A 144,179-nucleotide genomic window follows, 5' to 3' on the forward strand; every position below is an offset into this window, starting at 1 on the left:
CCCATCAATATGGGACTGGTTAAATAAATCATGACACTCTCTACAATAGAATTCTTCGCAGCTATAAAAAAATGGAATAAGTCAGTACTTTAGCTACTCATAGAAAATATGTCTTAAACATACATATAGTATTGTTTCATAAAAAAAGCAAATTGTAGAATAGTGTGTGCAACGTGCTATCATTTAGCTGAAAAGGGGAGAAATACATGTGTATAAATATATATTTGCTGGTATAGCCATAGAATATCTCCGGAAAGATGCACAAGAAATTTATAACGTTAGGGGGAACATAGTGTGGAACCTAGTAATTAGGAGACTCAAGACCTAAGGCAGAATTTTGACCCAAAGTTCCAAATGTCCTATAAGCCACCAGTTACAGGACTTTTGTTAACTGATGGAAGCATGAGAGTCTGATGCTATTAAATATTTAAACTACAAAAATAATTGTCCTTATTCTGATCTCATGATTACCTAACAACATTCTGAAACTTTTCCCACAGAAAGAGAATTCATTCTGTATACTATGAAAATTGACTTGACAATCATATATTTTTATGACAAATTAATCATTGGCATTCTATTGTGGCTTTAAACACACATCTCTTGTAAGCTTTGTGAACCTAAGGCAATATCCATGGGTTTAATTAGTTCTGGGAGATCACACAGAGATTCTGAGTCTACAGAGCTAAGAACTAAATCCTAGACTGGGGTAAATTAACCAAGGTATATTCTACCTTGTTAGGTTTCTTGACAGCCAGTCAGCTGGTCTCTCCTGGCCACACTCCAACAGCGCTATGATGTAAAATTCAAGCTTCTAGAGGAAACAAAATGTGTTTATAACACTCCTCATCTTATCTTTTTGGTACACATTTCATTGACTGATACCAAAGTCACCAATCTACCCATGAATTCCATATGACTGTAGCCTTCAACCTCTCCCAGCAGCATCCACACCTCTTCTCAAAGTTCACCAGTATCACCCAACAAAATATTTCTTCCTACCATAAACAAAAAACTGTATCATGTAAGTAGATGTACACTTGCCAGAATCCACTACCAAACCATAAGCTTTCTGAGGGAAAGATGTTTTATTCATCTTTGTATTCCTAAAACACAATATAATGCCTTGTACATCATAGACATCCAACACATTCACATTGAATTGGATTGAATTCCCTGCTAATATATTACTTGCCTAGATAAGATAAATTACTTAACCACTTAAATCAAGGGTCCTTATAAAATTCTCTTTCAGGTGTGACCTGTAAATTATAAGGGAGATATTTTTGCCCAGGGGCCATTTGACCCTCTTCAAATGTAATCAGAGGTGAAGCCACTTACTCAACCTACTTTTGAAATCTGCTCAGATAATATACTGTTATCTAGCAAGGCCAGAAAGTGGGTTTTCTATTCTAGTTAATAGAGAATCTCAAATATGTGAAATATAGAATGATTTTCCAAATTAGAATTTGATTTTTAAATACGTTGACACTAAAATGATGCCAAGCAGCATGTAAATTTTCTCTGAAACTGTAAAAAGGTGTTTGCAAATGCTACATAGGGAAACCAGGCATGGGGCGAGCAGACTCAAGCAGCTAAGTGAGCCAGGCTCAGCCCCTCCACTACTGCAATCAACACAAATAGAAACTGCTCTACATTTTCTGCCTACAATGGTGGTCTCATATATGATTTCATTTTTTTAACAACTTTTTTGGAGTATAATTGCTTTACAATAGTGTGTTAGTTTCTGCTTTATAACAAAGTGAATCAGCTATACATATACATATATCCCCATATCTCCTCCCTCTTGGGTCTCCCTCTCACCCTCCCTATCCCACCCCTCTAGGTGAACACAAAGCACTGAGCTGATCTCCCTGTGCTACGTGGCTGCTTCCCACTAGCTATCTATTTTACGTTTGGTAGTGTATATATGTCCATGCCACTCTCTCACTTCGTCCCAGCTTATCCTTCCCCCTCCCTGTGTCCTCAAGTCCATTCTCTACATCTGAGTCTTTATTCCTGCCCTGCCCATAGGTCCTTCAGAACCATTTTTTTTCTTTTTAGATCCCATATGTATGTGCTAGCATACGGTATCGTTCTCTTTCTGACTTACTTCACTCTTTATGGCAGTCTCTAGGTCCATCCACCTCACTACAAATAACTCAATTTCGTTTCTTTTTATGGCTGAGTAATATTCCATTGTATATATGTGCCACATCTTCTTTATCCATTCATCTGTCGATGGACACTTAGGTTGCTTCCATGTCCTGGCTATTGTAAATAGAGCTGCAATGAACATTGTGGTACATGACTCTTTTTGAATTATCGTTTTCTCAGGGTATATGCCCAGGAGTGGGATTGCTGGATCGTATGGTACTTCTATTTTTAGTTTTTTAAGGAACCTCCATACTGTTCTCCATAGTGGCTGTATCAATTTACATTCCCACCAACAGTGCAAGAGGGTTCCCTTTTCTCCACACCTTCTCCGAATTTATTGCTTGTAGATTTTTTGATGATGGGTATTCTGAGTGAGGTGTGAGGTGATACCGCATTGTAGTTTTGATTTGCATTTCTCAAATGATTAGGGATGTTGAGCATCCTTTCATGTGTTTGCTGGCAATCTGTATACTTCCTTTGGAGAAATGTCTATTTAGGTCTTCTGCCCATTTTTGGATTGGGTTGTTTGTTTTTTTGATATTGAGCTGCATGAGCTGCTTGTGTATTTTGGAGATTAATCCTTTGTCAGTTGCTTCGTCTGCAAATATATTCTCCCTTTCTGAGAGTTGTCTTTTCATCTTGTTTATGGGTTCCTTTGCTGTGCAAAAGCTTTTAAGTTCCATTAGGTCCCATTTGTTTATTTTTGTTTTTATTTCCATTCCTCTAGGAGAAGGGTCAAAAAGGATCTTGTTGTCATTTATATCATACAGTGTTCTGCCTATGTTTTCTTCTAAGAGTTTGATAGTGTCTGACCTTACATTTAGGTCTTTAGTCCATTTTGAGATTATTTTTGTGTTTGGTGTTAGGGAGTGTTCTAATTTTATTCTTTTACATGTAGCTGTCCAGTTTCCCCAGCACCACTTATTGAAGAGGCTGTCTTTTCTAGGTTGTATATTCTTCCCTCCTTTATCAAAGATAAGGTGACCATATGTGTGTGGGTTTATCTCTGGGCTTTCTACCCTGTTCCATTGATCTATATTTCTGTTTTTCTGCCAGTACCATATTGTCTTGATTACTGTAGCTTTGAAGTATAAGTATGAAGTCCAGGAGCATGATTCCTCCAGCTCCGTTTTTCTTTCTCATGATTGTTTTGGCTACTCAGGGTCTTTTGTGTTTCCATACAAATTGTGCAATTTTTTGTTCTAGTTCTGTGAAAAATGCCCTTGGTAATTTCATAGGGATTACATTGAATCTGTAGATTGCTTTGGGTAGTATAGTCATTTTCACAATGTTGATTCTTCCAATCCAAGAACATGGTATATCTCTCCATCTGTTTGTATCATTTTTAATTTCTTTCATCAATGTCTTATAGTTTTCTGCATACAGGTTTTTTGTCTCCTTAGGTAGGTTTATTCCTAGATATTTTATTCTTTTTGCTGCAATGGTAAGTGGGAGTGTTTCCTTACTTTCTCTTTCAGATTTTTCATTTTTTGTGTATAAGAATGCAAGAGATTTCTGTGCATTAATTTTGTATCCTGCTACTTTACCACATTCACTGATTAGCTCTAGCAGCTCTCTGGTAGCATCTTTAGGGTTCTTTATATATAGTATCATGTCAACTGCAAAGAGTGACAGTTTTACTTGTTCTTTTCCGATTTGGATTCCTTTTCTTTGTTTTTCTTCTCTGATTGCTGTGGGTAAAACTTCCAAAACTATGTTGAATAATAGGGGTGAGAGTGGGCAACCTTGTCTTGTTCCTGATCTTACTGAAAATGGTTTCAGTTTTTCACCATTGAGAACGATGTTGGCTGTGGCTTTGTCACATATGGACTTTATTATGTTGAGGCAGTTCCGTCTGTGCCTACTTTCTGGAGAGATTTTATCATAAATGGGTTTTGAATTTTTTCAAAAGCTTTCTCTGCATCTATTTAGATGATCATATGGTTTTTCTCCTTCAATTCGTTCATATGGTTTATCACATTGATTGATTTGCGTATATCGAAGAATCCTTGCATTCCTGGGATAAATCACGCTTGATCATGGTGTATGATCCTTTTAATGTGCTGTTAGATTCTGTTTGCTAGTATTTTGTTGAGGATCTTTGCATCTATGTTCATCAGTGATATTGGCCTGTAGTTTTCTTTCTTTGTGACATCTCTGGTTTTGGTATCAGGGTGATGGTGGCCTCGTAGAATGAGTTTGGGAGTGTTCCTCCCTCTGCTGTATTTTGGAAGAGTTAGAGAAGGATAGGTGTTACCTCTTCTCTAAATGTTTGATAGAATTCGCCTGTGAAGCCATGTGGTCCTGGGCTTTTGTTTGTTGGAAGATTTTTCATCACAGTTTCAATTTCAGTGCTTGTGATTGGTCTGCTTATATATTCTATTCCTGGTTCAGTCTCGGAAGGTTGTACTTTTCTAAGAATTTGTCCATTTCTTCCAAGTTGTCCATTTTATTGGCATATAATTGCTTGTAGTAATCTCTCATGATCCTTTCTATTTCTGCAGTGTCAATTGTTACTTCTCCTTTTACATTTCTAATTCTAGTGATTTGAGTCTTCTCCCTTTCTTTCTTGATGAGTCTGGCTAATGGTTTATCAATTTTGTTTATCTTCTCAGAGAACTAGCTTTTAGTTTTATTGATCTTTGCTATCATTTCCTTCATTTCTTTTTCATTTATTTCTGATCTGATGTTCATGATTTCTTTCCTTCTGCTAACTTTGGGGTTTTTTTGTCCTTCTTTCTCTAATTGCTTTAGGTGTAAGGTTAGGTTGTTTATTTGAGATATTTCTTGTTTCTTGAAGTAGGATTGTATTGTTATAAACTTCCCTCTTACAACTGCTTTTGCTGCATCCCATAGGTTTTAGTTCGTCATGTTTTCATTGTCCTTTGTCTCTAGGTATTTTTTTATTTCCCCTCTGATTTCTTCAGTGATCTCTTGGTTATTTAGTAGTATATTGTTTAGCCTCCATGTATTCATATCTTTTACAGATTTTTTCCTGTAATTGATATCTTGTCTCATACTGTTGTTGTTGGAAAGGATACTTGATAAGATTTCAATTTTCTTCGATATACCAAGTCTTGACTTATGACCCAAGATATGATCTATCCTGGAGAATGTTCCATGACCAGTTGAAGAGAAAGTGTATTCTGTTGTTTTTGGATGGAATGTCCTATAAATATCAATTAAGTCCATCTTGTTTTATGTATCATTTAAAGCTTGTGTTTCCTTATTTATTTTCATTTTGTATGATGTGTCCATTGGTGAAAGTGGGGTGTTAAAAGTCCCCTACTATGATTGTGTTACTGTCAATTTCCCCTTTTATGGCTGTTAGCACATGCGTTATTTATTGAGGTGTTCCTATGTTGGGTGCATAAATATTTACAATGTTATATCTTCTTCTAGGATTGATCCCTTGATCATTATGTAGTGTCCTACTTTGTCTCTTGTAATAGTCTTTATTTTAAAGTCTACTTTGTCTGATAAGAGAATTGGTACTCCAGCTTTCTTTTGGTTTCCATTTGCATGGAATATCTTTTTCCATTGCCTCACCTTCAGTCTGTATGTGTCCTTAGATCTGAAGTGGGTTTCTTATAGACAGCATATATATGGGTCTTATTTTTGTATCCATTCATCCAGTCTATATCTTTTGGTGGGAGCATTTAATCCATTTACATTTATGGTGGTTATCAATATTTATGTTCCTATTACCATTTCCTTAATTGTTTGGGTTTGTTATTGTAGGTCTTTTCCTTGTCTTGTGTTTCCTGCCTAGAGAAGTTCCTTTAGCATTTGTTGTAAAGCTGGTTTTATGGTGCTGAATTCTGTTAGCTTTTGCTTGTCTGTAAAGTTTTTAATTTCTCCGTCAAATCTAAATGAGATCCTTGCTGGGTAGAGTAATCTTGGTTGTAGGTTTTTCCCTTTCATCACTTTAAATATGTCCTGCCACTCCCTTCTGGCTTGCAGAGTTCCTGCTGAAAGATCAGATGTTACCTTTTGGGGATTCCCTTGTATGTTATTTGTTGCTTTTCCCTTGCTGATTTTAATATCTTTTCTTTGTATTTAATTTTTGGTAGTTTGATTAATATGTGTCTTGGCATGTTTCTCCTTGGATTTATCCAGTATTGGACTCTCTGTGCTTCCTGGACTTGACTGACTATTTCTTTTCCCATATTAGGGAAGTTTTCAACTACAATCTCTTCAAGTATTTTCTCAGTCCCTTTTTTTCCTCTTCTTCTTCTGGGACCCCTATAATTCAAATGTTGGTGTGTTTAATGTTGTCTCAGAGGTCTCTGAGACTGTCCTCAGTTCTTTTCATTCTTTATTCTGCTCTACAGTAGTTATTTCCACTATTGTATCTTCCAGGTCACTTATCTGTTCTTCTGCCGCAGTTATTCTGCTATTGATTCCTTCTAGAGAATTTTTCATTTCATTTATTGTGTTTTTCATCATTGTTTGTTTGCTCTTTAGTTCTTCTAGGTCCTTGTTAAACGTTTCTTTTATTTTCTCCATTCTATTTCCATGATTTTGGATCATCTTTACTATCATTACTCTGAATTGTTTTTCAGGTAGACTGCCTATTTCCTCTTCATGTGTTTGGTTTGGTGGGTTTTTACCTTGTTCTTTCATCTGCTGTGTATTTCTCTATCTTCTCATTTTGCTTAACTTACTGTGTCTCTGGTCTGCCTTCTGCAGGCTGCAGGTTCGTAGTTTCCCTTCTTTTTGGTGGTTGCTCCCAGTGGGTAGGGTTGGTTCAGTGGGTTGTGTAGACTTCGTAATGGAGGGCACTTGTGTCTCTGTTCTGGTGGATGAGGCTGGATTTTTCTTTCTGGTGGGCAGAACCGCCCCTGGTGGTGTGTTTTGGGGTATCTGTGAACTTATTATGATTTTGGGCAGCCTCTCTGCTAATGGGTGGGTTTGTGTTCCTGTCTTGTTAGTTGTTTGGCATAGGATGTCCAGCAGTAACTTGCTTGTTGTTGAGCTGGGAGCAGGGTCTTAGCGTTGAGATGGAGATCTCTGAGACAGCTTTCACCATTTGATGGTATGTGGAGATGGGAGGTCTCTGATGGACCAATATCCTGAACTCGGCTCTCCCACCTCAGAGGCTCAGGCCTGACACACAGCCAGAGCAGGAAGACCCTGTCAACCACACGGCTCAGAAGAAAAGGAGAAAAGAAAAGAAAGAAAGGAAGAAAAAGTAAAATAAAATAAAATAAAAAGTTATTAAAATAAAAAATTGTTAAAAATAAAAGAATAGGGATTCCCTGGTGGTGCAGTGGTTGAGGGTCCGCCTGCCGATGAGGGGGACACAGGTTCGTGCCCTAGTCTAGGAGGATCCCACGTGCCATGGAGCAGCTGGGCCCGTGAGCCATGGCCGCTGAGCCTGCGTGTCCGGAGCCTGTGCTCCACAATGGGAGAGGCCACAGTGGTGAGAGGCCTGCGTACTGCAATAAATAAATAAATAAATAAATAAGTAATTAAAAAGAAAGAAAGAAGAGAGCAACCAAACCAAAAAACAAATCCCCCAATGATAACAAGTCCTAAAAACTATACTAAAAAAAAAAAAAAGAAATATACCGGACAGAATCCTAGGACAAATAGTAAAATCAAAGCTATACAGACAAAATCACACAAAAAAGCGTACACATACACAGTCCCAAAAAGAGAAAAAATTATATATGTAAAAAAAAATAGGAAGAGAGCAACCAAATCAATAAATAAATCTACCAATGTTAATAATCTCTAAATACTAAACTAAGATAAACATAAAACCAGAAACAAATTAGATGCAGAAAGCTATCCCCAAGTGTACAGTTGCTCCCAAAGTCCACCACCTCAATTTTGGGATGATTCATTGTCTATTCAGGTATTCCACAGATGCAGGGTATATCAAGTTGATTGTGGGGATTTAATCCGCTGCTCCTGAGGCTGCTGGGAGAGATTTCCCTTTCTCTTCTTTGTTCGCACAGCTCCTGGGGTTCAGCTTTGGATTTGGCCCTGCCCCTGTGTGTAGGTTGCCTGAGGGTGTCTGTTCCCACTCAGACTGGACGGGTTAAAGTAGCAGCTGATTAGGGCGCTCTGGCTCACTCAGGCCGGGGGGAGGGAGGGGTACGGATGTGGGGCGAGCCTGCGGCGGCAGAGGCCAGTGTGATGTTGCAACAGCCTGAGGCGCACCATGTGTTCTCCCAGGAAGTTGTCCCTGGATCACGGGACCCTGGTGGTGGCTCCCGGGAGGTGAGGTGTGGACAGTGACCTGTGCTTGCACACAGGCTTCTTGGTGGCTGTAGCAGCAGCCTTAGCATCTCATGCCCATCTCTGGTGTCTACGCTGATAGCCGTGGCTCGTGTCTGTCTGTGGAGCTGGTTTAGGGGGTGCTCTGAATCCCCTTTCTTCGCACACCCCGGAACAATGGTCTCTTGCCTCTTAGGCAGATCTAGGGTTTTCCTGGACTCCCTCCCAGCTAGCTGTGGCGCACTAGCCCCCTTCAGGCTGTGTTCATGGAGCCAACTCCAGTCCTCTCCCTGGGATCTGACCTCCGAAGCCCGAGCCTCAGCTCCCAGCCCCCACCTGCCCTGATGGTGAGCAGACAAGCCTCTCAGGCTGGTGAGTGCAGGTCGGCTCCGATCCTCTGTGAGGTAATCTCTCTGCACCCCTGTGGCTGCGCTCTCCTCTATGGCTCCTAAGCTTCCCCCTTGCCAATCCTCTGTCTCTGACTGTGAAGGGCCTTCCTAGTATGTGGAAACCTTTCCTCCTTCACAGCTCCCTCCCACTGGTGCAGGTCCCATCCCTATTCTTTTGTCTCTGTTTTTTCTTTTGCCCTACCCAGACACATGGGGAGTTTCTTGCCTTTTGGGAAGTCTGAGGTCTTCTGCCGGCATTCAATAGGTGTTCTTTAGGAGTTGTTCCACATGTAGATGTATTTTTGATGTATTTGTGGGGAGGAAGGGGATCTCTACGTCTTACACCTCCGCCATCTTAAAACTTCCCCCCTTTTCATTTACTGGCTGGAATACTTCTCTAAAGAGAAAGATCCTCTTGTGAACTGTTTGGTTAAAACAGTGAGTAATAAAGGCAGAATCAATAATTGATTTTTTCTCTTTATTTACAGGTTTTCAAAATAATGAGTTGGTTTTCTATCATCCCCCAAGGGGACCAATAAGGGCTTTTTTTCCTTAAGCATTACTGGGGACTTACGGGATTTAAATGAATTTGATGTGTTTTAATCCACTGAACTATTTTCTTACTGATGCACAAATTTCCATTTTTGGCCAGTGCAAGTCCCTTCACATTGGCTCCTGAGTTCTCTCGACCTGACCTCAGTAACTGTTTGATAGTTACCTTGCTATCTGGCATGACAAGATTTTCCAGGTTTATCTTCTATATTTCCTGCTCATTTATCAAAATTTAAGAGGAAAATACAGACTTTTCTGAACAATTTTCTTGACTCAGAATGCCAAGGTTTGATTTCAGTTGTTCTTAATGGTATTAACTTTTGCAGGACATATCTTCGGAGTTCCTGAGTTTGAGTTTGTGTTACACAGAAGCATAGCTACCTTGGGTCACTCCTACAATCATTGACACCATGCCAGGATCTTGTCCGAACCACTTTGTTAGACTTACGTTTTGTTGTTTCTGTACTGAATAAATATTTCATTGCCATGGGATTTTCCTATAAAGATACCATCATTCAAAAGGAAGGAATTCATTACACATATTCCATCCTTTAAGTGACCTGAGCTGCAAGTGACATTGCTTCTCTTTTTAAACTGTCAAGTTTCTCTGACTATATATTTTCCCTATCACCACTATTAAAGAATTATGTACCTCAAAAAGATATGTTGAAAGACTAGCCCCAATACCTTAGAAGGTGATCTTATTTGGAAATAGAATCATTGCAGATGTGATTGGTTAAGTTTAATGAGGTCATACTAGAGTACCGTGGATTAACCCTTAATCCAATTTAACTAGCATCCCAGTGAGATAAGGGAAGATGATGTGAAGAGAGATATGTAGGGAGAATGCCATATGACTATAAAGGAAGAGATCAGCGTGATGCAGCTACAAGTCAAGGAATGACAACATTGAAGGCCACCACCAGAAGTTAGGAAGAGGGAAGGGAAGATTCTACCCAGAGTCTCAGAGGGAGCATAGCCCTGTTGAGACCTTGATTTTGGACTTCTAGCCTCCAGAACTGTGAAAGAAAAAACGTCTGTTGTTTTTTAAGCCACCCAGTTTGTGGTACTTTGTTACAGCAGCCCTCGGAAACTAATAAAATCATCTTCACCAGTAATGTACTACCCTGATCAGTCTAATTATTGAGTCATTAATAGAAAGTGTTTTTTAAAAAGGTAGATTCATAATTTTTTAATATTAGAAAATAAATTATAAGCATTTCTTAGCTTGCATTTAGCACAGAGTATCACAGAATTTGCTTCAAACCCTCATTTAACTGGTGGGAAAATGAAGCTTCAGGAAGGAAAGTGGTTTGCCCAAGGTCACACAGGTATTATGCAGAAGAAACAGAACCAGTACTCAGATCTCTGGATACATAGTTCACTGACTTTTCCATTACATACATTTGAACAATTTCAATTATTTTCAAGTTCCTTTTAGCTCTAGTCTTTCTCTTTGTCTCTTTCTTTTTATCTTTGAAGTGAAATTTAATAACATGCAATGCAGTATGCTTAGTCAATGGAGTGTTGCCCAGAGCTCAGAGGACAGTCCATCCTTACGCTGCAAAATAAATCCTTTTATTATATTCACACTGATTTTATGAAGGTGGATTTTGGTTTTTCTTGAGCATCTTTGAAATCCCTTTATGTCTCTAGAGGTCAGTGTGGCTTAAAGAAACTTTGTTTTAAACTATATTCAGTTAACATTTAATTCGAGGCAACTTAATCAAAGATGACAATAAAGTGATGGCCCAGGGGAACAGAAATTAATTCAGAATTACAAATACTATAAACACTAACATATATAGTCATATTGATTTTGGCACATGAAAATTTTCACTAACCTATACACCTTAATATTCTTAGAAATAATTGAATTGATTCCTATACTTTTTAACATGTAAAATAGTATCATTTTTGCTTAAAAATATATGACTCAACCATTCTAAATTCCTTTTAGAATGAGATGTTTGTACTTATATTGAAAGCTGTTTGAATGAACATTTGTGACTAGTCATATTTCTCTAAGATGACACTTCGAAGCTGTTATATGCCTTTGTCTTCATGTGGCATTTAATGCAAAAGAGGCTTTGTGAGCTACTTGGGATGGAGAATTTCCATGGGGAAAACAGGGATATTATTGAAAAGTCTAGTCAGTCTCTGACAACTGTGGATTTTACTATTCACAGAGCTTTCAAAATTCCTTTCCTATTCCTCTTCCTCACCTTTCTTTTCTTTGTTGGGATGGGGTAAAGGTGAATTCCTGACAAAATTAATCGTTTTTGTACCATTAATAAGAAATCTTAGCTGTTTGTCCATTCGAGTGCCTTTCAGTGAGCAAATAGTCACATTGAGACAAGGAGAGGAGAGGAAGGGGAGCTTATGTTTACTGAGTGTCTCCTTGGGGCCAGGCAGCTGCTAAGTGAGCAAGTGCCCCACCTGCCACAACCTGAACCATTGCTAAGATTTCAAATGCACTGGATAGCAGATTAGAGACAGTAGGTTATAAGTAGAGTAAGGAGTGCTGACTAGAAGAGGCAAACACTTTGGAGGCAATGAAAAGCAGGGGCTAAAAATTGACTATAGGGCAAAAGAAAGAAAAGCCAAAAGTGTGGCCCAGGAACTCCCTAGTATAGCAGCCTGGGCCATGTCGTGTACAGGGACATGGCTTTGCTTACCTTAGGAGCTCCTAAGGGCACTATTGTCCTTCTCATCATGTGACACTGTTGAACTCTTATTATAGTGTGCTGGGCATTGTTCTAATAGCTGGGGATGCTAAAAAATACTTAGCAGAGATTCTGCCCTAAAGTTTGGTTGCTGTGGAAAGGAAATATTTTAAAAGAGAAAAAAACCCCACCCAATTTACCACAGTCTATATGGTACCAGAAAGTAACAGAAAATTTCAGAGGAGGGAGGGATTATGGAGAGTTGGTTTGTCAGGAAAGAAGTCATAAGCAAGTACAACAGACATTGATGGCTATTTATCAAACCCATTTTCTCTTATTCCTGGGCTCAAAGACTTCCTTGCAATTTTAGTTGTGGTTGTGTAAATGAGTTTTAGCCAATGGGAAATTAACAGCCATTATGGGTACCATTGTCAGTCCTAGTCCATAGAAACCTCTAAATAGGATCCTCCATGTGCTTTCTCTTTCTATAGCAGCAACATTGGAAGCCAAGTGTTAAAGATGGTAGAGCAATCAGATGCAAGGAGCCTGGGTTCCTGAGTGTCTGAATCACTGCTTGGAGGGGAGCCCCCTGACAATCAGGAACACCCAATTTGGACTTAATGAGAACAAGAAATAAACTTCTGTTGCATTAAACCATTGAGATTTTGGTGTCTTTATGTCACAGCTGTTTATGTTACCTAAATAATATAGAATGTGAGACTAAAACAGAATGTTAAAGGATGTGTAGGATATAGATAATTACAGAAGATGCTGAGGTTATCTCAGACTGGAAGGATGAAATGAGCAATGTCATGGGGACAGGAATGCAACACAATTGGCTGAAATGTAATGTTAAAGAAGGTGATCAGAGCGTTAGGTAGCACCTCTGCTTGTGCAGAAGTTAAGAGTTTGCACCTGACTTTATCGCTGAGGGGGCAATTGGAAAGATAAAGGGAAATAGAGTTATGCCTTAGGATAATGAAGGCTTGTTTTTTCAGTGGTGGTTGAAGCATGTTCTAGGACGATTCATTTGGTGGCAGTGTATGGAATGGTTTAGGTTGTTGGTCAGGTCAGGGTGCACTCGGAGAGATCTTCTAGGAGACTGTGGATGAGCACCCAGACTGGGTGACTGATGGTGGAGGGGATCAAAGAAAAGACTGAATGAATGAGGCTTTATCAAGTGTGAATGTGAATGACCAACTGTGGGAGCGCTGAGAAAGGAAAGAAGGACTTCCAGGTGTGTATGTTAGCTCACAACAGTGAGTAATGCTTGCAGTTATAAACTTGGCACAAAAAGAGTGTAATGTTTATTGTCTTTAAGATAGTAAGGTAGTATATAATATGTTCTAGAAAGGCTACTATCAAAATAATTAACGTAGAAAATGTCAGCATGGGCTTTCCTGGTGGCACAGTGGTTGAGAGTCCGCCTGCCGATGCAGGGTACGCGGGTTCGTGCCCCGGACCGGGAAGATCCCGCATGCCGCGGAGCGGCTGGGCCCGTGACCCATGGCCGCTGAGCCTGCGCGTCCGGAGCCTGTGCTCCGCAACGGGAGAGGCCACAACAGTGAGAGGCCCGCGTACCGCAAAAAAAAAAAAAAAAAAAAAGTCAGCATATGGCACGCTCGCAAATTCATTTTATCTTCCTGGGCACACAGAAAGACTACATTTCCCAGCTTTCCTTGCAGCAAGGTGAAAACATGTTGCTGAGTTCTAGCCAAACAAATATCGGTATAAATTGTATATACCAGTTCTAAGTCTATACATAAAACCCTGCCATTGATTTCCCAGCCTCTCTTCTCCTTCTGTGGCAATCTTGGAGGCTACATAGGCCAAATGAAGAGCTGCAGTATGGAAGAATCCTAGATCCCTGAGTCATTATTTGGATGAGAGCTTGTCATTCAACCACACTGAACCATGACTTGAGAGAGAAATGAATCTTTGTTTTATTAACCACTGAGATTTTAGGGTGTATTTATTATAGCAGCATAACTAATCTCTTTTTGAACTACATAGAACATTTATTCAATCATTCAGCAAAGCTTCATTGAGCATCTAATATGCTCAAGGGATGCTCTAGCCCTAAAATCAAACTTTCTTAATAGTATCTCCTGGTGGAATATTCCCATGACAGCACTAATCCAACAGATTTTTATTATCTAGAAATTTATTAAAATTTCAAAGTCATACACTTGTTTACTGTCATCCTCCCGTTCTTTGGATTTCAATTATTAAATTTTGGTCCTGTGTCTGTTTTTTAAACAGGAGAGTTGACAGTACATTTTGACTGCCTTTTATTAAATTCCTTTTTGACAAAACTTCTAGTGACCAGGTGAGAGAGGCTTAAAATAAGGAAATCTTATCTCACAATATCTTGCCTGAAATAGTTTTGGGGGTATTGACAGATACAGTTTAGAGCTTCTTTTATTTTTTCGTTATCTGACAGCCAGTGACTTAATGATGCCAAGACACCTGCCCACATGTACTGGAGATCTGTGCAGAGACTGAAAACCTTGATCACCTTGGGAATTTCAGTTCCACAACAAGAAGTTAAAAACCTGAAGTTTTTATTGAAATGGATTTATATGTCTTCTCTCTGTCAAATCCTCCTTCACATTTGAATGTGAGAGTCTGATGTGAACGCTCATCAAAGAATAAATTAATTTCCAATGTACGTTTAAATCCTCTTCATTATTTTCATTGAACAGTGTCAGAGTAATGACCAGGTACCATTCTTGGTATGGAAACTGTAGGCAGACCTGATCTCTGGAAAGCAAACTGTTGCTCTTATTTAGTGCTACCCTTCAGGTGGGTTGGAAGGTGATAGTTCATATACCATTTTAACATTTTCCCCCCAAATAAAAGCAGTTTTATTATTTTTATGATTATAAATATACTATGTGAACATTTAACAATTGAAGCGTGCAAAAAAGCATAAGGAAGAGTAGAAGAATACCCCAAAACCTACTAAGAGAGAACTGCTGTTAATATTTTGGAGTACATCCTTTAAGCCTCCTCTATTCACAAACAAAAAACACATACACACAAAGGCAGACAGTTCTGCATGAACAGAATCACAATACAGATATTTTTATAATCTAAAATTTCACTCACAATCCTGACATAGATGTCTGCTTGCCAATAAATCTAGAGCTACAAAATCATTTTAAAGACTATAAATTCCTTTGTAGGAAAATATCATAATTTAACCAGTCTGCTGTTGATGGACATTCAGGTTTTTTCCAGCTTTTCACTATTATAAAGAATGCTGCCATGAGCATATATGTATATATATTTGAATTTGTGTGAGTAGTGTAAATTACTAGGGTGAAATTGCTGGGAGGAAGGTAAGCACATTTACTATTTCCAACTTTAACATTGCTGGAAGGACAGCCTATTTATCATCTTGGCTAATGCACTGGAAAGACAGGGAGAGGAAGACAACTAAATTCAAAGGGACTGAGAGAAGGAAATTCACTCTTCTAGTCTACCAAGAATAAGTCAAAACTACCTGAGAAAAATGAGAGAACACGTGTTTCTTCTAAAGGCTGTTCTGTTGTTCTTTAAAATCTTTGTTATGGAGCCTGGTATTCCAATGTATGGCAATCTTCAGTGTATCAGGACATTTACTAAAGTTGCATCCAAGAGGTAAATTTAGTGTGAGTGGCAAGAAGGGGAAAGATTTTATTGGAGCAGAATAATGTCACAGCTCTTTCGCAGTTCATCTGTCTCTTCTCTTCCTCCAAGTCAGTCTGTGGAATCCCTCATGACACTGGTTTTGTTGGTGTGTTGTGAAGCTGTCCATGAGTTCCTCATGGTTTCCTTCTGGCTGCTTCACAAGAATTTTAGTCCCATGCCTCTGCTGAAGAAAAGGGCGCCTTTAGATGTATTTATTTCCTTGTCTCTTTCCTCTACCTCACACTGATAAGTGCTCTGAAAAGGCAAGGTAGGAGAAGTTGGAGTTTTAGGGTTGAGAACACAGGATTTGGAGTCTGTATTAATCAATGTTATGGTAACAACAACAACAAAACCACAAAATCTTTGGAATCGTAGGGGGATTAACACAACTAAAGTTTTGTTTTTTGCATTCAGAAAGTTTGATGCGCATCTCAGAACTCCTCACAGCAACTCTCTTCCAGGTAGTGTCATCTGGATCCAGGGTTTCTCTGTTTTGAGATCCTGCCATCTCCCCTCAACTCATGGCTTCCAGGGTTGCCTCTTAAATGCCTCAGTTCAGAAGTGACACACATCATTGTCATCTTCTCATAATCTTTTCTGCTCATGGCTCATTGGGCCCATGGCCCCAGGCTAACTGCACAGAGGCTGGGAAATGTAGGGTAACACTACTGTTTGGTGCAGCCAGCCCTAGTATTACATAGTTCTGTTTCTTTTTTTAATTTATTTATTTTTGGCTGCTTTGGGTCTTCATTGCTGCACGCGGGCTTTCTCTATTTGCGGTGAGTGGGGGCTACTCTTCATTGCGGTGCGTGGGCTTCTCATTGCAGTGGCTTCTCTTGTTGCAGACCACAGGCTCTAGGCATGCAGGCTTCAGTAGTTATGGCATGCAGGCTCAGAAGTTGTGGCTCACGGTCCCTAGAACTCAGGCTCAGTAGTTGTGGAGCATGGGCTTAGCTGCTCCGTGGCATGTGGGATCTTCCCGGACCAGGGATCGAACCCATGTCCCCTGCATTGGCAGGCAGATTCGTAACCACTGCACCACCAGGGAAGTCCCAGTTCTGTTTCTTACTAGTGTGTGAACATTTCTGTGCCTCAGTTTCCTCATTTGTACAATGGGGATCAGACTACCTCTTTTATACCATGTTAAATGAGATAATATGCATAAAGGCACATAGGAAGTTCAAGAAAAGAAACGATAGCTGCTAATATTAGTGTTAGCTGCCCTGGGAAATGAATATAATTACAACTAGTCAGGGCTTGAATTTGTACAAAGAATGCGTACTAGGATATAAGAGAGAGAACTCACTTCCAAGGAACGTTGACAAAGGAAAGCTTCAATGTGGAGAAAGTATTTGGGTTGGGTTCTGAAAAAATTTGCTCCATTTCCTTTACATCCTTGGAGGAAAAAAGCAGTCTTGCAGAGACTGGGGCAATAGAGGGAAAAAAAATTAGTGCTGAGGATCTTTCAGTGAGTTATGACCTGAAATGGGAAACGAATTGTGAGCAAATGACAAGTAAGCTGGTGTTAGTTAAGTCTCAGTAGTCTGTACTTTATAAACAAAAGACTTCAATCCTGGTTACATTATTTTTGGGGTCTGCTAAGAGGCTGGGTGAACCATGTTCCTCTGAGTTAGGACCACCTCAAGGTTTGACCTTCAAAATTCTGAATTGGGGGATGAAACAGCCCTCTAAGGAGAAGCCTAGTTCTCCCACAGCAAGTTTGAAGCACAATGAGAGCTAGATTTATTTTCACCTTTTCGAACAAAAGTTTACAGGGTTCAGCTGTGGGGACAAAGGGTAAATAAGGCATTTCTCTGCTTCTGGAACCAGCCCGGTCCCCAGTCCTCTGATGTTTGATTTTAGAGCTAAGCTTCTGACCTTTGCACTTCTCCCTTGGTTTGGAGAACTTGTAAAGTCTCTCCTCTGGTCTGCTTGGCTTGCCTGCCCCCTCAATTCTTGGCCCTGCTTATTTTCCCAGTTTTGGGGAGAAGCAATCTTAATTTGCCCCTGCCTCAGGGAACCCCTTTGGTGTGGCTGAGCCCTAGACTCCCTCCCAGCTTGATCCCAGGAGCCTCAGTCTTGGTGGTGGTATGGTGGTGTTGTCAAGAGTGAGTGCCCTGGGGCAAGGCTGCCTGTGTCAGAATCCTGTGTCTGCCACTCAGTGGCCAAATGACCTCAGTCAAAACACTCAGCCTCTTGTACCTCAGTGTTTTCATTTGGAAAATGTGGATAGTAATAATAGTACTGGCCTCATAGGGTTGTGAAGATTAAACAAGGGTTAAGTTGAGTAAAAGTTACATAGAACAGTGCCTTGCCTATAGTAAGTACTTAATTTTCATCTATTATTATTTAGGACAAGGGTGCCCTGGGGCACAGGAAGGAAGCAATTAATTTGGCCCAGGAGAGCCAGGAAAAGCTCCAGAGAAATGATGACACTTGAACAGAGTTTGGATCAATGAGTTAATTCCCGGGGAGGGCTTGGAGGGAGGGCAATGTAAGAAGAGAGAAAGAATGATATAAAAGCTCAGGTATGAGACATAAAATAAGAAGTTCATATGCACGGAGCATTGGATGAATGGTGGGGGTGTGGGAGAGGGAGACAGTCCAGGCTGGAGAAGTGGGAAAAGGGGAAACTGAGAAGGACCTTAATGCCAGTCCAGTAAGTTGGTACCTGACTCCTAGGCAGCAGGAAGCCAACAAGGATCTTTAGGCAAGGAAGTGATTATGGTCAGTTTTGTAAGATCACACTGACTGTGATGTGAAAGGTGGATTACAGTGGGCTGAAGTGTTGTCAGGGAGTCCCGTGGATGAGGCTCTTTCATTAATCCAAGGGGAGAAATCATATGAGAGCTTTATATAACGGGCCATTAATAATGACTACTCTCCCCTTCCCTTCTGTCTATTGGGATTTGGATGGGTATGAGGTTTTTTACTTGTTTTGTTTTTCTGTTATTTTAATTTTAATGTTTTGCCCCAAAAACATAATGTGAAAAAAGTCAGACCTTCTTACACTAATAATTCACAGTGTAAATCCAATACACTGCTTTGTCTCCACTCACCCACTGCATCCGTCAACCTTTTCTGGCCAGTGTAGTCTGTTATGGGTTAAAATGTATTTGATACGGCATTGCAGCTTTAAGTATGCAAGAGCTTGGATGGCATCAGAATTTAGTTTTTCCTTTGTTTCACTTGTCACACCATTAGCAATACGCCTGGGTGAGTGACCTAGGGTAAAGGATTAAGTTTAAAAACCATCTTGGCATTTTTCTGCTTGCATTGGTTGGACTTAGACTGAGATTTCATTAAATATTTAATTTTATTTGGTTTGCTGCAGAGTAAAGTCTAAAAGAACTCCAAACGGTCTTTTATTTTTACAGTTCACCTGCACTTCTTGTTATTCTCAAACGAAAGGATCCTGCCTTCAGACACAAAGTTATTTCAAGAAATTTTACTATCATATGCCCTACCTCATGTGTTTTGAATTATGTTATCTGTAGAACTAATCCATCAGGAGCTTTGTAAAAGCACTGCACAGGTCTGGAGAGTGTGTCCAATTGGAATTCTAAGCTATATTTCCTATCTAAACCTTTCCTTCATTTATAAAACTTATGTATTTTATTCCCCCTTGCTTTGTACCTCTTGAAAAAGTAGCAAAGTTACCCATGGTTTTAGAAGTTTCTTTTCTCAGAGCAGCTAAGTGTAAAAATCTACAAAGATAGAAGAAAACCTGGCAGATTTTTTCCCCAAACATATTTCTGTTTAGCTGAGAAAAAGACTCAGCTCATGCCATTCAATTCAGCGTTCCTTTTCATTAATAGTGAATAAAATGTGTTGAGAGTTGGCTGGTTCACCTTCTTTGAAACATTCCTCTTCTTTAAACAACTTTGGGAGATGTTCAATCCAACCTGAATAGTAATCAGGTTCTTCTTCCCTTTCTCTTTTTGCGTGGGTCTTCCGAGTAGAGAAGGTAACTGGTGCTGACTCCCAAAGTGGTTTTTCCAGAGGCAATAAATTAATCTGGTAAACCACTGTTAGAAGTATCCTCACCCTTCCTTTTCTCAGAGGATTGCTGGGTTTTTCACTGGGCTTTTTGTGGGACCTCCAGCTGACACTGAAGACTTCTCTATGCTGTGCCATCTTTTGTGAGTCTCTCTGGGTGTGCCAGAAAGATCTAAGGATTTAAAGATCATCAGTGCCTCCAAAGTCACTAGGGGTTCCACTTAATTTTTCTTTCCTTTACACCTACATTGCTATATTCCTTTAGAAAAGAACTCTCAGCTTACATGCGGCCAGCCTCTGGAGGGTTCTAGAAAAGTATGAGAGCAGTCTCAGTTACTTGAAAGTCCATCAAGTGGAGGAGGATTTAACATATTTGATGTACAGCTCTGAGTGATAGTGCCAGGATAAGTAGGTTAAAAAAAATATCGAGGCAAACATTTTCCCCAGTGTATGTTCTGCAGGTCTGTGGAATGCTGATGGGTATTAGGGTTGGTGTGTGGAAGGTTTCAAGGTAAATGAAATTAGAAAATGCTGTGTTAAGGCTTCCCTGGTGGCGCAGTGGTTAAGAGTCCGCCTGCCGATGCAGGGGACACGGCTTCGTGCCCCGGACCAGGAAGATCCCACATGCCGCGGAGCAGCTGGGCCTGTGAGCCATGGCCGCTGAGCCTGCGCGTCCGGAGCCTGTGCTCCGCAACGGGAGAGGTCACAACAGTGAGAGGCCCGCGTACCGCAAAAAAAAAGAAAATGCTGTGTTAATGCTGTTAAACATCAAAGCTAATGAGTATTGTAAATATCTAAGAGGAGCATATAGTGTATGCTTACTTGACGGTGGAATGTTTTCCATGGAGCAGGTTAAAGGACATCTGCTCGTCACTGAAGCACCAAGAAAGGGCTCTGCTGCCTAACATGAGAATAAATTTTACTATTATAATTTAGAAGCCTTAGCTGTGAGTCCTAGCACAGGGAAGTCATGCTGCCTTTAAGCATTTAACAGCATACTCCTTCCAGAACATTACCAAAACGTTATCTTTCAGATGTGTCTTCTGAAGTTGTACATGGCATTGTCAATATTACTATTACATTAATTGTACAATGAAGTTAATAATAGTGCTGATTTCACTGCTATGTATTTGGGGCTTACTCTATTTACTAAGTGATAAAAGATTGATTCAAAAATGTATATTATTTTGTTAGAATTTGGCTATTATGGTGATGATATTGCAGTGACTCATTTTAGTTTGGAATTTCAAAGACTAGAAGAGTTTGTATTACTAACGTCCATACGACTTGAACCAAATAACGTGGTATATTTAAAACTAGGTTCTTTCTAGCCATGTATAATTTAGAAGGGGAGAAAGAACAAGAAAAATTTGTGTTTTACAGCAAAGACATTTTATCTCCTCTTGTGAGTAAGTCTAACCCAAAGTATTTCTTAACTCTGCCTTAATAACTGTGGGGGGGACTATTTTAATTAGCAGTGAGTACCAAAGGTCCTGTGGTTACCAACAGAAAAAAATATGCTCTTAGATGCAAGTGGAAATCTGATATATGAGACAGAGAGATGGCAATCATGTTTAACCCAACTTCGAGCAGTTCAGAATATCTCTTGGCTATTACTTTAAAAGAAGACTTAATTTTAGAGAACATTTTTAGGTTTATGACAAAATTGAGAGGGATGTAAAGATATTTATATCCCCTGTTCCAACACATGCTTAGCCTCCTTCATTATCAACATCCCCTACCAGAGTGGTACTTTTTTTTTTTTTTAACCAAGGATGAACCTACAATGACATCATTATCACCCAAAGTTCATTATTTACCTTAGGGTTCACTCTTGGTGTTGTACATTCTATGGGTTTGGATAAATGTATAGTGACATATATCCATCATTATAGTATCACACAGAATATTTTCACTGCCCTAGAAACCCTCTGTGCTCTGCCTATTCATCCACCTCACCCCCTGGCAACCACTGATCTTTTTATTGTCTCCATAGTTTTGTCTTTTCTACAATGTCATATAGTTGGAATCATACAGTAGACCACCTTTTCAGATTGGCTCCTTTCACATAATAATATGCATTTAAGTTTCCTTTTCATGGCTTGATAGCTCATTTCTTTTTAGTGCTGAATAATATTCCATTGTCTGGATGTACCACAGTTTACTTATCCATTCACCATTTGAAGGACATCTTGGTTGCTTCCAGGTTTAGACAATTATGAATAAAGCTGCTATAAACATCCACGTGCAGTTTTTTAAATGTGTGGACATAACGTTTGCAACTCCTTTAGGAAAATACGGAAGAGCATAATTGCTGGATTGTATAGTAAGAGTATGTTTAGTTTTGTAAGAAACCTCTAAATTGTCTTCCAAAGTGTCTGCTCTATTTTGCATTCCCACCAGCAACATATGAGAGTTCCTGTTGCTCCACATCCACACTAGCATTTGGTGTTGTCAGTGTTCTGGATTTTGGCTATTCTAATAGGTATGTAGTGGTATTTCATTATTGTTTTAACTTGCATTTCCCTGATGACATAAGATGTGGAGCATCTTTTCATATGCTTATTTGCAATCTGTATTTCTTCTTTGTGAGGTGTCTGTTAAGGTCTTTGGCCCATTTTTAAATCAAATCATTTGTTTTCTTATTGTTGAGTTTTAAAATTTCTTTATAAATTTTGGATAACAGTTTTATTTTTTACTAGATGTATCTTTTGCAAATATTTTCCCCCCACCTGTGGCTTGTCTTCTCATTCTCTTGATACTGTCTTTTGCAGATCAGAAGCTTTTAATTTGAATGAAGTCCAGCTTATAGATTATTTTTTCATGGATCATGTCTTTGGTATCATGTCTAAAAAGTCATTGCCATACCAAGGTCATCTAGGTTTTCTCCTATGTTATTGTCTAGGAGTTTTATGGTACTCTGTTTTACATTTAGGTCTATGATAGATTTTTCGTTAATTTTTGTGAAGCGTGTAAAATCTGTCTAATACTTTTATTTTGCATTTTGATGTCCAGTTGTTCCAGCACAATTTGTTGAAAGCTCTTACAATTTAAGAAGGATAGAAGTAATCTTAGTGTATTCAGAGAAAAGAGACCAAAATAGTGAAGAGACTTTAAATTGTGCTTTAGGGAAACAATCTTAAGTTTCATGAGATGCTGAAATTTGACAAAAGAAAATCTTGATGGGACATAATGCCTGTCTTTGATGTTTGAGGGATCGTCAGATGTATGAATGATTACTTATGGCCTCAATGGGTGGAATCTGACCAGCAGGTAGAAGGAAATAGTTTGCAGCTCTTTTTTCAAAATTTTCCCGAAAACCAGAGATTTCCAGAAATGGAATGGGTTGGCACAAGAGGGAGTGAATTCCCCGTTACTAGGTGCCTCCCTTGTATGTAGTTCAGCTTTGGGAAGTATAAAGAACTAGAACATCCAAAACATCTCTTCTAATTTTGTGATTCTGGGCTGTTAAGCCTTGCACAGATGAACCAAGGAATCCTTGTAAATGCATAGCAGTGAAGGAGAAGGGCAGCACAAGTTAGACATGTTTTAGAGTAACTTGGAAATAATACTGGGAAACAAACAAACAAACAAATCACCATTGGGGCAGGTATATGAGCTTATTCTTGGGGATGGTCTGACTTTGCTGTGGATTTTACCAGAAGGCTATCTGCCCACTTTATGGCTGTCCACTAACTCATAGCTATGGATAAGCTTAGAGATAGATGTGTTTAGACCTTTTGGGGCATGCGAGCCAGGGTCTGGAAATGCTAACTAGAGGACTGCTCTGCTGTCCAGCCACATGTCTATGCAGCCTGGAGTCTTCTGCATATGATGTCAGGATATCATAGCCTGGAATAACTTAAAAAGACATTCACCTTTTATTTTTTTTAAAGCAAGTACATATTAAGCATCCGTTATATGCCAGGCAGACACTATATTGAAGTTGGCCATGTTTCATATTGTTATACAGAGAACAATTTTCACTCATTATTTCTTTGGAACTGATTTTCAATTCAGTATACCAAAGATTTCTATTCACTGACTATTTCAAAACTAAGGATTTTGTTCCTTCAACTGAGGAATTTCATAGAGCCCTGATGTACTTCAGAAATGTCTTTTTTGTATACAATTGTGAGGGAAAGTGGTCAGGAAAACAGGTCTAGTTCCTAGTTGGGAACACTGAGATAAGACTAATTTTTATTGAATTGGTTGCATTAATTTATAGTCATATAAATAAATATTATGATTGAAAACCATAATATTTGCTGATGTTTGGCAGTGTGGAAGGATGATTAACTAATTAATCATTCTCTATCCTTTAGATAAGCATGGTTTGCATATTCATCACAGGCCATGAGTGACAGTCCAAAGAGGTTGGAGTTAAAGTTGAAAAACACGTCGATTGTTATGGGACCAAGTGTCTCCTGGGTGAGGATCAGAGTGATAATAAATTTAATTTATTAATTTATCTGGAATTTAATTCCAGGATATTGTCTTTTCAAATATGCTTTTCCCTTCTTCTTTCCCTTCCTCTTTCCCTTCTTCTCTATAATGAAATTGGTATCAGCCAATACTTCTCTACTTTTTCATTGTTTGCCACAAAGCTCAGAACTAAATTTAATACTCAGTTATAGAAATTAAGTCACTCATTCATAATTCCTAGTTCACTGTTCTCTCATCTTTTTAATGATTATTATTTTATGTCTATTTCAGCTATTTGGCTTCATATACATCTTTATATATGTCTTTGAATTATTTTTAGAAATGGGCAGAATCTACATGTCATATACATTGTATATAAAAATGAAGGCCAGAAGGCACCATTAATAGATGAAACTGTTGGCATTTCACGAGTATTTTTGAATGTCTTAAGCTTTGCATTTCACACCAGAGAATCAAGATCTATCATAAAGGGACATCTAGTATGAAGATATCAAACATGACTTAAAACAAGGGTGGGTGCCATATGCTTTAGTGTTTTCATATTAAGTAGAATTTTCCTCTACTGGGAGAGTTTTTCCAAAATAAATACTCTGACTCTCTTTGCCAGTCTCCCCAACCACCACGATAAACAGAAATAATTATATAGTTGTACATAGGTCTTCAAATTCAGAGACCTACTACATCCTACACATGGTTAGAGAGGTTGGAGAGGGGCATATGGACTATGAAAGAGAACTGATGTCTGTGTCACCTAGACAGAGGCTGGTTCAATGGGTTCAGCAGAAGCAGTGGTCCAGAGAGGATTGATGGAATGAACTGGTCAAAGCTTTATTGCAGAGAAGTCATCAGCTGGGCTGAAGAGATCCAGCAGGTGCTTTGGAGTGCTGGTATCAAACTTGGCTATGCACTGGAATCACCTGGGAAGCTTTAAAAACTACTGAAGTAGGCAGAAGTCAGTTTTTCTGGGGGTGTGTGTGTGTGTAGAGGGTTTCCTCTGCAGGAAAATGTCTAAATCATCACTAGCCTCTGGAGAATGTGGGGTTGCCTTCCAAAGGGCTTAGGAGTGGAGGGAAGCTGGGCTTTTTTTTTTCTCTTTTACTTTAGAAAGACACTGGTGACTAATCCTCATGTATCTGCTCTAGGTAACTGTTCTATTTTTCTTTGAACAATGTGGCCCCTTTAATGCTGGCTTTAGTGTAGCCCCTGATTTATCCGTCAGAGACAGATATTGTGCCCAAAGAAGGAACCAATCTGTTTAATTATTTCAAATGACACTTTCACAATCAATACATATGAAATACTTGTGATGAAACATGCAGGACTGGAATTGATTTCCTAGTTTTGAATGCTTTCTCCATTGCTTACTAGCCATGTCTCTGGGCAAGTTACTTACCCTCTTTATCTGTAGAGTGCATATGTTAGTAACGCCAACCTCTTAGGTTTTCATTGTAACTACGAAATAATATTATATAGGTAAACAATGTAGAATATGGCCTGGGATATAGTAAACACTAGGTCAGTGGGTCTCAAAGTGTGGTCACTTGACCAGAAGCATCAGTGTCACCCAGGGACTTGTTAAATATGGAAATTCTATGTTCCCACAACAGATTTACTGATTCAGAAACTCTGGGGTGGGGGTCTGGCAACTTGTGTTTTTAACAAGCCCTCCAAGGGATTCTGATGTTGACTATAGTTTGAGAACTGTTGTGTTAATGATTACTTGTGGTTATTTAATCAATTCCCACCAGCACACATTTCAAATAACAAACTCACTCTGGTGGTTATTACATTATCTAAAAAGAAACATCCTCTTATAACTAAATAAACGAATTACATTTGAATAGTCAAATTATTCTCCTTGATTCACAATTCAAACAATAACTTTAAAATGACTTATTTATAATTATCACCACCATCACTGCAAAGTTTTCCAACTGGAATATACCAGTCCAGGAGAAACATTTTCTGCATTGCTCTGGGATGCAGATTTGGAAAATCTTAGGAACAAGGGTAGCTGTCTCGGCCTGTGAAGTGATGGGCCTGACTAGAGCCCTCCAAATTGTGATAAATCAGGCTGACCAAGTGGGATGACACCATTTATGAAAGACCTTGAAAGTCAGTAAAATTAAGCTTGATCTAGTAAAAATCAATATTGAACTTTTTTGAGTGTGGGAGCGATGCAATGAATGGAAAGTGGAAATCTTGAATTGTAGTGGGGAGGGCTGGGTACCCAAGGCCAGTGTCCTAGAGCTGGACACCAGAGGTCTTAGATTATAGGCATGGGGAAGAGGTTGGGAGAAAAAACTCACTGTCCTCTGCCAGTGACCATCTGTCAAATTACAATATAAGCAGTGACAGGATCAGGCTCAGGGACGTCATCTAGTGGGGGTATTTTCATTCAAAAAGCAGTCTCAGTGAAACACGGGTGAGTCTGAATGTAGTGCTGGTTCAGTGTTTTCCCATTGGCCAAGGTGTTACTGACCTTTTTTTTTTTTTTTTTTTTTTTTGCGGTACGCGGGCCTCTCACTGTTGTGGCCTCCCCCATTGTGGAGCACAGGCTCCTGACGTGCAGGCTCAGCAGCCATGGCTCACGGGCCCAGCCGCTCCTCAGCATGTGAGATCCCCCCGGACCGGGGCACGAACCTGTGTCCCCTGCATCGGCAGGCAGACTCTCAACCACTGCTCCACCAGGGAAGCCGGACTGACCTTTTTGAGTCTGGTGCCAACATGCGTCCTCCTGCCTGGTGACGCTCACCCCAATAGAACAAGCGCAAGTTTGGTTCTGAAGCAAAGAAAAGCTTTCTTGATCAGCGAACGGAGAGGAAGGAGCTCCCGCTCTAGAGCACACTCTCTCTCCACAGGCGGTGGGCGGGGCTGCTTTATAAGGCTCTCCTTTGGGGGGGTGGGGCGGAGTTCTTGTTGGGCTGGCGCAGCTGCGCTGCTCAGGGCTCCAGATCACGGTGCTGGACACAGCGTCTCTGCACACGACACACCGCTACCCCACCGAGCCTGTCAGGCACAGCCTCTCTTCACACGGCCCGCGGCCGCCATCTTGAATTGTGGTGTCGTGCTCAGCGCTTCCGCACACAGCCCCACAGGTGAGCTGTCGGGTGCAGCAGTTTCCCACAAGAAGCTCTGGTTTGAAGTGCCGGGTGCGAGGCCTCTGCACACAACGCCCTATGAGCAAGTGGAACTAGACGAATCACAAAAGAAAAGGAAAAGGTTAGACTTTATCCCCCAGATTCTATTTTTATTTCCTGGGAATTGTTAATGGTCTTTGCCATGACAAGGTTCTACCAGTCTTTCTCTCTAGCAGCTCCCGCCTATTGAGATAAGCATCAGGGTCCTTTGATGCAGAGGAACAATGTAGAGGTAGAAACCCCCTTTTAAGAGGATAATGAAAGAATCAAGATGGGTTTTTAGTTTTCTTCTTTTCCTGATTCATTCTTCTTAGTAATATAATAGCTGAAAGTTCACCCTTATAATTCAGCAAAGTCAGAACGTTACAAGTGAGAGAGGATCTTAAAAAGAGCATAGAGTCACTAGGAAGAAAAGAACAACTGGTTGTTCCGGTGTGTGTGTGTGTGGGGGGGGAGAGAGAGAGAGAGAGAGACAACGTGTGTGCATAGGGGGGTCTCATGCATTAAACATTTACAAAGCTTAGGCACAGCTGGTGCCCGGACAGTGACTCATGCGGTCTCTGACACATCAAATAATCCTTCTCTGTTCATCGAGTTTGTAATTATGGCCTGTCAAATTTCCTTGTGGTATTTGTTTTAAAAATAAATATCCAGCCAGAGGAATTTAACGCTTTCCATGCCTTCCAGCTGTTCCATTTGCATCATTGACTCAAATGTCACCCTGAGCTGTTGAAACCTGCCTTTGTGGCATTATATTCTGTAACCTTTCATTTCACATAGGTCAACGTTTGGCTTTTAAATGGTAGTCAATTTCAGGCACTACTGATTCAGGCTGGGCAGCTAGAGGTGAAAGGCTTTATCTCTCTGGAATTTTTGTGAAATAGCCAGTCACTCAGAAATCAATTTTGAATCCTTTACTAAAGCAAAAAGATTAATGCTGTTACTGAGGTGACATAAAGGGGATATGTTGCCTCACAAAACTAGTAGCTTTTTCATTGTCTCATTCTTGTAATGGAGGTTACTCCGAGTTGTTGGCTGTGTCCTCTGGTCTTTTGGAAGCTTGGCCATGGACAGGTAAATGTGTTATTTAGTCTTGTCATTATTACTGTGAGTTTTTTCAATCAATATTTGGATGGAAGAACGTCAGTCCATTAAGTTTATCTTCTCATATGAAAGCCACAGTTGAAGTTTCTTAAGTTTATCACTATCCCAGATCTGAGTCTGGTGCCTGAGTCTGTGTAGTACCTACCTAGCATTACTGGATTTGCATCATCAATCTAATTCTAGAGAAAATGTGAATTATAGAGTATGTGCCTTCTACCATCTTCTCTTTGCAGATAGTCTCTAATATTTTAAGATTCAGAGTAGCTTGGATATGTAAGGCTTCCTGGCCATGGAAGCCTTATACTATGAATTTCTTTAGGAAGAAGTCTACTTACTCTAAATACCTCTATTTCATGATACTTCTTTGGTCCTATTTTCGTTTAAAAACTATTTACTACCTCCTAAGAAGAAAGGAGAAAGAGGTTTGTGGATGAACTAGCTCCCACCTGGAGGATACTTTATATGGAAGCCTGGAACCAATGGAATGCAAAAAGTAGAAGCTCTGTGCTTGGCTTTTTTATGCCATATGCCCTCCTGCCTATATAAAACTTGGCAGGAATTATGACTGAAACTATTAAAAAATTGTGGAATGTATTTTTTGGTGCCAGTTGGTATGGTATTTTCAACATTATGAAATTTATTGGACAGTTATCCTCACTTTATAGATGAATGTACTGAAGATAAGAAAGATTAAGTGAATTACCCAGGGTCACATGGCGTCTAAGTGGCAAAGCTGGGTCGGAAACCGATTTCCTCTGACTACACATCAAGTTCTCATTGTGCGTATTCAGTAAGATAACATAGGCCAACTTCTTGATTCTTAGTTCCCTCTGCTTCGTCCTCTCCTGTTCTACCATCAGATCCTCCTTCCACCTGTCTCCCTCTTCAGGTCACAGTATAGTTAACAATTTGTTGAATGTTAATTCTTTAGGGAATTCTTAGCTTTCCCAGACAGAGGAGTCCCTCTGTTACATGCTCTCAGTTCACCCTGCACTTTTCTTTCAGAATGTATATCACAATGAATAATTATTTGTGCAATTATTTTCTAACTTGTCTTTTACATACCAGACTTTATAGTCCATGAGAACATAGATTACCTCTGTCTTGTTCATCATCATATCTCTAACCCTTGGCAGAGGTAACATACATAAAAGCAGCTCAGAACTTCTTTGTTAAATTAATAAATGAATAAATAGCACTCTCTGAGTGGTAGTTGTTGTGTTATATTTATTATTTTTGTTAATCGAATATCATGCTTTATATGGATACTCAGTGAGGTAATTGAAGGACCTGTCAGAGTAACAGAGCAACAAAAGAAGTGCCAGGGTTAGTGATTTCTGAGCACAGCCTGAGGTTGAGGTGATGGCACAACGAAGGATGACATGTCCAAAGTGGAATCAGGATGGCAGAATCAGGGGAGAGCAAGTTAGCACATGCCTTGCCTTTGACCTACCTGCCAGTCAGTTCTCAAATACTTCTGAAAAAGAATAGCCTTTCAACCTATAGCTTTGACTTAAGGGAAAGAATCAATTCATCTCTAAGCTTAGTATGTTAATTAAAAAAGGAAAGATTTAGAGGCAGTTTCAGTTGTATATTTTTTTCTCCAAATATTTTCCAGTTTATCTCATTGTTTTTCAGTGCTAGTAATGGCTTTCTACATTCTAAATCAAAATTTATTTTTGAGCCAATGTCTTCATGTCTTATAAACCTGAAACATTCTCTTTCATGTCTGTGTTGAGGAGAGAGATTTTATTTTTCCCTCTAGGTTTTGCTGCTTAGTTAAAGTCATGTGATATAACTTCTATTGTATTTTTTTCAGGTCTGTTTCACAGTATATCACCTTTGTGGTTTTTGCAAGATCTAAGGCAAAGATAATATAATCTGACTCAAACTGCCTCTGATTGATTAGTCTGATTTGTAGATTGAAGTTTTGTACTAGAGAGATGTTAAGAATGTCAATTTTTAGAGCATTCAGGCTAGCTAAAACAACTATTGTAGCAGTGTTTTTAATCCATTCTAGAAAATTGTGCCCAGTGAATATTCAGTGCGATCACAGGACATTAAAATATTTTAAACCAAGGAAATCTGATTTTACTACACCAAAACCTAATTAAAATAATAAGAAGACAGCAGAAACAATTTCTTTTTCCATTTAATAGAAAATTATGGTTATAAGCAAGTAAAATTGAGGTAGTCAGATATATAATAGGAAACGCAGGCACACAAATGGCTTTTAACACAAAGAGCAAGAAATTAAAGCTAAAAAACAATTATCCTACTCATTCAAAGAAAAAATTAGGTAACTTCCAGAAATACACAAAATACAACAGGTTGAAAAATAAGCAGAAGCATTTCTATTCAATTTAGGACCAACATGAGAGGAGAGAGTTTGATTAAGTAGCAGTAGATTTTAAAATTTTTACTTAGATGGTGTCAGGCTTTTCCAGGTGCAGTGAAAGGAATATAATGTATCATTATATACTTGATTTAAGAATAACCAATTTAGGAAGGATTTGCCCATGCAAACAATGTCAGCTTTTCTTCTTCATTCCCTTTTAGAGACAGTGGCCCACTGGTCCCATTTAAGGACTACTAGGAAAAAAAGTAAATAAGCTGGAAAGATCTTTTGTTATAAAAATATGGAGATGTAGAGTCCAGGAAGGCCGGTTCAGTCCCTCCCTATTCTGACCCTCTCACCAAAATGATATTCGAACCTGTTTCTGGGAATTGTTAATGCTGAAGTGAGTGAGGAACAGAGAAGTACAGGATCTGCTCCATTTGAAGTTTATTTCCCTTTGTTTTGTTTGCTTTTCCCTGATGTCTAATGATGTTGAGCATGTTTTCATTTGTACATCTTTTGTGAAATGTCTGTTGATATATTATGCCCATTTCTTGTTTTCTTGTTGAGTTTCAAGTGTTCTTTTCTTTTTTTTTTGCGGTACCTGGGCCTCTCACTGTTGTGGCCTCTCCCGTTGCGGAGCACAGGCTCTGGATGCGCAGGCTCAGTGGCCATGGCTCACGGGCCTAGCCGCTCCGTGGCATGTGGGATCTTCCCAGACCGGGGCACGAACCCATGTCCCCTGCATCGGCAGGCGGACTCTCAACCACTGCGCCACCAGGGAAGCCCCAAGTGTTCTTTATATAGTCTCAATACAACATTGTTAGGTATGTGATATGCAAATATTTTCTCCCAGTGTGTACCTTGTATTTTCATTCTCTTAATAGTGTCTTTCACCAAGCAAAAGTTTTTAGTTTTGGTGAAGACTAATTTATCTTTTTTTTTTTAAGTGGATCATGCTTTTGGTGTTGTATCTAAAAACTCTTTGTGTAACCCAAGGTCATAAGGATTTTTTTCCTGTGTTTTCTTCAAAAATGTTACAGTTTTCTGATTGACATTTAAATCTATGATACGTTTTGAGTTAATTTTTGCATGAAGTGTGAGATATAGGTTCTTCTTTTTTTTTTTGAATATATATGTCTATTGTTCCAGCACCATTTGTTGTGAAGATTATTCTTTCTCCATTGAATTTTACTTTGCATCTTTTAAAAAAATCAATTGGGAGAATATACTGGTAAGAGCATTTGGATTTGGAGTTTTCTTTGTCAGGAGGATTTTAGTTACAAATTCAGTTTCTTTAGTAGATATAAGGATATTCAGATTATTTATTTGTTTTGAGTAGGTTTTGGGTCATTTGAATCTTTCAGGGAATTGGTTGATTTTATTCATGTTATTGAATTTATAGCTATGGAGTTATTTTTAGTATTCCCTTATTTTCCTTTTAGTGTCTCTCAGGTTTATGGTGATACATCCTCTTTTATTCATGACATAAGTAATTTGTATCTTTTCTTTTTAAAAAATTGATTTATCTAGCTAGATATTTATCAATTGTATTGATTTCTTTATAGAACCAGCTTTTGGTTTCATTAATTTTCTTTGTTTTCTTTTTTCACTTTCATTGGTTTCTGGTATTATAATCATTTCTTCTACTTGCTTGGGGTTTAGTTTGCTTTTATTTGCTAATTTCTTAAGTGGAATATAATTTATTGATTTGAGATTTTTGTCCTTTTCTAGTATTACCATTTAATACTATAAATTTCCCCTCTAAGCACTGTTTTAGCTGTATCCCTCAAATTTTGATAAGCTGTATTTTCATTTAATTCAGAATATCTTCTAATTTTTTTTGACCCATGGATTATTTAGAAGTATACTGGTTAATTTCCAAATATTTGGGGATTTTTTTCCCAAACATCTATGTTATGATTTCTAGTTTAATTCCATTATCGTAAGAGAACATATTTTGTATAATTTCAATTCTTTTACATTTCTTAAGTTTCATGTTACAAGATAGAAAATGGTCTATCTTGGTGAATGTTTCATGTGCATTTGAAGAAATATGTATTCTGCTGTTGTTGAGTGGAGTGTTTTGATAAATGTCAATTAAATCTGTCCAGTTGTGTGATGGTGTTCAGTTCTTCCATACTTTTCCCTGATTTTTCTTTTAGTTCTATTGATTGTTGAGAGAGAAATGTTGAAGATTCCAAATATAATGTGGATTTGTCTATTTCTCCTTTCAGTTGTTTCAGCTTTTGTTTTGGTTATTTTCAAGGTCTTTACTCAGGTGCATAGAAGTTTAGGATTGTTATGTCTTATTTGTATGAATTGACTCTTTTATCATTATGTAATGACCTTCTTTATCCCTGATAACTTTCGATGTTCTAAAATTTTGTTTTTGTCTGATATTAATATAGCCTCTTTGGCTTTCTCTTGAATAGTGTTTCTGTGGTAGATCTTTTTCCATCATTTTACTTTTACCCTATAGGTCTTATATTTCATCTACTCTGACAATCTCTGTATTTTAATTAGTATATTTAGACCACTTGCTTTCAATGTAATTACTGATATGGTTGGTTTTAGGTCTGCCAAGTTTTAATTTGTTTACTGTGTGTCCCCTCTATTTTTCATTTTTCTATTTTTCCTTTCCTGACTTCTTTTGGATTATTTGAATTCTTTATGTTATAGATGACATATGCATGACATCTACATAATTCTAAACCCCACCAGGCAATGTTATCATTTTTGTTTTCAACAGGCTTAGATATATTAAAGGACATAAAAGAAGTGTAGTTAATTTTTTTACCTAGATATTTACCATATATGTAGTTCTTCTTTATTCCTTAAATTCCAGGTTTCTTTCTGTTATGATTTTCCTGTTGCCTGATAATCTTCTCTTAGTACGTTTTTTAGAGCAGATGTGTTGCTGATGAATTCTCTTAGTTTGCCTTCATCTGAGAATGTCTTTTTCCTCCCCTTCATTCGTGAGGGATATTTTCTCTGGTTGATAGTTCTTTTACTTTAAAAATGTTCCATTGTATTTTGTCCTCCATGGTTTCTGATGAGAAATCTTTAGTCATTTGATTCATTGTTTCCCTATATTTAACATGTTTTACATTGTCTTTTTCAAATTATTTTTCTTGAAAAAAATTAGTTTTCAACAATTTGATTATGATGTATGGAGGATTTTTATTCTTTGAGTTTATCCTGTAGGGGTTCACTGAACTTCTTGATTATGTAGTTTCTATCTTTCACCAAAGTTTGGAAAAAGTTAACCATTATTTCTTGAAATATTTTTCTTCATTAATTCTTTTTTTCCCCCTCCTTTTGGGACTCTAATAACCTGAATACTAGAATTTTGAGACTGTTTGACAAATTCCTGAAGCTGTGTTCATTTTCCCACAATCTCTCTTTTTAATAACCTCTGTTGTTTAGATTGGATAATTTATATAGAGTTCCCTCACTCTTTAGTATTTCTGTTTTGCTAATGAGTCCATCTCATTAATGTTTTATTTTAGTTAATGTGTTCTTTAATTACAAATTTTCATTTATTTCTCTTTTTATAGTTTCTATTTCTTTGGTGAACACTTCCGTCTTTCCATTCATTTGGGAGAGTTTGCCCTTCCTTCATGGAACATAGTTACAATACCTGCTTTAAAGTCTTTGTTTGGTAATTCCAGTATCATCATCATGGGATTGTCATCTGTTGACTGTCTTTTGCCTTGAGAATTGTTGAGATTTTGATTAATGTTGTATTGTGTCCTGGACATTTTGAATATTGTATTATGATACTCTGGGTCTTTGGGTCCTATTAAAATTCTCTGGAGAAACTCAGTAGTCAACCTGATTCAATTTAGACAACATGTTCCAATCCGTCTTCTGTGGGCTGTGGATCTGATGTCAATTTAGTTTTCAAAGCCCTTCCAGTGCCCCCTCCCAATCAGAGACCTGCAGCAGATGAGCAAGAAGGAGCCCTGAGCAAGTTCTGTTTGTATTTCACCCAGGGGCCAGTCTGGGACCTAAGCAGTGTAGGTGCCTTCTCAAACCCTTTGCTATTCTGCTTTGGATCAGTTGCACTCATGCACAGCTCATGCATGAGCCTAGGACATCATGCATAGGTTTGTGTGTGGGGGGTGGTCCTCTCTCTTCTCTCCAGCTCCCAAACCCTCCAGTTCTAAGATACCCCTTTTCATAGGCCTCTGGCTACAAAGCTAGGGCTTTTTCTTCCCTGCACTGTCACACATTTCCCTCAACCAAATCTGCCTTGGAGGTGAAAGAGCAAAAGAAAAAAGAGAGAGAAATGACAGGGATTCTCCCTATACTATTCAGAGCACATCAGCCTCATTTCCAAGTTTCTCCAGTCAAAGAGAAGGTTTTCTCTCAGAGTTTTAGGTCCCTGAATACTGCCCCAGCCAAAGGGGTGCTGCCTGTGTTTGGATTTGCCTCATGGGAGGGCCAGGAGAGTGAAGAGAAAAAAATATGGGGATTTTCCCTATGCTCTCTATCACATAAGCTCCCACCTCCATCCACTGTCCTCTAGCCAGAAAGAGAAGGTTTCTCTTGGAGATTTTTCTATTTAAACTTGCTATGAAGTCCTATGATTCAGGCTGCCTTAGTGTCTAAATACAGAGATACAGGAAAGGAAAACTCTAGGAAACTCACCACCATATTGATCATTCCTCAAGTTTTGATTTCCCTGCTCATTTAACATGCTATTATTAACTTTTTCAATCTTTATATAATTGCTTTATGATTCCTTTCCAGAGTTTTTACTTGTAATTCATGGGCAAGACAATGGGCTTTTTCCATGTTAGTCCAAACTGGAAACTTCCCCTTATTTTTCAAAGCATTTATTTATTCTATAAATGGTGGCCAGCTGTGGTTGAACTAGTTCTATTTGTTGTGTTTTTCAGGTATGTTATGAATTATATATAATTTCAGACCAGGTAACTCATTTCCATTTTAGCATTATTTCTATGGGAAAATATATACTAAATTCTAAATAACCATCACATGAAGATGACACTTGGGACACAACTAGTTCCTATCATGTCTTCCAGATGACAAAGGGGCTTGGATCCTGAAGTAGAAATTTGCTTTGTCTGTAAAGTTTCCTTTATTTCTGTGTTCTGTACTCTATTGTTGATTCTGATTTGGGCATGTCTTGGTGTATACCTGCCTCTCTGATTCAGAATCTGTGTCATGCTATTTCCTCATGGCTTCATGGCATTTTTGCTTGATCTGCCCCTTTGCTTCTGTCCTTCTGGGTCTTGATCTTATGCTATTATAGTCTGTTCATACCCTTCATGCTAATAATTGGAGAATATTACATTTACTGAGTATTTGTGTTTCCCCAAAAATCGTATGTTGGAACCCTTATGAATGAGATTAGTGCCCTTATAAGAAGAGCACAAAAGAGATAATCTCTCTCTTTCTGCCCTGTGAGGACTCAACAAAAGATGGCTGCCTGCAAACTGGGAAGAGGGCTGTCACCAGAATCTGACCATACTGGCACCCTGATCTCAAGCTCTTCAGCCTCCAGAGCTATGAGAAGTAAATTTTTATTGTTTTAAGCCACCCAATCTATGGCATTTTTATCATAGACTGAACTAAGACCCAGACACTACTATGAATCTTTTTCTTTCTTAGCTGATTGCTTCAGAAGATTTTGTATTCTGTTCTAGGCATTGCTTTAGGAGTTGGGGGGATACCAAAATTAATGGCACATAGACCCTGACTTTAGGAAGCTCATCCTTTAGTAGAAGACTATAAATTACCATGCTATAAGGACAAAAGAGAAGCTAGGGGAATTTAGAAAAAGGCTGGATTATTTCTTGATTGGGAGTTCAGAGACTACTTAATAAAGGAAGTAGCATTGGAACTGACCTGAAAGAAGAAGCAGGGTTTAAGGATGAATAGAAAGGAGGACAATCGTATTTGGAGGAAACTGTATGGTAGAATGTCAAGGAACAGGAGAAGCACAAGTTGGGAATAGTGGGTTCTGCCCATTGGCTGGCAGTTAGGGAGTCAGAAGGAGTAGTATTTTCCCTCCCATCAGACACAGGTGTGCCATGGTATATGCACGATCCTGTTGTTCAGGAAACCTCTTCATATCCTTCTATCTCTTCCTCAGCACCTGGCCTTCCCTAAGGCATGGTTATTGTGGAAATTAAGAATGCAACATGCCATGGAAGATGCCAAATAAACACTGGGGCTCCTTATTCTTCAAGGGATCTCTGCCCAGTTTCCAGGTGCAGGTGCAGGTGCAGGTGCAGGTAAAGGTAAAGGTCCTCCATCTCCTCAAAAGCATGGCTGTCCTCGCTCAGGAAGACTCTGCTTCCAGAAAGCCCAGAGATGAGTCCTCTGCTCCACAGATGGAGCAAATTCTCCCTTATGTTGACTGTAGGTGGATCTCAAATAAGACCTGAGAACTGGAGGTCTCATCACCCAGCTCTGAAGGCATGTCCAGAAGGAGGGTTTCTAAAGTATTTTAAGTAACTGGAAGGGTTTTTGGAATAAGCAAACTGACGCCCAAGATGACAGTACTCATTTGCATGTAAATTTTCTGGTCTATTTTTATTTTAAAGCTTCCTTGCATCATAGTCATCCAGCATATGTCTCAAAGCTGCCTGTCATCCGTTTTTTTTTTTTTAAAGTCAGTTTAAGGAGGCTAATTGTCTCAATGCCTCTTACAACCTGTTATTTATTTGAAAGTGCATTTGCAGTAATGCATTAAATGGTAGCCTAGTGACCTGAAAGAGTTAATGTGCCTCCCCTTTTGCTGAACTCCATTTACCTTAGAGTCACTTAGGCACTTAGGGAATTTTATTCAGTGAATTCGAAATAATCGTGTCTGACCCAGGTGCAGCGAGTAGAGGCTTTTAAAACATGTTAAGACAGGGCTGTCTACTGACCCGTGACACATATCAGAGAGAAAGAATAACTGGCTGTTTTATCACAGCTGTACCTGCTGTCATGGAATGTTTGAAGTCAAATCAGAACCGAGGCTGGAAGCTAGCAAGCCAAATATCAGCAGATGACTAGAGTCAAGGCAGGTTTAAACCTAACACACACAATAAACTTAAAAAAACGCAAACCAGATCACATCACTTGTCTGCTTAAAAGCCTTCAGTGGTTTCAGGATAAATCTTCAAGTCCTCAGCATGACATCAATTCCCATCATGAAGTGTCCCAGACTGACTTTTTTAGGCTTGTTCCTTGTGTAAATACCCACGGTAGTGTGCTAGGGCTGCCATCACAAACTACCACAGGCCGGGTGGCTTCCACAACAGAAATTTACTTTCTCACAGCTCTGGAGGCCAGAAGTACAAGAATGAGGTGTCAGCTGGGTTGGTTTCTTCTGAGGCCTCTCTCCTTGGCTTGTAGTTGGAGATGTCTTCACATGGTTTTCACTCTGTGTCTGTCTGTGTCCAAATTCCTTTTATTATAAAGAGACCTGTCATATCAGATTAGGGCCCACCCTAATGACTGCATTTCAACTTAATTACCTCTTTCAAGGCTCTATTTCCAAATACAGTCACATTCTGAGGTACTGGGGGTTAGAATGCCAATCTATGAATTTTGGGGACATGCAATTCAGTCCATAACAACACTTGTGCTCTGGTCATGCTAACTCACTCTCAGCTCTCCAAATAGGCCTTGCTTGCTTTCACTTCTTGACTTTTCACATGTGGGTCCTTTCCACATTTCCTTGCCTGGCTAGCTCCTACTTGACTGAAGTATCACCTTAGTCACTGCTAGGCTGTGATCTAGAGAGCCAACACTGTGTCTTGCTCATTCCTGCATTGACCGAAATTTTGCTCAAAAAATGTCAAACTGATTTGACGATTTTAGGGACTTGAAGAAAGAAAATGAAGCAGAGATATTGTTGATGCTTCCTCTGCTTTACCTCCCTTTCCACATCTCTCCTTTTTCGTGATACTTGCCAATCCTGGTCCCGCCCAGGTCAGCTTTTTGGGTCTGAGTCTGGCTTGGGTTGAAGCTGGGTGATCAATACATCAGGAAGAATGCCATGAGGAGGCAGGTGTCCATGTGGCCATGAGAGCTAATCTGCGCACTGTGGTACCCACTATCCATATATGGCTATTTCAATTTAGATAACTTAAAGTTAAATAAAATTAAAAATTCATTTTCTCACCCGTGCTAGTTACTTTACAAGTGCTCAATAGCCACATAAGGCTAGTGGCTACTTTATTGGATAGCACAGATACAGTCCATTTCCATCATTGCAGAAAGTTCTATTGGGCAGCTCTTTGAGGACCGAAAAGGCCAGGTTGGTCTGTGTTCACTTCCTCTACCTCACCCTAAGCCTTTGATTTGGGCCCTTTTATTTGGACAATCCTAGGTGTACTGAGCTGACCAAATTTTTGGTCTTTTCTGAAGCAAATAAAACCTTGACCCCAGAATCTACCTGTCATACTTACTTGGGTATGACTCATAGTTGATCTTTATACCCTAGTGCCACTTGGCAACAGAATATACTCTTACAACACGATTCTGTTTGTATCTATATCCAAGACTACAGATGTATTTATGGAAAACTTGGGATACCAGTGAAGGTTGTCATAGTGCTCCAAGAGTTCTTTTATGTCCTGAGACTGAACTACAATACAGTTACCAAGTACTATTTCTTCTTCTTTCCTATTAAGACCTGCTCTTAGGGAAAAATGATGTATTAGTCATTTCTTTTTTTTATTTTTAAGTCATTTCTTTCTTAGCAAGACTGTATCATATTACCTTGCCCTATAGTGTAGGATGGAATAACACAATAAATCTGGGTTAAGAAATTTGACTCTACCCCTACCATCTATGTGAGCCTGGGAAAGTATTCTGTCCCTTTGAAGTCTCTGTTTCCTGTGCTTTAAAATGAGGACAATTAATGTCTACTTCATATCGTTATAAGAATTGATGTGGGAGGGTATATAATACCTACCCCAGAACACATACTAAATATTAGTTTTCTTTCATATTTTTTCTCTGTCAAAGAAATTTAGTTATTGGGAATTCCTCAGAATAAGATTTTTGAGGGTGTGGGGTACACTGGGGGAGAGATAGAGCCTTTTCAGAGGGCTCCCTAAAAATATCCCCAGGGCCAGACCTCTGTTTTGCCTGTAAATCTGTTTGAGCCTGAGAGGACGCACAGAAGGTGAAGCATTGTTTGGCCTCCCAGATTTCTCCTTCCACAGGTGGCATGTTTCTGATGTAATTCCTCTTACAATATCCTGAGGCTCTTTATCATGGACAGAAACCTCACACTGTGAAGAAAAAGTGACTTCTGGAAGTTCAGAGGAATGGCTCAGTGTGGCAGTTCATTCTTTTTGGTAGCCAAATTGAAAACAAGAGGTGGATTTAGCCCACCAGCAGATTGCATTCGCTGGGCCAATATGCACCTTTGCCCCTGGGAGAAATCCATCAACTCTTCAATCCTGTTTCCATGTCAGCAAGCCACCTACACTGGGGACATGGGATAACAGGACAAGGGGATGAATGACTACCAGTGTTTAACGAATAACTTGTACTGGAGAGACAAGTTTACTTTTTAAATTATGCTTTTAATTGATTCTTATAATTATCAATAACCAGAGAGCAACTCTACAAGGACGATAGATTGAATGTGGACTTCTGATTCTAGCATAAAGAAGCTGACTTCAGGATTTCAGCATTTAAAGGAAGTCTTTACTTTTGAGGTTTATATTCTGCTTGTATAAGAAAAAAATTTGTTTTTTGAGAGGGTCACCTTTTTTGTTGATGACCGGCACTGACAACAAGAAAAATGTGGCACCCAGGGGTTACAGATGTAAGACAAATAGTGCTTAAAACAGAAGCTTTTTATATATTAACAGAAAAATCTTAAATTTTCTCCTTGAATTGAACTAAATGTAACTGATTCTACCAGATAAATTACTTTAACTGTATTTTTCCATGATATATTTTAAATTTGAAAAGCATATGTGAAAGTGTTACAATTGAAAAAGATTTATATGCCACTGTCTTGTTTTCCTACTGTGTTGCAATTTACTCCATAATTCAAAACGTTTTAGAGCTTTCAGACACTGTAGTAGCCATGATGACTGGGGTGGAATTAATTCCTGAAGGGTTGACTGAGTCAGTAGGGTGATGTGATGGTATTTTTATGGACTGCACAGTATTTAACTTGTTATTTCTTTTATTCAATAAGAGAAATGGTCCTTCCTTCCACCTCTCTTCTTCCTTCTTTTCCTCTTTCCCTTCTTCCCTTTCTTCCTCTCTCCATTCATTCCTTCCTTTTTCATTTTGAACAGAGGAGACTTTAATTTTACCCCCTGCTGTATAATATTAAATCCTATAAAAATTAAACAGAATTTATTGAATACCTCCTCTCTTCTAGTTATGGTTCTAAGCACTGGGGATGCAGTGGATGAAAAAGGTATATAAACCTCTGTCCTCATGGAGCTCATATTCTCAAAATAATCTCTGTATTTTTGGGGGGTTCTCTTGAAGCATTTTGGAGGGTTTGTCATAAACTGTAAAGGATAATTTAATTTCTCTGGTTTTCAGCACTTGCTAAAAAGCCATTTCCACCTTCTGACTGAATTCCATACAGCCCATTACCTAAAGTTTAGGAAGCCTTAAACGTCTCTATACTTAAATCTCTCATTTCAAATGAAACCTATCTAGAAACTTCTATAGTTATAAATCATTTTTGTTTAACTAAAATTCTTTTTTTTTCTTTAGTTAAAATCTTGATGAATTGTCCTGTTTCCCCATTTCTACTTGAATGTTTATGAGGCAAGTGCCACCCAGATACTAATTCATCTTATTCAGGTTCTGAAATTTGCAACCCTTTTCCTCTGACAAACAATAGATGGCAACATGTTCTGCATCAAGATCACAGCCATGCTGTTTTTCTTATGCATAATGTATTTTTGAGTTCCTAGGCATGAACTGTCCAACTCTCACACCATGTGTTAACAAATTAGGTGGCAGGACACAAAATGCAAGCAAAAGAAAGAGCTCTCAGTGAGATCCATTTTACATAAATCTAGCATTTATGAATGGGACAGAGCTCAATAAGTTTAAAACAATTTTGTTGAAGCGATTACCTTTGTCCAATCTCTTTTTGAATTTTCTTCAATGTATCATTTTCTATAGTTCCCTGAACCATACCTAGCAATTCAGACTGTGAATAAACTTAGTTAAAAATACACTCAAATGATACCATGAGAGGGGTCAACTCGTGTGCATGATCATTTTCATACTTAATTTTTCCTTTCCCTAATAAAGTGAGACAAACAATCCTTTTAATTACATAAACTTTATTTCTGATATCCTATTTAATGATTTTTCCTGAGTACAACTTTTCTAAAGTTTGACTCTCCTTCAGTGAGACATATTCTTAGAGGTGGTGTAAGGAATTTAGATTTGATGGTCATATTCCCTTTCTTCTAAAGAGCTAGGTTTCAAAGTGGGAGGTGTTTGGTTATATTTGTTTCCTGGGAAGCTTATGTCTAAGGCAAAAAGAGCCTTTGTTTCATTTTTCCTCATTTCCTTCCCTTCCCTAATTTTCATCTTCAAATATTTAATGAATTCTTAGTATGTATAAAGCACTGTTCAAGGTGCTATTCTTGGGAAAGAGAATTAATAAAAATCATATTATGTTAATAATTAATAGATATCAATTTGTGCCTATTTTTGTCATGCACTTTAGTTTGTTTGTGAATGTATCTCATAAACTCTGGGTGGATCTCTAAAATCAGGAGCGTAGTGTCCTGCTCATGTAGTTGCACAGTAAATATTAAACTGATTTAATCTCTACATATTGTTAATGAAGAACTCCTTCCATTGTCCCCCTTTTATTTAAACTTGAAGCTTTATTTTTGAGAGGTACTGTCAAGTGGGTCCAAGGAGGTGATTTGGTGCTTGGCTTCAATAAGAGTGTTTATGAAGATGCTGGCCAATTGAATTTAATGTCACCAGAAGACAGAAAGGAGAAGGGCTTAAATTAAAAGAGGAGATTCGTGAGCTAAATATAGTGAAGAACTTGACTGATAAGAGATGGAGTAAGCTCCTTGAGGAGCTTATGGTATATCCATTCTAGCAAAAGGTTAAACAAAATTATTAATAATTGCTCATTATGGATGTTTATTTACTTTCTAAGAAAGGAGTGATAGATTTTCCCAGAGAAACAAAAGCTGAGGAGTTCATTAGCACTACACCTGCCTTACAAGAGAGGGTTCTTTAAGTTGAAATAAAAGGATGCTAAACAGCAACATTATAGCATAAGAAAGTAAGATACTTGCTGGTAAAGATGAATATATAGACAGATATAGAATACTGTATTTCTATAATGGCATTTGGTATATCATTTAAAATTCTAGTATAAAAGTTAAAAGACAAAATATTAAAAATAACTAACTAAAATCGTGTTAAAAAATACACAATATGAATAGATATAAATTATGACAACAGTTATATAAAGTGTGGGGGAGAAGTTAAGGTATAGAGTGTTTGTATGTGACTGAACTTAAGTCATTATCTGCTTAAAATAGGCTGCTTTAACTATAAGATAATTTATGTAAGCCCCAAGGTAACCACACATACACATTTTAAAAAACCTGTAGAAGTTACACAAAAGAAAAAGAGAAAGAAGTTAAAGCATATCAATACAAACAATCAACAAAACACAAAGGAAAGACAAACGAAAGTACCAAAAGACTACAGGAAACAGTTAACAAAATGGCAGTAGGAAATTCTTATCTATCTATAATTACATTAAATGGATTAAACTTCCCAGTCAAAAGATATGAAATAGCTGAATGGATTAAAAAAAAAATAAGACCCAACCATATACTATCTATAAGAACTCACTTTAGATTTAATGTCACACATAAGCTGAGAGTGAAGAGTAGTAAAAGATATTCTAAGCAAATGGTAACTGAAAGAAAGCAGGGGTGGCTACTTAATCAGAAAAAAATAGACTTTAAGTCAAAAACTGTCACTAGAGACAAAGAAGATCATTATATAGTGATAAAAGGGTTAATCAACCAGAAAGATATAACCAGGAAGATATAACTATAAATATTTATGCATGCAACATCAGAACACCTTAATATATGAAGCAAACATTGATAGAACTAAAGAGACAAATAGTAATACAATAATAGTAGGAGACTTCAATACCCCACTTTCAATAATGGATAAAATATACAGCCAGAAGATCAATAAGAAAACAGAGGACTTGAACAACACCACAGACTAAAGTGACCTAACAGACATATATTGAATATTTCATCAAACAACAGTGCAGTACACATTCTATTGAAACCCACATGGATCTTTCTGTAGGATAAATCACGTTAGGTCAAAAAACAAGTCTTACAAATTTAAGATTGAAGTCATACTAAATATCTTTTCTGACAATAGTGGAATGAAACTAGAGATCAATAGCAGAGGGAAAACTGGAAAATTCACAAATGCATAGAAATTAAACAACATACTATTGAACAACCATTGGGTCAAAGAAGAATTGAAAAAGGAAATTAAAAAATACCTTGGAACAAATGAAAATGAAAACACAACATAACAAAACTTATGGATGGGGACTTCCCTGGTGGTGCAGTGGTTAAGAATCCACCTGCCAATGCAGGGGACATGATTCGAAAGCTGGTCCAGGAAGATCCCACATACCATGGAGCAACTAAGCCCATGCACCACAACTACTGAGCCTGCACTCTACAGCCCACAAGCCACAATTACTGAGCCTGCGTGCCACAACTACTGAAGCCTGTGCACCTAGAGCCCGTGCTCTGCAACAAGAGAAATACCTTAATGAGAAGCCCATGCACTGCAATGAAGAGTAGCCCCTGCTAACCACAACTAGAGAATGCCCATGCACAGCAACAAAAACCCAATGCAGCCAATAAATAAATTTATATTAATAAAACTTATGGGATGCAAAAAATACAGGGCTAAAAGGAAGCTCATAGCAATAAACAACTGTAAAAAAAAAAAAGAAGATCTCAAATAACTTAACTTTACACCTCAAAGAGCTAGAAAGAGAAGAACAAACTAAGGCCAGAGTTAGTAGAAGAAAGGAAATAATAAAGGTTAGAGCAGAAATAAATAAAATAGAAAAACAATAGAAAAAAAATCAACAAAACTAAGGGTTGGTTTTTTTGAAAAAAATAAACGAAATTGACAAATCCTTAGGCTAAGAAAAAAAGACTCATAAAATCAGAAATAAAAGAAGAGACATTACAACTTTTGCAACATAAATAAAAAGAATTATTAGAGACTAGATGAACAATTTATGCCAACAAAATTGATAACCTAGAAGAAATGGATAAATTCCTAGAAACATACAATCTACCAAGACTAAATCATGAAAAAAGAGAAAGTTTGAACAGACCTGTAACTGGTATGAAGATTGAATCAGCAATCAAAAGCCTCCCCAAAAAGAAAAGCCCAAACCAGATGAATTCTACCAAACCTTTAAAGAATTAACACATTTTTGACCAGATATGTATTACAGCCACAGGTGTTAGTTTCTGCAAAAATCCCCTGGTCAATAATGTGTTAACACCAATACTTCTCAAATTCTTCCAAAAATTTTAGGAGAAGGGAACACTCCCAAACTCATTTTATGAGTCCAGAATTACCCCAACACTAAAGTTTGGCAAAGACACCACAAAGAAAATAAAACTACAGGCCAGTATTCTTTATGAATACGGACGTAAATCCTCAACAAAATACTAGAAAGCTGAATCCAATAGTACATTAAATGTATCATACACCATGACCAAATGGGGTTTATCCCTGGGTTGCAAGGATGATCAACAGACAAAAATCAATTAATGTGATGTACCACATTAACAGAATAAAGGATAAAAAATCACATGATCATCTCAATAGATTCAGAAAAATTGTTTGACAAAATTAAACACCTTTTTATGATTAAAAACTTTCAACAAACTAGGAGTAGAAAGAAAGTACCTTGACAAAATAAAGGCCATATATGAAAAGCCCACAGCTAACATTATACTCAAGGAACAAGGCAGGATGCCCACTCTCACTACTTCTATTCAACTTAATACTGGAAATCCTAGCCAGAGCAATTAGTCAAGAAAAAGAAGTTAAGGGTTTCCAAATCAGAAAGGAAGAAGTAAAATTGTCCCTGTTTGCAGATAACATGAACTTAAATATATAGAAAAATCCTAAATACTCCACCAAAAAACTGTTAGAACTAATAAACAAATTCAGTAGTTTCAGGATGCAAAATCAACATACAAATATCAGTTGTGTTTCTATACACTAACAGTGAACTATCTGAATAGAAAACAATCCCATTTACATTAGCACCAAAAAAAAACAAAATACTTAGGAATAAACTTAAAACTAAGGAGGTGAAAGACTTATATACTGAAAACTATAAGAACACTGATGAAACAAATGAAAGAAGACAAAAACAAATGGAAAGACATCCTGTGTTTATGTCTTGGAAGACTTAATATTGTCAGAGTGTCAACACTATCTAACATGATCTACAAATTCAATGCAATCCCTATTTAAATCCCTGTGGTTTTTTTTTTTTACAAAAATATACAGAAAAATAATTCTGTAATTCATATGGAACTACAAAAGACCATGTAATGGCTAAACCAATACTGAGAAATAAGAACAAAGCTGAAGGCATCACACTTCTTGATTTCAAAGTATATTACAATATGTTTTACAATGTATATTACAATGTATTATGTTAACTGAAACAATGTGGTACTGGCATAAAGACAGACATATAGACCAATGGAACAGAATAGGGAGCCTAGAAATAGATCTACACATATATGGTCAGCTTATCTTCCACAAGGGTGCCAAGAATACACAATGGAGAAAGAATAGTGTATTCAGCAAGTGGTATTGGGAACACTGAGTGTCCATATGAAAATGAAATTGGATTCTTACATTATACCATACACAAAATTAACCCAAAATTGAAGACTTAACATTAAAACCTGAGACTGTAAAACTCCTAGAAGAAAACATAGGAGAAAAGCTTAAAGACATTGTTTGTGGCATGACAATATGACATCAAAAGCATAGGCAAAAAACTAAAAATAAATAAATGGGACTACCTCAAACTAAAAATCTTCTGCACAGCAAAGGAAAGAATCAACAGAGTGAAAAGACAACCTATGGGATGAGGGAAAACCATATATGTGATAAGGGGCTAATATCTAAGATAGATAAGGAACTCATACAATTCAATAGCAAAAAACCTAATAACCCAATTAGAAAATGGGGGTAAAGACTTAAATAGACATTTCTCCAAAGAAGATGTACAAATGGCTAACAGCTATATGACAAAATGCTCAATGTCAGTAATCACTTGAGGGAAATGCAAATCAAAATCTGGATGTTTATCCAAAAAGAATTGTAATCAGGATCTTGAAGAGATAGCACTCCCATGTTCATTGCAGTGTAAGTATAGGTGACAAGATATGGAAACAACCTAAATGTCCATTGACAGTTGAATGGATAAAGAAAATGTGGTATGTATATACAGTAGAGTACTCTTTAGCCTTGAAAAAGGAAATTCTGTAATATGTGACAATATGGATGGACCGTGAGGACATTTTTCTAAGTGAAATGAGTAGTCACAGAGAGACGAACACTGCATGATTCCACTTATATGAGGCACCTAAAATAGTCAAACTCAGAATCAAAGAGTGGAATGGTGGTTGCCAGGGGCTATAAGGAGGGGAGAAATGGGGAGTTACTAGTTAATGGGCATAAAGTTTCAGTTAAGTAAGATGAATTAATTCCAGAGACCTGCTGCACAACATTGTACCTGTCATCAAGAAGTAGTGAATTATACCCCTAAAAATTTGTGAAGAGAGTAGATTTCATGTTGTGTTCTTACTGCAATAAAATTAAACAGATAAAACTTAATTTTCTTCAGATACTTTTATAGTTTCATTTAAATGATTGATCCATTTAGAACTTAAACTTTTGAAATAGTGATTTAATTGTATTACCATTCCTAAAATTGATAGCTAGTTATCCCAATGCCATTTGTTATAGTCATTATTTTTTCATTAATTTGAAATGCCATCTTTGTCAAATCTTTGATGTGTTCCTGGACTTCGTATATATATATTTTTTACACCTTTATTGGAGAATAATTGCTTTACAATGCTGTGTTAGTTTCTGCTTTATAACAAAGTGAATCAGTTATACATATACATATGTTCCCATATCTCTTCCCTCTTGCATCTCCCTCCCTCCCACCCTCCCTATCCCACCCCTCTAGGTGGTCAGAGAGCACCAAGCTGATCTCCCTGTGCTATGCAGCTGCTTCCCACTAGCTACCTATTTTACATTTGTTAGTGTATATATGTCCATGCCACTCTCTCTCTTTGTCACAGCTTACCCTTCCCCCTCCCCATATCCTCAAGTCCATTCTCTAGTAGGTCTGTGTCTTTATTCCTGTCTTACCCCTAGGTTGTTCATGACATTTTTTTCTTAAATTCCATATATATGTGTTAGCATATGGTATTTGTCTTTCTCTTTCTGACTTACTTCACTCTGTATAGAAGACTCTAGGTCGATCCACCTCATTACAAATAGCTCAATTTTGTTTCTTTTTATGGCTGAGTAATATTCCATTGTATATATGTGCCACATCTTCTTTATCCATTCATCTGATGATGGACACTTAGGTTGTTTCCATCTCCGGGCTATTGTAAATAGAGCTGCAATGAACATTTTGGTACATGAATATTTTTGAATTATGGTTTTCTCAGGGTATATGCCCAGTAGTGGGGTTATTGGATCATATGGTAGTTCTATTTTTAGTTTTTTAAGGAACGTCCATAGTGGCTGTACCAATTCACATTCCCACCAGCAGTGCAAGAATGTTCCCTTTTCTCCACACCCTCTCCAGCATTTATTCTTTCTAGATTTCTTTTTTTTTTTTTTTTTGTGGTACGTGGGCCTCTCACTGTTGGGGCCCCTCCCGTTGCGGAGCACAGGCTCTGGACGCACAGGCCCAGTGGCCATGGCCCACAGGCCCAGCCGCTCCACGGCATGTGGGACCCTTCTGGATGGGGGCACGAACCCGTGTCCCCTGCATCGGCAGGCAGACTCCCAACCACTGCGCCACCAGGGAAGCCCTAGAATTCTTGATGATGGCCATTCTGACTGGTGTGAGATGATATCTCATTGTAGTTTTGATTTGCATTTCTCTAATGATTAATGATGTTGAGCATTCTTTCATGTGTTTGTTGGCAGTCTGTATATCTTCTTTGGAGAAATGTCTATTTAGGTCTTCTGCCCATATATGGATTTGTTTGTTTGTTTTTTTTGTTATTGAGCTGCATGAGCTGCTTATAAAGTTTGGAGATTAATCCTTTGTTAGTTGCTTCATTTGCAAATATTTTCTCCCATTCTGAGGGTTGTCTTTTGGTCTTGTCTATGGTTTCCTTTGCTGTGCAAAAGCTTTGAAGTTTCATTAGGTCCCATTAGTTTATTTTTGTTTTTATTTCCATTTCTCTAGGAGGTGGGTCAAAAAGGATCTTGCTGTGATTTATGTCATAGAGTGTTCTGCCTATGTTTTCCTCTAAGAATTTGATAGTTTCTGGCCTTACATTTAGGTCTTTAATCCATTTTGAGCTTATTTTTGTGTATGGTGTTAGGGAGAGATCTAATCTCATACTTTTACATGTATGTGTCTAGTTTTCCCAGCACCACTTATTGAAGAGGCTGTCCTTTCTCCACTGTACATTCCTGCCTCCTTTATCAAAGATAAGGTGACCATATGTTGTGGGTTTATCTCTGGGCTCTCTGTCCTGTTCCATTTAACTGTCTTTCTGTTTTTGTGCCAGTACCATACTGCCTTGATTACTGTAGCTTTGAAGTATAGTCTGAAGTCAGAGAGCCTGATTCCGATTCCTCCAGCTCCGTTTTTCATTTTTAAGATTGCTTTGGCTATTTGGCGTCTTTTGTGTTTCCATACAAATTGTGAAATTTTTTGTTCTAGTTCTTTGAAAAATGCCAGTGGTAGTTTGATAGGGATTGCATTGAATCTGTAGATTGCTTTGGGTAGTAGAGTCATTTTCACAGTGTTGATTCTTCCAATTCAAGAACATCTCCATCTATTTGTATCATCTTTAATTTCTTTCATCAATGTCTTATAATTTTCTGCATACAGGTCTTTTGTCTCCTTAGGTAGGTTTATTCCTAGATATTTTATTCTTCCTGTTGCAGTGGTAAATGGGAGTGTTTCCTTAATTTCTCTTTCAGATTTTTCATCATTAGTGTATAGGAATGCCAGAGATTTCTGTGCATTAATTTTGTATCCTACTGCTTTACCAAATTCATTGATTAGCTCTAGTAGTTTTCTGGTAGCATCTTTAGGATTCTCTATATATAGTATCATGTCATCTGCAAACAGTGACAGCTTTACTTCTTCTTTTCCGAGTTGGATTCCTTTTATTTCCTTTTCTTCTCTGATTGCTGTGGGTAAAACTTCCAAAACTATGTTGAATAAGAATGGTGAGAGTGGGCAACCTTGTCTTGTTCGTGATCTTAGTGGAAATGCTTTCAGTATTTCACCATTGAGGATGAAGTTGGCTGTGGGTTTGTCATATATGGCCTTTATTATGTTGAGGTAAGTTCCCACTATGCTTACTTTCTGCAGGGTTTTGTATCATAAATGGGTATTGAATTTTGTCGAAAGCTTTCTCTGCATCTATTGAGATGATCATATGGTTTTTCTCCTTCAATTTGTTAATATGGTGTATCACGTTGATTGATTTGTGTATATTGAAGAATCCTTGCATTCCTGGAATAAACCCCACTTGATCATGGTGTATGATCCGTTTAATGTGCTGTTGGATTCTGTTTACTAGTATTTTGTTGAGGATTTTTGCATCTATGTTCATCAGTGATATTGGCCTGTAGTTTTCCTTCTTTGTGACATCCTTGTCTGGTTTTCGTATCAGGGTGATGGTGGCCTCGTAGAATGAGTTTGGGAGTGTTCCTCCCTCTGCTGTATTTTGGAAGAGTTGAGAAGGATAGGTGTTAGCTCTTCTCTAAATGATTGATAGTATTCGCCTGTGAAGCCATCTGGTCCTGGGCTTTTGTTTGTTGGAAGATTTTAAATCACAGTTTCAATTTCAGTGCTTGTGATTGGTCTGTTCATATTTTCTATTTCTTCCTGATTCAGTCTTGGCAGGTTGTGCATTTCTAAGAATTTGTCCATTTCTTCCAGGTTGTCCATTTTATTAGCATAGAGTTGCTTGTAGTAATCTCTCCTGATCTTTTGTATTTCTGCAGTGTCAGTTGTTACTTCTCCTTTTTCATTTCTAATTCTATTGATTTGAGTCCTCTCCCTCTTTTTCTTGATGAGTCTGGCTAATGGTTTATCAATTTTGTTTATCTTCTCAAAGAACCAGCTTTTAGTTTTATTGATCTTTGCTATCATTTCCTTCATTTCTTTTTCATTTATTTCTGATCTGATTTTTATGATTTCTTTCCTTCTGCTAACTTTGGGGTTTTTTTGTTCTTCTTTCTTTAATAGCTTTAGGTGCAAGGTTAGGTTGTTTATTTGAGATGTTTCCTGTTTCTTAAGGTAGGATTGTATTGCTGTAAATTTCCCTCTTAGAACTGCTTTTGCTGCATCCCATAGGTTTTGGGTCATCGTGTTTCCATTGTCATTTGTTTCTAGGTATTTTTTGATTTCCTCTTTGATTTCTTCAGTGATCACTTCATTATTAAGTAGTGTATTGTTTAGCCTCCATGTGGTTGTATTTTTTACAGATCTTTTCCTGTAATTGATATCTAGTCTCATAGTGTTGTGGTCGGAAAAGATACTTGATAAGATTTCAATTTTCTTAAATTTACCAAGGCTTGATTTGTGACCCAAGATATGATCTATCCTGGAGAGTGTTCCATGAGCACTTGAGAAAAATGTGTATTCTGTTGTTTTTGGATGGAATGTCCTATAAATATCAATTAAGTCCATCTTGTTTAATGTATCATTTAAACTTGTGTTTCCTTATTTATTTTCATTTTGGATGATCTGGCCATTGGTGATAGTGAGGTGTTAAAGTCCCCTACTATGAATGTGTTACTGTCAATTTCCCTTTTTATGGCTGTTAGTATTTGCCTTATGTATTCAGGTGCTCCTATGTTGGGTGCATAAATATTTACAATTGTTATATCTTCTTCTTGGATTGATCCCTTGATCATTATGTAGTGTCATTCTTTGTCTCTTGTAATAGTCTTTATTTTAAAGTCTATTTTGTCTGATATGAGAATTGCTACTCCAGCTTTCTTCTGGTTTCCATTTGCATGGAATATCTTTTTCCGTCCCCTTACTTTCAGTCTGTATGTGTCTCTAGGTCTGAAGTGGGTCTCCTGTAGACAGCATATATATGGGTCTTGTTTTTGTATCCATTCAGCCAATCTGTGTCTTTTGGTGGGAGCATTTAGTCCATTTACATTTAAGGTAATTATCGATATGTATGTTCCTATTCCCATTTTCTTAATTGATTTGGGTTCTTTATTGTAGGTCTTTTCATTCTCTTGTGTTTCTTGCCTAGAGAAGTTCCTTTAGCATTTGTTGTAAAGCTGGTTTTGTTGTGCTGAACTCTCTCAGCTTTTGCTTGTCTGTAAAGGTTTTAATTTCTCCATCAAATCTGAATGAGATCCTTGCTGGGTAGAGTAATCTTGGTTGCAGGTTTTTCTCCTTCATCACTTTAAATATGTCCTGCCAGTCCCTTCTGGCTTGCAGAGTTTCTGCTGAAAGATCAGCTGTTAACCTTATGGGGATTCCCTTGTGTGTTATTTGTTGTTTTCCCCTTGCTGCTTTTAATATGTTTTCTTTGTATTTAATTTTTGACGATTTGATTAATATGTGTTTTGGCGTATTTCTCCTTTGATTTATCCTGTATGGGACTCTCTGTGCTTCTTGGACTTGATTAACTATTTCCTTTCCCATATTATGGAAGTTTTCAACTATCATCTCTTCAGATATTTTCTCAGTCCCTTTCTTTTTCTCTTCTTCTTCTGGGAGCCCTATAATTCGAATGTTGGTGCGTTTAATGTTGTCCCAGAGGTCTCTGAGACTGTCCTCAGTTCTTTTCATTCTTTTTTCTTTATTGTGCTTTGCAGTAGTTATTTCCCCTATTTTATCTTCCAGGTCACTTATCCATACTTCTGCCTCAGTTATTCTGCTATTGATCCCATCTAGAGTATTTTTAATTTCATTTTTTGTGTTGTTCATCGTTTCTTGTTTCATCTTTAGTTCTTCTAGGTCCTTGTTAAAAGTTTCTTGCATTTTGTCTATTCTATTTCCAAGATTTTGGATCATCTTTACTGTCATTATCCTGAATTCTTTTTCAGGTAGACTGCCTATTTCCTCTTCATTTGTTAGGTCTGGTGGGTTTTTATCTTGCTCCTTCATCTGCTGTGTGTTTTTCTGTCTTCTCATTTTGCTTATCCTACTGTGTTTGGGGTCTCCTTTTTGCAGGCTGCAGGTTCATCGTTCCCGTTGTTTTTGGTGTCTGTCCACAGTGGCTAAGGTTGGTTCAGTGGGTTGTGTAGGTTTCCTGGTGGAGGGGACTAGTGCCTGTGTTCTGGTGGATGAGGCTGGATCTTGTCTTTCTGGTGGGCAGGTCCACGTCTGTTGGTGTGTTTTGGGGTGTCTGTGGACTTATTATGATCTTAGGCAGCCTCTCTGCTAATGGGTGGGGTTGTGTTCCTGTCTTGCTAGTTGTTTGGCATAGGGTGTCCAGCACTGTAGCTTGCTGAGTGAAGCTGGGTGTTGGTGTTGAGATGGAGATCTCTGGGAGATTTTCGCTGTTTGATATTACGTGGAGCTGGGAGGTCTCTTGTGGACCAGTGTCCTGAAGTTGGCTCTCCCACCTCAGAGGCACAGCACTGACTCCTGGCTGCAGCACCAAGAGCCTTTCATCCACACGGCTCAGAATAAAAGAGAGAAAAAGAAGAAAGAAAGGAAGGAAGGAAGGAAGGAAGGAAGGAGAGAGGGAGGGAAGGGGGAGGGAGGGAGGGAAGGAAGGAAAGAAAGAAGTTAAAATAAAATAAAATAAAGTAAGATAAAAGAAAATAATTAAAATAAAAAATAATTTTTAAGAAAAAAACGGACGGATAGAACCTTAGGACAATGGTGGAAGCAAAACTCTACAGACAAAATCTCACACAGAAGCATAGTCATACACACTCACAAAAAGAGGAAAAGGGGAAAAACTCATAAATCTTGCTTTCAAAGTCCACCTCCTCAATTTGGGATGATTCGTTGTCTATTCAGGTATTCCACAGGTGCAGGGTACATCAAGTTGATTGTGGAGATTTAATCCACAATCTGGGAGAGATTGTGGCTGCTGGGAGAGATTTCCCTTTCTATTCTTTGTTCGCACAGCTACCTGGGTTCAGTTTTGGATTTGGCCCCGCCTCTGCGTGTAGGTCGCAGGAGGGCGTCTGTTCTTCGCTCAGACAGGACGGGGTTAAAGGAGCAGCTGCTTCGGGGGCTCTGGCTCACTCAGGCCGCGGGGGAGGGAGGGGCACGGAGTGCCGGGGCGAGCCTGCGGCGGCAGAGGCCGGCGGGAAGTTGCATCTGCCTGAGGCGCGCCGTGTGTTCTCCCCGGGGAAGTTGTCCCTGGATCCCGGGACCCTGGCAGTGGCGGGCTGGGCAGGCTCCCCGGAAGGGAGGTGTGGATAGTGACCTGTGCTCGCACACAGGCTTCTTGGTGGCGGCAGCAGCAGCCTTAGCGTCTCATGCCCGTCTCTGGGGTCCGCGCTTTTAGCCGCGGCTCGCGCCTGTCTCTGGAGCTCCTTTAAGCAGTGCTCTTAATCCCCTCTCTTCTCGCACCAGGAAGAAAAGAGGGAAGAAAAAGTCTCTTGCCTCTTCGGCAGGTCCAGACTTTTCCCCGGACTCCCTCCCAGCCAGCCGTGGCACACCAACCCACTGCAGGCTGTGTTCACGCTGCCAACCCCAGTCCTCTCCCTGCGCTCCGACCGAAGCCTGAGCCTCAGCTCCCAGCCCTGCTCGCCCCGGCGGGTGAGCAGACAAGCCTCTCGGGCTGGTGAGTGCCCGTCGGCACCGATCCTCTGTGCGGGAATCTCCTTGCTTTTCCCTCCGCACCCCTGTTGCTGTGCTCTCCTCCGTGGCTCCAAAGCTTTCCCCCTCCGCCACCCGCAGTCTCCGCCCGCGAAGGGGCTTCCTAGTGTGTTGAAACCGTTCCTCCTTCCCAGCTCCCTCCCACTGGTGCAGGTCCCGTCCCTATCCTTTTGTCTGTGTTTATTCTTTTTTCTTTTGCCCTACCCAGGTACGTGGGGACTTTCTTGCCTTTTGGGAGGTCTGAGGTCTTCTGCCAGCGTTCAGTAGGTGTTCTGTAGGAGTTGTTCCACGTGTAGATGTATTTCCGGTGTATCTGTGGGGAGGAAGGTGATCTCTACGTCTTACTCTTCTGCCATCTTACCCTCGTCTCTCCTGGAGTTTGTATTGCTTTGCTTCTTTTTCTTTCTACACTGGTACTATGCTGGTTAATTGCTGTATTTTTACCATATGGTAGGCCAGCCTTCCTGTATTATTTTTCTTTTCAAATTTATCTTGAAAATCCTTTTTAGTTTATTCTTTCAGTAGAAGTTCAGAATTATATTGTCAAGTTCCTCCAAATACTTTTGAGTCTGATGGGAATTGGATTAAATCTATAGATTAATTTACTGAGACTTCATAATAATCTTTTCATTCAAGAATGTGGTCTCTCTTATAAAATCTTTTATGTCCTTTGGTTAAATTTTATCATTTTCTTTATACAGGCTATATGTTTATCTTTTTTTGCCACTGGGAAAGGGATTTTTCCTATTATATTCTATAACTAGGTATTGTTGGTATAAATAAGAGCCATGGCTTTTGTTACATTTATTAGGTAATGGCCACCTACCAAACTTGATTACTGTTTCTTCCAGGTGAGTCCATTGCAGGTGTTTTAAAGAGGAAAACAGGTAGCCTGGGAGCCAGGAAAGGTGGCAGCTGACTGGCCTTGGAGGCCTCACAGGTTGTGACTCCCAGTCTTCCAGTTATAGAAACTGGACTTTCACCAATACCCCCATAGATGGATAAACACCACACAAGCAAAGACCTAACGGATAAAACAGAACGGAAACTTAATACACCATGAAGGGTCATCCTTTTGTAGGAATGGGAATGATCTTATGTTTCAATGCAAGGCACTTACATTATTTATTTTGAGGTAGCTGGGAAATAAAATTAGCAATGAAAAATTTGCTTGGGAAGCAGGCAGATCAATGGTCTTAGAGTTCATTTCAGTTGGGTCATATTGGAATCAAATTTTCTCAAATCCTAAGCAGATAGCAGATATTTCTCCAAGGTCCAGAATGTTCTGCCTGAGCAGTTTTCAGTCTCCTGGCTAGTACTGAACACAGGCTTCCAGGTTTGCCTTCTGGACCTATAGCATTCTTCTGCTGGCCACTGACTTCTCTTGGTGCACTCTCTGTTTAGATGCATTCTTACTACCAAAAATTTTAGATAACTGTTTTTAGAAGAGCAGGTCTTTAGGGACAGAGATTTTCTGTCTCCTCCCATTATGTGTTGATTTAATTAGATTAACTTTCAGAAAGTGGCCTTAATTTTTTGACTTCCAAGTTTAGGGTATGTGTGGGAAAATTACCTAATTATGAACCCCTCCACCCATGGTACCTACAGCCATATGGAAAAAAAACAGAATTTGTGACCATGTTGGTTTCTATAATTCTTTTTGCACAAATTAAGGTTATTAAATGCACAAAGGTAAAGTTAATAATTCCATTTGGATGTCAAAGGGGACACTGCCAAAGGTTGGGAAGGATGGGACAGATAGAGCTTAATTAAATGTGCATAGCTGTCACCTTCACCTCAGTTCCTTTTGGTGGCCAACACCAGCACCACAGCTGTGAGAATCCCAATGACAGCCAAGGGATGCTTCAGGGAACAAAAGCCCTGCATACTTTTGAGAATATTGTTGGATAATGGGCTGAAGGTTCTGTTTATGTCTGTGGCTCAGGAGGGGATGTTTTGTTTCTCCTGAACCAGAGCAGGAGAATTTAAGCCCCTTAATAAAAAATGAGCAGATAAAGCTGCTCACCAACTTAATAAACATCATTTTATTATAGTTTGGCTTAATATAATTTGTTGGAGTCAGTCCATTGGATGTTATCTGAGACATTAGCCAGAAAAACAGTTTCAACTAGGCTTGCTTAAGCTGAGAGAGCACAGCAAATACCCACCACTTTCAACATAAATGCAAACTCGAAGAGCCAGATAGAAATTTACACTGTACAAGTAAACTTACCAGTAATAAGGGCTAATTAGTCTGAATAGGTGCATTATACTTGGTGTTGGCTGTTTGAACCTTTACTTGTTTCTTTTATGATTTACATATTTGCTATGTATAGGTCATGCTCTAGACTTCCCCAGTGCTGCTGAAGTGGGCGGATGATCTTACTTCCACTTTACAAATAGAGACAGAGGTTTTAGAAGGCCTTCCTTGATTGGAAGTGTAAAAGTGAGTAGCCTTCCCAGAGCCTGTGTTTCATACACCCTCTTTTCAGTACCGTTAAGCCTGTCACAATGCATTTAGCTAGATTACCTTCACCGGGTAATGTTTTGCACATTGTGGCCATGTCCTGGAATAGCTCCCATCATTTGTCAGAATAACATTTTCAGAACCAAAAGGGGAAAGCCTCAATAAACTGTTGTTGAATTACTGAAAGGAGTGATATAAATAACACTGATATTTTATTCTTTGGGACTGGCTGCCAGCAAAAAGTAAGAGTATGAACAATAAAGAAGAGAATCAAGAACAGATCTGAGCAGGAAAGGAATAAGTTGAGGCAGAGTAGGAGAAATCAGAGAAGGAGGAAAACGTGGAGTGCAGCATCCCTGAAGTTAAGAGAGAGTAAAATGGCCACTCTGATGAGAACCAGGAAAAAGCCACTGGGTTTTGGGATCCAGAATTCTTTAACAACGTCAAGGAGAGGTTTTTGGCAGAGTAGGGTCAGGCCACAGAAGGTTGAAAAGAGAAAGGGCAGTCAGAGGAAGAGATGTTACCTCTGGGTGGTTAAGCACAAGCATTTGCAGTTAGCTAGTCCGGGTTCAAATCCACATTCTGTATTTACTAGCTCTGTGTTTCTGTTGAGTTACTTAAACTTTCCAAGACAGTTTCCTTGTTTGTATAGATGAACTAGAAAGCAGTACCTACCTCAGGAGGAATAAATATGAAAATGTTTATTAATGCTTAGCATAGTACTGGGCCCTCAAGAAACATTCACAAATATTAGCTGTTAAAAATAAGTAGAAACAGGGCTTCCCTGGTGGCGCAGTGGTTGAGAGTCCGCCTGCTGATGCAGGGGACGCGGGTTCATGCCCTGGTCCAGGAAGATCCCACATGCTGCGGAGCGGCTGGGCCCGTGAGCCATGCCGCTGAGCCTGTGCGTCTGGAGCCTGTGCTCCGCAACAGGAGAGGCCACAACAGTGAGAGGCCCACGTACCGCAAAAAAAAAAAAAAAAAAAAAAAAAAAAAGTAGAAACAGTAAGTTTAGATATTTTTGAGAAAGGAGAAGGGAAAGGTGATTGAAGAACAGGAAAAACTTGAGAATATTTATTAACCAAGTAAAATAGTAACTGTAAAGGAAAATATTGGTGCTGGAATAAAGGGTGATTTGTGGAGATGTGAGAGGTGAGTGAAGACAAAATGATGAAAGGAAGAGGGCCTTGGTGAAGCATGCCTTTTCAGGCAGAGTAGAAGGAAGTTAAAGAGTTTGTTAGATTACTGTAATCTGCAGAGTGAAACTCAGAGGTAAATCTATTTGCTAAGAGAATGGAATGGTGAATATTTGATGGCTTAGTAGAGGAAAAAAGATTTGGAATAGTTGCCATGGCACATGCTGTGGAAGACTAATGAAAGATGAGCACATAACAAGATAAATAGCTGAGTCCCACAGGCCAGGCTGATGACAGGGTGGTTTTATGGTGGACCATGCATCTAAATGGCCAGTTAGGAGACTGTTGCGCTGTACCACTCAGGCCTGCAAGCCTTGTAGTTGCCCAGTCTTGAGACTAAAAAAAGAGGCTGAAGACAGTGACAGAGACATCAGTCATTTATTGGACAGGGGGGACTTACACAGGGTCCTGGAGTGACACCCCACTGTGTGCGCCAGACGCTTCAGCAGTCTTTGCTATTTGAGGGAGAAGGAGGCTACCTTTATAGCGGGAATTGATGTCAAGTGGGCTCCTCAGCTACCAGGGACTAATTAAGCCCTATAATTAAGAGGATTGGATAGTTATGTGAGTGAAGCAGGGACTGGTCAAGCAGGGGATGGACAGAGAGTGAGAGAACAGCCATCTTGAATGGCCTGACCATACAGAGACTAACACTGGCAAAGCTCCTGGGCACAGAGAAGGTACAGAGAAGGAAGGTGGGGGAATTTATCCAGAGTTGGGACTGGCAATAAAGTATGGGAGAGGGTCTAGAGAAGAGGGATCCTGGAGGGCAAGTCAGAACTCAGATGATAACTGACTGTCAGGTAGAGGTGCAAAACGAGCCATGTGATGCTTGAAATGTGCTGATGGCCAAAGAGACTAGGGAATGGAACGTTAGGTATGGGTAGAGATCAGATGGATATTTTACTGCATCTTTCTAGAATTTACACTCACTTGCATGGAGTTTGAGAGAGATTGGCTTCTTGAACAAACTGAAGATAATTTTTACATTCAAAGAAAACTTGGCAAACCTTCAGAAAAAGAAATAAGCTTTGGGTCTGTCTCCTTTTGATAAAAACTAAAAAAATGCACAGAAGTCATTCAATTTTCTTGGCCAAAGGCCTTTCTTGAATATGGACTTCAAGGTCAGGAAGCCAGGAAATTAAATATTTTTTTAATGATATCTAACCCTCTGGAGATACGTGGAAAGCAAATCTACTCTACATATGGAGAGCTGAATACACAAAAATGAACTCTGTACTTTTGACTTTTTGAAAATCTGAACAGTTGAATAAAAGTATTTTTGGCTTATAGAGATGGTTTATGTATAGATAAGTTACTTCCCAGAATCATTTTCAAAAAATAGCCTCTTCTAATAATAAATATTGCCATAATTAAAAGAATCCTTTTAATCCTCATGACTCTGATAGGTAGGTGTATTAGTTTCCTATATTTCCTGTAACAAATTACCACACATTTAGCAGCTTAAAACAACAGGAATAGCTTACAGCTTTGGAGGTCAGAAGTCTGAAATGGGTTTCACCAGGCTAAAAACCAAGGTATCAGCAGGACTACATTTCTTCTGGAGACTCTAGGGTAGAATCTACTTCCTTGCCTTTTCCAGCTTCTAGAGGCTGCCTGTCTTCCTTGGCTGGGGGCCTGTCCCTCTATTTTTAAAGCCAGTAACATAGCATCTTCAAATCTCAGCCTCTCTCTGACCTTTTTCCATTGTTGTATATTCTCTGACACTTACCCTTCTACCTCCCTCTTTTAAGGAACACTGTGATTACACTGGGCCCACCAGGAAAATCTAGGATCATCTTTCCATTTCATAATCTTTAACTTAATCACATTTGCAAAATCCCCATTGCCATGTATCATAGCATATTCACAGGTTTCAGGTTTGAGAAATGCATGTCTTGGGGGCCATTGCTTTGCCTACCACAGTAGGTATTATTACCCCATTTCATGGATGAGGAAACTGAAACTCAGAATTTAAGTGATTTTTTTTTGAAGTCATGTAGCTAGTGATGAGCATGAATTAAGAGTTCAAGTCTGTCTGAATCCAAAGATCCCATTCTTTCTGTGACACCATGGTTACTTCTCTAGTCCTAAAAGAAGTCTTTTATTTTTATATTTTTTATACAAGTACTATATGAATATGTCCATGCATATTAGTGTCCTTGGCCACTATAACAAATTACCAAAAACTTGATGGCTTAAACAACAGAACCTCACAGTTCTGAAGCCCAGAAGTTCAAAATCAGTATCACTGGGACAAAATCAAAGTGTTGGCAAGGCCATACACCCACTGGACTCTTCAGGGAGGGGAGAATCTGTTTTTTGTCTCTTCCAGCTTCTAGTGGCAGCTGGCAGTCCATGATTTGTCACACCACTCTGATCTCTTCCTCTGTCTCACATCTGCTTCTCTGTGTCAAACCCCCTCTGCCTCTCTCTTATAAGGATACTTGTGATGACATTTAGGGCCCACCTGGATTATTCAGGATGATCTTCTCATCTCAAGATCCTTAACTTAGTCACATCTGCAAAAAACCTTTTCCAAACAAGGTAATATTTACAGGTTCCAGACGTTAGAATATGTATTAATCAGGGTTCTCCAGAAAACAATGAAGAGGAGGTCTCTCTCTCTCTCTCTCTCTCTCTCTCTCTCTCTCTCTTAAGGAACTGGCTCGTTTGAGAGTCTGCAAGTCTGAAATCTGTAGGTCAGGTGGGCTGGCTCAAAACTCAGGCAGAAATTGATGTTACAGTCTTGGGGCAGAATCTCTTCTCTGGGAAACCACAGCGGGTTACTCTTAAGGCCTTAACTGATTGGATGAGGCTCACCCACTGCATCAAGGGTAATCTCCGTTAAAGCCAACAATCAAGATGTTAACCACATATACAAAATACCTTCACAGAAACAACTAGATTTGTGTTTGATTAAATAACTGAGTACTATAGTCTAGCTAAGTTAACACATAAGACTAAGTATCATAGGACACATATTTTTGAGGGTACCATTTAGCCCACTACACCATGTTATAAAAATTAAGATTTAGGTAACATAGACGAATAAAGAATAAAAAGTCAAAGCCTGCTTTCACTTTTTGTCCTGTATCCAGCTCTCCTCCCCAGAAGAAACCACTGTTAACTGTTTGGTGTTTATAATTTCAGATTTCCCCCATGCATTTATAGATTTACATAATGTACATATATGGAATATATCCATTTCATATGTATCATAAATTTGGCTTGCTTTTCATATACTATGTCTTACAGATCTTTCCACATTTGTACATATGGGTCTATTTCAATTTTTTTAACCACTGAATAGATGTTCAAGGTATGCATGTACATATTTAACCACTTTCCTTTCTAATGGACCTTTATTTTCCATTTTTTTTTTTTACTGTGAACAGCATTAATGCAGTGCACACTCCTCAATCATATATCTAAATATAATTATAGCTCTAAGAGATATCCTTAGAGGTGGAATTGCTAAGTCAAATGGAATTCACATTTTAAAATTTGATAATACTCCTAAATTGTTCTCCATAAGGGCTATACTAATTTGCACTCACACAGAGTTCTCATTTTTACACAGTAATAACACTGGGAATCATACAGTTTTGATATTTTACAGGCTGATGAAGCTGATTTTATAGGCTGAACATACAGCAATATATTATTGTTGATTTAGTTTACTTTTTCTTGATTATTAATGTGATTAAACATTTTTCCAAACACTTATTGGCCATTCTTATTTCTATTTCTATGAATTGCCCATGCCTATCCTTTGTTCATTATCTGTTGCCCTCTTTTTTTTTTCTTGGTTTTTAGGAGCACTTTATTTACTAGATATATAATTTGCCTATTATATGAATTATAAATATTTTATCTATATCTTTCACTCGCTTGTGAACTTCTATGGATGTTTTTGAATCTGTCAATATTTTGATGTAGTTTAATCTGTCAGTATGTTCCTCTATGGCTTGTTGGTTTTGTGTTTTGCTTAGGAAAGTCTTACCTATTTTCTGTCAGGCTATGAGTCGAAAACATACTGATTTTGTGTTTTTTTTTCGGAGTTTATGTTTGATTGCCATAGTGCTAGCAAACCCAGATAACTGTACAGTGCCTGATAGCTGGCTACAGTTGTCATGATTTTCCATGGACTGTGTACTCTCTTAAGAGGTTTAATACAACTGAGCTCCCAGTAATCTTTGTCTTTAAACAACTTTTACCTGCTTATTAATCCAGTTGTTATTTTAATTCATTTTCTTCTGGAAGCACAAGTAGCTAATTTATTCAATTCCTTATTTCCTACCTTGTAATCCACAAATATAGCATTTTTCTTACAGTAAAATCAGTGACAAAGTGACACATCAGTGGATAAACTCACAGTCTGACCTCTAGTGTCATGCTAGTGATGGGGCTGTTTTTTAGTTTCCCTCTGTATCATTTGTGTGTTGGCTTTCTATTCCCTGCCATTTTATTGATGGAGGGTTAGTTCCCCATATTTTCACCTTTAATAGTAAGGATCCGAATTGGAGATTATGTCTGATACGGAAATGGTGTATTTTTTTTTATAACAACATCTGCCATTTAACACTGCAGAAATTCATCATGATCAATGCATCACCATAAAGTTATATGGCTTCAAATGACATTCCAAAATCCCAGGAAACACTAAAGATGAGTGATTACCCTGTAACATAGTGTAATGGGGCTCCCTGTTGGGCTGCAATTGAGTGCTCACCTGTTTCTTTGATGTTTTGCTATTTCAAAGTGAATCTTCACAATATTTTTATACACACCACTGAAGCAACTAGCAAATTCTCCCTATAGAGGTTTATTTTCATAAAGTACCTCATACTTCTTGTAGCACCAAAGTTTGGCGAATATGGACTCTTGAACAATTTCAGAGTCTTTTAAGATTATGTTGTCCGTTGACCCTTTCAAGGTATGGATAGTTTTTAAGGAGTCACAGTTTGAAAGTTGTGTGTTTAGAAAGTGTTTTGGGCCAGTATACCTAGATGGACATAGATAAGACCTGAATATAAGGAAAAGGGAAGAGGAAATTAGTGAGAATTAGAACCATGCTCTCTCAAGGAATTATATAGCTTTATATAACTTTAAAATAAAAAAACTTTTTTGAATAGCTAATACATTCAAGTAGTTCAAAATTCAAAGTTACTAAAAGTGTACAGTGAAAAATGTCTCTCTCCTATCTTCCAGCCACCAAGTTCCCTCTTAGAAGGCAAATAGCAATACCAGTTTCTTGTGAATTTTGCCAAGATAGTCATGTGCAAGCAAGATATATCTATATATCTATATAATATCTATATGTATACTATATATCTACATATATCTGTAGGGCAGGCTATCAGTAAGGTCTAGCTGGAACTCTCCGGCATGAGCTGAAGCTTCAGGCATAGGCAGAATTTCTTCTTCAGGGAAACCTTGGTTCTGCACTTAAAACCATTCAGCTGATAGAATCAGGCCCACCCAGATTATTTAGGGTAATCTCCCCTACTTAAGAGTCCACTGATAATAGATGCTAATCATATCTACAAAATACTTTCACAGTAACACCTAGATTAGTGTTTGAATAACTGGAGCCACATCCTAGCCAAGTTGACACATAGAACTGACCACGACAGTCTACATCTTGTCATCCTGGCAACCATACACATCTCCTTAAGCCATATTTAATCTCCAAATAAAGACAATAACAAAGTCATACTTCCATCTAACATGACACAACTACCCTGCATGTCATGAAAACACACTAACCCCTTGCCAGAAGAGGATGCAAAGTCCTTGGGTGATATTTACTCTTATCCTTGATATTTTGTCACTTAACTATTGTGACATAAAGTTAACTATTGTAATACATCTTAGATGATAAAGGGATAAGAGAGGGTAGAAGGCAAATATATTTCCTTAAAATACATACAGACATATTCATAACAACATAAAGGAGTACTCATAACTATTATAGTTCTCATTTTTATTTTTTTTATTTTTAAAATAAATTTATTTATTTAATTTATTTTTTGGCTGCATTGAGTCTTCATTGCTGTGTGTGGGCTTTCTCTAGTTGCAGTGAGCGGGGGCTACTCTTTTTTCTGGTGCACGGGCTTCTCATTGCGGTGGCTTCTCTTTGTTGCGGAGCATGGGCTCTAGGCATGTGGGATTCAGTATTTGTGGCACGCAGGCTCAGTAGTTGTGGCTCGCGGGCTTAGTTGCCCCACGGCATGTGGGATCTTTCTGGACCAGGGATCGAACCCGTGTCCCCTGCATTAGCAGATGGATTCTTAACCACTGTGCCACCAGGAAAGTCCTGAGTTTTCATTTTTATAACTGGTCATGTGGTTGTAGCTGGCATTTATAGCTACCTTATTCCACTACTCATTCCATATTCTCTTTGCCCTCAGCAAGAACCTCAGTTTGTTGTAGCTCTTTGCCTGGTGAAGTGACTTGCATTTTCATTTCTGAGGGGTCTGGGCCATTAAGCATTCCTGCCTTAATTGGGTTGTTGTAGTTTTCCATTGATTAATGGAAATTAGTCAAAGGGAATTGTAGTACTAAGAGAGACCCTAAGAGACCTGTATTCCAGACATACTGTTCCTTATTGTGTAGTAGCAATTCAGTTTTCCTTTGATAATTAGGATCAGTCTCCCCAGCCAGTACAGTAACTCTTCCGTTGGCTGTGGATTTAGAACCATAAGGAGTGAGTTGTGGCATATCAGTCTTAACTTCCAGTTTAATTAAATAATTTTTGTGTCTACTGGAGAAAGCATTTCTACCTTTGAACCTTAGACTTTAGACTAGCAGACAGAGGTCTACTGAGGATGGGAGGTCATGGGGATGAGAAGCAGAAATTTTGCTAGTGGTTGATTAGGGCTGATAGTGAGTGGTACCACACCTAATTCCATTCCTCAATTCCTGGACCCGTGAATCCCAGCTCTGGGAGAAATATAATCATATATCGGATGCTGAATAAGAGCATATATAGGCTCCTGGAGAGCCTTGCGCTAGCTCTGCAAGGTATTGCACCCTGTAACTGAATCTCCAAAAAGTCCTTCCACTGTTCTGTTAAGCCAGATGTTTTGGATGGTGGCAACATGGTAAGACCAGTGGATTCCATGATCATGGGCTTATTGCTACACTTCTTTTGCTGAGAAGTGAGTTCCTTGATCAGAAGCAATATTGTTAGAATACCATGATAGTGGGTAACACCTTCTATAAGTCCCAGGATGGTAGTTTTGGCAGAAGCATAGCAAGTAAGGAAGCCAAATCCATAGCCAGAGTGTCTATTTCAGTAAGAACAAAGTACTACCCCTTCCACAATGGAAGTAGTTCAGTGCTTTCAACCTGCCACTAGATGGGGAATGGTGCCTTGTCACATACTCAGTGTTAGTCGGCTACTGGCAGATTGGGCACTCAGCGGTGGTTGTAGCCAGATCAGCTTTTGTGAGTGGGAGTTCATATTGTGGAGCCCATGTATAAACTCCATCCTTGCCACCATGGCCACTGTTAATGAGCCCATTGGTGATGACAGGAGTGGCTGGGAAAGAGGCTGACTGGTATCCACAGAAGAGGTCATCATAAATGCTTGAAGCAAGCCCTACATGCTGGCTTCTCCCTTGCTTCTTTCACTAAATAAATCCTTAGCAAATGTTACATATCAGTGCATGAAGAGTTTTAAGAAAATATACCTTTCCAAGAGATTGTTTTTCTCTTTTGCGTACTGTGTCCAGATTGGACTTAGTGGAAGTGAACAAACACTTTTTTAGACCTGAACTGCATAGTATTTTCTTTCTTTTTTTTTTTAACATCTTTACTGTAGTATAATTGCTTTACAATGGTGTGTTAGTTTCTGCTGTATAACAAAGTGAATCAGCTATACATATACACATATCCCCATATCTCCTCCCTCCTGCATCTCCTTCCCACCCGCCCTATCCCACTCCTCTAGGTGGACACAAAGCTGATCTCCCTGTGCTATGCGGCTGCTTCCCACTAGGTATCTGTTTTACAGTTGGTAGTGTATATATGTTCATGCCACTCTCTCACTTCATCCCAGCTTACACTTCTCCCTCCTCATGTCCTCAAACCCATTCTCTACGTCTGCGTCTTTATTCCTGTCCTGCTCCTAGGTTCTTCAGAACCATTTTTTTTTTTTTTTTTTTTAGATTCCATATATATGTGTTAGCTTACGGTATTTGTTTTTCTCTTTCTGACTTACTTCACTCGGTATGACAGTCCATCCACCTCAGTAAAAATAACTCAATTTTGTTTCTTTTTTATGGCTGAGTAATATTCCATTGTATATATGTGCCACATCTTCTTTACCCATTCATCTGTCGATGGACACTTAGGTTGCTTCCATGTCCTGGCTATTGTAAATAGAGCTGCAGTGAACATTGCGGTACATGACTCTTTTTGAATTATGGTTTTCTCAGGGTATATGCCCAGGAGTGGGATTCCTGGGTTGTATGGTAATTCTATTTTTAGTTTTTTAACGAACTTCCATACTGTTCTCCATAGTGGCTGTATCAATTTACATTCCCACCAACAGTGCAAGAGGGTTACCTTTTCTCCACACCCTCTCCAGCATTTATTGTTTGTAGATTTTTTGATGATGGCCATTCTGACTGGTGTGAGGTGATACCTCATTGTAGTTTTGATTTTCATTTCTCTAATTAGTGATGTTGAGCATTCTATCATGTGTATGTGGGCAATCTGTATATGTTCTTTGGAGAAATGTCTATTTAGGTCTTCTGCCCATTTTTGGATTGGGTTTTGTTTGTTTGTTTGTTTTTTGTGGTACGCGGGCCTCTCACTGCTGCGGCCTCTCCTGTTGCGGAGCACAGGCTCCGAACGCACAGGCCCAGCAGCCATGGCTCACGGGCCCAGCTGCTCCACAGCATGTGGGATCCTCCCAGACTGGGGCATGAACCCGCGTCCCCCGCATCGGCAGGCGGACTCTCAACCACTGCGCCATCAGGGAAGCCCCAAGGGTTGTTTGTTTTTTGATATTGAGCTGCATGAGCTGCTTGTATATTTTGAAGATTAATCCTTTGTCAGTTGCTTCATTTGCAAATATTTTCTCCCATTCTGGGGGTGTCTTTTCGTCTTGTTTATGGTTTCCTTTGCTGTGCAAAAGCTTTGAAGTTTAATTAGGTCCCATTTGTTTATTTCTCTTTTTATTTCCATTTCTCTAGGAGGTGGGTCAAAAAGGATCCTGCTGTGATTTATGTCATAGATGTTCTGCCTATGTTTTCCTCTAAGAGTTTTATAGTGTCTGGCCTTACATTTAGGTCTTTAATCCATTTTGAGTTTATTTTTGTGTATAGTGCTAGGGAGTGTTCTAATTTCATTCTTTTACATGTAGCTGTCCAGTCACACCAGCACTACTTATTGAAGAGGCTGTCTTTTCTCCACTGTATATTCTTGCCTCCTTTATCAAAGACAGGGTGACCATATGTGCATGGGTTTATCTCTGGGCTTTCTATCCTGTTGCATTGATCTACATTTCTGTTTTTGTGCCTGTACCATACTGTCTTGATTAGTGTAGCTTTGTAGTATAGTCTAAAGTCAGGAAGCCTAATTCCTCCAGCTCCATTTTTCATTCTCAAGATTGCTTTGGCTACTTGGGGTCTTTTGTGTTTCCATACGAATTGTGAATTTTTTTGTTCCAGTTCTGTGAAAAATGCCATTGGTAGTTTGATAGGGATTGCACTGAATCTGTAGATTGCTTTGGGTAGTATAGTCATTTTCACAATGTTGATTCTTCCAATCCAAAAACATGGTATATCTCTCCATCTCTTTGTATTATCTTTAATTTCTTTTATCAGCATCTTATAGTTTTCTGCATACAGGTCTTTTGTCTCCTTAGGTAGGTTTATTCCTAGGTATTTTATTCTTTTTGTTGCAGTGGTAAATGGGAGTGTTTCCTTAATTTCTCTTTCAGATTTTTCATCATTAGTGTATAGGAATGCAAGAGATTTCTGTGCATTTATTTTGTTTCCTGCTGCTTTACCAAATTCATTGATTAGCTCTAGTAGTTTTCTGGTAGCATCTTTAGGATTCTCTATGCATCATGTCATCTGCAAACAGTGACAGCTTTACTTCTTCTTTTCCAATTTGGATTCCTTTTATTTCTTTTTCTTCTTTGATTGCTGTGGCTAAAACTTCCAAAACTATGTTGAATAATAGTGGTGAGTGTGGGCACCTTTGTCTTGTTCCTGATCTTAGAAGAAATGGTTTCAGTTTTTTACCATTGAGAATGATGTTGGCCGTGGGTTTGTCATATATGGCCTTTATTATGTTGAGGTAAGTTCTCTCTATGCCTACTTTCTCGAGGGTTTTTATCATAAATGGGTGTTGAATTTTGTCGAAAGCTTTTTCTGCATCTATTGAGATGATCATATGGTTTTTCTCCTTCAATTTGTTAATATGGTTTATCACATTGATTTGAGTATATTGAAGTATCCTTGCATTCCTGGGATAAATCCCACTTGATCATGATGTATGATGCTTTTAATGTGCTGTTGAATTCTCTTTGCTAGTGTTTTACTGAGGATTTTTGCATCTATGTTCATCAGTGATATTGGCCTGTAGTCTTCTTCCTTTGTGACATCTCTGGTTTTGGTATCAGGGTGATGGTGGCCTCGTAGAATGAGTTTCAGAGTGTTACTCCCTCTGCTACATTTTGGAAGAGTTTGAGAAGGATAGGTGTTAGCTCTTCTCTAAATGTTTGATAGAATTCGCCTGTGAAGCCATCTGGTCCTGGGCTTTTGTTTGTTGGAAGATTTTTAATCACAGTTTCAATTTCAGTGCTTGTGACTGGTCTGTTTATATTTTCTATTACTTCCTGGTTCAGTCTCAGAATGTTGTGCTTTTCTAAGAATTTGTCCATTTCTTCCAAGTTGTCCATTTTATTGGCATATAATTGCTTGTAGTAATCTCTCATGATCCTTTGTATTTCTGCATTGTCAGTATTACTTCTCCTTTTTGATTTCTAATTCTGTTGATTTGAGTCTTCTCCCTTTTTTTCTTTTCTTTTTTTTTTTTTTGTGGCACACGGGCCTCTCACTGTTGTGGCCTCTCTCGTTGCGGAGAACAGGCTCCAGATGTGCAGGCTCAGCGGCCATGGCTCACGGGCCTAGCCGCTCTGCAGCATGTGGGATCTTCCTGGACAGGGGCACAAACCTGTGTCCCCTGCATCGGCAAGTGGACTTTCAACCTCTGCGCCACCAGGGAAGCCCCTCCGTTTTTTTTTGATGCATCTGGCTAACACTTTATCAATTTTGTTTTTCTGAAAGAGCCAGCTTTTAGGTTTATTGATCTTTGCTATCATTTCCTTCATTTGTTTTTCATTTATTTCTGATCTTTATGATTTCTTTCCTTCTGCTAACTTTCGGGTGTTTTTGTTCTTCTTTCTCTAATTGCTTTAGGTGTAAGCTTAGGTGATTTGAGATTTTTCTTGTTTCTTGAGCTAGGATTGTATTGCTATGAACTTCCCTCTTAGAACTGCTTTGCTGCATCCCATAAGTTTTGGGTCATCGTGTTTTCTTTGTCATTTGTTTCTAGGTATTTTTTGATTTCCTCTTTGATTTCTTCAGTAATCTCTTGGTTATTTAGTAGTGTATTGTTTAGCCTCCATGTGTTTGTATTTTTTACAGATTTTTTCCTGTAATTGATGTCTAGTCTCATAGCGTTGTATTTGGAAAAGATACTTGATATGATTTCAATTTTCTTAAATTTACCAAGGCTTGATTTGTGACCCAAGATATGATCTGTCCTTGACAGTGCTCTATGAGCACTTGAGAAGAAAGTGTATTCTGTTGTTTTTGGATGGAATGTCCTATAAATATCAATTAATTCTATCTTGTTTAATGTGTCATTTAAAGCTTGTGTTTCCTTATTTATTTTCAATTTGGATGATCTGTCCATTGTGAAAGTGGGGTGTTAAAGTCCCCTACTATGATTGTGTTACTGTCGATTTCCCCTTTTATGGCTGTTAGTATTTGCCTTATGTATTGAGGTGCTCCTATGCTGGATGCATAAATATTTACAATTGTTATATCTTCTTGTATTGATCCCTTGATCATTATGTAGTGTCCTTCTTTGTCTCTTATAATAGTCTTTATTTTAGAGTCTATTTTGTCTGATATGAGAATTGCTACTGCATATTAGTACTTCTAATGGTAGTGTTTACCTGATTTTTGGACAAAAGGTCCCACATCTTCATTTTGCACTGGGTCCTACATATTAGGTAGCCATTCCTGCTCTTGAATGCTCTGCTCCTCCTGAGGCAGGTCTCAAACCTTTCCTTATTAGAACCCTCTTCTGTCTACAGCCCTTTGGGGATTCCAGCTGATTGTCACTGATTTGAAGTGCACCATTGTTTCGTGGCTCCTCTGCTGCTTCATTTGTGAAATCGAGAACTGGACTAGGACTTAAAAAATAATTCAGGGGCTCCATGAGCTCTAGAGGAAGGACATCTACCACAGTGGAAGATGACACAACTTCTCAATCCCCTTCTAACCCTGACTTGGGGGAGGAGCCAAATGCTGGAATCTCTTATCTGGCACTGCTGTTTCTCCCTTTGATGACTTTTGGCAGAAAAATGCTTCTGGAAGACTAAACCTCAGCTATTATCCTTGACAACTTGGTTCCTCTCTATCCTTTTCTGCTACCCTGTGAATTGTTGAGCAGTTGTGAGTAGGCAGAGCAGGTGGAAGCTTTTGTCAACAGTGACTGATTTCATCAAAACTGTGCATGAAGAGTCCTGGCAAAGCAATGCTTGGCAGGTTTTGTTTTGTTTTGGTTTTAATGGTACAGCAGAATCACCTCTTCCTTAAAAAAAAAAGTGAGAAAGATAATTTTGGCAAACGTACAAATATCACATCACAAAACTGGAAACAAGAAATTTTATAGGAAACTGAAAATGAGCAAAGCAAGATCTGTTTGTGGTGAAGGATATAAAGAACATAAAAATGGATATTCAGGGTTTTTCATGGAACATTATAACCCATTAAATTAAGGTATCATTATTCTTTAACAAAAATTAACTGATCTGAGGAAGGGTAATGCAAAAGTATTCTAATGCAGTGCTGCCCAATAGAACTTTCTGTGATGATAGAAATGTTTCATCATCTCTGTGCTAATACAGACTCCACTAGCCACATGAATACTCCCATTTTTAATATGGCTTAAATTTAGCTCTTTAAAAAGTGGCTACCTGCAAAAACTAACACACCATTGTAAAGCAATTATACTCTAATAAAGATGTAAAAAAAAATTGCTACCAGTTGAGCAGCATAGTTCTAATGCCTCATAGGTCAAAACCAGTGGTTTCTATGGGGGACTTCTCTAATTACTGCTGAGGGGTAGGGGGTTGGAGTAGAAAGAAAAGAAAGCTCTTGATAGATCTACTTAGTCACTTACACAACACCTTACATTCTCCACAGCTTCCAGAATTAGTAGGTGGCACAACCTGCTGTAAGGGGTATGAGAGAAGGATTCTTGGGGAGCGCTGAGTATGCCCTTCCAACTCCTGGCTCAAGCCAATGGAAGTAAAAGGCCTAGGATTTTGTCACTCGGATAGAGAGAGGACTATGGTTCCATACACAGAATCTGAGGCTTGGGCCACGCCTGGGGCATCTGTGCTTGGAAATCATCGCTGTGGGGCTGGCGGGGAGCTGGGCGCTCATTTTCGGACATGGTTTCCAGAGCCAGAGGAGGATTTAGAGGTGGAAGGAGGACCCGTGGGCCCTTTCTGGCCACCTGCAGGCTGAACAGGCCCTTTCTATTTGGGGATTAATGTCTTGTTCTTGAACACTTTGCTGGGATCTAGCTTGTTCACAAAGGAGTCGGTCTCTTCCGTGAGTAGGTTTGTGTTGTAGGTGATGGGTTTACACATGTTGAACCATTGCTTGGCCTGTGGGCTAATGCCATAGCTGTGAAGGCATACTCCCACTGGAGCAGGCCCAGGTGAGTGATAAGCAGGAGATAATAGGCAGTAAAGTTATCTGTGAGAAAATGCCAGTATAACGCTCTGTCCAGGAACCAGATCTCAGTGTCTTGTGCTAATGCTGGTTTACCTCTTTTGTAGGCAAGGCAAACCTTCCCATTCAGGTTGCAAGGATCCAGCTCAAACATCGCACTGCGAGAATCAAAGTGAGGCTTCTCTGGCTGGTTCTCACTAGCTTCTTGTGTATCATCCTCCAGGTCTGCAAGAGTTGGTGCGTTAGGAAAAGAGCACATGGAAGACTGGTTGAGTTGAGTCAGTTTTGAGATGCTGTTAATTGCCATGCTGCCCAGTGGAACGGTGTGTTCATCCAGCTTCACATTCCATGTCATGTGGAAGCCGTTGGTCATCAGGTAAAAGTTCTTCAGATCCTCAGGCAGCACAGTTATTTTTTTGTTCCCATGAAGAAATCATGTGACATTCAGCAGGCGCCTTTTCTATGATGGTCACCTCTGTCACACCTTGGGATGATTCTAGGATGTGGGTGACCCCCAAGGTCAGCTTCTCCAGGTGCGGCTTGCGGCTGCCCAGTAGCGGGGTCGGTGTCTCCTCCATGGCTCGCGTCCCCGCTCCGCGCGCGGCCGGGAGAGCGGCGGGGACGGGGCGGGAGAGGGGGGCGGCCGGGAGGGCCGGACTCCACCCTGGAGGCGCGGCCGTCAAGTTCACGGCATGCCGGGAGTTGTAGTGCTCGGCGCCTGAGAGCGCGGCGGGGCGGAGATGGGGGGCCCGGGCTGCTCTGGGAGTAGCAGTTCCGCGGGGCGCTTATTCCCGCGGCCCCGGCGGGTGCTCCACGCCACGGCGCCGGGACACAGCGACTCCACCGCCCGGACCCTCCCGCCCCTCCGGGGCTGGCCGCGGAAGCGGGGGCGGGCCTCAGCGCCGTGCGGCCAATCGGGCCGGGCGTAGAGACCGGGGCGGGACGGCCTCGGCGCGACAGCTCTAGTGGCGGTTGTTTCCGTGTAGTATTTTCTAATGTGTCGAGTTGACCTCATAGAACTGGAAATATTTAGTATCCAAGTAGGAAACATGTGCTATCAAGGCACCAGGGAAGTTCCCCAAACTTCAGAGTATAGGTCAGTTTTGGTTGTGACTGTTTAGCACTTGTAAATGTGTTAAAGAGCATTGACCTGAACCGGTGACTATCCTTAGGTGTCCTTGTCTCTTCCCTACCGCTATTAACTCAGTGATATCTATTCCTTTTATTCATTAATCTGTGTGTTCCCTCTGTAATCTTTTTTGGGGCAGGGACTTTGTCTTAATCATTGTTGTATTTTAAGTGCTTCACATAATGCCTGATACGTACCAGTGCTCATTTCATAGTCTCTTATTACTTTATTCGGAAAATAGTAATTGAGCCCCTACTATTAATGCATTTTGAATACACACCTCCTTTCTCTTCTTTTTCTTATTTCTTTTTCTAGCTCTAACTCCCATTTTCTTTCCTTTTTCGGCATAAAAAGAAAACAAGTTTTATGAAAGACAACTTAGTTCAACTCAATTTTACAAACACTGAGTGCTCACTTCGTGCTAGGCATAGAATTTTTTTTAATAATAAATTTATTTATTTATTTATGGCCGCATTGGGTCTTCGTTGCTGCACGTGAGCTTTCTCTAGTTGCAGTGGGTGGGGGCTACTCTTTGTTGCAGTGCGCGGGCTTCTCATCGCAGTGGCTTCTCTCGTTGTGGAGCATGGGCTCTAGGCGTGCAGGCTTCAGTAGTTGTGGCTCACGGGCTCTAGAGCACAGGCTCAGTAGTTTTGGTGCATGGGCTTAGTTGCTCTGTGGCATGTGGGATCTTCCTGGACCAGGGTTTGAACCCGTGTCCCCTGCATTGACAGGTGGAGAGAAGTCCTAGGCATAGAATTTGACAAGAATTCCCTTCAAGACACTGCTTGATAGAAAAGAAAGACCCATAAAAATGTAATAAAAAATAGTCAAAAGGAATATAGCAAATGCCATGATAGGAATATGCTTTGGAGCTAGGAGAGTATCTTATAGCCACTATGGAAAACATTATGGAGTTTCCTCAAAAAATTAAAAATAGAACTACCATATAACCCAGCAATCCTTCTTCTGGGTATACATCCAAAGCAAATGAAATCAGGATCTCCAAGAGATATCTCCATTCCCATGTTCACTGCAGCATTATTCACAATAGCCAAGATATGGAAACAGCCTAAGTGTCTGGCTACAGTTGAATGGATAAAGAAGATGTGAGATATATGTATAGATATGATGTATGATATTATGTCTTATTGTTGTATTTCAGGTACTTCAAGCATTCCTCCTTTTAAAACTTAGACCTTTAGACTAGCAGAGCAGAAGTCTGCTGGGGATGGGAGGTCATGGGGATGAGAAGCAAAAATTTGCTTGTGGATAATTAGGGCTAATAGTGAATGGTGCTACTCCCATTTCTATTCCTCAATTCCTAGGCCCATAAATCCTGACTCTAGGTCCATTTCATATATATATATATATATATATATATTATATATATATATATATATATAAAATGGAATATCATTCAGCCATGAGAAAGAAGGAATCCTGCCATTTTGACAACATGGATGGACCCTGAGGGCATCATGCTCAGTGTTATAAGTCGGAGAAAGACAAATATTGTATGACATCACTTATATGTGAAATCTAGAATATCTGAACTCACAGAAACAGAGAGTAGAATGGTAATTTCCAGGGACTGGGATGTGGGGGAAATGGGGAAATGTTGGTCAAAGGGTACAGACTTCCAGTTATAAGACGAATAAGTTCTTGGAATCTAATGTCCAACATGTTGACTATAGTTAACAATACTGTATTATATACTTGACAGTTGCTAGTAAAGTAGACTGTAGATATTCTCACCATACACAGATACAAAATGGTAATTATGTGAGGTGACGAAGGTGTTAACTAACCCTATTGTTGGTAATAATTTTGCAGTATATATATGCATCAAATCATCATGTTGTATACTTCCCCACTCCCCTACTGGTATTTTCTGAACCTCCAAGTAAACTGCTGGCTCTTTGTCTCAGAGTCTGCTTTTGGGTGAACCCCAAATGAGACAAGTATCGTGCCCAGGGCAGAGACAGGGTATGAACCCAGGCATTTGGTTTCCAGAGTCCATGCTTTTACCAATCCCTCTGCTGACACTAGGAGGCAGGCTAGGCAGAGAGCAGGGGCAAAGGCACAGAGGCTTGAGAAAGTTTGGTGTGTTTGAAGAAATAGCTCAATATGGCTAGAACAGGATGGCTTGGGGAGTGGGATGTGGGTAGGAGAAGATGAGGCTGGAAATGGAACGTGGGATGAATTCATGAAGCACTTGAAGGTCAAGTCACGGTATTTGAGCTTCATCACAAAGGCAACGGGAAGTCATTTCACAGTTCTACTCAGGGTGGGATATGATCAGATATCTATTTGTAAAAGTTCCTTCTGGTGTAGAGAAGGTGGGCTGGGGGCAGTGGAGAGATTGGTGGTAGGAAGACTGATTCTGAGGCTATAGCTACTAGGAGAGTGACAGAGTGGATAGAAAAGAAGGGGCTGACCTCACAGATGCTTAGGGCATAGGGTCAGTGCAACATGGTGACAGTGTGGTTGGATCATGTACCAAGGAAAGCAAGAGGTTCAGCGTGAATGGCAGGGAGGGTGGAGGTACGTGTGAGCAAAAGTGTTTGTGTGGGTTTAGAAAGAGGGCCATTTCCACTGGACATATTGAGTTGTAAATGCCTGAAGACTCCCCAGGTGGAGATATCCAGAGGCAAATAAAGATAGAGCTTTGAGACCTAGGAAAGAGCCCACAGCTAAATATGCAAATTTTGGAATATCAGTTGATATTTGAGGGTCTTAAAGCCATTGGCATGGATGGAATTCCTTGGGAAAAGGGGAAAAAAGCTGTGCAAAGTATATGAAATGTTTTCAAGCACATAATCTCATTTGATCTTCATAATAACCATCTGAGGTGAGGAGGAAAGGTATTATTTTCACCATCACCTTGTAAGGGAGAAAATCAAGACATGGAGAGAGGTTAGGGGGCTTGTCTTTTAGCTGGAAAGAGGGAGAGCTGAGGCAAGGAGTAGGTCCACTGGCTCCATGTCCAGTGCTTCTCTCATCACACCACACTGTCCCCCCCAAAATACATTTGAATGCCTATACCAAGTGATATAGGGCCTCTCCACAAGTGTTCTTTTTAAAAGAAGGTATAATATCTTCTTCATGTTATATGTCTCTGTTATATTATAGAAATCTGACATATGTCAAATCATGATGTATAATGTTCTTTTCTGTATTTTTTACTGGTTACTGATACTTGGACAGATGTTTAACATAGCAATGGGACACAGGCATAGATGACACCAAATCCCATTTGTCAAGGCAGTGCTTGCTTTGCAGGTGAATTCTCAGAGGCTCTGCTACCGCCTGGTCGTTTTTCTCGATCCTTTCATTTTTGCATCACCTGTCACTATGGTCATCTCCCTTTTCATTATTTTTGACCATGTGCTAAGCATCTAACCTAACTCTGTAAAATTAAGTTTTAGGCAGTAATAATTCACATTTATTCACTGGACATCTTCAGTGCCTACAGCGAATCTTCCTGAGGTTTTTCTCTTCCTCCTTTTATGCTTTGGTGAGAGCACTCCCAAAACAGTACTGTAAGTCATGCCAGGAAAGGACCCCGCCACAGAACAACCTCTTAATACAGAGAGCAGAACCATTTTTGGCCAGATTTTTTAAAACCCACTTCCCTCTCTTGTTTGCCAGGGAGATGACACTGACATTTGGAAGTGTTGCAAAAGTGACAAATTGTGCCATATTTTATTACACGATTTGTGGCATATTTTACCTGTTTGGGAGAAAACCCTGACAACATGACATACGTATAAATGAGTCAAGCCCTTGTAATATCCCTGGGGCAGCCGCAGCCAGAACTTGGTTGAACAGACTGAAGGAGCAGCTCGTGGACACAGAGAGCAGCAGGGGGCTTGTCATGTTCTGCTGTGGTTGGCAATTTGCTTTCCCACCTCTTTTAAGCATGTGGTAAGCGATGGGGGAAAAATGATCCCAGATGATGGCAGGACACCCTCTGTGTTGTGTTTTTTTCAGCTCTCTGCTGTTTTAACTAATTTCCGGTCAATTATGCTGATGTCTGGGTATATTAGTGGTTTTATTTTAGGCAGAAAAACATCACCTTTTCTCTGAACACCAGTTTGCTATTCTGGCTTAATTGCAATAGAAATCAGGTTATACCTTATTTGTGAGAAGAAACAGTTTCTGGAACTTCTGTCCTCTACCTTCTCCCCACTTTCTTCCCTTGAAAATTTCTAGAACAGAGCCACTACATGATAATGACTCAGTTAGGAAGCAGATGAGCCCTGCCTGGTAAAATACTTGAATAAGCTATTTCCTTCAGAAGGGTGAGTGTGTATGTTTGTGTGTAGACATCTTAAGCACTGTGGTCCTTTCCTGACACACCAGAGCTCCAGAGTATACACATTATTGTTTTTGAGGGTCTGAAGTGTTCCACTTATAGCCATCCTTTTTTTGGGGGTGGGGTGGAGAATAAAAATGTTTCCAGTGTGATGCTATTTAGCCACATATTAGGTCATTTTCTTCTTACTCTTTCCAGTTTGCTGGAAATTGGAGATAGAAAGTAAGGGATACACATTTTCGTTTTCTGAGTTGATAGTTCATGTTTATGTCCTTAGTCTCAAGTTAAAGTAAGGGCCTGGTAATCCTTTGTGTAAAAATGTCAATATATTTGAATAGGGTGTGTGGTTAATCAGAGTCAGTTCCTCCATTCTTTTCTAGCAAGAAGCAGGAATTGGATTGAGTGTCTGGCACTCCTTGAATGTAGCCTTGGTCTTAGTGCCTCTGGTTTAAGTGTATACGTTCACTTTTTCCTCCTCCTCTGAGTCTCCCCCTGCACCCCTTGTTTCCTTTATGGGTGGCTCTCTGGAGCCCTTACACTCAGATGCTTGCTCACTCAGCCTCTTATGCCTCCATTTTAAAGAAGCTTTCTGGAATTTCACACACTGCCTAGATGAGGTTCTATATGAGGACTGAATCCCTTTTCTTACCACTTGTGGGGAGTGAACAGAATCTTCTTCAGAGGTTTCTCCTCCAAAGAAACTAGGGAGCATGTGATATAATATCTCGAATCAATCTCTTGACTCCCCATCTACATTCCTCTGTTGACAGGAATGCTTTCAAATGTCCCAGGAACTGACCTTAGTTATGAGGTTTCATTTGGAAGTGCTGAGGCTGGGGCCAGTCCTCAGAAAAATTGTAGGAGGGATGAAGCTTGTCTTAATCTTTATTACCCAACTTGCATTCCTTTGCCTCAAAACTTCCAGTTCCCGGTCGTAAAAATGATAATAGTCTCTGCCTTTTACTATTATTATTATTTTTAGAAAAGTTTATTTATTTATGTATTTAGTTTTGGCTGCATTGGGTCTTCCTTGCTGTGCGCAGGCCTTCTCTAAGTTGCAGAGAGCGGGGGCTACTCTTCATTGTGGTACATGGGCTTCTCATTGCAGTGGCTTCTCTTGTTGCAGAGTACGGGCTCTAGGCGCGTGGGCTTCAGTAGTTGTGGCTCGCGGGCTCTAGAGCCAGGCTCAGTAGTTGTGGTGCACAGGCTTAGTTGCTCCATGGCATGTGGGCTCTTCCCAGAACCAGGGCTCGAACCTGTGTCTCCTGAATTGGCAGGCGGATTCTTAACCACTGCGCCACCAGGGAAGTCCCCTGCCTTTATTATTAATCATCATAAAACAATTGCTGTCATTTCGTGAGTGTTTATTATGTGCTAGACATTTTGATAAGCATTTTATATATTATCTCATTTAATCTTATGATTTGGGTGTTACTATTCCTGTGTTCCAGATGAAGAAACTGATGCACGGTAAGTTAAATACATTTTCCTGAATCTCACAGCTAGTGAGTAGTGGAATCAGGATTCAAACTCAGGTCTGAATGTTCCCAAAGCCTGTGTGCTAATCATTTATTTAGACCTTCCCCCTCTTGGGCATTATTCCATTCTGTAAATTTAAGACTCCAATTCTCTCTTATCAGATTTTACCTTTTATGTTCTTCTATAGCTCTGCTCTTACGTTTCTGGGGTGATAGATGGTTATAGGGTACTTTAGTGTGATGAGGAATTATTGGCTGAGAAAGCCAGCATTGCTCAGGGCCATCTGCACTTTTACTGTCAGGTCACAAAAATCTACACTAAAAGGTACTGATCTTTCCTGGTGGCTTTTCAGGTATTTTTGTTCTTTGGGAAGATATTCAAGTCACAATACAGAGAAATCTGCTTAATTTGCCTACTTTTTATTAGTAATTCAATTATTTGTTTATTCATTTAAGTATCATTTATTGAGCCCTCCTATATGCCAGGAATTGTACTAGGGGCTGAGAATATACACACATAATAAAATGAAGATGAATAAAATAAATCCATGTCTTCAAGAAACTTGTAGGACTACTAGAGAAATAAACCACGACTATCATGTGGTGTGATAAGTGTTTTTATAGAAGGGTGCAATGGGATGTTATTGAAGCACAGAAGATAGGCATCTACTCTGGACCTGAATCATCTGGTGCGGACGAAGTTTGAGCTAATCTTGAAGAATGAGTATTAGTTAGCTGGATGAATAGAAGAGAGATCAGAGAAAGGAGTCTCAGGCAGAGGAGACAGTAAATGCAAAAGCCCAGAAGTGTGAAATAATTTAGAACATTAGGGATGACCACTGATTAATTAGGTGGCTGAAGCATAAGAGGTGTGGGGATGACAGTGGGAAAGAGACTTGAAGGGCCATTTCACTCCACGATCCAAGTCATTTGCAGCAGCAAACTGTTACTAGGTCTTGGGATGTAAATTTTCCTAAATAAAGGCAGAACAGCAGGCTGGTCTACATCTATTGCTGAATGAAAGCCTCTTCCTTTTAGCAGGCCTTGATGCCTACCAATGTCAGGGTTGCGTTGGGTTTGATTTCCTACTTTACACAAAATAGAAGTGGAAATGGGGGGAATGACTATGTGAAGGTAGCTTGTAGTTTGCCCAGTGGCTGCTGTTCAGGGACCACAAACTACACTGATATCAGAGGTAAAGTAAACTGCTGGCTTTACCTGGTCTTCCAAAGGGCCCCTTTGTTCCAGTCTCAGTGGGTTTTTTGAATTTAGTGGTAAATGCTGGGAGTTTCTGAGGCTACTCAGCTATTAAAAGACTTCATTCTTAGAAGTGGAGACAGTTGCTGATTTCCACTGTTGGATGATTTGGACATGTGACTTCTCACAGACACCAGGTAGAATCTTCTAAATAGTCTTGGATGTTTGCCAGGATAACTTGAGTGTTGTTAGTATTCAAGGGTTATTTATTCAGCCAGATAGTGTGACATTTTCAAAGAAATTGAGAGTTGGAAGGCCTCTTTGTTGGTGTTAGCAACAAACCAGTTTGTTTTGCGTGGCCTCGACTGGCTGAGCTGGACCTGGCTCCTGGGATTTCCATTAACAGTCGCCCAAGCTATATTTAGGGCACTCTCTGTTCCTAGAAAAGCTGAAATTTCCCAGCTGATTATGACTTTCTAGAGATGGACCTAAGTGTAGTATTTGCACTAAATTCTGTATGTGTCAGAACTGTTGGAAAGGAAGGAATATATTTTACATGTAGTATGAGTCCCCAATCACTGCTTTCTTCTCAGCATTGCTAGATGTCAGCTACAGCAGCTGAATGCTTTTGGTTAGAGACAGATACTGTTAATTTTTCTGAAATGATACTTCTTTCATGCTCAAGGATGGCACCAGGACAGTCTGTTTGCTCACCATGGGAAGGAGCTAAGTGTCAGGCTTTGCAGCTGCCTTACAAACTGCTGCTGGATTTTAGTGCAGCAAATAAAATAGCAGAGCTTTGACGATTCTCTAACTGGAGGAGGCTGATGAGTTTGGACAGACCTAAGTTGAGGGTATTATATGGATGTCTAGATGTTGAAGTCACCATAGTATTTCAGATGGTGGGTGATGCTTCCTGTTGCTCTCTCTGTGACCAGCTCTCTCACTGCATGGTCTAAGAAGGAACCGTTTTCTTAAATGTTATGATGTGTGAAAAACCTAAAGGGTAGGGAGAACCTACCCATTCATCTCTTCACATGCTCCTTAAATGAATTTACTCCAAAACAAGCAATAAATGGGACAACAGAATCTGTGCTAGTCTAAATAGGTATTTATTAACCTCGAAGGAGAAGGCCCTTAAGAAAAACACAGAGAAATTCTCTAGTAACTGATGAATAGCAATAGTTGCTTAAATTAGATTTTCTAATTCCAAATCTCCTTTCCCCATATATTATCACTACCCTCCCTTCTTTTAAACTTGTTTCTGTTTCCTATCAGTTCTTTCCTCTTAGCATGGTGTCAGTTGACCCTAAGGGAACCTCTCTGACTGAAATCAAAATATTCCTGCATCTCTCATTGAGTGAAAACCAGAATTAAAAAAATTTTATGAGATGATTAGAGGATTCATAGAAAAATTGCAAGGTAAAATTTGAGCACCAGCTCTTTTTACTCCTTTACTCTCTCAGTAACACTAGCTTTTCCTTCCCATATGTGTGGCACTTTTTGTCCATCCAAAAGCTGTGTTGGCAGAAGAATCTGGTATGAGTTTGTCCAAGTTGTCTGTAGTGGGCATCTGTTGTTTTTGCTTGCCAAGCACCCCTTCCTCTCTTATTTCACACACATGTGTTTACATCTGGGGAATTATTTGACCCCCACCTGGTGGGCCTGCAGATAATGTGCCCTGCTGTCAGTCATTACGGGGATGGGCCCAGTAGTGTACAAGTGATACAAAGAGAACTGGCATTTTTGAGGACTGATATGAATGCTGGGTTTTTCTCCTGTTTTGATTATAGACACAAGGGATTTCGTGAACATGTAATGGCTGGGGATCATCTTTGCTGGTGTATGGAGTTTAAACAAGAGAAGAAATAGAGCTAAGAGAAAGGGGGGTGGAGAGAGAGAGAGAGAGAGACACCAAGGAAGGGGAGGAGAGATTTTTATGAAGAGATATTGTGACTTCTACCTACGAAAACTTATGGTACTCCTAATTGTGCTAATAGGTAGTGGGATTGGGGAGAGAACCTTGAAGCTTTCTCCATAGCCTGATCTCATACTATGTTGGTAACAAGTCATATTACAGTTTGCAAGGGCTTGGGGATTAAATTTGTTTTAGAAGAACTTGGCTGAAGAACAGGTCTGGAAGCCCTAATTAAGTGATTATATTGTTTGAGAGAACAACTTCTCTTCCTACCTAAATGAAACATTTGCTCATAAAGTCACTACAAGAATGCACAGAATGACATTTCCTTCCAGTTCCTTGACATTGCACTGGAGAATGGTACCTTAGCCAAGATGAACCCATGGCACAATTGTAGCAACATTTTGTTAGGAAAACATCTATGCTCCTAAGTAATCTGGTTACTTAGACAACTTAGTTTGTTGTCATAAAGTTGAATAAGGACATAATGTAAAATTTCAGATAGTGTTACTTTCCAGAAGGCCAAATCATACTTGAGAGGTATAAAATTCACATGGGCATTAAAGGGTTTAGCTAACTTATCAATTTAATTAATTCATGAATGTTTAGGTTCTAACAATTATATTATTAACCTTTTAAAGTTGATGTCATTTATGCTACCTTTATAAATTTTCATTTATGTCATAATTCTGGATGAACGAGTTATTTGCTATGGTCTTTTACTCTAAACAAATGGAAGTTGCTCTTTCCCTACCCTCCCTCCATTTTTAAATAAAATAACACTAATAGAATAAGTTAGTGACAAGAGTATTGATCTGGTTTTGTGTGGATTTAGTGAGTAGATATAGGGAGGCAGATTTCAAATTTTTATCAGGAAAATTTTTAGCATTGTTTTATTAACTGGTAACCTGTCTCACTTCTGGTAGGATTCAAGTAGTAACTGTCCCTATGGCTAGATGATCCCTGCTAAGGATTAGAAGGGATTTATGCATTGGTGTGAGTTTTGGGCAAAACGATGTTTTAAGCTATTCTAGCTCCAAGAGACCATATACTACTAGTGGTTATACTAATACTATTAATATGACTTATACATTTTGCTATTAATAGTAATAATTACCACTTGGTAGGCATCTATTATATGCTATATACAGTGCTAGGCATTTTACTTAATACCTCCCAGTTAAGCCTCATACCAACCCTCTTTAGATATTATCCGCATTGATGTGGATTAAAGACCTAGCTGTTCTCTATTTTTTCGTATGTATTATCTCAACCCTTCCAGTAGATTACAAATTCATTCTTAAGAGAGAAGTCAGTGGTATACTTTGTATTATTCCTTATAGTTCCTGCAAATGTGAAAGGGTGGAACAGATTCAGCTTAAAAATTGTCTGTTCAGTCCTGCTTCCCTTCCAGACCTCATTAGTGTTATCTGAAAGACCCCAAAGCCATGTAAATGGTTACCACAATGGGAAAGCTTGCAAGCTGAGTACTTTCTCAGCTCTGTGTCATCTTAGTGTTTGTGTAACCTTGGGGAAGCTACTTAACATCTCTGAGCTTCAACATTCTCATCTGTAGGATAGGATAATAATAGTGCTCCCTCTAATAGGGTTGTTATAAACATTAAGTTAGTTAACACATGCAAAGCATTTAAAACATTATTACTAGCCCCAGTTCTTTCTCCTTTAATAATGAGTATTTAATTGCATATACATTTAAATTACTTTAAGGGGCTGTTGCTTTATTGGAATTCAAGAAGGCACTAGTTAACTTCTTTTTGGTGTCATTATTTTGAGATTTCTACAATCTTATCTGATACATCAGTTGGGAATCTTTAATTAAAAATCCAGAGGAAAATAAAAAGTAACTCATATAATAATACTTGCATATGTTTCACCCTTGGATCACTTGAAGGAAGCCCAAGGAACATTAAAGTGTAAATTTTTAGCTCTGTAGTCACAAAGATTTCTCTATCATCTTCAGAATTATGTTTTTAAGGTGGAGTAAGAATTGAGCTTTCCATCATATTTTCCAAGTATTCATAATATTGTGTGTATGTGTTTGGGTGTTAAAAAGGGAACTTTCTTTATAATCTCTTTAAATAAGCTTAAAAATAGTGAATCATAGGTTTTTGGCCTGCCATGGGCTTGCCAGCATAGAGTGCAAGAGGTATTCAAATCTTGCTGATATAATAGATTTTTTTTAAAGTTTTAATTACACATTTGAAGTCCTGATTATACCCTATGGATTTATTTGTTTATGAAAAGTCAAACTGTGTATTACAATATTACAGAATACTTTCTACTTCATCAGATTAATTTCACCATTCGTTCCACAAATATGATTTGTAAAATTCTGCAATACCTTGATACTACATTAGAAAAAGGTACTTAAATAGATGAGAAAGATAGATGTTTGTCTTCTTCTTCTGATATTGATGTTAAATAAAAGACGGAATGTTTTTGTTTAAAACCGATTCCTCATTCCCCCACCCCCACCCCCACCTCCAAACACAAGAAGTGAATGTCAATGTGAACAAAGGCTTCCTTTAAATCTGTTATTCAGTTCAAGTGTGTGTCAGGAAAAAAAAGTGTGTATAAAATCTAACAACAAAAAAGGGAACTGTAAATAGAAAAGTAAAACATGTAGAGGAGACAAATATTCTGTGCATATAGCTTTAAAATCCCATCAGGGAATACTTGTCAGAAAGAGAGACTACATACTCATTAATTTAAACATAAATTCCCAAAAGCAATATTCCAATATGTTAATTTGCCACGATAGATTTACCCATTGAAATCAGTCCACCAGTCTTGACCAGCAAGTAGGATCTTAATTTTACCATCTAACAGTTCAATTGAAATGGAATAAAGATTTTAACACAAATATCTTAGTAACATAGACTTTCCCAGATTGTAATGGAGCATCTATTCAACATTGTCAGTTCACAGGTAATGAAACTCCTTGTAAATGTTATTTCCTCACACAGTAGCAGGGTCTTACATGGAAAAGGGCTCTGTTCACTTTCTATTTAAAGCACAGGAAGAGATTATAGAATTGGTTAAGGAAAACAGCTTATTTTTTGGAAATCAGTTTAAAAATCTAAAGTTATGAGTATAAAGTAATAAAAGAAAAATAGCTGGCTGGGTTTCCCCCCTTCTTTACAGTGATATGGTAGAAATACAAGGAAAATGCCTAAAGTCCTAAAGGAAATCTGGTACCTTCACTTGCTACAGGGCTCAGTATAGAGTAAGGAAAAAAAATATTTTTGGCTGCAGCTTTAGTAAACAATGAATGATGAAAAATATTGCAGAAATATCTTCAAGAAATCTGACCACTCTGAGCACAGACCTTATCACACTGATCTTGTCTATATACCTCCACGAAGCTTGGCAAATGAATAACTGAGCCTGATTTTGGTGGAAGGAGAGAAGGAAGTACTAGTTCCAGCTTTGAACCAAGATTATGAAAAAAACCCAACCAACAGAAAACAGTTATTTCTTCTCCTGAATAATAAAGACATCATGTTTGCATATAGAACAGCTTTTGCATTATTGCTCTACGTATAAGAATATATTAAGGAACTCATAATAGACTGCACATTACAAACTTAAGGTTCTTTGGTGAAGAATGAAAGAAAACAGTATTTGAGCTTTAAAGAAAATGATCTCATCCACTTTGCTTTTATCTATTGATCTGTTGAATCCTCTCACAGAGCAGGGAGAGGTACTGTGTGAGTTTCACCATGGCAACGATAGCCACGCCCCCAGCCATCATACACGTTGGCCAAAAGAGTGAATGGAACAGCACGTTGGAACTGTAGAGTTTGGTTAGGATGACACTCTTCTGGTTTCCTTCCGGGTCAGAATAGCAGGAGAAGTGTTGGTACTTCCTGAAGTTTTCCATGACAACATTCACCAGGGACATGGATTCTTCAAAATTTTTTCCACACTTAGGTATATAGGAGCACTGTGGAAAATGAGATAAACTGTCACCAGAAGATACTCTGTGTGTGTGTGTATGTGTGCGTGTCTGGTACTAGGAGGAGTACTGAGGCCAACTTAATGATCTGTGAAATAACCATGATGGTTTTTCTTTTCATATTCAAACTAGTGCCTCTAGAAACCCTAAGAACTCACACACTGATTAAAACAATGTTTTTAGGTGTCCGGCCAAGATGTACTTTGATAGCTCACTCATATAGCTTAAATATTGATTAAAATTGGGTGACTCCAAAAAACAATTGGATAACTCCAGTGGATTCCTTTTGCCACAGCTAAGCATGGTGAGTGTTCGTTATTCTCCACTGAACATACTTTTCCTTGGAACCAGAGTGTTGACCTTTCTGTCTTGTATCTGTCCACAGCTGTCAGTTATCTCAGGGAACTCTTACTCTTATCTTTTCAGCTTGGCTTCATTTTTTTCAGCCAAATCACCTTGGTCACCTTGCTGCTAGTCAAGAAGACAGCTGTACCCCTGGTGAGCTGCTAAAAAAGAATCTCAGAAATTGTAGAGATATTGAATAAAGAGCTGTGATAAATGGTTCATGCCCAGTTAATGTTGACAAGGTAACTTTTTCCATAAAGCAAGGAAACATAAAGCAGAATCAATTCAGTTTACTCTTAAACCAGCACTCATCTGAGAATTTACAATAACTTTTCTTTGATTTTTTCACCTGCTGTCTTTCTTGCTATATCTCTTGTATATGCCTCTCCTTTTTTTCCTACACGCTTACATCCTCTGATTTCTTTCTCTGTATCTCTCTTTTCCTTCCCTGCCCTGCCCTGCCTGCCAGCCCTCGCCTCTATTCCCTCTTCCTGTTCTCCTTTCTCCTTCTCTTCTCCCTCCCTGTTCTCTGGATACAGATGGAATTAAAGAACTTTGTAGTTTTTCTTTTTATTACTTATTGGATATGTTTCTGCATATATTTTCCTAATTTATAGATCAGTCTTTGAGGAGATGAAATCTCTGTGAACCTCTTCCTTGGTCTGTATGTGAACAGTGACAAAACTGATGTAACAATGCATTTAACTTTTTAAAAAGTGAGGAAAAAAGTGATTTAAGTAACTTCTTTGGGAGATGTGTGGGCCCTTGGTTAAGTCTTTGCCCTCTTTATGGTAAGGTGCCTCCCAATAGGAAAAAAATTCCTATCCTTTGTTATATACATTATCAAATGATTAATTGATTTACCTGAATTAAAATGGTTTGTGACAAGATCACTGCTAATCTCATGTTTTAATGTGAATTAGAAAACTATGCCCCCTCATCAAAACACTGTTATTCTCTGTTGAAAAATTGTGATAGTACACTGATTTTATGAAAAAAAACCCCACATATTTTACTGCTACTACCAGTTTATAAGTTGTGATTTAAATATTGACATCTATGAGTTTTACAATGTCACTGGAACCCCTAGGATTGTACAGTACACAACTCACGCAACTGTATGTAGAGATACGGATGAGGTGGGCTGTTGGTGAACTTTGAGCTATACTGATGGGAGCTTGGGGGTAGGACCTTGGATTCCAGAACCAATTTAGATTTGTATATTTCACAGGAAGAAAATATAAAAGAAATGGAATGAGTTTTGCTAATGGAGTGTGTTTGAATGACTCTTTCCCCTGACTTTTTAGTGGGTATACTGGCACTTGCTTTTTTTCACTGTGCTGTAATCACCGGATTATTTGTTTATAAACAGCAGGAAGATTCTTCAGTTAGTTAAGAATGGAGGATGAGCATGCTGATATTTATCATAAACAAGGCTTAATATTCTCATACAAGGGCTGGTTGACAACCTCATATTTAATCAGCTAAGAATAAATGTGAGTACACTCATAAATGTGGTTAGTGCAGAGAGCTGGTACTAGCACAACATTAAGGGTCTGAAAGTATCTCCAGGAAAGCAGAATTTCTCAGTGAGTTATAACTTAGTATGAAAATTGGTCTATGACTGCCATGATACATTTTCTACTGGTTGGATGCTGGATTGAAAGAGTTTAAAGCAGTAAGGGGATACCTTTATATTTTTCCTTCTTCAGCACTGTTAGATCATGTCTACAATTTTTTTTAATGCTTTGATTCAAAAAACAGTAAAAAAATTTAAAGACAAGTCATTTGTGGTTGAATTAAAAAAGAGCCAATTTAGTGTATGAATGCATCAGGGTTCTTTATATTTTGGTGCCAAGAGAGTTTATAGTAGTAGTTTTAGTGGCTAACAGTACTAAGTTATTGAAATGGTCTCAATAAAAATGGAATTCCATTAAAAATGGAGTTTTTCCTTTTCTTATGCTGTTGTGAATTGATTTGGCTTTTAAATTTTTTTTGGAGAAACATTTATCAGCCAGTGACAATAATTTTGTCACTATATAAGATTCTTCCAAATACAATGCGATATACATTACTTTTGAGACCATCTAGCAAGGTTGTAATACAGGAGCTGCTTTATTAAAGCTTCTAGTCATCAGGGTCTCAAATGCACACGTTTGGACTGGCCAGATGAGGTGTGTCCTATACATGATCGGGTGTGGGTCCTCAGGGCCAGGCACTTAGAAATGCAACTCCATGTTACTGGTAGAGAAAAAATTTCTCTGCCCTTGTGTTTTTAGCTTTTTCTAACCTTGCCACCCACCACCTTTCAACACACATAAACTGGCTCCCACTAGACTATTATTATCCTTGAAAATTCTATCATAATATGTCAATCATTCATTTACTTCTATTATTGATGGGTCCTTCTTTTGTGCTAATGAATATATAAGGTAGTATCACAAGCCCCTGACATGTCTTCAAGAGGTCTGGTTACTGTGTTACTGTGTTTCTATAGCAAGTTACTTGGCTCCTCAGAATCAACTTTTGTATATAGTAGGGTTAATAGAGCCTTCCTGGCAGGGTGTGTGAGGATTAAATTATGAATATGCATAAAGCATCAATAAATTTTCTTTAACATATTTTTTATTGGAATATCACATTTGTCCATACGATCTCAAGTCTTTAAACAAGTGCCACATACTAAAGTAAGAAAACTTTAAGGAGGGTAAAATTACTAGTTATGTGGTTTTCACAGGAACAGTCCTGTTTGATGGCTCTTGTCACGTGTTCCTTGTTTTTGTGTCCAAAGAGATTTGACATTATGCTGAATCCTACATTAGGATTCTAAGTTTTTGTTTCAAACTATAGCCATGTGTATGTTTCTGAGACTGGTGTGAATTTGGGGTAAAGATTTAGTGATCTTATGATTTTATCACATGTTTGGAGAGTGCATTTCAACAAATGAAAACTTTAGTAAGTGATCAACACTTAGTTGGAAAAATGTAATGTAGATTGAAAAGGTAAAAATCCTTGTGTTTTTAGATCATTCTTTTCTTGGTGGGAGGTATGGGCTAGGAAAGATTTAACTTTTAGACTGCATGATATATAACACAAAGGAACATATGAATAATAATTTTATATACACAACACACTTAAATGCCACTCAAAATTTGTTTATATATATTTATATTACCATGGCTATACGTCCTTCTTTCTTTTGTGCCTAACATATGGATATAGAAACCTAGCAAAACTCTGAGGCACCCATTCAGGGGAAGATTTAGACCCTCATCTCTCTTCTCTCTTTTTTTTAATTTTTATTTTTAATTAATTAATTTTTGGCTGTGCTGGGTCTTCATTGCTGCAAGTGGGCTTTCTCTAGTTGCAAAGAGCGGGGGCTACTCTTCATTGTGGTGTGCAGGCTTCTCACTGTGGTGGCTTCTCTTGCTGCAGAGCACAGGCTCCAGGCATGTGCTTCAGGGGCTGTGGCTCGTGGGCTCCAGAGCGCAGGCTCAGCAGTTGTGGCGCGTGGGCTTAGTTGCTCCGCGGCATGTGGGATCTTCCCAGACCAGGGCTCAAACCCATGTCCCCTGCATTGGCAGGCGGACTCCCAACCACTGCGCCACCAGGGAAGCCCTCACATCTCTCTTCTTAATCCTGAATTTTGTTAATAAACCTTTGTGCTTTTCCAACTCCCTTAAATTCTCTTTAGTATTGAAAATACAGAGATGGCCCCACAACGTGACCCTTCGTCTCCCCAGCTGAGGAAACCTGGATCCTGTCACCTTCTCCTGACTGTCTTTTCCCTTACCACAAGGATTTAGCAATTGCATCTTCTCTCCAGTTCTTTGGAAAGCAACTGAAAGTTTTCTTAGCCTCCCTTCCAGAATCTTTCACATCAATAGAGAAGTGAAAGTTTTGAGAAAGTACCTGTTGGGCTTTTGCTCAGCCATGCTTCACTAGGCATGTGTGAAGCAAAAAGTGACAGGCCTTCACCCTAAAAATAAAAGCTGTGGGAAGGAGTGGGGGCAGTAGGAAGGGTATATTTGGCTGGATAACCTCACTGGTCAGCCTCCTTTTCTTTATGATGGTAGGAAGGGAACTATTAATTCTCAGGATCACCTCAGGGGAAGGGTTTGTTCTTTATTTGTTCTTTTATTAAAAGGGTAGTGTCTTATTTCAGAGAGGGGTTAAGTTTGATGAAATCTAATCAATATGTTTTGAGTGTCTCTAAAGTACCAAGTTGCATGCTGGGTATAGGCATGAAAAACATAAACAATTTAAAACAGATCATTAGAGAGAAACAGGACAAGGGTGGTGGGAATGATGAAGTGGGACCAGCAATGAGGCTGAAAAGGCTCTTAGTAAAGGCTCTACACTTCACAGAGGTGGGCCACAAATTTGTGAGAACTCTGTGGTATCCAGGGCATCCTAGTCCACAATGCCTACAAGATAAAAACAAAAACACTGCTCATTGAAGCATAAATATCTTGGTTCTAAAGTCAGATGGGACTTCTTCAGTGTCCACAAACAATGAGTACTGTGTACATGTTTATTAAGCATGTATGACGTGCCAGGCTTTGTGTTCTGTGCTGGAGAAGGAGACATAATCCCTATATTCAAAGGATGTAGAGATCCCCAGCTGGCAGTCTTGGAGTACTCTAAACTTTTGAGTTCTTTGAACATTAGTGATAGACAGAGGAGGTGAGAGAGTAAACTGGGATGTTATTTTCATTCTTGTTTGAGACTTCCTGCTTCTTACCATCACTTTTAAAAAGGCGAATCCCACAACATTTAGACAATTTTAGTTTGCACTCCTAGTATCTGCTTGATTTTGGCAAGTGGGACTGTTTGAAATGTTTGGTAGAGGAGAGGAAAACAGTATTCACACTCTGCTATGTACCATAGTTTCCTGCAGTATCGAGACACAGATTCCTCCAGAGAGGTTTTCCTTTTCTATGTTTTCCAGAGCTTTCACATTTGTTGTGGCATTACTGCTTGATGTGGAGTAGAGGAGAAGCTTAAAAGACCTAGGAAATCCACTAATGAAATAGAAGCCATGTGGAGCTGCAGGATTAATTAATACCCACAATAGCTTAAGCCATGGAGCCCTCAGGTCCATGATGTATCCAGTTAGCCCTTGAGTAAGTCAGATATCTAATTTGACCTTGCCCTTCACCATGATCCTCTTTCTCAGCAATGGAAAGGAGTAGGTTCATTTTCCATGCTTTTCTTCTTGATGCTCAGTGCAAGCTGTTTTGGGACACATTCTTCCCTTCATTTCTGCACAAAGATGCCCTTAACTGTGCCATAATTCAGTTTTGGTGAGTAGTGACTAAACTTTGTCAATCACAGAAGCATTTCTGAATCTATGGTCCATAGGCAGTTTCAGGAAATTTCTAATTTAAATATCCCTAATTTTAAGGTGCTGATTATGGGGATGTCATATGTCAAATTTCTGGGCATGTTTTTTCCCATCTTTTCAGGGTGCACTTCTATCTAATATGCATTCTGTGTAAACTGGTGTTGAATATACAACCTTGACTGTTCCTGTGGATCACGGATAGTTCTAGTCCTTGTTCATGGCCTTTTACTTGATCCTAATCACCTCTTGGAGTATGATGAAATGGCATGGATTCTCACCTATTCACTAAAATATACCATCAGAAGGATAAATATTTCTTAGAATTTAGAGTTTTTTAAAGCTCTTATCTTTACCCTCTCAAGAGGATGAGCTAATGTTTTGCTTTTTAAGAGAGAGCATGTTTAGGTAAAGAGACTTAGATTTTAATTCAGACCTAATTAGAGAATGTGTGAGTTTGGGAAAATTATTTCATTTTCTGACCTCAGCTTCATTATTGTGAAGTGGAGATAACAGTGGTACCTAATATGTGAGATTGATGCTGTAATTAAACAAATGAGTTCATGTAAAATATTTAGTATTATACAGTGCCTGGCACATTTTAAGCTCTTGATAAAATTTGGCTATTACCACTTTAGGAGTAGGGTTTTAGTCAGGATTAAATGAGATGATTTTTATAAAGTTCTTGGCATAGTGCTGGGCACATAGTATATAGTAGATACTTAATAAATGTGGGCCCCTCTTTTTTTCCCATTTAGATTCTCAACTTCACTTTATTTTCTTCCCTTTTTTCCTTACCCTACCAAATGCTGTGCAGAGGAACTCAGTGTTTACAAGCTTTGATTAAAATTGTAGAATCTCCCAGCATTCAAGCTAAAAGCTAAATAAAATCTGGAGCAGTGGTTTTGCCACTGTCTGGAGACTTTTTTTTTTCGCGGTACGCGGGCCTCTCACCGCTGCGGCCCCTCCCGCTGCAGAGCACAGGCTCCAGACGCGCAGGCTCAGTGGGCACGGCTCACGGGCCCAGCCACTCCGCGGCATGCTGGATCCTCCCGGAGCGGGGCACGAACCCGCGTCCCCTGCATCGGCAGGCGGACTCACAACCACCGCGCCACCAGGGACGCCCTGGAGACATTTTTAGTTGTCACACTTGGAGGGAGGATGATGCTAGTCATCTAGTGGGTAAAGGCCAGGGATGCTGCTAAAGATCCTACAATGTACAGAACAAGTCTCCACACGACCCTCACAGACGACAGAGGAATATTCCACCCCAAATGTTAATAGCCTTGAGGCTGAGAAATTCTAGTCCAGATATGTATATTCTCTGGATGTGCAGAACTCAGAAGGCTTCAGAAAGGTGACAAAATGAGGGGTGATGCTGAGTCTGGAGTTATAAGTAATTGGTTAATTTATATAATTTACTCTCCATCCAAAATAGCTGTCTTCCTCATGACAGCGATATATAAAATACCACATGTATGGTAGTACACTACATACCAAAAATGGATATACTTTCTGGTTTTGCACAAAGATTCATTTTTAATACTCTTTTAAATCAGATGGGCATGTTTTGGGGATCCCTGGTGGGTAAACAAGGTTTTAAACTCTCAAAGGAGATCAGCATTGAGAAATTTAACAACCATAGTGAATTAATACGCAGCCACAGTTTATGATTCCTGTGACAGCCTTGTAGCCAGAAGAGGCGGGGGCTCTTGAGCCTGCTTGCAGCTCCTAGAGACCGTTAGTCAGCCAGTTGCTCCACAAGAGCATGCCAGCTTATCGGCTTAAGCAGCTTCAGTTGTAATATGGACAAGAGGTTGGTCACTGAATTTAAAAGCCAAAGAAAAAGACTATATGAGAGAGTGTGAAAATTTAAAAATAAAATCCTTTTGGATATCTTTCTAAAAAGAAGCAGACAGCTTGACTGATATACCTTTGCCTCCTGTTGTCCCAAATCAAACATTGTCAGTAGTGCCTTATGTATCTCAGTAAAACCATGCCCATTCGTTGGTAACTATGGGGAAGACTACTATTTTTGGTGAGCTTGGGGAATAGTAATAAGAAGGAGAGGTCAAGATAGAGAATATTTTAATTTTTCTCCCCAGGAATATTCTGTATATTTCTCATGCTACATTAAGATCATGGTTTAGTGACCTTTTGACATGGCGATAACTGTATTTTCCACGTATCTACTTCTGATTAAAGGCAGAGGACAGCTAACCAGCGAGTGAAGAACTACTGGGCCAGGAAGGTGATCCAGCTGTTTGGTGTTTTCTTTCCCCTGGAAGTGTCTGTTGATTCTAGAAGGGGGCTGAGATCCTAGAAGGTTGGATGGAATTTTTGACAGCCTTGAAGAGCTAAGGGCAGGAATTATCATTAACAACCTATCAAGTGGGGGCTCTGATGACACCCTATTCACTTTGGGCTGGGACTGTTAAGGGCTGCATCCTAGGAGTAATGGTCAACCTGAAGAAGATAGGTCCTCAAAGGGACTTAAGTTCAAACTTGAATATCTCAAATTATGTAGTCAGAATAAGGTGATCATGAATGGCACCTAGGGGCCTTGCAGAAGCAAATGGAAATAATTTTTGGAAAAGATGACATCGTGATATCAACCTAGGCTTAAAATTGTTTTTATAAATAATTTTGCATATATGGTGTTTGACAACTAATAAAAAATAACCAGACATTACAATGCAACATGAAAACAATTAAAAAAAAATAGAACAGGCACATAGGGGCTTCAGATATTGTAGTCATCAAAATAAACTTTAATAACTACAATTTTACTTTTATGTTGAAGAATTTAAAAGAGAATAATTAGAATACTGCAGAAAACTAGAAATTATAAATAAGATCCAAATGGATATTCTAGAAATGAAAAATACAATAAGAGAAATTAAGAGCTCAATGGATGGGTTTAAGAGATTAGTCAGAGCTGAGGAAAGAACTGTGAATCAGAAGGTAGGTCAATATCTATAATGAAGCACAGAGAGACAAAAGGAGGGAGAATATTAAATACAAAAGAGACGGGAAGACACACAGGGGATACAATGAGAATACCTAACATACAGTCCGTAGGAATTCAGAAAGGAGAAGAGGGAAAGAATGAGAGCAGAGATAATATTTGATGAGATAATGACTGAGAACCTTCTAAAATTGACAAAGAACATCAAGGAAGAGGGAGAGAGGCCCTGGGAACACTAAGCAGGCTAAATAGAAATAAATGTTTACTTTGGCACATAGTAGTTCAACTGTAGAAAACCAAAGAAAATAATCTTTAAAGTAGACCAAAATTACCTTCAAAGAAGTAGCAATTAGACTGAGAGCTGATTTCCAAATAGTAGTAATGCTCACCAGAAGACAATGGAATGCTTTTAATGTACAGAAATAAAATAACAGCCAACTTAGAATTATATACTCAGTGAATATATACTTTGAGAATGAAAATGAAAAGAAAATATTTTCAGATAAATGAATGCTTAGAGATTTCTTTAGAGCAGATATTGCACTAAATAATTAAAGAGTGTTCTTCAGGAAGTAGGAAAAAATGATCCCAGACCAAGGATGAAGGAAGGAATGAAGAATAAGAGAATGGAAAATGATGTGGACACATCTAAATAGATAGCTACTATATACAAAAACAATAATAATATCTTCATGGGCTTAAAGTATATATCGAATAAAAATGATGATAATATATAACTTGAGAAGAGAATAAATGGAGTTAAAATGTTTTAATATCCTTGATTAGTCAAGATTGCAAGTTGTAATCACTAGTTAAACACTAAAAGAATAGTGACAGAACACACAAGAAAATAGAGGGGAAAATGGGATCATAAAAATAATCCAGTGAAGAAAGGGTGGTCTTTTCATAAATGGACTTGGACAAATGATTGTCCATATGAATAAAAAAGAAACCTAGAAACTTGACTCTTGCATAAAAATCAATTCCAGGCAGATTGTACTCTAAATGTGAAAGGAGAAACAATAACATTTCTAGAAGATAGTTTGGGAGAATGACTTCATGATCTCAGGGTAGGTGAAGACTTTTTAAACAGACAGCAGGACAACCAAACGTTTGAAAAAAAGAAAGAAAAGAAAATGAAAGAAAGGAAGAAGAAGAGGAAGAAAGGAAAAAGAAAAAAGAGAAAAGAGAAAAATATTGACAAGGTTTGGTTGCACTGGAATTAGAGACTTCTTTCATTCAAATACATCATTAAGAGAGTGAAAAGGCCACCTTTCATTTCAGGAGAAGGTATTTGCAACACAGCAATGAAGGAAGGTTCATATCTAGATTTAAAGAATTCCTACAATGAATACTAAGAAGAAACCATCCAATAGAATCAATTCAATAGAAAACAAGGGACTTGAACAGACATTATAAAAAAAAAGGATATTCAAAATGCCAATAAATAAATGAAAATGTACTTAATAACATTAGTCACCAGAACTGCAAGGTTCTGATTTCCTGCAAGTGCAGGATATGTTTTATTTCTTTTCTTTCATGGTGGTTATGTGGGGGAATCTCTATAACAAGTGCTTGAGCTGTACTTTTTCATTTCTTGCATGTTTTACAGTTAAAAACAAGGTAAATAAACCAAACAATGACCTAGTATCATACAAACAGCAGACAGAATACTGGTCCTAAAATTTTAACTGAGATTTTCCATGGTAGGTTCGCTCCCAATTTATAGCTTACATACTGCATTCATAGGGTTTATAGCTTACATACTGCATTCATTCATACTGCATTCATACTGTAGTGATAAAGTGTCAAAACGAGAAAATGGAAATATGTCCCACTTTTTGATGCCTATTCAATTTTGGCCAATTTCCAATTCCTTGGAGATTTGAGAGTTTTACAGACATTCATCATTACAGGTCAGTTTTGATTTAAAAACTTGGCTTGAGGGATCTTGAAAAACGTATACTTTGTGGGAGAACTAAGCTATGTATATTTGTAGAATAGGATTAGGACTGGTATTGTTTGTGGGTACCACAAACAAAAGGAAATCAGAGCAGACATTGTGTCCTCAGAGATATTTGCAAGAATTCTTTTAAGTTACTGTAACCAAAATGCAAGGTGGGTTTACTTACTTTTTGTTAATATATCACAAAACGAATCCTATGTTCTAGTATCAAGCTTTGCAGCTACTGAATTTTTTTCAATACATATAATCTGTATCATTTAAGTGCTGATAATTGTAATGAAAAGTTTTTACAAGAAAGGCTAGAGTTGTGAGAATTGTATCCTGGTGACGAGAGCCAATTGTCCTGTTGGAGAATGGTATCAGGTTGTCTTGGCATATGAAAGTACTCTGGCCATCTAAATTGCTACCATAAATCCAAAACACAATGTATTTAACTTAAAATTGATAATGGCAGGTTGGTTCTGCTGACACGTTACTAGTCATCCCAGACCTTTTAAATGCAAATTTTATGTGCAGCTTTAATACAATACATACTGAGCATCCAGCACGTGGTCTTGAATGTGTTAGTGCTGGAAAATTCAGCCTCTATGAACATAACACATGTGAAGAAATAGGCACAGGCCCACATACTGTGACCATAGGTTGAAGGTCTCACCTGTGCTCTGCTCAGCACTCTCCGTACTCTGTTCTAATCCTCACAGTGAATGACCTTGCAAGATGGTCATTGTTATTACATTTTTAGAGAAAAGGATACTGAGGCTCAGAGAGCTTAAGTTACATCTCCAAGACCACAGAATGAAGTGACAATGACCGTGGAAAAGCAAAATATAGTTTTACCCCGTGGTTCCCAGGTATATGACAAATATCTTGCTTTTTGGCTTGTACAACTGTGACTAAACTGCACATTTGCTTTGAAAGACTAAGTCTATTTGTGTATCAATAAGGACATAATGTTTACCCTTCTAAATGAAAGTAAGGCTAGATCTTCACTGTTCCAAAATGGGGAGTGATTTGACCACCACTTGCACAGAAAATAAATGTTTCCCAAGTAAGAGAGTCAAGTAGTGTAGTGAGTTCTGTGACTGGATGAGGAAGGGCCTGCTTCCTAGTGGCATTTTCCTTTGAAGTGCTGGCACAGGGGAACTTGATAGAGAGATGGAACGGTGCGGAGCTGTGTGGGGGTGAACGAGATGCAGTGTGCGCCCAGCTCCTACCTCATGATTGATTTTCATTGTCTCTTCCGTGTGGTAGAGAAGGAGCTTCTCTCCAGAAGAAGTCAGGTTAACGTACACCTGGAGACAGGGGTACTGAGAGAGTTTCCAGCAGTCCGGACCACAGCTGAAGGAGCAGTTAAATGTTTCCGTGATGGATGCATTCAGCAAGGTGCACTGAGCCTCCTCGGTCCACACACTACACAGAGAGGAGGAGAATAAGCACAGGCCCAAATGCCAAGGGCAAAGAAGGTGTAATCAGAGGGGAACATTTGTCAGCTCCTTGACCTGAAAAATCTTCAAGATCTATAATACAACCTATTTGTTAATGTGTATGTTTTTAAATAGAGCAGCTTTAGGCTAAGTATAATATAAACACAGACAAACTTTGCCTGGCATCTGAGAACTTTGCCAATGATTTCCATCAGATATAGTATCATCTTTTCCAGTGCTTGATTTAAGTTAGATATTTTTCCTTATCAAATTCATTGGTAAGCATAAGGCAGCATCTTTTTACATCACAACCTGTACTCACACTGCATTTCTGCATTTTAAGCTGCTTCCTGCCATGCCTTGGTCCTCACCTCGCAATGTCTGCCCAGTTTGTAGGCAGCGAAGGGGTAAGGGAGAAGGGGAGGAGAGATGGTGAAAGGGTGGAGGGGCTTGAGGTCCAATGTGACAGATGAAAGGACAGTGATATATTTCTTTAAGGTCTTTCTAATAAGGGAGAAAAGATAACTCCACCTTTTGATTATACCAAGAGCAATCACTTATTGCATCCCCTGTCACCCTAACTGGTGCTTTACATACATTGTCTTCTTTGTTCTCCCAATAACCCTATAGGTTAGGTATTAATTCCTTTTAAAGCTGAGTGAATTGACAGTCAGAGAAATCAAATACATACAAGGACACACAGCTAATAAGTGATGGAAATTGTGATTCCATCCAATCCTCTATTTCTCTACTGCCCGGGCTCGTTCCATGGTGCTGCCCTTCTTCCCCACAAACAGTGGAAAAGAGGCTCTTGTTATATGCAGATTAATGGGTTCTTATCAGTGCCCTGGGACCTCTCAATTAGAAAGATTAAACAAACAAACAAACCCTCCAGCTGCCCATTGGTCAGCTTTTCATTCTAAAACATTTATAATTTTATGATCAAGGGTAATATTTGTGATTAGGAAGTAACACACCCAGAGTCAATGTTTTGCTTCTGGATATAAGCTGATTACCAGAGTGATCAGAAAACATTCTTTGCAGATTAATAGCCCTTCTTTTTGCTGGACATGTGTTGACAGGGCACCCTTTCCATGTCCAGTTTCATACCAGAGCCAGGATACTAGCACTGACCCCCTCTGGTGTGGCAGTTTGTATTTTCCTGGGACATGGGTGGTCAGATTTTGCTTATACAAGGAGGAAAAAAGTCTTAGATGGTTCTAAGCAGATGTGAGGATCTGAAAGCGGTTTTGGAGTCAGTGAACTCTTGGGGCCTGAGGCATCAGAGCTTTCACTGAGAAGCAGCACAGCTGAAGGCATCAGAGAAACAGAGCAGAGCAGCCACAAATGGGAAAGATGATGCCTTAATTTTAGCAGATTACTGTGTTTCAACTAGAGTTTCCTTCTAAAATGAAAGTTATTAATTTAGGTGGGGAAATGAATGCCACAAAATGGTTTGATTCTCTTTTGGATTGAAACCTCAAGTTTTCATTTGAAAGGGCCTCGTTTCTTTAAGCTGAAGCACTCTGAGACCTTCCCCATTAGTTATAGCAATGCTGGGCTTTCCTGTGCTCAAAGTGTCCAATTTATGGACAACAGTTAGCTAGAGATGCTGTGGAGGTTTATCATGTGGCTTACTCAGGAGGAACACTTGACAACTCAGTATTCAATTGCCTCTCTATCTATTCAGTAAACCTAGGGCAAATATTTAAATAAGAAGGGTTCAAAATCTTTAATTTAAAAAGTTAGTGCATAGTAGTGTTTTTCAGCCTATTAGAATCACCTGGGGAAATTTAAAAGCTACTGGTGAATGGGTCCCACTCCAGACCTACTAAATCTGACCCTGTGGAATGATTGTGGTGGGGCCTGGATGTCAGTATTCTTAAAAGTTTCTTAGGAAGTTGAAATGTGCAGTTGAGAACCACTAATATTTGGGGTGATGGAAGAGTGGGGTGTGGTGGAAAGGAATGCAGGTGGAGAATGGACAGAGGTGTGAAGAGGCAAGAATAGGGATTCTGGAATTAACAGGATGTGGTTTTGAATCTTGGCTCTGCCGAACACTAAAGCTATATGACACTGGGCAAATTGTATCTATCTTGAGCCTCAGTTTTGCCATTTTTATGAGTATATTCATACTTGTAGAATAGTTATGGGAATTAAAAAAGTAATGTATGGCAAGTCCCTGGCACATAGTAAGCAGTTTATACATATAACTATTTTTATCATTATTGTTAGATAACATTATTGACAAATAGTATGTGCCAGGCGCTGCTCAAAGTTCTTTTTAGGAAAGCAGGTGAGGAAGAGGACCTCAAGATTGATAAGCTGTGTGGGAGGAGGGAGAAGGGAGACAAAAGACAGTCCCAAGCACCCAATGGCTTTACCTCTGCATGTATGAGCGCAGGAGTGTGATTCCCAGCAGAAAGTACATCATGATGGAGCACACCATCATGGCCAGTCCCAGGAGAATGGCCCGGTCCTCTCCTGCTTTCAGTGCTGTGACAGTTTTCCTTTTGTCCAGGAGGTCATGGTCCCTGATTTTTTGGTAAATGTTTCTGAGGTTGAACATAATACAGTTTTACTTGAAGTCCACAGTTAATCAACACACCCCTAAAGAGTAAGTCGCTGCTCAGGCCTTCCTAAGGCAGAGAGGCCGAGATGGGTCCTCCAAACCCACCTGAGTGCAATTGGATCCCAGCATGTGACTATTGCCTTCCAACACACACGTGCACACACACACACACACACACACACACACACACACACACACACACACACCCCAATCCTGGGCAGAAACAAGTCTCCCTTCTTTCCTTGGGACCCATATCTAGCTGTCAATACTTTTGCTTTTTCTCTAAGTCTGAAGAAAGAAAGCAATCCCTTCGGCCCTTAAAATAATGCTTTGGGTTTGTTTCCTTTGCCAACCCCCAGCTGGTCATCATTGATCTTTCTGTACTCTCTGAATACCTAATGGAGCATTAATTCAAATAAATGGCAACATATATGAGGAATCTATCAACTTAATATCTTATTTCCCCTCGGTAATAATAGACAGAGTTTATCCTGGTTAACATTTTTCTCAAGCTTAGGGTTGCTTAGGGCTCTGTTGACTTGAGATTTATAAGAAATGTGGAGATGTCCAGTGGTGACCCAGACTTCTTTTCCTGTACTGTAAACATTCGAGTGAGTTTACAAAAATGTCAGTCAAATCAAGGCCAGACTCCATAAGTTTGGATAGTTTTATTAGTATTTTTTAAAATTTTCGAGCAGTAACCTACGGAAAGAAAAAAACAGATTGGAGTCAAACTGTCTCCTAGTTCAAAACCTGATTTCATGGCTTACTAGCTGTGTGATCTCTACAACTTCCTCGGCCTTTCTAATTCTCAGTTCCTTGCAAAGTGGAAATAATGTGTAACTACATTGTTACGGTTAAATGAGATGACATAAGTAGATTATCCAGGAGAATGACTGACATGAAGTATTTAATAAATGTTCCCATTTAAAAATGGTGTGGGGAACGCACCTATGGTCAGCTAATCTATGACAAAGGAAGCAATGATATACAATGGAGAAAAGACAGTCTCTTCAATAAGTGGTGCTGGGAAAACTGGACAGCTACATGTAAAAGAGTGAAATTAGATCACTCCCTAACACCATACACAAAAATAAACTCAAAATGGATTAGAGACCTAAATGTAAGACCGGACACTATAAAGCTCTTAGAGGAAAACATAGGAAGAATACTCTTTGACATAAATCACAGCAAGATATTTTTTGATCCATCTCCTAGAGTAATGGAAATAAAAACAAAAATAAACAAATGGGACCTAGTGAAACTTCAAAGCTTTGGCACAGCAAAGGAAACCATAAACAAGACGAAAAGACAACCCTCAGAATGGGAGAAAATATTTGCAAATGAATCAATGGACAAAGGATTAATCTCCAAAATATATAAACAGCTCATGCAGCTCAATATTAAAAAAAAAAAAAACAGCCCAATCCAAAAATGGGCAGAAGACCTAAAGAGACATTTCTCCAAAGAAGACATACAGATGGCTGAGAAGCACATGAAAAGCTGCTCAACATCACTAATTATTAGAGAAATGCAAATCAAAACTACAATGAGGGGCTTCCCTGGTGGCGCAGTGGTTGAGAGTCCGCCTGCCGATGCAGGGGACACGGGTTCGTGCCCCGGTCCGGGAGGATCCCACATGCCGCGGAGCAGCTGGGCCTGTGAGCCATGGCCACTGAGCCTGCGCGTCCGGAGACTGTGCTCCGCAACGGGAGAGGCCACAACAGTGAGAGGCCCGCGTACCGCAAAAAAAAAAAAAAAAACTACAATGAGGTATCACTTCACACCAGTTAGAATGGGCATCGTCAGAAAATCTACAAACAACAAATGCTGGAGAGGGTGTGGAGAAAAGGGAACCCTCTTGCACTGTTGGTGGGAATGTAAATTGATACAGCCACTATGGAGAACAGTATGGAGGTTCCTTAAAAAACTAAAAATAGAATTACCATATGATCCAGCAATCCCACTACTGGGCATATACCCAGAGAAAACCATAATTCAAAAAGACACATGCACCCCAATGTTTATTGCAGCACTGTTTACAATAGCCAGGTCATGGAAGCAACCTAAATGCCCATCGACAGACGAATGGATAAAGAAGATGTGGTGCATATATACAATGGAATACTACTGAGTCGTAAAAAGGAACAAAATTGGGTCATTTGTTGAGACGTGGATGGATCTAGAGTCTGTCATACAGAGTGAAGTAAGTCAGAAAGAGAAAAACAAATATCGTATATTAACGCATATATGTGGAACCTAGAAAAATGGTACAGATGAACTGGTTTGCAGGGCAGAAATAGAGACACAGCTGTAGAGAACAAATGTATGGACACCAAGTGGGGAAAGCGGCAGGGTGGGGGTGGGGGTGGGATGAATTGGGCGATTGGGATTGACATGTACACAATGATGTGTATAAAACTGATGACTAATAAGAACCTGTTATATAAAAAAATAAATAAAATAAAATTCAAAAAAATAAAAAAAGAAATGGTGTGGGGAGCTACACCTTTATGACATGGACATCAGAACATCCCAAAATTGCTGTGCTTCTCCAAAGAATTTCTAAAGGACAGAATGTCAAGGCAGTGAATAGTGTAGAAAGCTTATGAGTGGAGGGTTGGATTTGAAATAATGTCTGGCAGAGAAGGCAGAAAAGAAGTGAGAAATTGCTGGGGGTGCTGGCTGGTTGGAGAGATATGTGAGAAATATGGGAAGGAGGCAATGCTCAAGGATTCTGGAAACACAGGCAACCAAGTAGCCACGGAGAAGGGAGCTTTGGATTGCACGGGTGTGGGAGTGGGGGAGTTGCTGGCTTTTAGGGCTTGGGGACAGAGAGGAGGACACATAGAGTGCTGAAAATGGAGAAAGAAGCTCTTATGCCATTTTTATTTTAAGCTTCAGACAAAAAGCCAACATACATGAGACAGACTTCAGATTTTCCTTTTAAATTTTCATCACTAGTCACTCTCGTTGCTTGAAAAGGTACTAGCATCCAGTGTGGAACTTTGCAGAGGAGGAAAGAGATGCCTGTTATTTGTATAATTGTGTGTATATTCAGGGATTCTATTCAGCTTCATGCTCCAGGATGGCCTTACTGGTGTTTATGGCTGGCATACATTCTGGGGCGCTGGTTCATTCTGGACTGGTTGTTAGATATTTAGATTCCCTATAGAAGTGTGAGAACATGTATGTACTTAGTATATTTCCAAAAGGTTTTAAGGAAGACTATATGTTAATCTGGTTATTAGAGTATAAAATTAATGGATTAGTTTATTATCATTATTACTATTATTTAAAAGTTCTCTTCATGAGGTAGTTTATATAAATCTTACTCTTTCCTTGAGGAGTGGGCCCTTTATAGTAGGAGAATCATAGCTAAATAGAGGACTTTGTTCCTCATCTTTTCATGACCGTGTCCTTCCTGCCTCTTTCCCACCAGCACTCACTCATGGCCACTCATTCTCCTCATGGCCAGAAGCTCTGAGAGCCCATCTTTTTTATTACTCTCCAGCTCCCAGGCCCAGTGCCTCTGGACTAGCTAGCTGGCTGGCCAGCTTGCAGGCTTTTGACTTCCTCAGGCTAGCCACCACCCATCCTCTAAGTTTCCCCATTCTTTCGTGAGATTTTCTTTGGAAAATGTAGGATTTATATCAAAGCTCTTAAACTTGATTCTCTATGAACCTGAGTGAAAAAAAAAAAAAAAAATCAATGCCCATCCAGTTAAAGCCAGACTTTGGAAGCAAGAAGAGACAGGCTGAGTCTGAGTGGCTTCAAAGGCCTGCTGTAAAATAATAATCTTTTGTTACTTTCCTGTTGTTATTTATCAAAATGTATTTAATTCTGATGGCTGCCTTGAGATTTGGATTTCCTGCAGGTGGAGGCCAGCAAGGAGGGAGCAATAGTCTCAGCTCCAGAGTAGTAGGCTGTCACACTGCATCACTTACATCAGTCTATACCCATAAAAGAGATGCAGTGTAATCAGTCAGTTATGTTACTAGAACAAGAAGAATACAAAAATGATTCAAATGGGTAATTTAGAAACAAATCACAATTTGGAAATGGTTAACAAATGTTCTTCACGTGCCCTGGGATGTGTAGAGAAGAGGGAAAATGATTGGTTTCCACGCAGGCTAAACACATCTGGGAAATCAGGATATTACTCAGCAAAATGAAAGTGGATGAGTGAGGTGGGACATACTCATGAAATTCATCAATAATGAATTTATTGCTAATTGAATTAATGGATAAGTTAAGGAATGAATGAATAATTTGGAGGACTAAAGATTCAGTTAAAGTCTACGAACGTATTTTGAATGCTGGTAACCTCTAGTTATTGTATGTGGCCCCTACCCAACAGGAAGACCAACATGAAAAAAAATATCAACGTAGGGTAGTAAATTCAATGATGGAGCCATTCACAGCATGAGTATAGAAGAGGAGTAATTTTCCCAGCCTGAGGGAGCAGGGCAGGGAGCAAGGATTAAGGTTAGGGAAGGCATCCTGGAGGAGAAATTAACAGAATCTTCAAGATTGAATCCAAGTTAACCACATGACACAGGGAATCAAGGGCATTTCAGACAGAAGGAATCACATGAACAAAGGATGGAGATTTGCAACTACATGCTGACTGTCAGAAACTACACAAATTTTATTATTACTCGGATGAGTGTGGGACAGGGGAAATGGGGCAGATGAGTTTGGAGAGGTAGTAGGTTATGAAGAGTTTTTGTAAGTCATTTAAGGAACTTGGCCTTTATCCTGTAGTTAATGGGAAGATGGCAGAGGGTGACATGATCAGAACTGAGTTTCAGAATGATCACTCTGGCTTCAGGGTGAAGATTAGATTAACGATGGAGGCAGACTTAAATCAGAAAGAAGAATTAGGGGATAGCTACTATAGTGTTGGCAAAGGATGATCAGGGCTGGATCTAGGATCGAGGTAGGATAGATGGAGAGAAAAGGATGTATGGAGAAATATCTAGGAGATAAAACTTCAGGATTTGGTGACTCATAGAATATAGGGGATGATGAGGAAGTGAGAAAAAGGATATAGTTTAGATTTATGCCCAAGAACTTAACTTGGACGACTGGGGGAATAGTAGAGGGTGTTAAAGCAGGGGTCCTTATTTTGCTATTCTTCCTGGTTCCAAAGGGGGTGTTTTTGCTGCCCTGGCTAAGAAGGGAGAGGCTGATTGTTCATTTATAGATTCTCTCCCCCACAAACATAGTGTCATGAGCTCAGGTGAGGATTGACTAATCTGATTGGTGAGATAGACCAGAGCCTGACAGTCAGAGACCCTGTCTACATTTTGGGTGAGACTGAAGATCACTGTTTATGAGTGGCACAATTTTTTTCTCATCCTTTTGGACTTGCCTTTGTTCAGGCCTGGTGTGCCTTGGCCTCGCTATCTCTAGGTAGTAAGCCCCAGGTGGGGAAGGGAGTGTCCATAGCCTGAGACTAAGTGGATTAGTGAGGTGCCCCTCCTATGCCAAGTTGTCTTCAAAGCTGGGGGGTGGGGGTGGGGAATGAGCATGATGCTATATTTTGGGCCTCAGGCCTAAACTTCATCCTTCATACTAGGAAGCCTTGTACTTTGGGGGTTACTCTGCCACTACTAACAGAGTGGACAGTTCATCTCTCTTTGGCTCTTTGTGTCTATTCTCTGTGGAATCTTCTTAAAAGGGGTAGAGGGAGAAATAAGGGAATGAAGGCTAGAATAGTTCATTGAAGTAGAGCTCTCAGGAGGAATAATGACTCAGGCATGACTACAAAATAAGTTTCGAATATGGGGGATATTCAACCATAGGTATAGAGCAGGAATTTGGATTTCTAAGTCTGAAGCAGATCTAGCCTTGGTGTATACTGGCGAAGCAGTATGTTTAAGCTCTGTTGGAGCAGCTGTGGCTTCATGGTTCATGGTGAACCATGAATCAGTATGGTGGTTACAAATCAGCATTTATACATGTTGGCAATAACAAGTAGTACATATGTGCAGTCTTTTCTACATATACAGGGAGCATTCTGCCCAAATCCTTTTGGAGAATGTGAGTTATTAATAAAACTACAAGGCAAATTCAAGTATAACAAAATATTTTGTATAAAAAAATTTAATTGTCCAATAAAGCTTTATATTTACCTCAAGCCATAGTCAACACAATACAATTTTATTTCAAACTCCATATTTGGATAGTGTCTTAAAGTTTGATAGTAGTCCTATGGTTCACAAGCAAATTATTTATGAGGCTGTACATATACAAACATGGATATAAAGAGTAAAATGTGCAAGAAAAAAAGTTTTCCTTGGGCTTCACTCATTTAAATTCAGATTCCCTTGGTATTTAGCCTGCAGGAAGAAAACTATTCATGTTAAGGCAGGGTAAATGTCATTTATTAATTCATTTGTTTATTCATTTGTCAACATTTTAAAGTCTTCATAAGATGAAACGTACTGTGCCAAGTTCTGGGGAATACAAAGTGAATAAGACATGTCCTGAGGGAGCTGGGTGAGATACCAATCATTACAATGCATCTTAAGGAGACTTATTGTAATGAGTACAGAAAGGAAGCAAGTCAATATGCTGGGCGCTGATTTGCCAAAGGTTCAGTTAGTGAATGGCTAATGCACCATGATTAGCCAATTTGCCAATTTATTGAAGGATCACTTTGCCAAATGAATAATTTGCCCACTTAATCACAGATTTAACAAAAACTTATTTTAAGGAGCATTGTTTTAAGTATAGTAAAGTAATATGAATGTATTTTCTTAAGAATATTTTAAGATGATATTTTAAAAATACATTGAATTATATTCTTCTTATGAATATGTTATTTTTAGCAGTATTTTAAGATCTCTTTGTTTTTTTTTTTAAAGCTAAGTAAGTTTCTGAGGGAGGTTTAGTCTCTTTATAAATAATTCTTATATTCATAGATATATATTTTTTGAATATGTGTATGAATATATTCTTCTAATAGAGATAGCAAAAATTTAGCATTTCATATGGGAGCCTTTCTGTTTATAATGATTTTACTCAATTCCTTTTTAGAGTTATTTGCTGTTTTGCTAACATTTTAGTATCACTGAGATTCTTGTGCAAATTTCATGACTTTGATAGATTTGGCAACTTTATCAATTAACCAAAATTTGTTTCTTTTAACTATTCATAAGATTACGGTAATTGATTTTGGGTGGGAATTTTTAACAGCTTTTTGAAGTTTCTGCTAAGTTTTATTTGAACAGTTTTATTTTGTCCTTATAACAAAATGTTTAATTTGTCTTTGCTCTTGTCCTGTTATTGGAACAGGAGGGATCTGGACAAGATTGGTGGGACCCTCTGCTGGGGGAAAGTTGAAGAGCAGAATCAGCATAATGTAGCCTGGCCTGCTGATCCTAGAGAGGGGGAAACCCAGGGGCAGAGAGGAGAGGAAACAAAGAATAGAGAGAACAGTAGGGCATGGCTGGGTCGGGGGGAGGGGAGGAAGACCTGAGAACAGGGGACCCTGAAGACGGAGGGTGTCTGGAGCACAGGGAAGAAAAGACAGAGGGGCAGAGAGATAGAGGGACAATGGCTGCAGAGACTGAGAGACAGAGGAGAGTCTCAAAGCCCCAAATCTGGGTCCCCTGCAGTCTTTTTGGTTCCTACTAACCCATAGAACTATGAGGGTTACAATGATTATACAAAGTTTTTGGTAAGTAACTAAATTTGATAAATTCACCAAAAAGATCAACTGGCAAATGCATTAGTATTTGGCAATTTGGCTTCAGGCAAATTGGCTATCACTGTATTGGACATTCCTTGAACTGGGCATTCAGTAGATTGGTGATGGATAACTTGGCTCAGGACTTGATTTATGAACATGAATGTTTTAATTCATGTTTAATTAAACCAAGGTGGCCATAACAGTTTAAGTGGTGATAGTTAAAGGATTCAGTAATAGACTGAATTAAATCTCCAATGAGCAAACAGTTGATAAGGGGAATAGGGTAGCTGAGAGTGGTTGGATTCCAGGATGCAGTGAGTGGGGGTGGCAGGTAATGAGCTGGTTAGATAGGCAGGGGTCAGAGATAAAGGGTGTTGTATGTCTTCTGAAGTCAGAGGAGCCACTAAAAGAATTTAAGCAAGAAAGTGATATAATTAGCTTTGTACTTTAGAAAGATCACTCACGTTAGTGTGGTTGGCTGTTTGGAATGGTTTATTCCTGGAGGCTAAGAGACTGATTCTGAAACTCTGTCAGCATTTCAGGTGTTAAATAGGGGTTGAAAAAAAAGCAGTGGTAGAGGAGATGAAAATTTAGATATGGGCATCATTTGTGTCCAGAAGTAACTATGAACACTGTGGGTTTTAATGAGACTCCCTAGGTAGTCAGAGAAACAAAACTCAGCGAGGGTACTAGAACTTGGAAAGGGCAAGAAGACAGATCTACAAAGGGTCCCAAAGCAGTCAGAGAGGTGAGGGGCACTGGCAGGTGCAGGAAAGAGGAGGGAAGGTGTGAATAAAGGATTATGTATATCTGTCATAACTTGGGGAGGCCCTTCAGAAACCTAACCATAGTAACCATAATACTTAACATACTAAATATTTATATTTATGCCTCTCTGGCCCAGTGAATATTGAGTGGCTCAAGAGTTAGAGCCAGACCGCATTCACCTTTGTATGTTCAGTCTCTTGCATTTATTAGGCTCACAGAGTATGTTCCTTTATGTGGGCTAGAAAAGGCTTCAATACTGAGCCTCCCTACACTGAGGCAGCCAGTGTAGGGAGGCTTAATGGCCAAGTGAAACCAAGTAGACCAGAGAACCATGGCTAGAACAGACTCCTGGCTTCTCTCTTCCTATCAGCGCCCATTGTACTGTACCACTAATATATTTAGTATTCCTTCTAGGAAAATTTCAAGCTTTTCTGGCACTGAGAGCTCTAGTTTCCAGACTTCAAGGAAAAGTGCCTTCTCTTAGATCCTACAAAGTGAATCTGTGGGGCAATAGATTGCTGAATGCCAGCTGAGTTGAAACAGGCAGAGTTGCTATGTATCTTTGCCCCAGGAGCACTCAACTCATTATCTCATATGGCAGAGCTGAGAGTGGCATGGATTAAAACAGCCACTGTTCTGCCTTCCACCCACCAAAGTCTTCTATGTTTTTGAGATGTATGTACATCCTCACCTTCTATTAGTTCTATTAGATAGAACTAAATAATCTTAAATGTTTATATTAGTTAAGAAGAAAGCCTGAAAATTAATGTGCTAGGCATCCAACGTAAGGAGTTATGAAACGATTAATAGAATATATTAAAAGAAAGTGTAAGGAAGGAAATAATATCCATGAGTAGAAATAAATGGAATAAAAGATGCACTGTATTAAAGAATTAATGAAATCAAAGATTAGTTTTTTGAAAAGACTAATGAAATAGCTAAACCTCTGATGAGACTGATAAGAAAAACTAGAGAAGACTCAAATAAATATCAGGAATTTAAAAACTGTAAGTACAGATACAGTTAGATTAGAAAGATAATAGAGGATATTAGAAACAACTTTATAGCAAGACATTTAAAAACTTTGATATATGATTTACTTAAATATATAGCAAATTCTTACAAATGTATGGCTTATTGAAACTACTTTGAAATAGCTAGAAAATCTAAATAGTTTTAAATCATTAAAAATTGAATCATCAATTTAAAATATCCTCATAATGGAAATACCAGGCTCTGATTATTTATAGGTAAATAAACCTAGATTATACAAATCATTCGGAGGATCATATTCAGAAAAAGACTTGGTGACATAAAGATGCAAATTTACCACAAATTAATTAATAGCTTTCATAAAATTCCAAAAAAATCACAAGAGCTTTTTTGGGAAGTGGGGTAGGCATGACTGGACAAGCTGATTCTAAAATAGGTATGGGAGTGCAAACATCTAAGGATAGCAAATACAATCCTGATTACAAAAGAACAAGGTGGGCAACTTTTATACCAGATATCACGATGCATTATAATGCTAATGTTTGTAAGCTCAGGGGTGGTGTTTGTCTGAGGTAGACAAAATTCACCAGTGGGACAGAGTAGAGATCCAGAAACATATCCATGCGTATGTGGAAACCTAATATATGATACATGTGTACTTTTAGATCATTGAGGAAAGGACAAACTATCCAACGAAAGGTGCTGGACAATTGGTTATCTGTACAGAAAAAAATAGATGCCTAGTTCACACCACACACAAAAGTAAACTTCAGGTGATTAAGGACTTAATTGTGAAAGGCAAACCTGCAAAATATTAACTGTATCAGAGCATACCCTTTTGAACTTGGGATAGGAAAGGATTTCAAAATGTTGAAAAATTGCTGAGAACACATTAAAATTAAGACCATGTTTATGAAAAGATATCATAAAGAAAGTGAAAATACAAGTAAACTGGGAGAAGCTGTTTGCACACAATAGACAAAGGGTTAATAGAAACTTTTATAAAAGTTTTTAATAGTTTATATAGCATTTTAAATTGTTGCTGCAGGAGGGTTGGTGTTATTTGGTCTACTATACTGTCAGAAAAGGAAGTCTCATTGTTATTTCTCTCCTCCATCTCTTTCCCCGCTCCTGGAACTCTTATCATTCACATGTAACTTTCTGATCCTTCCTCTTAAGATTTCCATCTCTTTGTAATTTTCCTCTGGATTTTGAGATATTTCTTTCACTTTATCTTCCAGTTCTCTCATTTTGTTTTCAACCATTCTCAATGGTTACCTTTCTATATTCTATTAAATTTTTTAAATGAAAGAAAACAGACTTTTATAAAGAATTCCTACAAGTCAATAAGAAAAAGACAAAAATCCAATTAAAAATGGGCCACATGTTAGAACAGGCACTTTACAGAAAAGGACTAGGGACGTAGACTCAATCTTATTACTAATCTGAAAAATGGGAATTGAAAGCACAATACCCTCTGGATTGATGAAAATTAAAACCCCTAAAACTCTAGAGCAATGGAATCATATCTATAGCTGCTTTGGAAAGCAATGGCATTGCCTGGTGAAGTGAGAGCTGTGCATACTTTTGAATCAACAATTCCCAAGTTAGGTGTAAAACCTAAGAAATGTTTGTACATATGTACAGGAGACATGAACAAAAAGTTTTATAGCAGCATTGTCAGTACAAAAAGAACTGGAAATAATGCCAATGTCTATGGGAAGTAGACTGGATGAATAAATGGTGGTATATTCGTATAATGGCATACTACACAGCAGACGAAATAAGCTACAGCTAGTCACATCAGCACTGATAAATCATGGGACCATGTTTGGTGAAAACAACGAGTTGCAGAACAATTCATATGGTATGATTCCATTTATTTAAAGTCTCCAAACATTTAGAAGTAAACAATGTATTGTTTAAGCATTCAGATGTGACAAACTCATGAAGAAAAGCAAGGGAATGATAAACAGGAGGGTGGTTATCTCTGGGTGGGGGCAGGGATAAGGAGGGGGATGCTCTTAGGGAAGCACCCTCAAGGGCTTCAAAAATTCTGATTGTTTTAGTTTTTAAGCTTAATGAAGGGTACTCAGATGTTTATTATATCATCATTCTCTGTATGGTAACATGTGATAAATGTTCCTTTATACCAATTCAATATTTAGTATAAACAATCCAAAGAATATTTGATAAACACTCAGTGGTAATGTCCTTGGCTAATAACCTCTCTCTTCTTTAATTTTTAAATTAGTTATTGCTGCTCTTGTTTTATTTTGCCTCCTGCGATTTAGAGATTAACATCGGCTCACCTAACAAATTTGTTCAGGGAAGAAAAAATATTCCTTCACATTGCTGGGCATGTGGAATGGAGGATAAGGATAGAAACCAGTGTTTTGCATATAGCAGATGATCAGAAAAAGGACTGGCTTTGAATTAAAATAATGAAAAAAATGTAAAGTTGACTTCAACTTCCCTTGAACCATAAAAATTAGGTTTCAGAATTTTCAGTGGACTTTTACTTCCACTTGGTCGCTCTGCCTGTCTGTAAGCTTATTTCTTGATGTTGCATCTCTTGAGGAATCCTAGGGAAGCCGAGATCCTGACAAGTTTGTCTCTGGTCTCAGAATAAGGCAGTGTGGAGTGGAGCCAAGTGTTTTTGGCTGCCTGGCCTCTGGGATTGCCGGGGGAACACAGTTGGAGAAGCTGAACACACAGAGGCCAGGTTTGCAGAATAAGAAACTGAGGTTGGAACAGTTACCAGCAGTTCTGGGCAGTGCTTCCAGACAACCTAGTTAATTTATTTGCAAATAATTAACTTGAGGACCTTAATTATCTAGATTTATTATCAACCGTCATTACTTTCCTTATCACCATGATTACTGCCACCAAGAGTATTAAGCAGAGCAATAGCTGCTGTTTAAAGTCAGTTTTAAAATCTGAGTCTTGTTCCACAAGAGTCTGTGAATTAGGCAGTGAAGACAGAGGTGTGGTTAAGAAAGAGGTACAGGCAAATGAACCAACATCAAACTAAGGATACTGGCTTAGTGTCAGATTCTATTGCTGTATTCTTTGCCTGTTTTTCCATTTGTCTTTGACTTTGTAGGCCAAAGTCATGCAGATTGATTTCATAAGCCTTGGCATCCCCATCCCATAAATAAAACTTGCTGAAAATGATTTACTTAGAGTCAATATTTTAATTATTTAAAACCCCATAGTTACTGAAATCATAGTTACTGAAAACATGAAAGTAGTAATTAAGAGTTTTATAGAATCTTACTGGTATAGGATATGAAGCTAATTACTTGCTCCTTTTAATGCCACAAATATTGCCAATATATCGTATTCACATATTTATTATCTCCTGTGATATACAATTTTCAACTCTGTTTCATCATAGTTTCCCCCTGTGGGCTTGGTTGTTCACTGCTGCTCCGAATATCTCATGTTTGACAAGAGCCTATGTAAGCCATGGGGTGCGGGGGAGAGAGTACAACCTTGGGTTTAAATCTTGATTCAATCACTGGCTAGTTGTTGCACGCTTGGAAGTTACTTAAACTCTCTAAGCCTCAGCTTTCCCAACTGTAAAATGGGCATAATAATCCTTATCTTACAAATTAGAAGAGAACGGTTTATGAAAACATGCAGTGCAGAGTAATTGCTTCTTAAATGTTAATCCTTTTGTTTGTAAAAAAATTTATATATATAGAAAAATGTATTTAATTAAATTACTCATTGAGAATAAATAGAAGTTGAAACAAATACATCATGCTTCACCTGCTCTGATGAAACCTTCAAAATCTAAGGAGGACTGGCCATTGATAGTCACACTATTCCTGTAGGGCAACAAAATCTCTGCCTTTCTGCACCATCAATGGTAGTGACCTTTTTTTTTTTTAAAGAAATGAGGAAATTTCATACAAAGTATGGAATTTAAAAATGACACAAAATTTCAGTCTTATAGTAAAGCTCTTGCTGAAAGATGGTTCAACTTAGTTGCTTGAAAGCAAATGAAAAATAACTTGATTAAGCATTGAGAAAAAGCATGTGAAAACCTATTTTACTTAAATATCATATCACTATTTTTTCCATAGTTAAGATAGTATAACATATTACAAAGCATTTGGAAAATGGAGGAGTAAGAAGCATACTTTTCCTTTCACGCCTTTTCCTATGTATATATTTTTTGTGGCTGCAATTATAGTATGTATGCACTTTTCCAACTTGATTTGTCAGTTAATGTTATGCCAAAACATTTTTAACTGCTAAGTGGTACATTACATTCCATGATTTATTTAACAGATTTTCTGTTGTGAATAAGTTGCTTCCAAATTATTGTGAAGAACAATTTTGCCTTCAGAATTTTTAAAGGATTTTATCTGTAGGGAAATACAGATTTTTAAAAGGAAAAATAGAAGTACCAGCTATAAAATTTACACTCAGGTAAACCTCCCTCAGGTCCTTCTTCTTGTGCCCGCATTTATCAATCCTGATTTCTGTCAGATTCTGCAGGCAGGTGAGCCTTGCCTAAGCTGCAATATGTTGGTATAGGCAGTTGTGTTTAAAATTTAGCTTCATCAAACCCAAATAATAGTACCAGGTCAATAAGAAAGAGAGAGATGCAGAAGAAAAAAAGAAAGAGAAACCAAATATTAAAAATGGCCAGAGAATTTTATGAATGTATTTACTCCCAAGTTGGAGAGCTGGGTTGAGCTGTATAATTGTCATTTTGTCTTTCATTATCACTGCTTTTGCCCTTTAATTTTTTTTCTAATTCCCCCATTCTTCCCCGACCCCAGGCTATTCTTCCAAGGAGTTTGAGAGCTCCATGGACTTGTCTATCCTTTTTTCATTCTCTCTTAGTTTTTGCTTTCCTTCCCTGCCATATGTCCACTGCTTTGAAATGCAATTTTCATTATTTCAGTTCAGTATTTATTGAGCACTTACTATGTGCCAGGTATGGTGGTAGGAGGTGAAAATTCAGGGGACAGTAAAACACAAATTCTGTGCTGATCAAGAGGATAGTGGGAGGTTCTGATTGGATGGATATCTGAAGGCAGAGGTAGAGTTAGCTAAGTGACCAGTGTGTGTATATGTGCATGTGTAAAGGGCATTTCTGACAGGGAACAGCCTTTGTAAAGCTACGTGGTAGGAGTGAGCATGGAGAATGCAAGGAGGAGGACGGCCAAAGTGTCTAAAACCCATTCCCTCAATGTAGAGTCCATCCCACATTAACACTTGCAAAATATAAAGCTCAGTTGCCTAACGCTTTCTCTTTGGCATACTCTCTGGGTATTCAGGTTAAATGATTCTGAAAAGCCTCCAGAGTCCCAGTGATTTACCTTTTCTCATCATGTCTGTAAGTTGAAGAGGTTCGGCCACTGGTCCATATAAACATCTTAGAGGATGTTGGTCCAGGGGCTCCTTTCCTTATGGTGGAAGTCCTGGAAGAATGGTGAAAAGACCTAGAAGAGGTACACACTGAAGTTAAATCCAGTACTTAAAGTTTGGGGAACTGTGTATCAGATAGCAACCGGTAACTCTCAGTGGATTGACCATGTTAAATAAGACCAGGTTTCTGTTGCTGTAGGGCAGTTGTTCTCAACCCTGGCTGCACATTAAAATCAACTGCGAATCTTTTAAAAAGCACTGAAGCCTGGGTGCCTCCCTCAGAAATGTGCAGTCAATTTTTTTTAAAGCCTCCTAGTTGTTTCTAATGCACTGCTAGCATTAAGAGCCACTGCGTTAGGGAAACACAGTTTTCTAATTGATGTTATTACCATATTCCCTCTAAGATGTCTCCTCCAAAAATATAATTTGGTACAGTTTATTATTCTATATTTTTCCAAAATTTTGGTTCAGGTTTGGTTCTATTTTTTTTTCTATTTCTCTGTTTCTCTTCAAACTGTTTTCCCTGATGCTGACAGATGTGACATCTTACTGACGAGAGATCATCTTTTAAATGTGTTCAACTGTTGCCAAATCTGTGGGTTCATCCCTTGGCAGTTGAGTCTCGGAGAAAATCATGGAAGCAGAGGCAGCAGATATTCTCTGGCTCCTAACGGCCAGGTTTATAGGATCCAGAGTCAAGATACTAGAGGACTGTTGTATTCTTTCGGTCATGACTTGGCTTGGGGATTAGTTCTGTCATCTTGAAGTTATAAATATGAAATATCATAGAAATCTTAATCACATAAAGAAGTTAAAATGATATTTAACAAATAGAACAAAGGAAGAAAGAAAGGTGATTCCTTCATGGATGCATAGTCACTCGTGGCTTTCCTTTTGGTTGAGCACAGTATTAATGGTAAGCATGAGATTGGAAATAATATTAACTACTATATACTGTATTAGATACTACATGCCAGACAGTTTGCATATATTGTCTATGTATATATCATGAAATGTATATGCCTATATCTATGTTATGCTCATATCATGAAAACCCTGCAAGGTAGATTATGCTATTATTTTTAGATTAAAAGTGATGCTTCTAGGAGATTTAGAAAAGGTGGACCCATGTCTACTTGTCTCCAATACTCACGCTTTCTGGGGAAAGACACATTACTGTCTAGCCCAGTGATTCTCAATGTGCATATGAATTACCTGGGGATCTTGTGATCATGCAGATTCTGATTCAGTGAGTCCGGGAAGGGGACCCAAGATTCTTTATTTCTAACAAGCTCTCAGTGATGCTGATGTTGCTGGTCTGCAGGAAACACTAAGCAGCTAAGGCTCAGAGCATGTACTCAGAGTCAGTAATTGGTTATTGGCCCCATTTTTTGTTTTTTAAACTAACTAGCTGTGTGGCCTTGAGAAAGTCACTTATCTTTTCTAGGACTTAGTTGTTTTTAATCTGTAACATGGAAAGTTTGAAACTGATAACATCTGAAATCCCTCTCAGCTCCAAAATGTTGTGACTCAGTAAATTGAAAAATCAATGGAAGCGTATTTTAAATCATTGTCTACTGACTTTCTGGAAATAGATCTCCTTCTGTAACCCTTGGATCAGCATCAGAGATAGAAGGAACAGAGACCATGGGAGATGGCTGGGGTTTGACAACCAGTGTAGATGTAAGAAGTCATATTTCCACCTTGGTCTCCCAGGATGAATGACCAGAATGAAAAGATATACCTGAATGGATGCCCTAGACATTTTCAGAAAGATTTAGAAGTTGAATCTTTTAGAAGTTGAATAGCTCTTTAAATGACTTGGATGTGGGATATTTAAAATTATTTAGGTTTCCTTTTGAATATCTTTAAAACACATAGAATAGGAATTAAATTTGTTACTAAAACTAGTCAGTTTTCAGGAAATAAGAATGATTTTAATGTAAGCTGAACGAACTACTTCATAAGAATGAGGATTGGCTTAAACTTTCAGGAAGCTATTTCAACATTGACTCTGGTGGCATCTTCTGATCACTTTAGTCACTCCTCAAGGATTGGGTTGGAGCAGACAAAGAAAAGTGTCACACGTTCAGTTCAGGGAAAGCAATAAATTACTGAGCTCCCATCCTGTTACTGGTTATTAGCCAGAATTTAATAGACACACAGTCCATATTATAAATGCTTTGAAATCATTCAAAGTGAAAGGGGTTGCAGTGATTTTAATATACTTAGGATACTCTTCAGACTGTGTGTCATTATTTCAGCTTTGCACCCTTGCTCTGTTGTTTGAAGATGATACAGAAAGGAAGATATGAAGGGTATACTTATTCTAATTAACTGTCTAAAATTTGTTGGAAAGGATTTAATGACTCCTCAGCTTATCCTAAGAAATGGATTTGGCGTTTTTCCACCCCAGTTTTCTTTCACAAAGACAAACCGTTATTTAAAACCTGCTAAGCTTGTTGTTAATTAAAATTGAAGGGAGTAGCTGCTTTAAGGATAACACAATAAAGGTTCTGTAGAGGTTGAAAAAAGTTCCAGGCTTCAGAGAAACACCGAGAATATGTTAACGGGAGCTGGTTTGGTGGTTCCCTCACCTCAAATGCAGCCCTCCTGAGCTCCTCAAGTAATCACCTCAACTCTGCTCACTTTATAAGACAAGGAGCATCTCATTTGAATTGTGGTTAGATAAGTGATATAGAGACAAAGAAAGCACTTTATAAAATTTTGTAATTTGGAATCTTAGCATGAAAAAGAGATCCGTGTTAGTGGATGCACAGGCCTGAGGGCAAGGGGAGGAGACCTGGACCTAATTCCATCATTAAATGACCTAGGAACTGGGGTGAACCTGGCTGAGCCATGACTATATGATTGCAGATGAGTATAGTTTGAAAACTAGATGTCCTAGAAGACATAATCTTGGCCTTGAGTGAAAGCAGGAGTCAGGGAGAATGTAACAATTTCTTTGCCTCAGGAGTTTATAAAGGGCCCCTTTCCATTTCTCAGGCACATACCTCGCTGGGCTTCTACCTCCCTGACTCAGTTCACACTTTCTCTCTGCCTGCCTTTCCTGCCAGGTGAGTGCGTACCTCTGTTTCCAAGGCCATCTCAGTTGTCATCTCTTCTGTGAAGTCTTTTCTGACCCGCACAAACAGCTTCCTCAGCTGTGCTTCCAATTCTTGGTACTTACCTCTGTTAGAGCAATGCATTCCAGGGCAGGGCTGTGTCTTATGCATCTTTTAGCGCAATGCAGGATACACAGTGACACACTGGTTGTGTTTGCTGCCTGCCTTGACCATATAAGTGTCTATTATTGGAAAGCATGACTGAAACAGTGCATACATAAAACATTGACCAGCTTAAACTGGTTTTGTTTCCCTAAAACATGTTGTTGATTAATCAGACCTGGAGTTATTTTACAGAGACAGCACTGCGTGTGCAAGACAGGAACTCATGTCTCCAGGATGACCCTGGACCAAGAATCTTCAGTCTGTGGAACTCAAAGAATAGACATTTGCCACCAGAGACCTTTATGAAGCGAGAAGTCCTTCAATAAGAAAAATCTGTCTTCCAGCAGCACCAGTAGTTTATATGGACTGATTCGAGACTCGTCAGTCAGTTTCCAAGTTTGAAATTCCTCTAACCCTTTAAATTTCACCTTGATCCCTGGATCTGGGAGACAGATTTGAGAGCCTTGCTTCCTGTCTTCTTGCTGGTCAACCTCACAGTGAAGCTCTTTCTTTTCTCAAAAGCTGCTGCCATTGTATTGGCTTTTATGGGCTTTGGGCAGCGAGCCCTTGCTTGGTAACAAGACCATGGATACTGACATCGGCCTCCTGTGTTGTGGCTCACTACTGCTGGCTGCAGCCACCCTCTCCTTCCAGATCCTTTCCTTAGTTCGGGATGCCGTTCCTTCCTCCCACTCCCCACCTCCTCTCTTTCCTTCTCCTGATTGTCCTGCTCCCTCTGTCTCTTTTATTGACTTGGACAGAAAGTTTCTGTTGCTTGCTGAATTATCACTCAGTAAGGTTTTCTTTAGAAAGGGCAGCATGATCTAATGAGAATATGAGCAGGAGAGTCAGACAGGGACTCTTTGTTTGCCTCCTGGCATCACCACCTACCAACTGTGTGACTTTGGACAAGTCAGTTTAACATCTTTGTGTCTTAGTTTCCTCAGCTGTGAAAATGGGAATAATAATACTTGCCTTTCTGGGTTGCTTGGAAGATTAATGGGTTAATAGTTGCAAAAGTACCTAAGGTAAGTCAAGGCACATGCTAAACATTAGTTTACTTCTTTTCCCCTTGTTAATAATTTTAAGAGCAAATGAATTGGATTTTATATTTTTGTAAAAAAAAAAATCCAGTTAAGGTGCTTTGTACTTGTACATTGAGACTATTGATTTTTTTGCTTATGGGTCAGTGGCAGAGGGAAAACAGTTTTCTGAGATATTGAGATAATGACATCTAAAATACTTCCTCATTCACCTTGATACCCATCCCAGCAAGAGGACCATAAACGTGGTGGCTCTGAACACTGGCTGAACAGTATAATCATCAGGCGGAATTAAAAAAAATCCTGGGGCCTAGATCTCAAGCCAGACCCATGAGAATCTCTGGGGGTGGGTCCCTGGCATTGCAATTTAAAAAAAAGCTTCCCAGGTGACTCTGATATGCATACAAAGTGGGAAACACTGCTACGAACTCTCAGGTTCCGGTTTCATTTGAGTTCTTTATGGAGACTCCCGCTGCTTCCAGAAGCTTCAGCTGGAGAGTAACAGTTCTATGAGTGCTACTCTGTGCAGTGGCTTCTCATTTCCTATCAGTGCTGAGGCCTCGAGGTGACAGCTGCAAGGACAAGTGGCATACGAGGCAGGGAAAGAGCAAAGTAGACGCGGTTTTCTAGTGTCGGTGGCCTTGAGCTGCGCATATGGGATACTCTTAACGCACTCTGCTTTATTAAACAGCAAGCAGGAGCTGGTGGAACTATTTAACACCTAATTACATGTCTAATCTTGTGTAAAATTGTAACACTAATGACATCACAGCAGCAACTTAAAAGGCCACTCAAAGCACAGAAATTTAGGAATGCTTCTAATGTGTGAGATTTTATCATTTGCAGACGGCAAATTATATGTTCTCCCTAGGAATTGAGTTGTTTTGGCTCCAGGGCCTTTGGAGGGAGAAGCCAAATGTAAGGTGATAATTTTAGACTTAGGGATTTAATTTAGAAAACATTGGTACTTCTTAAGAGCAGTTTTAAATATCTTTGGGATGTTTTCTTCCTCAATGAACCACTATACTTTGCTTTACTTATGTCATTTGGGTGTCCGTTTGACAGCATTTATAAGTGTGTTCTATGTGCAGGCACCAAGCCACCCATTTCTGCTTCTAAGATAGTTCATGGATGAGTCAGAATAACGAACGACATTTGCACTATACCAGAACTGTTCTTTCTCAGGGTGCTACAACTTCCCAGTGGGTATGTCCAATAGCTTCTTGTCTTTCCACACCTTATTTAGCCTCTCAGCTTGCAGAATTTGATATTTTTGGTTGTTTCCTTCTTCTAAAAATGCTTTACCACCTTGACTTACAGAACAATGCTCTCTTGGTTCTCTTTCTCACTCCTGAGCTGTTCATTCCATTTCTTTGCTGGGTTCCTGTTTCTCTGTCCACCGCTTAAATGATATCGTTTGGAGGAATAGCACGTGCTACTGAATAGCCTCTTGACAATGCCGTAACAGGAATATAATACCTTTCTCCCCCATTTGATGCCTGGAAGACAGAATGAATAGTTCTCTTTGCTCTTCACATTTAGAGGTAAAGAAGTGTATCCCTGAGCACTATAGCCTCTTTGAGAAGAATCAAATAAGAACGATTCTCTGAATTTTTAGTGCAGGATGCTTTCTATTTTTTTAATTTTACTTTTTTTTACATCATTATTGGAGTATAATTGCTTTACAATGGTATGTTAGTTTCTGCTGTATAACAAAGTGAATCAGCTATATGTATACATATATCCCCTTATCCCCTCCCTCTTGCGTCTCCTTCCCACCCTCCCTATCCCACCCCTCTAGGTGGTCACAAAGCACTGAGCTGATCTCCCTGTGCTATGCTATGCAGCTGCTGCCCACTAGGTATCTATTTTACATTTGGTAGTGTATATATGTCCATGCCACTCTCTCACTTCGTCCCAGCTTACCCTTCCCCCTCCCTGTGTCCTCAAGTCCATTCTCTACGTCTGTGTCTTTATTCCTGTCCTCAGACTGCTTTTTAATAGCTGGGTTGACCACGTATGGACTCCTGTGGCTGGTGACGGGTGTGGGAGGCACTTATGACTTCTGTGACACGTGTGGGCCAACTGTTGTTCATGTAATTGTTATGTGCTTGATTTCTGCTTCAGGAGGACACAACTCAAGTTAAGTAATGTACCTGTCCTTTAGCCTGCTAGTAACTTGGCTCATTGAACTCAGCTGTTTGGAGGCTCTGGGCTTCTAATATTCCATTCTGTCATTGAGTAATTGCATAACTGCAGACAAAACACTCCTTCCCCACACACACACCCACCTCCTGCAGTGTTGCCACCTGTGAAAGGATGACTGTGGAGCTGAACTCTATTCTTTTAGTTAAATCAGCACAGCATTCATTTCTTCATTCAACAAGTACTTATTGAAGATGTAACTATGTGGCAGGCACTGAGCCTGGGTGTTGGGGATATATTGATGAAGACAACAGCATGACTCTTCTCTTACGGAGCTTACGATCTATCTGGACCAGGAGACAGACTGGTCAGACAAGTGTGGATGGGGGGCTTTAATATAGGTTGTTATGCATATGAATGAGATGAAGTAAGTTTTGCATCACAACTACAGTCATAACAGCTATCAGAAATGATGATCTCTTAACTGAAAGAAATTCAAATTAGTTTGAGGTTGAAATCCCTTCATAATTACTCCAGCTCCACAGTATACTAATTACATAACCAAAATACACTGTTAAACTTCCCTCAGCCTCATGTTTCTCATCAAGAAAATCTAAGTAGTGGGATTTCCCTGGTGGCGCAGTGGTTGAGAATCCACCTGCCAATGTAGGGGACATAGGCTCGAGCTCTGGTCCAGGAAGATCCCACATGCCGCGGAGCAACTAAGCCCATGTGCCACAACTACTGAGTCTGTGCTCTAGAGCCTGTGAGCCACAACTACTGAGCCCGTATGCCACAACTACTGAAGGCCGTGCACCTAGAGCCCGTGCTCTGCAACAAGAGAAGCCACTGCCATTAGAAGTCCGTGCACCGCAACGAAGAGTAGCCCCCGCTCGCAGCAACTAGAGAAAGCCTGTGCGCAGCAACGAAGACCCAACGCAGCCAAAAATAAATAAATAAATTTATTAAAAAAAAAAAAGAAAATCGAAGTTGTAACAGATATCATAAAGAACTGCTATACTGATGATTTAAAATAATGTATGATGTTGAGTAGACACGCAGCAAATGTTAGTGTTTTCCATTTGGAGGAAGTAGGAGAAAAAAATTTTTTTTTTCCAAATTGGCCATACCAATGGCCCTTCTGTTTGATTCATTGTTTTAAAAGTTCTATGCAGAAATGGAAAACACATTTCTACGTGGTCTTAATTAGTCCACTATTCCATAATTCACTTCTTAATGAGCTTTTCAAGTGGATAATCACATCTGGTGTTCAGTTTGATTCCCTTCATGCTACATATTTAAAACCAGTTTAATTGTTAAACATTCACTCTATTGGGCATCACACATACGCAGCTGGTGTGAGAAAACCTCATAACTCACATGTGCCTTCTAGATTGGTACAAATGACAGATTTATGATGAAACCATCTATCTCTTCTTGGTGAATATGGTTCAATTCTTGCTTCCATTTCAGTTGAAAATCAAGGGAGATAAACTATAATAAGAGCTTTTACTAGAGAAGAACTAGAAATGCTAATAATAAACATAAAGGTGTGAAGTATTTCTTTAGACCTATATAAATAATGCATTTATATGCATTGCTTTATTTAATTCTGACAGTAACCCTTATGAGAGCTCTATTTACCAGGAGAGGAAACTGATATTCAGAAAAGGAAGTAAATTGTCTGAGGTCACATAGCTCTTAAATGGTGAAGTCAGAATTTCAACCCAAGCCTGTGCAACCCCAAAACCCATGCTCTCATCTAAAAAAAAAATGGTACAAATGAACCTATTTACAAAACAGAAATAGAGTCACAGAAGTAGAAAGTAAACTTATGGTTACCAAAGGGGAAAGTGGGGGAGAGGGATAAATTGGGAGATTGGGATTGACATATACACACTCCTATATATAAAATAGATAACTAATAGGAACCTACTGTATAGCACAGGTAACTCTACTCAATACTCTGTAATGGCCTATATGGGAATAGAATCTAAAAAAGAGTGGATATAGGTATATGTATAATTGATTCACTTTGCTGTACAGCAGAAACTAACACAACACTGTAAATCAACTATACTCCAATAAAAATTAATTTAAAAAATAAAAAAATTTAAAAAACACACAAAGAAAAAGCCTCCCATGCTGTCTCAACCTGTATATTTTTTGCTAGGCAAACCAAGTGCAAAAATCCATATCAAATACATAATGAGTGCTAAATGATGGTGGCAACATTCACTTATTTCTTCTTTGAGTGCCGCATTCTTCCCCACATCAAAGTTAGCGAGGGAAAATGAGAGTTTGTAGAAAAATATGTCAGGTGCGAGAAAAGGGCAAGAAAGCAAAACATAATAGTAGAACATGGACAGGTGGGCCCCAACTCAGGTTTTGCTCCTTATTATTTATGTGGCCTTGGGCAAATTTCTAATACTGTTTCACCTCTGTTTTCTATTCTGTAAAGTGAGAATTGTAATTATAGTATATTTTTCATAGAGTTTTTGTGAAGATTGAGTTAATATATGTGGTGATATATGCTTTGTGATACTATAATGTAATAATGTCATATATATTATATCAGTACACTGTATATATAACATGAACATATGCAAGTTAATATATGTATCTGTTAGTATATGAATATATATGACATTAATATATGTGAGTTAATATATGAAAAGTACAATATGGGGGGAATTAAGCATATGCTATTATTATTACCTCTTGGGAATAAGTTAAATATATATTAAATATAGAAAATAATAGAATCTGTATAAAAGTCCACACAGTTAAATATATTCAATAGACACTCATAAATGTGATCTTTAATTTTCTGTGGCGAGAAGAGTGGAGAAAAGAGTAAGCCATGGAATCACTGACTCGTCTGTAACTGGGACACTTTGCCTCCTGGCCTCCAGTTCCTCATATGTAACATGAGGGAATTGACAGAGATGGCTCTCAGATTCTTTTCATCTGAAACATTTTATTTCTGCTTTGGAAAATTGTAATCAAGGTCTGTTCCCATGACTTACTTGACTTATAATTTGTATCTGATTAGATGTAATTTTTTTCTATTTTACATTCTGCTCATTTCTTTTTTTCTTTTTTTTTTGCGGTAACGCGGGCCTCTCACTGTTGCGGCCTCTCCCGCTGCGGAGCACAGGCTCCAGACGCGCAGGCTCCGCGGCCATGGCTCACGGGCCCAGCCGCTTCGTGGCATGTGGGATTCTCCCGGACCGGGGCACGAACCCGTGTCCCCTGCATCGGCAGGCGGACTCCCAACCACTGCGCCACCAGGGAAGCCCTCTGCTCATTTCTTAAATGCAGTATTCCATAATGCTCATGGGAAATCTAGTAAAGTAGAGAGAGAGTAAGCACCCAGTGGAAAGGCAAAATGAGAGCCTCCTAACGATCCTTGAAAAGGATTTCTGTAGATCTAGGCACCGCTATAGAGCCAGATGTCTTGGGCAGAAAGCTTGTTTTGGTGTCAGGATTCCAACAGGCTCTTCTACGTGATTTCTCCCACTCTCTGTGCTGCGCTCGCCCCCCTCCCCCAACCCCTTCCTTCTCTAACCTGGTTGTTAAATCCACCACTCTATCTCAGAGGGGAGCTGTGATAGTGGAAATGTTAGGTGCTATGGCAGATTGGTGAGGGAGATATTTGAGGGGCAAGAAAATATGGTTCATAGGTCCTCCTCCGTCTAACTGTGAAGGTCATTGGGTGAACTATAATCAAATTTGTCCACTGTCTTTCCCAGTAGGTGCTCTGAACTGGCTACTGATGACGTGTGTAAGATTCTACTCCTGGAGGAAACCAGCATCTTGAACTCAGTGTTCTCAGCCTCAAATTGAGTAGCCCAGCCCTTTGTTTTTGCCAGGGGGACAAAGATTCCTTTGATATATTTATATCTTTTATTGCCAAGTGGAATAGTGGTAAGAAGTCATGAACTCTGAAAGACAAATATCATATGATATCGCTTATATGTGGAATCTAAACAAAGGGTACAGATGAACTTATTTACAAAACAGAAGTAGAGTCACAGATGTAGAAAACAAACTTATGGTTACCAGGGGGTAAGGGGGGAGGGATAAACTGGGATATTGGGATTGACATGTACACATATGTAAAACATTACACATATATAAAACAGATAATTAATAAAGACCTACTGTATAGCACAGGGAACTCGACTCAATCCTCTAGAATGGCCTATATGGGAAAAGAATCTAAAAAAAAAGAGTGGATACCTTCAAATACCATCGCATTGAATGTTAGAGGTTTAACATATAAATGGGGGTGAGACACAAACGTTCAGTCCATAATATCATTTTAATCCAGCAGCACAGTGTTTTCTTTCTCACTTTTCTCATATCTGTATCTCCCTCCCTCACATGAGAACCCATGATTCCCAATTACATCAATTTGTCTGTTTTTCTCTATTCCACAATATACTCAAAATAGTTTCTGAATAACTACACTGTACCACTATCAAACAACAAGTAAATAAGTAAAATTCAGATTTCTTTACAGTTCTTTTTATCCTTAAAACATATCTCCCTAAGAGTATAGGGTCAGAATACACTGGGTTCATAAGTTAGTGAAAAATTCCTTCTTTCTCTATACTGATATGATAGCAATCTGAGATAGAGTTATTTTATTGTTTTTTTATGTGTGTTTAATTTTAAGATTTGCTTCCAAGCTTTATTTTAGGTGCATAAGAGTTTGAACAATACGATACTATTTGAATTAAAAGAAGGAAAATGTAAAACATTTGTTTGTAGTTGCATAAAAATATGTGTGGAAGAATATACTAGTAATTGATCATTGATTCTGAGAAGGAGAATTGAGCGGCTGGGATGGGTGTTGCGGTGGGGGACTTTTCACTGCGTACTGCTTTGTACTTTAAAAAATTTTGGATCATAACTGTTTTAAAATTTTTCTTTTATTTTTGAAGTTTTTTTTTTTTTGATGTGCACCATTTTTAAAGTCTTTATTGAACTTGTTACAATATTGCTTCTGTTTTATGTTTTGATTTTTTGGTCACGAGGCATGTGGGATCCTAGCTCCCCAACCAGGGATCGAACCTGCACCCACTGCATTGGAAGGCAAAGTCTTAACCACTGGACCGCCAGGGAAGTCCAGGAAGTCCTGTTTTATCCATTAAAAATAAATCAAAAATTCAGAAGGAAAAAAAAGAGTGGATATATGTATATGTATAACTGATTCACTTTGCTGTTTGCCCAAAACTAACACAAGATTGTAAATCAATTATACTCCAGTAAAAATTAAAAAAAATTAAAAAAAAAAAGAAATCATGAACTCTGGAAGCAGAAGAAACTGAGTTCAAGCTCCATTTCTGCTCTTTTTCTATCAGTATTACATTGGACGCAAGCTAATTAACTTCTCTGAGTCTCAATTTCCTTATCTATAAAGTGGGAATATTAACGCAACCGTCAAAATTTTTTGTGAGGGTTAATTAAAATAATGAATTTGACATTACTGGCAGCTATTTATTTATACGTTTATAAATAAATATTTATTTATCTATGTATTCTAAAATATCTAATATGCCAAATTAAGACCATTATTTTCACTGAAGGGATTTGAGACAGAATTCAGAGAAGTCATTGAATACTGGCATTTTAAAGCTGGAAGAGCTATCAGAGATATTCCAGGCCATACACCAATATTGAGACGGTGTATTTTGGTTTTCTTGGGTAGGTTTTCTTTTTTTACATCTTTATTGGAGTATAATTGCTTTACAATGGTGTGTTAGTTTCTGCTTTATAACAAAGTGAATCAGTTATACATATACATATGTTCCCATCTCTTCCCTCTTGCGTCTCCCTCCCTCCCACCCTCCCTATCCCACTCCCTAGGTGGTCACAAAGCACCGAGCTGATCTCCCTGTGCTATGTGGCTGCTTCCCACTAGCTATCTATTTTACATTTGGTAGTGTATATATGTCCATGCCACTCTCTCATTTTGTCTCAGCTTACCCTTCCCCCTCCCCATATCGCCAAGTCCATTCTCTAGTAGGTCTGTGTCTTTATTTCTGTTTTACCCCTAGGTTCTTCATGACATTTTTTTTCTTAAATTCCATATATATGTGTTAGCATACGGTATTTGTCTTTCTCTTTCTGACTTACTTCACTCTGTGTGACAGACTCTAGTTCCATCCACCTCATTACAAAAATAGCTCAATTTCGTTTCTTTTTATGGCTGAGTAATATTCCATTGTATATATGTGCCACATCTTCTTTATCCATTCATCTGTCGATGGACACTTAGGTTGTTTCCATCTCCGGGCTATTGTAAATAGAGCTGCAATGAACATTTTGGTACATGACTCTTTTTGAATTACGGTTTTCTCAGGGTATATGCCCAGTAGTGGGATTGCTGGGTCATATGGTAGTTCTATTTGTAGTTTTTTAAGGAACCTCCATACTGTTCTCCATAGTGGCTGAACCAATTCACATTCCCACCAGCAGTGCAAGAGTGTTCCCTTTTCTCCACACCCTCTCCAGCATTTATTGTTTCTAGATTTTTTGATGATGGCCATTCTGACTGGTGTGAGATGATATCTCATTGTAGTTTTGATTTGCAGGTAAAAGGCAAATGACTCTAATTGTAAAAGTAAGTTTTTACAATGCAAAAGGCACAAAGCAAGCAAAGGAAAAGATATTTTAAATTCTAAATCCTGCTTTGGCCTAAGGGAAGGGCCTGTACTTAAAGATAAAAGAAAAAAAGAAAAACTTCAGCAATAGGAATAGTGATTCTTTTTTGATGGATACAGGTTGAAGAAAAACCTATTCAAACTGCTTAGATTCTATGGTGAAAGACTCTTAGAAATATTAAACTAGATATTTAGTCCTCTTTTAAACCTAAGTTTTCACAATTGTCTGGAAAATGCCTGATGTGATGATGATTTAGTTACTGAGAAAACCCCATAAATATAAAAATACCTTGGAAAAGTTTGATTAAAGAGCTCACGTCTTTTACATTTTGTAGCATATAAGATCTTGGGTTCTACATTAGGTACTAAGAATGCATGGGACTAAGATAAACCACCTAAGAAGATGAGTGACTGACAGAATTTGGAATCCTATTTATTCTTCAACCCTCCTGTCTATCCCTAAATTGGAAAGAGGCAGCATGGATCAAGGAGGCAGATAGAATAGCTTTTACCTCTCACTTTCATTCCTTCCTTGCTCTGTGACATGGAATGAGTTAGTTAACCCTTCTGAATCTCAACTTCCTTATCTGTAAAAATGAAGGTTATAATATCTACCTCCAACAATTGGAGGAGGGGAAATTGACAACCAAAGAAGAGGAAGAATGTTAGGAAGACTTTCTGAAAAGGGCAATTGAATAGGCTCACTGATGTGAGCCTAGTATGTGGTGGTTGGGTGAGAGATTGGAAGTTCTTGAAGTAGAGGGTCCATGTTATATAGCTGTAGTGTGAAGAGCTGTGAAAACCAAATCTGGGAGGAGTTGATAATTGGTGCAGTGGGATTCATCACTGCACTTTTCTTTTGCTTCTCAAGTATCAACATAAGATGAGCCTCTCTTTCAAAGCAGTGATTCTTGGTCCTTTCCGCTTCATGACATACATTTTCTTGCACACCACTCCATGGGCATTACTAAGTTCTGAAGGTCAGGCTGCAGCATAGACTCCCAGTTATGCACCAACTTTAACACTGTGCCATTCATAATCAATCACAGCATAGTGTGTCTTGTCACGCTGGCTGAAAAGTAATGATTAAATTATAACACCCCTCCTCCTCCTTTTGGACGTTTCTATCTAATGGAAAGTGTTTCTATAATTTGAACTGGAATCTATCTTCATAGAGTTTCACTATTGCTCCTGATTCTACATTCTGGATTGTTTTCCAGATGTTTTAGCACAGCTGTATTATTCTGCCAACACTTCTTCACTATGAACTACATGTTATCCAACTGTTCTTCACATAACATGATCTCAATTTCTTTTCTTATTCTAGTCATTTCCTCAGGCCATGCTCCATTGGTTAATGTCTCTCCTAAAGTACCATGGACATAATACTAGTAAAATTTATTATTTAATAGTGCTCTATATGTTTTAATTAATTTAGTTGCCACAAAATCTCTATAAGACAGGTACTCTTATCATTCCTATCTTACTGATGAGGAAACTAAAGCATAAGGACATTAAATAATTTGCCCAAAGTCACAGAGCTGGAAAGTAGAGGAGACAGGATATGACTTCTGGCAGCCTACATTCAGAGGCTGCACTCTTAAACAATGTAAAATTCTGTTTTTCTGAATATAGTACTTCTCGTGTCATCTGATTAGTGCTGAGGATGGCAAAACTATAACTTCCTTCCATTTATGGATCCCGAGATCACATTAACATTCCTGGCTGGTTTGGTTGAATGTGGTACATATAGGAAATTGAAAGTAAAGTCAGATCCTGGAATTCCACACCTGCTTTTGCAAAGGCTGTGAAGAGGTCCTGGGCTTTATCTTGAAGATGATGGAGTCCTATTATGCATTTAAAAAATCTTTTAACTTTGTAATTCATTGTACATTTTTTTAGCAAGAGAGCAAGCAACATGATCATATTTATATATTTGAAATATTATTCTGAAGGTAGTGTTGAGATTAAATTAAGCAGGACAAAACAATAAGCAGGAAATTAGATGGTGATGGCAATAATCCAAGCCAGAGCTGAAGGAAGTGGGGACAACAGAGAATTAAGAGATCCAGGCAGTATTTGGAAGATGTGAGGTCAGGATTTGAGGCTGATTGGATTAAAGGGGGAAAAGGTGATGGTAAGAGGATTTGAAAACAGTGTCCAGGTTTCTCATTGGGGACTGTGTGGCTGGTGGCATCATTAACTGCAGTGGGGAATACAGTGAAAGGAGTGGTGCTCTGGGACAGGGGTGGGGCGAATGGATTTAGGGGGAAAGGGAAGAAGGATTGAGAAGGATAAAGAAAACTCTAAGCAAAACACCCAGGGGAAAGGGCTGCAGGCAGTGGATGTGTGCAAGGACTCAGAAGGAAGGGCAGGTGTAGACAACACGCTGAGGTTTGGCTTTTGTTCTTGGGAGCCCTAGAGGATAAAGTCCCTGAGCTGCCCTTGATGTCTGCCTGTGTCAAAACTCTAGCAAAATGATTCTAATTTTCTTTATCACCTTGTCAGTTATAAATGAATTTGTATTTACTTAAGGAATAACATGTTTGACAAGAGCCTTATTCATCATTTCGAAATGTTCCCCAAATACTCTAGCAGGGTGACCATTTGGTGTAAATGATATGTCTGATGATGGTAAGTGATTATCTCTCAAGAAAAAGAATTTCTATTTTAAGAATCTAATATTTTAGTATGAAATACAGGAAATTTAGGTTTCAGTAAAGTAGGAGTTAAAGTTCTATTTTATCTAGTATATAAGTCTTGGGTCATTCCTCCTCAACATCCTCTCTAAAAAGGTATTCTCCTTTTCTTTATCTTTTAAACAGTTTTTCATTTATTGATACCTTCATTTATAAATATTTGTTAGGAATGTACTAGGTATCAGATACCACACTAAATGTGAGAGCTTTATTCCCTGTTTCTGACCAGTATAGGAGTATGGGAAGTCTTAAAAAAAAATCAAGTGCTTAAGCATAACAATGAACTTGGTAAATTGGCAACAAATATTAATTGGTGAACTTCTGACCATCTTTAATAGCCTGATTGTTCTTGTGTGAATTGCATATTAGCTCTTGCTTCAGAAAGTCAAATATGCTATGATGTGTCTCTGAACTTTGGATACATTTCTGGAATCAGGCTGCAAATATTACATGGCAGAGAGAAAAGTGAGCCTGGTTCAGAAAGCAGTGCTATTACCTGCATTTGTGTGAGGATGGTTCTGAAAGACCTGTTAGCCTCTGGAAGTTGAAATCTTGTTACCTTAGAGAAGAGCTTCTAGTTAAAATTAAGGTCAAAGAGACAAGGAAAATACTGAGATGGTAGTTAGAAAGAACACACATTTGACCTTTAAAACTGCCCTAAGTTTTAAAATGACGAATAAACTGTTGGTATAGTTTTGAGCTATTATCCCTGCTGTCTGCTGATTTTGGATATGCCCTTAATGACAATGGGAGAGAGAAGGATGGTAAAGTTGTTCCAAGTTTGAGTGGAGAAAAAGGAAGCTCTAGCACTTCTAGAAGTAATTCTTGCCCACACTACTCCTGGAATATAAATGAGAGCAGAGGACTTACAGTTCCACAATGGATTAGAGTTCCTCTCTGTATAGCTTCTCACAAAGCCACTGTCTTGAACCATCTTATTTCCCAGGTCTTTTCTTCCTCAGACTCTCCATATATAACCAATTTCTCAAGAGTGTGAGATGGAAACAAGGGGATCTATGGAACAGGGACCTGAGACATTGTTGTGGTTTGACTGTTTGTGTCCCCCTATCATTCATAACTTGAAATCCTAACTCTAAAGGTGATGGTATTAGGAGATGGGACCTTTGAGAGGTGGTTAAGTCATAGGGTGGAGGCCTCATGAATGGGATTAGTGTCCTTGCAAAAGAGACCTTAGAGAACGCCCTCAACTCTTCTGCCATGTGGGGAGACAATGAGTAGATGGACCATCTTTTATTAGGAAGCGGATCCTTACTAGACACCAAATATGGTGGTGCCTTGATCTTGGACTTCCCAGCCTCCAGAACATAAGAAATACATTTCTACTCTTTATGAGCCACTCAGTTTGTGGTATTCTGTTATAGCAGCCTGAATGGACTAAGACAGACATAGTAAGTGCTCTGGAGATCTGTTTCTTATCCTGCTTATCCTTATGTCTTTTGCACTCTATCTTCCAAGGCTCATTCTGAAGGAAAGGTGTAGCAGTGAAGGCTAGGACTATAACTGAAGCAGAAAATCCTATCCTAAAAAAGTTGAGTTAATATTTTTGAATAGGGGCACATTGAACATTTGCTCTGTAGCTGAAATGAAGATGGCTTTCTCTCTGTAAACGAGAACCGGCGAATGAGGAACTCCTCACCTCATGCAGCTCAGCAATTATTTCAGTAAAAGAAAATGAGGTATCAAAAACTTTCAGACGAATGTGCCCAGTGAATTTCTAGAGTCCCAAAAGGGGAAATTGGTCTGGAGAATTGATTAGTGAGAAGGTTGAGGAGGAAAAGGCAGTGAACATGCATTGTAGTCATTTCCAAGACATGCACATTCTCCTCACTGCATCCAGTTATGATCACGTTCTGAATGTAAGAGTGTTCAGTTCTGTTAAAAATACATTTGCCTCGCGCTTCCCTGGTGGCGCAGTGGTTGGGAGTCCGCCTGCTGATGCAAGGGACGCGGGTTCGTGCCCCGGTCCAGGATGAAACCACATGCTGTGGAGTGGCTGGGCTCGTGAGCCATGGCCGCTGAGCCTGCGAGTCCGGAGCCTGTGCTCCGCAACGGGAGAGGCCACAACAGTGAGAGGCCCGCGTACCGCAAAAAAAACAAAAACAAAAACATTTGCCTGAACAAAGGGGTGAAGCCTATTTAATTATCTGAACTCAAATTCAAAAACGAGGGAAAAGTGGCCTGAGATTATTGAGCTTTTACTACTATAAAGAAGTAATCACCTATGCAAATATGTAAAGGTCATATTGATTAGTAGGAAAGCAAAGAGAGGAGTAAATTGCTGAGAATAAATAAAAGGAAATAAGAGAGGAAGTCAAATGTGTTTCATAAGTATTAAGACTGGAAATCAGGAATCTCTAAGCCTTGAGCAAAGGGAGCAGAAATGGAAGACTCTAGGCCTTTTATCTTGTTCCTATTCCTAACTCAGAAGAGCAGGCATGACTGGTTGATCTGGAAGCCTGCCTGGAGCCTGAAGATGCCCTTGCCTATGCCAGGTTTCCCATTTGCAAGTACAGAATACCCAAGGGGAATCAGCAGCAAAAAGTAATAGATACCTTCTCTCTCTGAAACTGTCAAAAGAGCTCAGAGCTTTGAAGTCTTTGAAGTGATAGAGGCAAGTGGTATGGCTGCCTCTGGCTTTGAGCTCCAAAGAAACCACGAGGGGAGTTCAGGGCAGACCAACTCCCTGATTGGGTGGGCACATGAGATGGCATCCGAGGACCAAACTGAGCTGAGATGGAAAGTGATTACTACCAGTTAGATAAGACACTTGAGTACTCCTGTGTGCTCTAGTTCTTTAAATTTTGCCTCAAATAAATCATTTTTTGACAAGTATTTATTGTTGTTAAACAATAAATCAAAACACTTGATTTAAACAATGAATCGAAACACTTGTTATTTATATGCAAGGCATTATTAGCTGCATAAGGAAATTTAGAAGAGATAAAACAGATCCTCATAAAGATACTAAATTAAACCAGATGAAATTGTAGATAGTTGATCATTTTTGACCTATGCAAATGGTAATTTCATATTACTCAACCTAATACATTCAAGTGGGGATAAAGAGGTAAGATAAATAAGACTGTACCTATATAATGTCAGTGATAAGAGCCTGGGAGAATGTTCTGCAGGGTAAGGCGGGTGATGCTGTGGGATGAGGAGGTTGATAACTTACTTACAGCAACCAGGGAAACCTCACTGATAAACTGACATGTTGGTGAAAACTTGAGGTGGTAAAGGATTTAGCCAGTGGTGAGAGGTAAGAGATTTCACATCCAAGGCAGGAGGAGGGCAAGTGTAAACAGGCTGAGGTGATCGTGTACTATTGTTTTTGAGGAACAGAGAGGAGACAAAGCGAGTTAGGGGGATATGGTTGGAGGTGAGTTAGAAAGTTAGGAGGCAGCAGATCACAACGGGGCTCGTAGGCAGTGGTCAGAACTTGGGTTTTGCTCCGAGTGAAATGGGGAGTCATTACAGGACTTCGAGCACTGGCGAGACATGATTAACGTAGACTTTACTGGAACCACTCTGCCTGCTGTGTTGAGAACAGACTGCAGAGGGCAAGGACTGAAGCAGGGAGTCCTGTTTTGAGGTTGTAGAAACAGTTGAGACAAGAGAGGATAGACTCGTGGACCAGTACGGTAGCAGTGGAGGGGCTGTAAATGTTTTGAAGGTAGAGCTGACAGAATTTGCTGAGAGTGGATTGTAGAGTGTGTAAAACTAGAGGAGGCAAGGATGATTCTAAGATTAATATGCAATTTTGCTCTTACAGGTAAACACATAAATTATCAAGCAAACAGATAATTGTAATTTAATGACTATCTATGCTCTTAAAATCTCTGACTAGATTTTGTGTAATTGTTTTTTCCAAGAGTAAGTGTCAGTTGAACTTACCCTGTGTTTTTAGGCATCTCTGTTTATCTACCCAAAGAGTAACCTTGGTACCAATAAAAGCCAAACAGACTGGGTTCTGACTCTGCCACTTAGCAATGGTGGGTATCTTTTTGGGAAGCCTTAGCTTACTCTGTTAGACGAAGCTAACAAAATCAACTTGGAGTGCTGGTTATGGCTAAATAACATAATGTATGTAAAGTGTCTAGCAATAAATGTTGCCTTTAAATTTCAGTGATAATAACACATGTATGGCCACTCTTGGAAGGCTTGTCAGCCCTCTGCAACCCCTTCACATATTTTATCTTATTTTAACCTCTGTAGCTTTTAACTGAGAACCATTTTATGGAGATTTTTTTTTAAATTGATAAAAATAATGACCAATCTGTCTCAAAAATTTCACTAAAAATGTGTGATATTTATAAAGTAAATAAAAGTAATTAAGTAAAAACTGTGCTAGGCCCTGCACAACGCCAACCTTGGTCTTTACCTTCCGACCTCTCCTGACATGAGGCATCCTCTCCTGATCAGAACTTTGGCATTCAATGTCAAGTATCCTTGGTGCTCTGTCTCCTGTATTTCTAAGTCATCAAAACTAGAATTCTGCCTTGATTGCTATCCCCCAGTTCTTATAGATGTAATCTAAATATTACCTTTTGTTCCTGTATGAGAATTGGGGGTCTGCCTTCTGCTTGTCACAGCTTCTCTCAGAGCCTGGAGCTTGGTTCTTGAATACCTGCCTGGTGACCAGGACCCTAGAACTAGAGCAGCCATGGGATTTTTAAAATTTATTATTTATTTATTTATTAAAAAATCTTTTTTTTATTACTTACTGTCCAAATTGGAACACCTTTGAGAATGAATAGGGAGCTATTAATAATTATGCAGGGACAACCCTGTCTTTAACTCCATAACCATGTGTCTGGATTTGCATAGGGCAGTCCAATTTTTGGTGGTCATCCCAGCATCTCACTGGTACTTCCTTTCACTCTCAAACTGTCCTGATTTGGACAATAAATTGTATAACCTACCGACTGAGTTACAGACAGATGTTTTTCTGTTAAATGCTAATTGATCAGAGACTAAATTTTATATAATACATGGATCTGCTTCTGAATTGTAGTCTGGTCCATTTATATAATTTTCTTATTCTGGCATCAATAAAGTTTTGATAATTAGCTTTACAGTATAGTTTAATATGTGTAAGAACTAGTACATCAATTTTTTTCCCCACCAAAAATTTCTTGGCTATTCTTTAGTATTTATTTTTCCAGATAAACTTTAGAAACAGCTTGCCAAATTTATGTTTTAAGAATCTTAGGATTAAAAAAAAATCTTAGGATTTTGATAGGAATTTCTTTGAATTTTTGGATTAATTTGGGGAGAAACAACATTTTTACCAAATCAAATGCTTCTGTACTTCCTGCCTTCCTGCCTGGACTTCTAGGTATCATTGCTAACCATGGATTTGTAATTCTCATGCTCTATTCACATTTTGGGATATCCCACTGGTTGTATTTGTTGCCTCTCTCCATAGTTATTATTTTCACTACATACTGGATCTCATGCCTTGCATAAACTGCACCATCTTTCAGGGTCTTCAGCTGAGTCAGACCCTGTTTCTATCCCACCCCAGCAGGGAGGCCCTGGTCTTCTCCATTTCTCCATGAACTGATATAAGAAATGGGCATTCAGCGATAAATGCAGGACATGGTAAAATGTACTTTCATTAAGCAGTGCAAGCCTTCTCCACTCTTAGTGAACCTGAAAATACATTTACCTGATACATTCTGTAATGGGAAAATAATGGTCAAAAAATCATGGTTCCAATGAATTCAAGGTAAATTAGAGACCATACATGCCAGGGGTGAAAAGCTAAATTGATAAGGTCAATTAAGGAAGGCCCATTTGGAAAACCGAAGGAGTCTTTGCACTGCAAGCGGCATGCTACCTTTCAGCATTATTCTGCGGGTCTGTTTAATGTTCACAGATCGTGTAAATATAACGGTTTCTTCCTAAGGGGAGGGATCAGTGGTGTTGTTGGGTTTGTTTTACTTTGAACATTAGCGAGTCCCTCTGGAAAATTTTGGATGTTGCTGTCACTTTACTGTTCAATGTTAGTACATCATTGGGCGTCCTTCCCTTTCAGGCTTCACTCGTGCGAAAATAAATTTGTGAAAATTAGAAACACTGAATTGATGAGTCTGGCTTAGTTTTTTATTTGCTCTGTGAGCTAGAGATGGGGCTCTTTTATTATTCTCCTTGTTTATGTGAGGGAAATTAAGACATAGGTCAGTCGGATAAGTGAGGAGAAAACGCAGACCTGCTGCCTGAGAAGTACATGCTCATTGCTTCTCCTTAGTAAAGGCAGAGCTCCTTTAGAGAAGTAAAATGGCAAAGCAGGTATCCTGAGAGCAATGCTTCTTGCCCTTTTAAAATCCATTCCTCCTGCAGTGCTTTTCATTCTGTTTCTGACTAGTCTTGTGTGATATTGTGATTTATAACATAAAGCACATATTTGATCTCCCTCATGTTCTGGCACAGAGCTCCTAAAACCCTTGGAATTTCCTGAGGGTTATGTTATGTTTTCTCATTATGTTAACGAGATGACTTTTGGAAAGCACCTAAGGATAGGGACTGGTTGCCAACTCTGTGATTAGAGGGTTGGAAATTTCAGTCCTACCCCGCTGACCTCCAGGGAGAAGAGAGGGGATTAGAGGTTGGATCAGTTGCCAATGGCCAGTGATTTAATCAATCATGCCTATGTAATGAAGCCTCCATAAAACCCCAAAAGAACGGGTTTTGGAGAAATTCTGGATTGGTGAACACATGGAGACTGGGGAGAGTGGCAAGCCTGGAGAGAGCATGGAAGCTCCACACCCTTTCCCCATACCTTGCCCTATGTGTCTCTTCCATCTGGCTGTTCCTGAGTTATATCCTTTGCCAATAAACTAGTGATCTAGTAAGTAAAATGTTTCTCTGATGAACCCACAGAGGGGGTCTTGGGAACCTCTGATTTATAGCCAGTCAGTCAGAAGTACAGGTAACCACCTGAGTCTGCAACTGGAGTCTGTATTGAGTTGCCAAGGAGGGCGTCATTGGAACCTCCATTCTGTAGCTGGTCTGTCAGAAGCAGAGGTTTGTGAGTGGCATCTGAAGGTGGGGGGCAGTCTTGTAGGACTGATCTTAACCTGTGGAATCTGATGCTATCTCCGGATAGATAGTGTCAGAATTGAGCTGAATTGTGGGATACCCTGCTGGTGTCCAAAACTGCTTGGCATTGTGTGGGAACCCCTCCCACACCCCCATGTGGAAAGTGGGTCCAGGAACCCAAGAGACCTTGACAGCTGAGAAAATTCTGTCAAGTTCTACTTTCGATAATGTATATTACAGAAAACAAAACAAATACCAAATATACATTTTTTTGAACCATTTATGTATTCTTTCTTCAATTTGAGGTCACTGTTTGGAGCACAGTGTATAGTCTTCAAACTGCTCTCAAGGTTTTACGGCTTTAAAATTCTTAAGGGTGCTGAAATTTGCAAGATGGAAAAAATGGTGGCAAGTAAACTGGTCTGCGATGTGTGTGGTGGTCTCAATCTACGGAGTTGGTGAAGGACAGGAAGCAGGGTCAGGCAGAAACTCATGAACCAAGGCAGCACAGGGATTGGGGAAAACTGGGCTTAGGAGAGAGGCTGCCATGGTCGTAAGGAAGCAAGATGGCCCAGGCATCAAGGTTTGAGGTCCAGGACAGAGCAGATGCTTAATAAAGGGTTGCTGAAAGAATCTTTGAATAAATTGTTCTGGGGGAATCTGTCTGTACTTAGATTCCTATCTGCATGCAGTGGATAATGGGGGAGGATATCCTCCCTGGGAAGAGAGACTTGGCAAGAGCCAGGCTGGTCATCAACCAAATTGAATGCGGACACTGCAGCCTGAGTGTGTCAATGATCAGATCAAAGGAGAAAGTGTCTGGACAAAAGCCTTGTCTGATGGATTGGCCCAACATGGAGTGTGTGTGTGTGTGTGTGTGTGTAAGGAGTGCATCTTCTCAGGGCTAAAGAGGCACAAACCTGCATACAGCCTTAGGCACTGGGTCATAGATCATCAGTTTGGTCTTGACTGAGATTTTGTGGGTGAGGAGGGAGAGAAGGTGGATGGAGAACAGTGGTCCTGGCTGTGGCCCCTGATCCTAAATCTGAAAATAACACCTAATCTCCAGTCCCACTCACAAGGGTTGTAGATGGATGAAGAGGATATTTGAGGCACTGACTCCTTGTACAGTAAGTTCCTACCTTTGACATTTCTTCAAGAGTTTTACACAAATAATTACTTTTTAAGAATTTGGTTTGTATTTCTTTTTGCAGCATATGGAGAGATATGGCAGAAATAAAATAACAAAATATGAAAATAAAATAACAAAATATGAAAATAAAACAGCAATCCAAGATAATAGTGCAGTTGTCACAAGGCAGTTAAATTAATTGCCAAATCACTGTTATAAAAAATATTTTTCATTGGAATCTAGAAGAGGGTGATGTCAGGGAAGGTGAGGGAAGATTTTATATGTGAGGTGGGATTTGAGATGAATCTTTATGTTTCAATAACATTTGGAGAGGCAGAGAGGAGTGAAGATATACAGAGGTAGATGTGGAAAGAAGGAAAAGCATTAGGTATATTGTAGGGATGGTGTATTGGAGAAGAAAGAAGGAAGGAGGAGAAGGGGACAAAGGAAGGTAGAGTATAGAATATTTGGGTAGGAAGGATAAGGATAGTCTGTGTCTTAGAACTGCCATATTCTCCATAGAAGTGGGAGAAAGGGCATTTAATTAAACGTGAGGAGAGCAGAGATGGGACTGAGGATCTGACGAACAGAGAGAAGGTATAGAATAGGAATTTTTGAGGGGCTCTCTCTGGGGACTAGGGAACAGACAAGTGATTAATGAAAGCATTGCCTTGTACAAAACCAGAAAGGCTATAGTTTCAGCCTTGTGCCTCCAAACCCAGGTACACACACACACAAACACACAACCAAACGGATTCTGGCAGAGCTGTTCTAGAAGCCTGACCGGCATTGGCTGAAGAGGAAGGAGGTGGGGTTGTGGGAGAAGAATTGGCGACAGGTTGTGTAGGAGGCAAGCTGAATCCTGTTTACTAAAGTAAATGACCTTTTCTTATCATGTCTCATGCTCCCTTTAGAAAAATGAAAGAAGGTAGAATGTGAAAAGTCAACAAGAAATGGGAGGCGGTTTTATTTTATAAAACAGAAAATGAGCAAGGCTGTGATGAGTCTCCTCTTAGCCACTCTCTTAAGGAGGGGACTAGAGTCATTGGCAGATGGCAGGCATCTCTTTCCAGCGTATGGTTGATAACACTTGTGAGCGGCTATAGTAGCCACAACAGTGCCCTTTAGGAAAGAAAGAGTGGATTCCAGCGGTCAAGCCCTAGTCGCACACTCTGGGATGATGTTTTTTTTGGTGCCTACTTTACAAGAGGGCACAACCACCATCACCTGATTAGCAAAGTGTCATTTGTAAGCAGTAGAGTACAATTTTCGTTGGATGTACGCACACTGTAATTTAGTCAGGATTCCTGTACTACATTATGCATTCCAGACGTGAGAGAAGAGCAATAAATATCTTATTTCTTTTTCTTGCTGTTCTAAATTTAGTTTATTGTTCTTGTTGATTGATTTTCATGGGGTCACACGAAGTATTACTCACACTGGTTAAGTTACCCTTTACTGCTCACTCACACTGGTTCAGTTACCTTTACTGCTATGTCCATTTTATCCTGTGGCTAATGCAATGCTCTGGGCCAGGAGAGAGATTTTATTCTTTGTTTGCTTTTTTTTTGTTAAAGTTTAGCTTCAATATATGCATGTCATTCTGGATAATGCAAACCCAGAAAACCTCCCAGCATTGATAATGTGGGAGTTTGCTCTTGCATTCACATCAGCCTTATGAGGATCTGCATTGCACATTAATACTCAAGATAGATAGTTGCTCTGATCCTCTTTCCTTGACCCTAGGAGGTAATATGTTGTAATGGTAGGGTATTAAGGATGTCTGTGCGTTGGGTGACAATTCATGAAAAATCAATTTGTAATTCAGTGGGTTTATTTGCACAAAGATCTAGATATGCAAAATTATTTGTTTTTAACAAATGGGAGTTAGATTTTGTGTTTGATTGGCGAAATGGTAAATGGTTTGATGGAAAGAGCACTGGACTGTGAATCAAGTAATGGGAATTTAATTCTTCATTTACTGTCAAACCTTGACCATTTAGTTTTCTTGAGCCTTGGTTTCCTTACCTATAAAATAATCCCAATCATGACTTGCATTTTACAGTGGTCTCCTAGTTTAAAATGAATTTGATATATGTTACTCTATTTAAAAGTGACAATAACCTTGTGAGTGTTGACTTAGTTGCTATTAGTTCCATTTTGCAGATGATAAAACTGAGGTGCTAAGGGGATTTCCAAGTCATGCTGCTAGAATATGGCAGAAATATAACATGACCCACAGTTTCCTACTTCCAAATACCACCCCACAGTGGGGTTTTTGGCTTGATTTCCTTACAAGAAATTGCTAAGAATCAAAACGTATGATATAGCCTTCCTCTCTACCTCAGCCACTGACTCTCATGGTCACACCCTTAATTTTATCACCACCAGTAATTGCGTATCGGGAATCTGGATACTCAGAATCCTACTCCCTGGTCAATAAGTGCTGTTTTGAAGCTTATTTATTCCAAGGTTCTCTCTGCAACAAATTTTTGATCTTATTGAATCCCCTACCCAATGACACTGGCTTTTTTCATTATCCATCAACCTCTCACCTCTTCTCTTTACCTCTTTTGTTACCTCAATTGATTTCATGGTCTTTCACTATATCCCCCACTGTAGAAACCCTTAACTCCTTTGCCTCACTTTCCCTTCATTTTATTTGTCAGACTAAACCTCAGTGTTGGGTGAAAACAGCTATCCATTTTTTCGGTTCCTGTACAGTGACAGCCAAACTTTACTGAAGAAAATCACAAAACCCGATGTACTGGTTTCACATTAATTAATGACTAAATTTCAAACAGCATTCAGCCACCACTTACAGTTCCCTAGTGAGTTCAGTTTCTCTCTCTTAGAAACAATTCAGATCTTCACCTCTCTTGTCAAACTTCCTACAGTTTCCAGTTCCCTAACTGATGACCTTGCCTTTTCCACCACAGAGCTATACAGCTGCTGGCATCTGTTCTTACCTTTTCTGTTTTTCCTCATGGAATGTTTGCCCTGTTCCTATCCAAGATTTGCCCCTTTATTCTCACTCAAGATCCTCTTCTCTCCTACCTTTGAAAAGATTTCTCTCCTTCAGTTATCCTTCATCTCCCTTCCTCTTACTTGATCACTCCAATTAGCAGGATTCTAGAATCTTCCATATTAAAACAAAACAAAAATTCTCGGTCCTGCATCTCCCGTTAGTTAACTCCTTATTCTTATGCTCATCTTCACAGCAAAACTTCTCAAATGAATTGGGTAGACCTACGGTCTTCTCTTCCTCATTTCCCATTCAGTCTTCATGCACTCCAATTGGATGTTAATCCCCATCTCTCACTGAAACCTCTTGTCAAGGTCAATAATAATTTCTAAGGTGCCAGATCCAATGTACAGGCCTTTATTCTAAATTCACCTGAACTCTTATCAGCACTCAGTGTAGTTGACTACTTATTTCCTGAGCAACTCTCCTCTTTTGGATTCTGTAACACCACATGCTCTTGGTTTTCCTTCCATCTAATTGTTTTTTCTGTTTTCATAGGTGCCTCTTCAGTCTCTACCTGTTCTCCAGATGTTGAAGTGGCTTCTCTTCTTTGTCTATGCTTCTTAGATGACCTTATCCAGTTCTATGGCTTTAAATACCATCTGTAGCAAAGTGACTCCCGAGTCTATATCTCTAGACTTATCTCCTGAGCTCCAGACTCCAGTTTCTCAAGCCAAAAATTTAAGAATAACTTTTGATTCCTTTCTCTACTTCACCATGGTTTCCCACATCCAGATAATCTCCACATTCTATTGTTTCTATTTTCAGTATATCTGTCTAACAGTTCTCTTCTGTTTCTACTACTACAACCCTGGTTTAAGCTACCAACATTTCTCTCATCTGGACTGCAGTAATAACCTCATTGCTGGTGTCTGTGCTTCCCTGATTTTCCCCTCACCATCTACACCTTACAGCAGTTAGAGAGATAATTTTAAAAGGGGAAATTAGACTAGGACATTCCTTGCTTTAAATCTGCTAATAGATTTCCACTCCTCTTGAAATTTGAACTCTCTATAGGCCCTGTGTGGTCTCTCTATCATCATTATGTCCGACACTTCTCCATCCAGCCCCACTGGACATGCCAAGTCTCCTCAGGGCCTTTGCACATACTTTCCTCTCTTCCTGGATTGGTCCATTCCCAGCTCTTGGCTTGGTTCGATCCTTCTCATCTTTTTGTGTTCATA

At 39.0% G+C, this 144,179-nt stretch overlaps 1 protein-coding gene and 1 pseudogene across 2 annotated transcripts; both read right to left on the bottom strand.

The window, feature by feature from the left end:
- Positions 1-72,192: 72,192 nt before the first annotated feature.
- LOC309961869 (tubulin polyglutamylase complex subunit 2-like) lies at positions 72,193-73,143 on the bottom strand (annotated as a pseudogene). The gene has a single exon. The product of its transcript is annotated as a tubulin polyglutamylase complex subunit 2-like (transcript).
- Positions 73,144-86,212: 13,069 nt separating this feature from the next.
- KCNMB2 (potassium calcium-activated channel subfamily M regulatory beta subunit 2) lies at positions 86,213-115,989 on the bottom strand (the record flags this gene model as incomplete). The annotated part of the gene is made up of 4 exons (XM_082839480.1): positions 86,213-86,497; positions 98,347-98,542; positions 100,941-101,111; positions 115,934-115,989. The coding sequence occupies 4 exons, from the start codon at positions 115,987-115,989 to the stop codon at positions 86,213-86,215; spliced, it is 708 nt and encodes a 235-aa protein (XP_082695606.1).
- Between the last annotated feature and the right edge of the window lie 28,190 nt (positions 115,990-144,179).

This window comes from Leucopleurus acutus, assembly GCF_964270905.1.
Source record: "Leucopleurus acutus genome assembly, chromosome: 5".
In the NCBI taxonomy this organism is placed as follows: Eukaryota; Metazoa; Chordata; class Mammalia; order Artiodactyla; family Delphinidae; genus Leucopleurus; species Leucopleurus acutus.